The sequence below is a fragment of the Phaseolus vulgaris genome, chromosome 3, assembly GCF_051622355.1.
Source record: "Phaseolus vulgaris cultivar YP4 chromosome 3, ASM5162235v1, whole genome shotgun sequence".
Lineage (NCBI taxonomy): Eukaryota > Viridiplantae > Streptophyta > Magnoliopsida > Fabales > Fabaceae > Phaseolus > Phaseolus vulgaris.
Window position 1 is genome coordinate 39608284 of NC_143500.1, and position 109830 is coordinate 39718113.

At 30.4% G+C, this 109830-nt stretch overlaps 12 protein-coding genes across 19 annotated transcripts; 8 read left to right on the top strand and 4 right to left on the bottom strand.

The window, feature by feature from the left end:
• Window positions 1-6279: 6279 nt before the first annotated feature.
• Window positions 6280-8242, top strand: LOC137807507 (RNA-binding protein csdA). The gene is made up of 4 exons (XM_068608187.2): window positions 6280-6530; window positions 6867-7187; window positions 7795-7865; window positions 7984-8242. Exons 2-4 carry the CDS (start codon window positions 6871-6873, stop codon window positions 7995-7997), a joined length of 402 nt encoding a protein of 133 aa, XP_068464288.1. The 5' UTR covers window positions 6280-6530; window positions 6867-6870; the 3' UTR covers window positions 7998-8242.
• A 17729-nt stretch (window positions 8243-25971) lies between these two features.
• On the top strand, window positions 25972-28752 carry LOC137807508 (Zinc finger (CCCH-type) family protein). Its single transcript, XM_068608188.2, has 2 exons — window positions 25972-27130; window positions 28132-28752. The coding sequence occupies exons 1-2, from the start codon at window positions 26368-26370 to the stop codon at window positions 28401-28403; spliced, it is 1035 nt and encodes a 344-aa protein (XP_068464289.1). The 5' UTR covers window positions 25972-26367; the 3' UTR covers window positions 28404-28752.
• Window positions 28753-33008: 4256 nt separating this feature from the next.
• Window positions 33009-36832, top strand: NUDX19 (nudix hydrolase homolog 19). Of its 2 annotated transcripts, none has more exons than XM_068608189.2 (6): window positions 33009-33640; window positions 34089-34229; window positions 34320-34424; window positions 34819-34918; window positions 35860-35952; window positions 36284-36832. In XM_068608189.2, exons 1-6 carry the CDS (start codon window positions 33155-33157, stop codon window positions 36541-36543), a joined length of 1185 nt encoding a protein of 394 aa, XP_068464290.2. In that variant the 5' UTR covers window positions 33009-33154; the 3' UTR covers window positions 36544-36832. The 2 variants fall into 2 exon arrangements, with proteins under 2 accessions (XP_068464290.2, XP_090156982.1); XM_090300856.1 differs by having other exon boundaries at window positions 33030-33640; window positions 34019-34229.
• Window positions 36833-37185: 353 nt separating this feature from the next.
• On the bottom strand, window positions 37186-39223 carry LOC137807510 (uncharacterized). Its single transcript, XM_068608190.2, has 2 exons — window positions 37919-39223; window positions 37186-37792 (listed from the first exon to the last, which is right to left on the bottom strand). Exons 1-2 carry the CDS (start codon window positions 38618-38620, stop codon window positions 37502-37504), a joined length of 993 nt encoding a protein of 330 aa, XP_068464291.1. The 5' UTR covers window positions 38621-39223; the 3' UTR covers window positions 37186-37501.
• Window positions 39224-44985: 5762 nt separating this feature from the next.
• Window positions 44986-50882, top strand: LOC137807511 (FAD/NAD(P)-binding oxidoreductase). Its single transcript, XM_068608191.2, has 13 exons — window positions 44986-45370; window positions 45506-45548; window positions 45632-45707; window positions 46282-46341; window positions 46443-46493; window positions 47816-47870; window positions 48207-48277; window positions 48363-48414; window positions 48829-48906; window positions 49177-49266; window positions 49350-49463; window positions 50427-50495; window positions 50576-50882. The coding sequence occupies exons 1-13, from the start codon at window positions 45215-45217 to the stop codon at window positions 50630-50632; spliced, it is 972 nt and encodes a 323-aa protein (XP_068464292.1). The 5' UTR covers window positions 44986-45214; the 3' UTR covers window positions 50633-50882.
• A 2724-nt stretch (window positions 50883-53606) lies between these two features.
• On the bottom strand, window positions 53607-55024 carry LOC137805912 (F-box/kelch-repeat protein At3g23880). The gene has a single exon (XM_068605792.2). The coding sequence runs from the start codon at window positions 54998-55000 to the stop codon at window positions 53852-53854; it is 1149 nt and encodes a 382-aa protein (XP_068461893.1). The 5' UTR covers window positions 55001-55024; the 3' UTR covers window positions 53607-53851.
• Window positions 55025-57971: 2947 nt separating this feature from the next.
• On the top strand, window positions 57972-60813 carry LOC137807512 (zinc finger CCCH domain-containing protein 17). The gene is made up of 3 exons (XM_068608192.2): window positions 57972-58172; window positions 58450-58560; window positions 58950-60813. The coding sequence occupies exons 1-3, from the start codon at window positions 58101-58103 to the stop codon at window positions 60312-60314; spliced, it is 1548 nt and encodes a 515-aa protein (XP_068464293.1). The 5' UTR covers window positions 57972-58100; the 3' UTR covers window positions 60315-60813.
• Window positions 60814-62036: 1223 nt separating this feature from the next.
• LOC137807513 (plant/protein) lies at window positions 62037-63069 on the top strand. The gene has a single exon (XM_068608194.2). The coding sequence runs from the start codon at window positions 62412-62414 to the stop codon at window positions 62748-62750; it is 339 nt and encodes a 112-aa protein (XP_068464295.1). The 5' UTR covers window positions 62037-62411; the 3' UTR covers window positions 62751-63069.
• A 7946-nt stretch (window positions 63070-71015) lies between these two features.
• Window positions 71016-73069, bottom strand: LOC137807514 (Dynein light chain type 1 family protein). The gene is made up of 2 exons (XM_068608195.1): window positions 72282-73069; window positions 71016-71271 (listed from the first exon to the last, which is right to left on the bottom strand). Exons 1-2 carry the CDS (start codon window positions 72849-72851, stop codon window positions 71116-71118), a joined length of 726 nt encoding a protein of 241 aa, XP_068464296.1. The 5' UTR covers window positions 72852-73069; the 3' UTR covers window positions 71016-71115.
• A 7658-nt stretch (window positions 73070-80727) lies between these two features.
• On the bottom strand, window positions 80728-81827 carry LOC137807515 (glyoxylase I 4). The gene is made up of 3 exons (XM_068608196.1): window positions 81532-81827; window positions 81206-81311; window positions 80728-81106 (listed from the first exon to the last, which is right to left on the bottom strand). The coding sequence occupies exons 1-3, from the start codon at window positions 81672-81674 to the stop codon at window positions 80852-80854; spliced, it is 504 nt and encodes a 167-aa protein (XP_068464297.1). The 5' UTR covers window positions 81675-81827; the 3' UTR covers window positions 80728-80851.
• Window positions 81828-87438: 5611 nt separating this feature from the next.
• On the top strand, window positions 87439-90855 carry LOC137807517 (testis- and ovary-specific PAZ domain protein). Its single transcript, XM_068608197.2, has 4 exons — window positions 87439-88724; window positions 89873-90052; window positions 90147-90198; window positions 90324-90855. The coding sequence occupies exons 1-4, from the start codon at window positions 88465-88467 to the stop codon at window positions 90414-90416; spliced, it is 585 nt and encodes a 194-aa protein (XP_068464298.1). The 5' UTR covers window positions 87439-88464; the 3' UTR covers window positions 90417-90855.
• Window positions 90856-95171: 4316 nt separating this feature from the next.
• Window positions 95172-99090, top strand: LOC137807518 (F-box/kelch-repeat protein At1g55270). Of its 7 annotated transcripts, none has more exons than XM_068608199.2 (4): window positions 95253-95426; window positions 95545-95591; window positions 95722-96055; window positions 97183-99090. In XM_068608199.2, exons 3-4 carry the CDS (start codon window positions 96029-96031, stop codon window positions 98440-98442), a joined length of 1287 nt encoding a protein of 428 aa, XP_068464300.1. In that variant the 5' UTR covers window positions 95253-95426; window positions 95545-95591; window positions 95722-96028; the 3' UTR covers window positions 98443-99090. The 7 variants fall into 7 exon arrangements, with proteins under 7 accessions (XP_090156984.1, XP_068464300.1, XP_090156985.1 ...); XM_068608200.2 differs by having other exon boundaries at window positions 95261-95395; XM_090300858.1 differs by having other exon boundaries at window positions 95172-95426; window positions 95545-96055.
• Window positions 99091-109830: the final 10740 nt, after the last annotated feature.

Sequence of the window (109830 nt, forward strand, 5' to 3'; positions counted from 1 at the left end):
ATAATAAAATAATTATAAATCGATGACTAATTTGTAGTGATATATTTGTATTTAGCGAATAATTTGACGATTGCTAAATCGGTGCAAATTAGTGACGAAAACTAAATTCGGTCGTTGATTTATACGGATTAGCGATCAAAATTTTGGTCACTAGTTTGTAGTGATAGATTTGTACTTAGATCAATTTGATTTTGATCGCTAAATCAGTAGAAATTAGTGACGAAAATTAGATTGATCGCTAATTTTCACTTATTTAACGACCAAAATCAAATTGACTGCTAAAATTGAACACTAAATAATATTTTCTTGTAGTGAATATATTTAATTGTTATAGTAAGAAATATTATGTATTTATTTGTTAGGTAATTGTGAGAGGAAATATTGTATATTTATCTTGTAATCTTAAGAAAATTGTCTTTGTACTAAAAGTTTTTTAATGCAAAGAATTTTTAAATTTAAAAATTTTCATCCAATGTCCTTTCATTATCTCAAGGCAATAGTTCCATAAGACTTTTAATTTTAATATAAAGAATTCTTAAATCTAGGATTCTTAGTTTGACATTCAGTTTCAGTTATGAACAAACCATTTAATTTAGGACTTTCACCCACTCACAATTTGAGACATCACATTCACCACATCCCACATAATCCTAAAACAATGGTCCTTATACTTTTTAATACAAAGAATTCTCACATTTAGGACTCTTCACCTACTCATATCTTCCTCATAATCTTAATATAACAATTCGTATTAAAACTTTTAATATAAGGAATCCTCAAATCTAGGACTTACATTTTCACATTCATCACATCAGTTTGAGTCATGAAAACTATTAAATGTAGGACTCTTCACCGAATTACATACTCTCCCATAATCTTAATGCAATAGTCCTTATACTAGAAGACTTTTAATATAAAAATCATCAAAATCTAAGACTCCTCACCTACTCATATGTTTGTTCCTCACCCGTTTGAGTCATGCAAAAGTCACCTTTCAAATTCGAAGTCACACTCACATTTAAAATCTTTTAATACTATTAGATTGCATATAAAAGAAATTTAGTATAAGAAAAATAATTAAAAAATAATTAAAATGACTTGATCAAGACAACTAGAGAGGCATCTAGGAGGAAAGTAAAATGTAGGAATTTTAGCCATATATGAAAAGAATAAGATAGAAAAGAGTAACAAAAGTAAATTATTAAAGAAAATCTCATAATAAATAATATTTAGGAAACTGGTTGTTAAGTCGAATAACATTGTGACATCTATGTAACCTATCTTAGTGCATTTAGACTAATGCTGTTTTTAGTGGAAAGTGAGAAAAAGGGTAACAAAAGTGCATGGATACACGTTTTTTTTATCTAGTCTTTTGCCCATCTTTACGTGATTCCTATGCATTATTGAGAGGAACATATCCAAGGGAGGTGGAATAGTTAATGTGGTAGATATTTGTTCAATATTTTTTTTATTCTATTCTAGTTCTCCTTCTACTTCTTTTCTTTTTTTTAAAAAAAAAATAAAAGCTTTCGTGTTATTTTTAAAATAAAAGCTTTTATGTTAGGTATTATTATGCAATTTAAGATTTTAGTTACATTGACGTATCAAGTAACAACAATCATTTGTCATCACATGAAAAAAGTATTAAAAAAATATGAATAAATTCTAAGTTCACCAACTTATCAGCACACACATTTCCTTCACGAAAAATATGAGTAACTCTAAATTTAATTTTCTCACACTAATTAAGACCAGTATTCTATCGATCACAAAGCATCCAAAGAACATTTGTCCTAGCAGTCAACACAATACAAACCAAAAGCATAATCCCTTCTACTCCTTTTCTTGTCTATTCATTTTATTTATTTAAATGTAAGAAGCTCGGGACAATGAGACAAAGAATCAGGTCATGAATTGCTGCTCCCTTGGTCAGATATGGCTTCTTCTATGCTGAGTGTAAGAGCAGGGGCATGCAGGGTAACCACGAACTAATCTTATGAAAGCATTAATCATGTGAAAACAAGAGCAACCAAGAAAATTAATGAGAATCAAACAAAAAAACCCGCAAATCAAGCAGGAAGAAAGGACAAAAATAAAGCTCACAAGATTAGCACTAAGAAGGCATGGAGAAAAGATGAAACAGGCAAGAAAAATGGTGGAAAAATTACAGAAGAGAACACATCAGATAATGACTTGTGAGTTACTGTAGTAGCAGTCAAGATGATGATCACACTGTTGCTTGTGTCCTCAGACAATTATATATTAGTCAAAGTATATTTGATAGACTAAATATTTGTTTCAATTTTTTAATTAACTTTAGTTATTCTATGTATCAATTAAATAAATTAACGCATATGGCATTCCATCTAAAGATTCAATTCGGAATGGGTCTAAAAGGTTATATAAATAATCTTTTTTTGACAGCATAAACAACATATAATATATATTTAAACATGTGACTTTATCATGTTTGAAATTATATATATATATATATATATATATATATATATATATATATATAAAAGATGATCCATTTGATAATGCATTACATGTCTCCGAATGGATGAAATCGACTGGGTGAGTTTATCTGTTTTAATTCCTTGTCCTCTTTCAAAACCGTCGAATTAATTAATTACTTTGGAAGAACTCAAATCAAATCAAAGGATTAAACAAGTAACTCTTGTTTACATTCTGAAGATTCAACCTTAAATTTAATGACAATGGAAAGCAGAGATTCAAATTTAATTTTCAAAAATTGAATGAAAATATAATTTTTCAGCATCATTTTCTTTATTTAAACTATGAAATTTTAGCTGTTCGTGCATTTTTATGATTTTTTTGTGATCTGATGTATTTTAAGAAACAAATTATGACTTTTTTTTCTCTTATATCCATCCCCATCTACCTCGTTATCATTTGTATGATTTGGTATATTTAGCTCTATATCTTGTGGATTTTCAGAAAACGATATATTTATACAGTGGTGTGACACGTTACATTTAATGTAATTTTTTTTACATAAACTTGATGTGACTTTTTAAAATTCTTTCAGATGCCAAGTAGCTTATTATATGGTAAACATAAATGAGTATTTTTGGGTTTAGATTGGCATAAAGACATTGATTATGCTAAATTTGTGATATGTTTAAAATTCTAAAAGCAACGGCTATATTTTAGAGGCCTTGTGATTATTGGGTGTGGATTCTCCAAGTATTATTGAATAGAATAGAGAGAAAAGGTTGATAGTGGGGTGTATGAACTGTGAGTCTAAGGTTTTATTTGATGTCAATACATGCAGAATATTCATCTTGTCTGCAGAAAATTAGTGATTACGATTCCTCCTTATCGAACCTGGGCTAACAATCCAGCATTCACCCACGCTGGATTCCACCCATTTCAGCCATCTCACCAAACCCACACCATCAACTCAAAAATTAAATACTTCTTTACAATACAAAATAATTAAGAACCATTGCAATGCAAATACTATTTCTCCTGCCAAAAATACTCTTTAAACACAGAATTTAGACAAAGTGAAAAAAAGAGAGTTGATATTAAGAAAATAGTAGAATCTGTGCCATACAAGTCTTTCATATGACTTTAGTCTTTCATATGACTTTAGTAAGTATTCATTTGTGCTTTTGAATTTTCAGATATTGTGGAAGTAACCAGAAGAGATGTGTGTCGAAGAAAATGTCAACTTATTAAGTAAATATTACCAAAACCGATTAAAATAGCGTAAACATATATTTGGTATGTAAACCTTATAACTTCAATTATAATGTGCATTAAACTTCATTTTTATTTTCATTTCTACTCTTCCGTCATAATTAACTTATAATTTTGGAGAAAAAAAGTCGTATATATTTTATTTTTTTATATGAAATTATGTAAATACACCCAAAGAAAAAATTATATAATTTTTTTATATGGTATCAGAGCACCGATTTTAGTTCGAGAACCTCTCCATTTTTATCTGCTAAATAAGATATCATGTCTGGCAAGAAGGACCTTAGTAACAAGTCTGATGAAAATCTGGCAGAAGGCTTCGATCAAATTCAGCTATTGACAAAGTTATTATTATTATTATTATTATTATTATTATTATTATTATTATTAAGCAATTAAGCTCACCTTGAATGTTCCTTTTTTATTATTATTATTTGGAAAAAAACTTTTATACTTATTGAGAGAATATATTTATTTTTAAAATTCTTAAATATGAATATATGAATTCTTAAATGTTTAATATAAATTAATTTATATATCTTTTAAAAAAATATGTATAAAGTATAAATATTTTTGTCTAATATTTTAATTTTATTCATTTAGGACCTTACTGTATTTAGAAAAGGTTGGAAATGAGAATAAAATTATTAAAATGAACTGGTTACTATATAGTTTTTAAACCAGAGAATGAAATTATTTCTCTATGGCATGAATACTTCTCAGAATTTAATTAAAAGTTTAATGATAATTTTAATTCATGATTATAAGAAAAGTTTTATACTTAAACAGATAAAAAAAGAAGTGAAGATAGTATAGGATCGTTTAAATTTAAATTGCACTCCTCTGATATTGTCTATGGAACAGTGTAGTTTTTAGTTAGCTTAATGAAATTTAGATTAAAATTTGCATAAATAAAATAGAAGCATAATATAGAAAAGATAAAATATGGATTAAAAAAATTAAACTTAAACAAAAAAATTATAATGAATCAGAACAGTGCAAAAAATGTTATAAAGAAGTTGCAAAAAGAGTATAAAAATATTTTACTTTTGTGCAAATTATCATCTAGAACTATTTAAGAAAAGAAATGCATTTAACTTTTATTATTCATTTAATATTATATATATATATATTGTTATTTTCACTAAATTTATATTGTTAAAGGATGAAACACAACTATTTGCAACTTATTCAACATGTCACATCAGTAATATATACCATACCAACAATCACGTGACATTCACATGGCAACATATGTCATCCTTGGAATAACACTAAAACAGATATATTAATAGTAAATAACAGAGATAAATTGGATACTTAACTAGGCAAAACAATGTAATTATAGATAAACAAGATAACTGAGATATAATATTTTTGTGAAAAAATCAATATTAAGACTAAAAAAATACTTATTTTATGTGTAGACCAACATATTACATGAAAATCTAACAGTGTAGTTATGCCACGTGTAAAAGTGTGATGATGTTTCAGCCCATTTTTGAGGTGAACTGGAACAGAGAATAGAAAAATGAAAAAGAAAGTGAGAAATATAATATAATAAAATAGTTAGAATATAATAGATATAATACATAACTATAATTACTCTATGATCCATTTCTACCTCTGATGTATATATATTAGTTTGGAGGTCCAAAGACTTTGATTCTGCTATAGCACTTTTTGAAACCTACATAAGTAGTTCGTTCACCCCTAGAATTTTCCCAGCGTCGAGCCGCTGCATACTTTTCCACAAAATATTTCTGACTACTTTTCTTTTACACTAAAAAATAATAATTGTCTGATGGAGAATTTTTGTATGACTCCGAAATCTTTAAAGTGAAAGATTAGTTTTTGGAGATATTAATATGTAGTAAGAGAATAAACAATAATTGTGACACTAATATGTAGCAAGAGAATGAGTTGTTGTTTTTTTTCTGTTGATTTTATGAATGAAAAGAAGAAAGAGGAGAAGCTTTAAAGTGTATAAAAATGGAGAATGTGACTGTGAGATTAATACTAGTGTATGTAAGGAGGAAAAGAAAGTGTTGGCAATGGATATGAATATTGGAATGGCATTTCAATTATTGTCCTAAAGGAATTGAAAGAAAGGAAAGAAGATGGAAATGGATGTGCATGAGGTTGGAATCAATTCCCCATAATAATAATAATTTCACTATCACTACTCCCCCTTTAACTGCACAGCACAGCACTGCATAAGCCTACCCATTGAAGGCTTATTTAGAATGCATGGATGAGATAGGCATTGGGTGGGAGATGAGTTCATATTGTTATTAAGCCGTAGGTGGAATTAAAGAGATATGGGATTCTGTAGTAGATTTTCAGCCTACCACATAACAACTACCCCTCATATAACCTTACATCCCCTGGATATGTTCTTCTCAATAATGCATAGGAATCAAGTAAAGATGGGCCAAAAGACTAGATACAACAAATAAACGTGTATGCGAATGCATGCACTATTATTATTATTATAATTATTATTACCCACCATTTTTAAAAAATAACAAGCCAAGGCTGTACTACATATTTTCATCCACATCTTCCAGTAAATTCTTTCATTTAAAATTCCTTGTGAAGAAAACCATTTTCAGATTACCAGAGAATGAAAACAGGCATTTATGTCCCACCCAATAGCTCTTACAACCAGTATATAAAGCTTCACAGCACAAACAACACACTCACCATCTTTACTCTCAAACTATCCTAAAACCTCTACTATACCAATAACAACTCATTTCTCGCCTCATACTTCTGTTATTCATCATTCTTCTTCAAGGGTAAATTTCTTGTTTCTATGCTTGCCATTACCATTTTTTGTGTCAATTTCTTTGTTAATGCAGTAGAGTAGAAAAAATGACAAGATTGATGTTAGGTTGACAGAGTATTCTATCTCCTAAGACACTACTTCCTAATGCAAATAACCTATATGTGGATAAAAAATTGCATGCCTTTTATAGAAGTTAGGGTCATAACTCATATTGCATAAAAAAAGGATTGATAATATTTCTTTAACTGTTTGACTAGGCTGCATGAATATATAGTCCTTATTTGGTTACACTGAGTAATGGAACAAAAAGTTATGGTTTACAACTTCAAGTGTGTGTATTGATCAGGAAAATGAGCTGGTCTGGAGGAGATTGGATGTGTGGTGTCTGCGAGCACATAAATTTCAAGAAGAGGGAAGCATGCCAGAGTTGTGGATACCCCAAGTATGGGGGACCTGACCCTTCAACCTACAGATATAACAGGACTGAGGCTTTGGCAGGGGACTGGTTTTGCAACTGTGGAGGTCACAACTATGCCAGTCGATCAAACTGCTACAGATGTGGTGCAATGAAAGATGATTATTCTTCAGGATATGGCAACAACTCTGGAGGATATGGATCTGACACTTTCCCCCCAGGATGGAAGAGTGGAGACTGGCTTTGCCCAAGGTCTTTTCACATTATCCTCATATTTTCAGTATTCGGAAGAGTGACTCTATTTTATTCTACATTGTCATCACATTTTCAGCTGTTTCAGTCCATTAAAGAGCCTGCATTTAATTGCATATACAAACACTAACTACATGCCACCTACATGTCCAACTAGTCCAAGTAAAAATGGGGTTAACCCTACAGTACAATGACTGGTGCCTGTCTTGTGTATTTCAAGATGGTTGGTACAAAACAATTACTTAAATGCACCAATAATCTATGATAGACTTCTTTAGGTTGAGTTAGAGGATCCGTTCAACTATCATAAAATCTGAACAATGTAATTTAAGAACATGTGACTGATGTACACACTAGCTGCATTGTATAGAAGGTACAATCTTTTTTTCTTCCTTCCAAAGAAAGACAGAATTATACTCAAAATTGTTGTAAAGAGGCATGTAGAGTGACACGATAATTACAGTACGGATGGTGACCAGTGTAAAAGAATTCAGTTTATTTTATTGCATTCAAGAAATAAAATATGAAACATGATACAAATAATTTTGTCCTAAAAGTATCTTTCTAATTCTAAGCATTTCACCTTTTTCTTTTTCAAATATAACAGACTTGGATGTGGAGTGCATAATTATGCTAGCAGGACAGAATGCTATAAATGCAAAATGCCAAGGGATTTTGGTGAGAAAAGTTTAGTTTTCTGAAGTTTCATCTGTTCTTTTTGAAAAATATAGTCAAGATCTTTCTAAATCATACCATTTAACCTAAATTCCAATGACATTTATTACTTTTCTTTCAGGTGGTGCAGATTGAAAGAAGAAATTTCACAAGACCAGCAATGTCATTGATTTTTCCCTTGGCGTCTTTCTTATCCTAACAATACCCTATCTTGTTTTTCCTATGTCAAGTTCTAGATAAATCATGGATGAAGGCCTCTGTTAGAATCATAGCAATGTTTTTTTCATTAGGAAGGAAATATGGTATCAGGTTGTCATTGTTTCTTGCTAGATGATGTACTGACAAGAAGGTTATGAAATCCATATACTTTATTTTCCATATTCCTTACTGACATAACTAAGCTTTAACACCTTATGTTAACCCTTCCTCCCCAAAGTTTCCCTTGTTAGCTTGACCAATTCTAATGCAAGTGTTCATGAATACTTGCTTCTGTATTCTTCACACACGTGTGAAAGAGAGTGGAAAGGCAAGAGGGAGACATTGTGTGCTGGTGGGAAACATTTATTTTGTTGAGTTACTACAGTTGGGGTGGTCCAAAGAATGCTTTTCATAATTCATACATCAGACTGAGAAATCAGACCCAAGTCATGGATCACAATAAGCACCAGATTCAACAAGACTAAGGGAAATCAAAACGAGTTTACATGCAACGATCCTATTTGGAAAGTTTGCTTCAAAATTCAGCCTAATCTCTAATGAAGACCAAATATGTATAAGTTCTAAGCAAGGAAATAATTAAACTTGCAAGAATCTAATGCAGCATACAAAAGCATGCATGTTTGAACTGAACTTCAAACAAATCAAACATAATTATTTATACTAATTAATTTGTTGCTGTGGCATGAGTAGTATCTTGATTGCTTATTGAGCACAACTGGGAAGGAATTCTAAATTTCACATCATGATAGTGCTTCATTATCTTTTTCTAACCTTCACTGACTTCATAGCAACTTTAGAAAGTGGAGGTTGACTAAAAAGCATATATATGTTCTTTCTTTCTCACTGTGCCCTGTCATAAAATATTCTGGGCTTTCATTAGGCTAGCTTTTCTTTTATATGCTTTGAAGATGTTAAGATAGGACCCCACTTTTAATGAACTAGTTCCCCCAGCATATTGCAGGGATCCCAAGTGTTGGACAATCTATCTGAGTACAGTGGGTGCTTCTCCTTTCTAGTATCCTCATCTAGGAAAAAGACGCACCAGATTAAGGAAGTAATACTATTTATAAACAATGACTTTCTCAATGTTCCTTTATCTTGTTGGAGCACATTAGATGATGCAAAAATAATGAAGGGATTATTAAAGGACTTTTTAAATTAAAAAAACAACAACAACTAAAGAATCACTTTCAAGAGGCATCTAAAATCTGCAATGTTACATTCCTTAACTATATTTTGCACTTTGCCAAAAAAAAGGTTGACTTAAAAGGCCAAAAAAATGAAAAACAAATAGGAATTTAACAAAAAAACATATTACATATTACATGACATTAAACATATTAATCAGAATAAGTATTTTCCTTCCGGCCAAAATGAAATTAGAGGGAGGGGGTTGGATAGAAGAGAAAAGGAAAATTAAGATAACTTTTTATAAAATGGTTTTTTCCTAATTCAACCTCGTTTTTAAGATAAAGTTTTCACTTCAGTTATACAGGAGTTAACATCACTTGTATAGGAGTTAACTTGGGATCTCTCATCTCCATCACTAATGCCTAAATTCCTTATTTCTGTCACAGACAAAAATTGGAATATTACTCGCCATCAAACCTTTTCTTCATAGTGGCTTGGTTTGGTTATCTTCTGCGTGAGGTCAAACCAAAATATATCAAACTATAGCCTTAGCACACTGGTTAATCTCCCACAGTGAATTTTGTATTTGTAAATTTTTATAACAATTTCTTCTTGGCTAGTGCATACTCGTTTGTTTCCTTGCTTTAAAGCTGTCACGATTGACTTCACCCCAGTGATAAAGTGTGTCAACGAACTGATACAGACTCTCTTTTATTTTCTAATTTACAATTTTTATCTTTCTTCCTGCAGTACCTTTATTCACTTTTATTTTCTACTTTGGTCCATGAATGATTTTTTATCCATCATTAATCTCTCCCAAACGAACATTAGAGAATTTACACACGAAACAGCACGACAATCAAAGTGAAAAGGACATTATTTCATATTAAGGGGTGTAAGAAATAACTTAATAGAATTTAGTTAGACTTATGAAAATAGTTTGTAACTCTAATAAGAGTCTTTTCAACTTTTTTCAGTAAGTTGTTTTTAAGTTTCATATACTGTAGGATGTTTTTTGACATCTCTTATTCTAAATACAAATTATTGGCAACTTTTTTATAATGATAACAATAGTAATATAATATCTAAAGCAGTCAATAATGTCATGACAGATAATTAACTAAATATATCACTATTCTTTATCAAGTAAGCTTTCATATAATTTTATAAAAATTACTGTTTACTTAAACACACCCAATAGCCATGAAACTAGCTGCTACTGAAAAATACCTGGGCATGTGCAGTAAATGCTTGATTATATGCAGACATGCAGATGCAGGGTAGTTTCTCTGACTTTTCTAGTTGTAATGAAGAATCACCCCAAAAAAGGTATCCTCTTGAGACAATTCTTGGCATAAAAATGCTAATAAGTTGTTGAGTTATCTTGGAAAATGTGAGAAGAACATACTTACCTTATGGCTCATGCAAGCATCAATCTCCCCTGAATCCAAATATCCAGTCTTTTTTGTCCACCTTTAGAACATAGTGAAATAAGACTTCCCTGACTCCTTTCTGAAAACGTAACAACAGCTTTAGAGAACACTCTGAAAGGCTTGTTGCTGGTAAAGTAACAGTGATACTAATAAATAACACTGAAATGTGCCTCATGGAAATTGGAAAAGGGAATAAAGGAAAATAAGATATCTCATATGACAAGAATTTAAACATTAATTTGTTTCAAGAGTGACTTTGGAACGAAGTTATTGGATGCTTTATATACTATATACTGTAATATGTATTACGCCATATATTGGGAAGTGGCTTTTGGACGACTCGTTTTATTTTCTGGTACAAACAACATGCATAGTGTGAAGAGGGAAATGCATACCTGAAGAAATTTAAGTTTAACCTTCCCAATTTTACTTCAAAAATTGTGCTAAATAAATGGTTTTATGGCATTATAAATAATTTGCTATATTACTCTTTTTTTTTATTATCTTATTTTACCATGTTCCTAAAATTCTCACTAGTACAAAACAGTACTTTAATGACGATTGAAAATGTATATAAAGACGATTCTAAAATCATCGTTATTGCAGGTGTCATTATAAATTAATTGTTTATAATGACGGTTTTAAAATCATCGTTATAAAATCACATTAACGACACATGAAAAAATGGTCATTATTCTATCAAAATAAATGAAAAAAATAAAAAATATATATTTATAATGACGATTTTAGATTGAAATCGTCATTATAAACCTTAAAAGGCTTTTAAAGACGATTTGGAATCGTCGTTATAAATATATTTTAAGAAAAAAAATATTATTATATATACTCTAATCCTGCATAAAATATCAATTTTTCATTAACAATAATGCATGTAATATCATAATTTAAATATGAAAATCTACATACAATAAATTAGTACATAACATTCTACAAAGAGTTATATCTCATTCTAAACCCCAAATTTTAAAGTGATTTTGTATTGAGGAATCATCTGATCTCAATCTCTATCAATTCCAGCTTGCAAAATAGTCGTTGTCCATTGCATAACATAGTAATCGTATTCATAATTTTCAAATTGCTTATTGCATTGCAAGTGAAAATAAATGTTATTAAATGAATGAATTAGACACATTAAAAGGAGTGAACAAATATTAAATGAATGAATATCTTTAGGTTTTTTCGCATTTTAACTTTTCCTCCCACTCAACATGTTATATTCAGAATAAGCACTAAAATAATAAGATTTCATGTTAGAACACATAACATTATGAGTAATAAATTTGTGGATGTAATATAATCATAATGGTTTGATGAATCTCTAATTTAAACTAGGAAACATCATGCAAAATTTTAGAATTTTCTGAAAAATGAAAGTATGGAAACTAAAACCTTAAAATACTTGAAAAAGATCTAAATAATACTAAATAATAATAATAATAATAATAATAAATGGTGGATTTTTGGAATTTTGGCCACGTGATTCGTTACCTTGTTTCGAGAAACTTTCATTATTTACACGTCTCCATCCGACTTTTATGTCAAAAGTTATGACCATTTGAAGTTTTTTCGGGCTAATTTTTGGCAACTCCAAAACTATCACTATTCTCTTCAATGTCAGAACTCCTCCATCAAGTATCCACTAAATGAAGTTCCCACAAATCCAAAAATACTAAGTAATCAACACATACATTCAAATATTTAATTAAAAAATTTAAAATACTTCAAACTTACGTGTTGAGGTCTAAGTGAAAATGAGGTCTGAGAGGTGAGGCGTGTGGACGTCCTGGCAGCGTGTGGGTGGTGTGTGGAGGTGTTGGCAGTGTACAAAAGGGTTGGGGATGGAGGCAGCTGCTTGCGCACATGGAGAAGAAATGCACAGAGGAGAGAAAAGAATAGAAGAGATGCACACACAGAGGAGCGACATTCACTATGGTGGAGAGGGAGAGAGGTGCAAGAAGAAAGCTTGGGGCGGGGAGAATTGTGTTGAGTGTAGTGGAGAGGGAGAGAGGCACGTATGAGAAAAAAAATGGATAAGAGCGCGGACTGAGCTTTAGGATTAATTTTCGCTCTTTTAATGGCGATTTCCCACTTAACCGTCGTTACTTTACTCACAACTAACAACTAATTATTTTTTGTCTCTAGAATTGATTTCTATTTAATGATTCTCAAATAGTGAGGGTTATAATTTATATTTTGAGAAAGAAGTTAGAATTGATAAAAAAAAATTATGACAATTACCTTTATGATATAAATAAAGAAGATTGAAAATAGACAAGAGGAGTATACATAAGAAGCATGATTAGAAAGAATAAAGAATAATAAATATCGGGAAGATTTTAAAGAAGATTAACCATAGGAAGACTTCAAGTTTTGCAAGAAGAGAAAAAGACATGTACATTTGTAGTTTATAGTCTTCAATGAACTTAAGAGGAAAAGAATTTGATGTTTTGAATTTGAGAATGCATTCAACAAACTCATGGAGTTAGAAGTTTCTTTTGAAGTGCACATGGGTAGTTTGACTTTTCCACTTTACCCTTAAATATTTCAAGTGTCCTTTGGAGAGCAAAGTATGCGCCTAACATGTGACTCTCATAAGAGTCATCATTACTTTCTAGATTCAAGGAACTATCCATATGAGCTACTTAATTTTAAGGGATTATCATGTATTAATCATGATTAGGAGAGTTAACTTTGATTAGTAAAGTTAACTCATTTTTGTTGTCTCTTCCACCTAGGTTGAGCTTCCTTACTATAAAAAGAATTCACTTCAATTCATAAAACTCACTTGAATATTGAATGAAATTCTCTTTGTGATTTCATATTTGAGAGTCTCAAAAGTTCTCTTATCTTACTTTTATTCTTATCTTAAAAAAATTTCTCAAGTGACAAATCTCCACACAGTTATCTTTTGATTTATCATTGAATATGGTGTGTTATTCTTTCTCTATTCTTTGTCTTGATCCACTTTTAAATTTCATTTCTTTACTTATTCTTATTTTTCCTTTGGTTTCCATGAATTCTGAATTGAATACTAATGAAAATTCATGGTTATGCAAGCTTTGGTCATTCATTCATCGCATTTCTCTTCTCCACGTCTCCTTGAGTTGATCAATTTCATTTATCTTCTTTACATCACTTCAACAAGTATATTAAGATAAATGTCAAAATCTTATAAAATTTATTTATATGTATTTGCGTGATACAATTCAACTATTGGAGTTGAAAATTTATAACATTTAGCTAAATATATTTGAACTTTACCTATATTATAAGAGTAGAATAAAAGTACGATAGAATACAAATAAAATAAACATTAATTTTATTTACTGTGCATCTTAATAAAAACTAATATTAATAGGTTATAGTGGTAATAGTGATATGATTATGATAATGGTGATTATACAATAAGAAAACAATAATAGAATAACAATAGGACAGTAAGAATGAGAGAATGATAATACTTATTATTACAACCAAGACAATAATAATAACAATAAAATATTGGTAATAACGTGAGAGTGAAAAAGATAGTAATGGTTAGTGTGCCATGCTATTAACAATGACAATAAAGACAAAATTGTTGAAGTAACAATGTAACAAATTTTTTGAAAATAAATTGTACACTGCATTAAATTTTATATATTGTGACCATAGTCTCTTTCTCTGTCTACGAGGATTGAAGAGAGAACGTAAGATAATAGCAATTGTAGAACACAGGAACGTAAATTTACGAAACCCAAACCCTAAATTGAAGATTTGAGGGTTTTAGGGTTTTCTGGCGGCAACGAAACTGGAGGTGCGGCGGTGCTACAGTGGGAGACACGGTGGTTCTCTGGTGGTGCGAGAGCTGTAGAAGACGACGTGGTGCGGTGCAAGAGTCCTGTGCAGCAGCGTGTGCTTTCGCGTTTGTGCGACGACGTCGACGGAGTGCGGTGGTTGCTGGGCTAGTGCGAGGCGTCCGGTGCGGCCGACGGCGGTGACTGCAGAGGTGGTGGCTCGCGCGACAACGAAGGCGGTCGCTATTTTGTGTCTTGCGGAAGTTCTTGGCGGCAACTTGTTAGCCTTTTAAAATGGCGGAGGGCTCTGCGGGTTTCCTCATTCCATGGACTTGTTTGATGGATCGAAAATGATGTCCTGATAATAAAGTATATTCTATGTCCGATCAAAGGAAGACTTTTGCTCAGGCTTTGGGAAATACATGTGACATTCCTTTGTCCCAGCTACCTACTCCTTGTATTAAGGGTGACATGATTGCTGTCCAGATTGATGAGGCAGATTACTTGGCTGGTCTTGAGGATTGCAAAACCCTCTCCGTGGTCGGGTTATTCTATTTAAGGGGGATAAACCTCTCACACACCTGGATTTAACTAAAAAGTTGTAGCTGGTGTGGAAAGCTCTTGGACCATGGAAAGCAATTCCTCTTGGAAAGGGTTTCTATGAGTTTGAGTTCGCTTCTATAGAGGACATGTGATGGGCCCTCAGGATGGGTTCCCTGAAGTTATCTCCTGGTTTATTGAGACTGTTTGCCTGGACAAAAGACTTTGTCCCAGCTACCATGAGGAGTACCAAAGCTCAGACCTGGGTTAGAATTTTCCATTTGCCTTTGGAGTATTCGAAACCAAGGACAATATTTTCCATCGTCAGAGGCCTTGGTACTCCTTTGTCTTTGGATGAGCATACTATGAGAAAGAATAGGGGTATGTTTGCTAGAGTGCTGATGGATATTGATATGTTATCCCCTCTTCCTGATCATCTCTTGGTTGAACGTCCAGACTTTGCTTTTGTAGCTGGTGTGGAATATGAATGGCTCCCTCCATTTTGCTCTCATTGTAAGATGATTGGGCACGAGCTTGCTCAATGTCGGGTGTGTTGAAGATGGTTGCTACCCCTTCAAGATTGTGTTTGATGAAGACTTTTATGTACATTTCATATGTTTTTTGCTTTGCTTTAAGTGTGTCTTAGGTAGTGCTTAGAGGTTGTCTAAGAGTGGGCTTTTTGCTGAGTAACTCACCTCATAACCACTGGCCATGTGATAAGAACAAACATAAGTCTTCTTAAACTGTTTTTCACATGTTTTAAAAAAAAAACACGTTTACTGCATAAAAATAAATCTGTTCTTTTCTAAATAAACAGATTCATTTTTACATTGATGCCTTGGCTAAGTCTTGTAAAAATTAGATTTTGTGCATCATGTATTTTGACTAAGTCTTCTATCTTTCAAAACGACTGAGTTTTAAATAGTTAAACTTTCTCTGTTTTCGTTTTGAAAAATAAATCTGTTCATCTGTAAATGAATAGATTCTTTTTGTCTCTGGTGCCATGTCAAGCTTAAACGATTTTCAGTTTTATCTCAGCACCAGAATGGTTGACTAAGTCTCCTCACTTAACAAATTCTCTAACTGCTATTGAAAATAAATCTGTTCATTTTATTTTCAATCTGTTCATTTTATAACAGCTTTAACTGTTTTTCAAAATTCTGTTATAAGTTGGTTTTCTATAAAATGAAAACTTGTTTCTGAGTTTAAAAATCGTTCATACATTTGCAAAAACAAGTTTTGACAGCAGAGGATTAAAAGTTTACAAAGGATTAGCATTTGTTCTTCAAAGATTTCAAAAATCAAAAAGTGCTTGTTTTTGGTTTGGTTCCAAAAGCTTTGTGTGAGGTGCTGCTATTGTTCTAGCAATCTTGCCTACTGGTTTAAGACAGATCTTTGTATCCTCAATCAGGTGTAATCGTTTCACTTCTCATTTCTTGTAATAGTTTGGTTGAACACTCTTCTTGATAGGTTTTCTTGAAGAGTGGGTGTGTGCTGAAATAGGTTTTTTCAGCAAGAGTACCTAAGTTCTTGTAGGTTTCAAGAACAGTGGGAATTGTACTTGGTTGTACTGTGTTTTAGTGATTTCCACCTGGTTTTGGTGAAGACTAGATGTAGCTCAGTTGAGTGAACCAGTATAACTGCTTGTGTTCACTCTCTCTCACTCTCTGCAATTTCGTTTCTGCATAATTGATAAAACAGCAGAGAAATAAATTTGTTCAATTGAAAATAAATATGTTCTTTCTGGGCGCTGTGCATACTGTTCTTAATTTCTGAAAAACTGTCTGGTTTCAATAAGAACACTAATAATCTGTTAAAGGCTAATAAAACAAGTTGAGTGTGATAGATTGTCTCACTAATTGTCAAGCCCTTAACTGAACCTAAATCACATTAATTGGAATTAAGGTTTGCTGTTTTTTGTGTTTCACTGTTTTTCAATCTGATATCTGTGTGTGTGCATCTGGAAAATCTATCTGCATAATCTTGTGATTAACCTTGCTGTATAAACGCTTTTCAAACAAAAAACAGTGCTGAAATAAATCTGTTCATTTTCACATAAATCGATTTATTTTCTGTAAAACTGTGTTAAACACTGTTTCTGGGAGAAAGTTTTAAAAGGTCAATTCACCCCCCTTTTGAACTTTGGCACTATTAAACCCAACAGGGTGATCCATGACCAGGGTCGTGTTCCTGGGCCTCAACATAAACCTTCTCAGAAGACACCTTCTGATGAACAGGAACAAGGGAGGACCACGATTCCAAACCAACGTAAAGAATATTGGAAAAAAGATCTGCAGACGAAGCTCTTAGAAGGTCCCATTGATAATTTGAAAGTTGATGCTACTGGTGGGGTTAATGTAGGGTCACCCTTGCTGATAAAACAAATGGACGGGAGGATGATTTTGTATATATGCCTCCTCTTGAGGATGCTTCAGATCATGATAGGTCCTCACCCAAGCAGGGGTTGTCCACTCCCACTTTGGACTCACTTGTTGTTATGCAAGCTAAGGACTCAGAGTCACATTCAACGACTCTTATTGATGATCATCATGTGGAGGCCTCTGCTCCTGTGATTGTACCATCTCTGTTGCGTACTACCTCTCCTCGGAGGACTAAATCACATGCAGATAATAATCCTAATGTGGAGGTCTCTGGTATTGTGACTGTACCATCTCAGCCGCCTCATACCTCCCCTCGGAAGGCTAAATATATTGGGGATGTTAACGCAATATCGTTGGTCCTTCAAAATCACTTTTCCTCTCTTGATGGTTTGGAGACTACAGATGTGGGAGGTGATTCTCATATTGGAGCATCAAATATTCCGCCTACCATTGTTGGAATTAATTCTGATCATATTGAAAATCAGGTTGTTTCAAAATTTTGGGTTGACTCTAATGACATGGAGGATGATGACAGTGATAATGGGGAGGAAACAGTTCGCACTAAAAGAAAACCAGGGAGACCACCTAAGGGGACTGGTAAATCCAGGAAAACTGCTAAGGCAGTTCTCTCTACAACGTCGCAATGAAGGTCTCTTCATTTTTTTGGAATGTCAGAGGATTGGGAAACCACAAAACTGTGGAGATGTTGCTTAGTTTACTTAATCTACATAAACCTCTCCTGGTTTTTCTTGCTGAACCCATGATGCCGTACACTAATGCTTTCGATGTCCTTTTCAAATCTGTTAATATGCATTTGGTGGCTACGTCTCCTATTGTTAATAAAGTTGCTAAGCTTTGGTGTTTGTCGGTTCCTAATCTTGTCCAAAATTTCTTGGTTCATGATCAATTTATCTCTGTAACTTGTCTTCTACAGGATAAAAGTTTTAGCTTTGCAGGTGTTTATGGTGCTAACACATACTTGTCTAGACGATTTTTGTGGAGGGATCTTAGTTTCTTTACAGGGCCTTGGTGTATTCTGGGAGATTTTAATGTTGTACTCTCGGCGGATGACTGTAAAGGGGGGGTGGCTCCTAATCAGGTTTCTTGTAATGACTTCCTAGACTGGATTAATACTAATGATCTTTCTTGTATGCCTTTTACTGGGTCTTGTTATACTTGGTGTAACGGAAGGAGAGGGTTGCATAGAATTCATAGAAGACTGGATAGGGCTTTATGTAATGGAGTGTGTCTGGATGAATGGGATTCTTGTACTTATCAGGTTCTTGTTAAAAATTGTTCTGATCATTCCCCTATTCTTGCTAGTCTTGCTAGTAATTCTTTGCGGAAGGTTAGCAATTTTCGTTTCTTTTCTATGTGGCTTCAGGACACTTCGTGTATGAAGCTTATTCATGATTCTTGGGATAATAAGGTTGTTGGTTGTCCTATGTTTATCTTGCAACATAAGTTAAAAAGGTTGAAACTTGAGCTCCGATACTGGAATAAAAATTCTTTTGGTAATGTTCACAATGCAGTTCTTCTTAAGCAGGGTATCCTCTTTGGTATTCAAAAAAACTTAGAGACTGCTAGTTTGTCTGATAGTGATGGGCTTCTTTGTCAAGAAAAGATTGCTAAGGAGGAGCTTGATCATGCTCTTCACTGTCAATATCTGTTTTGGAAAGAAAAGGCTAAGATGTTATGGTTCAAGGATGGAGATCGAAATACCGCTTTTTTCCATGTTGTGGTCAAAAGGAGAAATAATTCTAGTGGGATTCATCGTCTACGGATTGATAATGAGGTTACGGAGGATCCTAAAATCATTGAGGATCATATTTTGGACTTTTATCAAAATCTTTATGCTGAGTCTATTTCTAATGTTTTGGATACTGATAATATGGAAGATTTTATTGGTACTTATATTCCTGCGATGGTTTCCTCTGAGGAGAATATGATGTTGATTAAATGTCCTGATTTTTCTGAAATCAAGACTGTTGTTTTTAATCTTAACGGTAATAGTGCTCCTGGTCCTGATGGTTTTGGTGGTGTTTTCTATCATTCTTGCTGGGAAATTATTGGGACAGATGTTTGTAATGTTGTTCAACAGTTCTTTAAACAAAATTGGGTTCTCCCTGGAATGAACAGTAATGTGGTATCTCTTATTCCTAAGATTCAGGGTGCTGATTCCATTAAAGATTACAGGTCAATTGTTGTTGCTAATTTCAAATTTAAAATTATTTCCAAGATACTGGCGGATAGGCTTGCTCTTGTGGCTGCTAGAATCATTTCTCCTAATCAATATGGGTTTGTGCAGGGTAGACAGATTCAGGATTGCATTGGTATTGCTTCTGAAGCTATTAACATGCTTTCTAAAAAGGTTAAAGGAGGTAATGTGGCTTACAAAGTTGATATTCATAAAGTTTTTGACACTCTGAGTTGGAAGTTCTTATTATTAGTTTTGAAACGCTTTGGTTTTCACCCCTCGTTTGTCAGTTGGATTAGTACAATTCTTCGTTCAGCTATGCTTTCTATCAGAATAAGTGGTAGTTTGGTGGGTTTTTTTCCCTGCAGTCGAGGTGTAAGACAAGGTGATCCATTGTCTCCTTTACTTTTCTGTCTTGCAGAGGAAGTTCTTAGTAGAGGTATCTCTAAGCTTGTGAATGATAAGAAGATTTTAAATATGGCTAGTCCGAAAGGTTATCTCACTCCCTCTCATATTTTGTATGTTGATGACATTTTTATTTTTTGTATGGGGGATATTAAGTCTCTTCGAAATTTGAGTATTTTTCTTAAAATATATGGTGATTTTTCTGGTCAATATATTAATAACTCTAAAAGTAGTTTCTTCACCATGGATAATTCTCCAAGATTTGTCACCAAAATTCAAAATATTCTTTCTTGTAGTCATGGTTGTTTGCCTTTCAATTATTTAGGAGTGCCTATCTTTGTTGGCGCTCCAAAGTGTCGGTTTCTTCAACCTTTGGCTGATAAAGTCAAATTGAAGCTAGCATCTTGAAAAGGTCAATCTCTTAGCATGATGGGTCGGATCCAGCTGGTCAATACAGTGATTACTGGATTTCTAGCTTATAGTTTTAATATGTATAAATGGCATGCTTCACTTATTAAGCAAGTTGAGCAGTGGTGTCGGAATTTTATTTGGACTGGTGATATTATGAAAAAATGTATCGCTACTGTTAATTGGGCGAAAATTTGTTCACCTCTTGAGGATGGAGGCTTGAATATTATTAATCTTCATCATGAAAATAATGCATATCTTCTTAAGCTTGCTTGGAACTTTGCTTATAGCAACAAACCTTGGTCTTTACTCTTGAAAGCCAGAGTTCTTAAATCAAAATACGAGTTTAGAATGGTTTATAGATCCTCCTCTCTTTGGCTAGGAATTAAGCAATTTTATTCTATCATACTTGATTATACTTCTTGGACTGTTGGTACAGGTTCTTTTATTAATTTCTGGAATGATAAATGATGTTCTACTACTTCTTTAGCAAATATTGCAGGGTTATCTGATGGGGCTAGCATTCCAGATACAGTCTCTCAATTTTGGTCAGGTTATGATTGGAATATTCCCTTATCTTTACAGCAGATGCCACAGTTTTTTAATCATATCATGGTTAGAGAGGAACAAGATATTCCTAATTGGACTCTAGAGGAGTCTGGTCGTTTCACTCTTAAATCGGCTAGGACTTTTTTCTTGGAACCAGGAGTTCCATGTGATTGGGGTAAGTTTATTTGGTCTTCAGCTATTCCGCCTTCCAAAACTCTAGTACTCTAGAAAAAATTTCATGGGCGACTTCCTACGGATCAGCATATTCAGAATAAGGGTTTGCATATATGTTCTATGTGTACGCTTTGTGAAAAGCATGAAGAATCTATTCAACATCTATTTTTTGAATGTTCTACTGCATTACATATTTGGAGTTGGGTTCGACAGATTTTTCTTACTTCTCATTTCTCTAATAAGGATGATCTTCTTTCTTTTATTAAGAGTGATGGTAGTCCTTTGGTTAAATTGATTAAGCTTGTTGTGACAACCTTTTCTATATGGATGATATGGCGTATGAGGAATTATGCTAGATTTCAGGATAAGATTGAAGTTTCTAAGGCTATTTCGGTAATTAAAGATTTAACTTGTCTAGTGGGAAATTCGTCTAAAGCTTCAATGAAGAATGATATGTTGGATTTCAACGTGATTAAGTTTTTTGGTATTAAGACTCGTAGTGGGAAAGTTCTTCGTCCTCTTCTTGTTAGATGGGAATTTCCTTCACCAGGTTGTGTTAAAATTAACACGGATGAGGCTGCTAGGGGGTATCCTGGTCTTGCTACTTGTGGAGGTATTTTTCGTGGGAGTATGGGAGAATTTATTGGTGCTTTTTCAGGGTTTCTTGAAGTTCAAACTGCTTTGGTTGCTGAGTTTTATGGAGTTATACATGCTATGGAGGAAGCTCAAAAGATGGGACTTACTAATGTTTGGCTTGAATGTGATTCGGTCTTGGTTTGTGTTGCGTTTACTGCTAGGACTAATGTTCCGTGGATGCTTCGTAATCGAGGGAATTCTTGTCTTAATTACTGTGGGACAATCAGGTTTAGGGTTACTCATATTTTTCGGGAGGGGAATGCATGTGTTGATAAGTTGGCTAATTTAGGGTTCATTCATAGAGAATCATTTCATTGGTATAATAGACTTTCATCTAGTCTGTTCTTAGAATTCTTTATTAATAGGTATAGTCTATCTATGTATCGTTTTTGTTAACATGTGGGTTTTGGTCTAATCTCCCATATTTTTGTATTTTCTTTCTTTTTCTTTTTTTAATAATACTTTTTTCATGTGATGGCAGATGATTGTTGTTACTTGAGGTGTCAGCCTTGCTGAGATGTCAAATTACATAGTGATACCTAACATGAAAACTTTTATAAAAAAAAAATTAACAAATTTTTTACAACAATATAAGATGGACGATAATAATAACAAAAGTTTTGGCTACAAATGTTTTTTTTTTTTTACTTTTTACCATCTATCTTACTAAGACTGTATCTTCACATGTTGAACTTGTATTTAGACAAAAAAAATTTGTCCCTACAAATCAAAGAGAAAGACCTACATTTAAAATCGGTCACAGTAATAACTTTGCAGCCATTTTGTTTTAGGAAATTAATAAAATTATAAATTATTAATATCAGTGTTTGGGAGGGTATATTGGGACACAAGGTATATTAAGTTTCTTCTATTCTCTCTACTCCCTTTCATTTTCTTATTCTCTCTCCAAAATTTTGTATGGAAATGTTAAAATTCATATTATAGAATTAAACTCAATATAAAATTCAAATAATTTGAATTAAAATTATATAATTAAATTCAAAATATAATTGAACCAAATTTAATTAAGATTGAAAATTTAAATTCATTATAAAGTTGAAACATATTCAATTAAGATGACCATATTTAGTTTTAAATAAATTAAAATCATTTTAATATACGTTTAAAAGAGGAAAAATAAGTTTTTTTAAATTTAAATAAATATATTAATTTTAAAAAGACATCCATTGCAATACGAAATCAGAGATTATAAATTTTCACATTAAATCAGATAAAGAATTATATTATTCCATGTAATAATGTAGTTATATTCTTTTAAGTTACATTATTAAATTAATTACTATAATTATAAATATGATAATAAAACCTAATTTGATGGATAAATATAGCATAAACTTTTATAAACTTACGTCCAAGGTATATTTTGAGCATTATAAAATTCTAAACATATTATTGGCACTTTGACCTAGTAGATAGTTTTCTTTTTTCATTTTTAAAGAAAATAAAATTAGTAATGATTATATAAAATAGTAGTGAGTGATTTATAAACATTTTACTGTTGAAAAAAAAATGATATAGTTTGTAATATGTTTTTTGGTATTGAAGTATGTAGGTTTAGTCAGTTTTAATATTTTGTTTTTTATTTTAAAATATAATTAAAAGTAAAATAGAAATATAAATGGTGTGTATTAAAAGAGTCTTTGTACTATATATTATATTATAATATTTATAATTTATTTATAATAATATATATAGAGGGATTCTATCATTTAACATGCATCTTTTATATATTTTTTACAATTAACTATATTTTAAAAATAAAAACCAAAAATGAAAATGAATTATCCAAATATAACAACAACAACGGCCACACATTCTACTAATGTACAAGTCATTTATATTTCTCAAGAAGTAGAATATGTTGCAAACAACAAATTATTTTTCTTTTATGTAATTATTATTATTAAATTTATTTTATTAAAAAATGTAGAAACAAAAAATGTCTCTTTCCCACTTCTTAGTAAAAAATAAGTATTTTTATCTATATATTTTAAGAAAAAAATATCAATAATGATAATAATGATGATTACAATACAAAAGAAAATCATAAAATATAAACTAATTTTAGAGATAAAAAATAATTAGTTGTTATAGTGACTAAATTAGAGACCATCTTAGAAACTAAAAAAAAATTGATTTTTAAATTAGTTTTTATTATTGTTAAATAATTCTTAGTTAAGGTTTTAACTACCACCAATTATTTAGATTCTAAATTTACCAGGTTGCTAATTAGATACCAATTTAGAAACCATTTAATAATAATATAAACTAATTTAGAAATCAAAAATATTTTTAGTCTCTAAAATGGTCTCTAATTTTGTCACTATAACAACTAATTATTATTATTTTTTTAAAATTGGTTTCTATTTCATTATTTTATTGTATTTCATGATTTTCTTATAGTGTTAAATTAAAAAAATAATTAGAAAAATAATGGATAAATGGTTGAAGTGCATAAGTTATGTTTATTACTTGGATAGTTTATTTCTTCTTTTTTTCAAATTCATATTATAATTAAGGATGTAAAAGAATATAAATTTTAAAATATAACCAATGATAAATTATGAATATAAAATATAGATACCAAATTAGAAAATCTTCATTATATATTACTAGTAGAAAATAGACATTTTGTAACTCTATATATTTTAAGGGAAAAATTATATTAATAATGGTTGATGATTCCACAACAGACACTTATTTGAAAATTTTATTTTATTTTTATTTTTAAAATATAATGAAAATTTATAATAGAATATAAAATACATATACCAAAAATAAAATTTATATATTGTTATAAATTATTATATAATATTATATATATATATTATACAATTATATTATGTTAAAGATAAGAGTTTAAAATTAATGTACAAATGATTAACTTTTAGATTAAAAGGAAATATTCATTAATGACTTAAATAAATTAATGTTAGAGACTTAAACAATTTTAATTTTCGCAAAATAGATCAATTTGATTTTGATTTAAAAAATACTATAATTAATTTCTAAAAATTCTTTTAAAATAAATAAATATTATTATTTAGGATCTAAAAATTTTGTTTTGAGTGTGTAGGCGCGTTAAAATAATTTTCAGTAACATTTATTACATTATTTTTTATTTTAGATAAATTTAATTATGTTATCACTATTTTTGAGTATTTATCAAATATCTTTTTAATTGGATTTTTTAGTTTTTATTTTTTGTATTTATACTTTTATTCCCCATAAATCTCGAACATTATTTTTCATAATTTTATCATTAACTAAAATATATAAAAAAAAAATCATCGAAATTGAAAATCTTTTCGAATAAAAAAGATTACTTATATGTATTTTTGACATTGGAATGTAAATACTTATAATTTAATAAATAAATTAAAATAAAAAATATATATAACTTATTATTTATAAATAATAATTATTTTGTACAACCTATAAATCCTCAAATAAGGATGAAATATAGAGTATATTTATTTCAAGGATTAAGAATACACTCCTTATGTGAATATATAAGTATTTACGTTTCAGTGTCAAAAATTAAAAATTTATTTTTAAGTATAACTGATTTATGAAGAAAGTTGTCATTTTTATTGTTACCGTGTTTTTCTATATTTCTTCTCCATGAAGATTGAATGATATATGATATTTTTATTGGAATATAAACAATTACTGGTTGATACATATGAAATTTTCAATTTTATTGAAATTATTTTATTTTAAAAAATAACAAATCAAAACCAATTACTTCTTTTAAAAATAATGTTTTAGAAAAATATTCTTATTTTTTTGAAAATATAATATAATTTTGTAAAACGAGCATTCCTCTAAATCCTGTTACCAAAATTAGATAAAGGGTGAACTTGTTTGATTTTTTTAGATGACTTTTTTTAAAAAAACATTTATTGTATTTTTTAGATTTTTTAAATTAAAAAAAAAACAGAAATAGTTGAAAACTCATCTCAATGTTTAATAAAAATACAATTTTTTGATGTTTTTATAAGAATTATTTACTTTGTATTTTTTAAGTTTAAACAAACTTATCCAAAATCTAATTGAATAAAATCAGTTTTTTTTTTGTCATCAAAATCAGGGTGAAAATGGAACAAATATTTCCTTATCATTTTAGTTAAGATATATTTTTTGTGTTCTATTTATATAATTTCCTGTTGGGTTTGTTTTTTTACATGTTAATCAGTCAATCAGGGTTAGATAGGCGGCTAGGGTTTTGACTTTCTTATGCCACCAAAAGGCTTAAACCTCGCATTTGCCTCCCCACATTCCCTTTCTTTCTCTTCTTCGCCCTTTTCTTAAATACTGGTGATCAATCCCCTAAAAAATCAAACTTTGATCACCCAACTAGTTTCTCTCCAACATTCTTATCTGGGTCTTCCCAATTTTTTGATTTGATCTTTCTCCCTCTCAGAAACTGGCCACAGTCTAGACTTTCTTCTTTCCCTCACTGCCTGTTCAGTGTTGATCATTCGATTTTTATTCATTGCATTCGATTGAATACCAGTGTTTTCAATTTGACTATTGATTCTTTAAGTTCATCAGCCAAGAATCAAATCAAAATAGAATCAAAATTTTATAGAACTTGATCAGAATTTCGTCATGAGTTTCTCTGACCACATTCCATCCTTTATGATGTCACCACCGTCATTTTCCACAGACTCAGATGCCATTGAAGTGAGGCTTCAATTCCCAATGAACAACGAATTGTTGGGGCCACATTCACCACAGGATCAACCCCCTTCTTTCAAGAGGGCAAGGATTGGTGATAACAACCACTCGTATGCAATGGCATGCCCTCCAAGGGTGACTCAGAACCCTGGTTTTAACAAGGGAACCAGCCACATTTTCTTCAAGACTCGCATGTGTGCAAAGTTCAGAATTGGGGCTTGTAGGAACGGTGAGAATTGCAATTTTGCACATGGAGTTGAGGACATGAGGCAGCCACCTCCGAACTGGCAAGATCTTGTTGGATTGCGCAATGAGGAGCGGCTGCCGTCAGGGAATTGGGATGATGACCAGAAAATTATACAGAAGATGAAGCTGTGCAAGAAGTATTACAATGGGGAGGAATGCCCCTATGGTGATAAGTGTAGTTTTCTTCATGAAGACCCTGCCAAGTTCAGGGATGATTCGGGGAGGTACAGAGAGAGCACAGCTATAAGCATCGGAACTAATGGATCTCCCAAGGCATATGGTGATCCTTCTAATTATTTAGAGAGTAATAGGGCTGTAAACACTGGCTTGAATGTTTCCCGACCGAATGTTAAGTCCACTTATTGGAAGACTAAACTGTGCATCAAATTTGAGACAACAGGCCACTGCCCCTTTGGGGATGACTGTCACTTTGCTCATGGGCAAGCAGGTACTTCAAATTCCCATTTTTGATTGATTGTTGGTTCTGGTTCTACATTGTTTTGATTTGTTCTGTTAGATAATTTGAAATCTGTAGTTGATTTAGACCTTATTTAGTTAAAATTTTGCTTAATCACTTGTAACAGAAGAAAGTAAGTTGAATTTCATGTGCAAGTTAAAATCAATTTGTGCAGTTTATCTTTGTAGGTTATGAGTAGAACTAGAAGGTCATTTTCTATAATGTTCCGGTACTTGTTAGTGATCTAATCTCCCAAAGATTGCTTCCTAAACAAACAAGATACAAAGCATGTACTTGAATAAGTGTCATTCTTGTTGTTGTGTATGAGCATAATTGTTGTTGCTGTGTATGAACATTGAGTATTTCTTGGTGCAACTGATGTTGCTTGTGTTCAAAAGTAATTAAACACTCATCTAGTGATTACTTGATGTCTTTGTCCAAGGCATATGTCACATATGCATGGAAATATACATTTATTATAAACTGTCCTTAGGAATTTTTTCTGGGATAGAAATATCCTAGATTTTCTCAACGATTAAGTAGTTGACCATTTCTATTTTGTAATGCATTAAAATACTATTACTCTAGTATGTTATTTAAACTATTTTCATTTTGCAAAGTATACTCTTGTTGCTTGACTGAAGTTTATAGTAGTTTGGTTTGTCATACTTTATGAAAAAAAAACTTCCGAGTGTTTGCCAGCGGTTCTCATGCTGGAAAACTAAACATGGTGTCATGGTCCACTTGATTATTTCTGTCTTTCAAATATATCACATGAATAGGTTATTGCTTCTGCATAATTCTGAATGATCAATTTGCAAGCATCCCTTGATTTCTGTTAATGGCTTAGATATCTGATGCCTGGCTCACAAAGAATTTGGATGTACTTTCATCAGCTTGTGATAATAACTTTATATTCTTATTGTGAGCAAAATGTACATACACTCTAGAAGTACCATGATTTCCTTATTATTTTTTGTGTTGCAAACCAGAGCTACAATTTCCTGGTGGACGCAATGAGGCAGAAACTGCCGGTGTCATTCCAATTTCAACTAAAGCTACCATTCCAACCTTACCAAGAGCAACACCAGTTTCTTCTAATGATGCACCTCCTAGCCATAGTGTACCTCCTGCAAATGAAGAGGAGCAGGGTAAGAAGTATTTACTGAAGTGGAAGGGACCCAAGAAAATCAACCGAATTTATGGTGATTGGCTTGACGATTTACCACTTGTTCACAACTTACCAGGCAGAGTGGGAATCTGAATTGGATTAGGAGATTGAATTCTTCACTGCAGACAGAATTTTGAAGTGTGATCACTGATTGATGGTGATCAGTTCATAGATTTATTTGTTCTTATTTATTTTTTCTATTAATTGTTATAGTTTTCTTTTTCTAATTAGAGATGTGCAATTGTCATTGTATATCGAGATTTTGATGGACTGAGGAATTAAGCCACATTGGTGAGAAAAAACCAAATTCTGAACTGTGTGAAATCCTGATTCGGGTTCATCAATTGTCAAAATTTCTGGACCTAACCCAGGTCTTAAATAGTTAAACTATAGTATTCTATTTTTACTCATACATGGAATATGATTATCTGGTCTTTTGTTACGTTTTCTTCTTCTAAAGTTCTTCCATCACACCATACCTTGCCTCTTAGGTTTCAAAGTTGGATAAATCTTATTGCAAATGATCTAAATAATGCATAGAAAGAAATGTTGAAAAAACACTTATTGTATGAATTTTTTGTAAGATTATTTGTAAAAGAAGGGTTGAGTATTTTTATAAGATTGCATGAATCTCCCTAACACTACTTCCTGCTTGGTGGGTAAGATATAGAACTGCATAGAAATAAAACTGTTTGAAATTCAGGTTTTGATAGTAATTTTCTGATTTGTTATTTCTGATTATAACTGGTGATGTAACTAACTTTTTTAAAATTAAAACTGATTAAGAAACCAAAATTTGTTAAGAAAGATTAGTTATAATTTAATTATGATATTTTTATATTATATATAATAATATAGTTACTAAATAATTATAGCTAGAATATTTAAATAACCCTTGAATACCCATGCCTCCGAATAATCAAACAAATGTATGGGTTAAGTGGTAGGCTTAAGTTTGACTTAGCTACTTCTTATAGACATTTTAGAAAGGTTTAGTCTAATCCAGGATTTTTTTAAAAAAAATATACTTTTATTATATTATTATATATTTTAAGAAACTCATTTTATTAATAAGAACCTTGTATATTTATTTTTCAATAATTTTATAAATCTTGTTTAAGTTCAACATGTGTTTTTTTGATGATATGTGATCATCATGCTTAATAATGGAGAAAGTAAATAATTATATAAATTTAATACATTAACGGTAATACTTCAAACTGACTGTTCACAAATAAACTATATATATATATATTCATGTATATGTATTTACCAAGTTTAGTTATTTAAACTATTCAACAAAAAAGTTTACATAATTAAAGGTTTAAACATGTCAACATCATTGGTTTATATATCAAGATTATCACTGTAGAGAATGAGAAGTGAGTCAACACAAAATTTAATAAATATTATATAGTAACTGAAATAAATGCGCGTGACTATGTATCTACGATTTTCTCTTTTACTCGATTTTTATGATAGAAATTTAACACATATACATAAATAATTTTATATGAATCAAAATTGGAAAGAGTGATGGTAAATGATTTATATGAGATTTTGTGTAAAAATGTGTGATAGTGTGGTCAACTTTCTGTTATTGTCTTAAAATAAGGAATTAAGGAAAGAGTGGGAGTCATATAAAAACGATACATTAATATTAATTTTAAAAATATTTAAAAATATTTTTTAAGTAATTCATATGAAATAACAAAATATTTCATTGTATTAATAAAATATATTAAATAAGAATAGAATAAAAAAAATTGTGTACGCTAAAAAAAAAATATTATAATAAAAAATCTCCTTTTTCATTTATAGGTATAGATTTCATATTTTATACAAATTACTCACAACTTTTATGTGAATGTAAAATTAAAAGCCTACTCTTAATAAATTTTTTATTTCCAAATTTAAATCTTTCAGTTTTCATTTTAAAACTAGTTTATATTACCTTGATTTTTGTGTTCTTTAAGAAATTGTTCTAAGACAAGAAAAACTAGTAAATACTTACTCATAAAGGTATGATTCAGTCCAAACATATTTTTATGCTTAAAATATAAATTTAAATTCAATAATATGACTTAAATTTTAAAAATATATACTTTTAAAAAAAATGTTTTATTTTTTAAAGTAACCCAAAATAGTCCATTGACCCATATGCTAAAAATTAACTCCTTTAAGGATGTTTCTTCCTTCACCTAACAATTTTTTTCCTGTAATCCATCAATTTTGGAAAAGATTGTTTTATCCTTTTTAAAAATTACATAATTTTTTTAGAATATTTTCATGACATACTTTTTGAAATCATGAAATATATTTTTAGAAAATATTTTCCAAAATAAACTTTCTAAAACGTATTATATACGTTTCAGAATGTGTTTTTTAAAATAAATTTTTCAGAATAATGAGGAGTTAGGTGGAACGCTTTGGTTATTGCACCTAATTGGTAGAGTGCAAAGAAAAAATTAATAGTTAGAAAAAAAATACTCTTCTTTTAAAGGTGGTTGGTTCCTTAACCATCATTCTACATTCGTGCAATAACAAAGCAGAAAATTAGATACTTAAGAAGAAATTAACTTAAAACTAAAATACTTAATGGATCAAATTATTTTTTTTTTAACTTTTTAATTGGTATACTTTAGTAGGATGTAAAGATTATAAATCTGTAAAAAAAATTACAAAATTTGTATATTTTATAAAGAGGAAATGTGTTAGCTAAATGAAGAATATATTTCTTTTATATTATGTAAAATATTTATAACTTTTAAATAATAATATATTCATTCTTCAATTAACTTACATTTATTCCTTTTAATTTATAAAATAAGTTTTTAATATTCTCCCAAACAATAACAAAATCTCTAAAAAAATCACTTACAAAATAGAAAAGGCAAATATAATCTTATCTTGTGTAAGTGGAGTAATTCAACTAAACATATTTATATAATTTCCTCTCAATTATTTTATATTTTACATAAGAATAATATTATCAAAGTAAAATAATCGGAATTAACATAATTATATCATTTCCTCTTAATTATTTAACATATTATATTTTGTATGGAACAAAATGTATTGAAAAATGATAAAAGGAAAGAATAAATATACAAGATATCCAAGATATCTTTATAGTGGTTCATTTGACCATGCAAACTACATTCAGTTCTCGATCAATAAATTTAGTTTCACTAATTAAGCTAATGTTTCAAAGTCCAATACAAGTATTGTTTGAGCTCTTATTCACTAATGATTAACTCTTTGTATTGCTTGGGCTTGAAGTCGGTTCTTACTAATTCCTTGAGTATTGTTTGGGTTCATAGTTACTCATGACTAAACCTTTGGGTATTCTTTTCCAAAACACTCAACTAAATATTCTTTCAACGAGTCACTCCTAACTCAACCAAGTATTCTTTCCACAAGTCACTATTGACTTAATTAAGTATTGTTTCACAAGTCACTATTTACTTAATCAAATATTCTTTCATAAGTCATTATTGATTTAACCGAGTATTCTTTGAACAATAGTCATTATTGACTAATGACCGAGTATTATTTATCAAACAATCATTTTTTACTAAGATAAAAATATTATTTGAATGGTGATCAACAAATCACATACTTGCTCACAAAAATTGTACACTCTCCTATAGTTTGTTAATTGAACACAGAACATTGTCATTGAAACTTTTGAGGAACATAAAAACTTTAGGAGAGTTTTAAAACAAATACAACATGGTCTAACCATTTCTTCTTCTTCTTCTTGTTTTTGAATTGATTTATATAGGTTTTGAAGAAAGTAACCGTTGTAAATCTATTTAAGGTTGTTGAGCAACTTTAGCTTTTCTGAATATCCTTTTTTCATGTGAGGAACTTGGATGTGAATTATGCATTAAATGTCATTTTCTTCTTTTATGTAATCTCCCAAAAACTAGATGTACTTATCTCTTCGGATAGTGTGTCTTGTCTTGACTTTTTTTAAAGTACATAATCATACGAAACAAATAGTCTTTCCAGGATTGTCAATGTTAGCGCCAAAGAATTATTAAAGAAATATAGTTTTAGAATCAAAAGATCATTTGATGTGACTTGTGCTTACAACAAATTTCATTAGTAGATGAAACTGGGAAACACCTACAACATAGAATAAGTATATAGATATTTGAGAGGTGCAAAGTTCGAAAGATACTAGATTAACTTAGATTATGTACATATTTTATGTTTATCAAACATAAAGATACAACTACATAGATATTCTATGTTTATCAAACAAGACACTTACATCTTATATCATCTATATTTGAATTAAGTTAGTGTCTTATGGATGAAGTATAATATATTTATATTTAATTGTTTTTGAGATTTAATAAAAAAATATAAAGTGCTAAACTTTTACTCTAACTACGTGTATTATTGTCAATTCATTCTTATTAAATAACAAATTATATTATACTATATACATAGATTCATCCAGTAAAGAAAAAAAATAAAATATATATAGATAGATAGATATTCCTAACTTATACATATATAAAAGAATAGGAAAATATTTAGTATTTTGATGTTTTTTTTATGGTTTGTAGTTTAGCCAAGTCATGAGTGGGACTGAAACTGGAAAAAGTCACACGTGTCGTCATCATTGATACTCTTGCGCAACCAATCATCACCACTTACAATTACTAGTCTCCCTTTTGACCTTTTACCTAGAAAAATGGAAGCAAAACTTGAACTTGTTAAGTTTCTCAAATGCTTTGCAAAATTCTTCTTCCATAACAGACTCTCCCACCAAACCCTGTTATCTCTAACAAGAGCTTTCTCGCAAAAGCAAGGCTTCTCCCGCCACCATGTCCATAAACGTTCATTCCCATGCCTTCGCCGGCAACCCTCTTCTCTCCAAATTCTCACTTTCAGGCCACCCCCTTCCACCCTCTTCAGCTCTTGAAGCCCTCAACGTGCGAATTGGTCAACCAAATACTCATTCGTATCCCTCCCTGAGCTTCAAGGTACTACCTTTCCGAAATGGGAGGCCCTTGGCTTCTTCCGAGACCAGCTCCGGCGACTCGCCGCCGATTTGGCATCTGGGTTGGCTCGGCTTGGACGATCTCAGGGTTATTTACGACAATTCCGGTGCCCAGTTGAGTGTGGACTCGTTGGTGTATCTGAATTCGAGTGCAGAGGACGACGCCGTTTACTGGGCAATCGATGTTTCTGCTGAGGCAATTGAATTGGGTAGCAAAACGGGTTTGCGTTTTGTGGAGCTTCGAACTCTCATGGTGGCTACCGACTGGTCGGATTTGCAAGCAATGGGAAACTTGGCTATTGCTGGTCATGTAAGTTCATTTTGCAACATGATCAATCCACTAAGTTTTTTTGTTACATAATACACATATGTATATGGATTTCTCAATTCATTTTCACTAAAATAGTTACAAATTCGAATATATATATATATATATATATATATATATATATATATATGAAGCATATAAAATAAAAACTCTTGTTACTGTGAGAAATAAAAACTATAAATATTGCTATTAAGTAATATTTGAGTTATCAAAGTTATCACTTTAATTGGTGACTGCCACTGTGGATTTTAATCAAACATTTTATACATTTAAAATGCGTAATTGACTTGAGGAGTCAAATTCGTAGTTATCTACTTATCTTATTTTAGTTGGCCTATTATCAAATTATTACTTTTATAGTGAATTAGTGTATGATACTGTCGGAGCAATGTCAGTGCAACTTCTTAATAACCGGGTTTGGCCTGGCCAGGCTAAGGCACTGCTAGAATGGCATAATATTTCACGATTTTGTGGACATTGTGGTGAGAAAACAGTCCCTATGGAAGCTGGGAGACGGAAGCAATGTTCAAATGGTTCATGCAAAAAAAAGATATACCCACGTGTTGATCCGGTTAGTTGTCTTCTGTTTTTAAGTGTTGATTTGATAAAAGGATGATCAAGTGTTTGCTCAATTATTTGTTGCTTACATGATCTTATGTAGGTGGTCATTATGCTTGTAATTGATAGAGAGAATGACCGTGCTCTTTTGGCTAAACGACCAATGCGTCTACATCGATTGTATACTTGTTTATCAGGTTTCACAGAGGTAGATTTCGACAGTTTTAAGACCTTTCATTTTGTAGGGACTCAAAAAGGTTTTTTGTTGTTATAGCATGAGGAAACATAGCTTACTAAATTGACATTTTTCTGTTTGTGTTCCTTAAAGCCTCCCTTTTATGTGTGGTCTGGAAATCTTGAACTTCCTTTGGTTCTGTAAATTGGTCAGTATTATAGGTGCTGACAGCCAAAAACTGTGTACTTTTTTATCTGTGAAAAGTTCAACCTTCTCCTTAAAAGGAAAAATGATGTCTATAAGGCCAGGTTTCATGAGCTTGAGAATTCATTTTTGTCCGGGCATCATTTCGTAGTTGTTTTATATTTGATCCCTTTTTCCTTCTATACAAAAATTTAATTAGTTTCTATCCCCTTGTGGCATTTAGCCAGGAGAAAGCTTGGAGGAAGCTGTGAGAAGAGAAACATGGGAAGAGACTCGTGTTGAAGTGGGAGAAGTTGTATATCACAGTTCTCAGCCGTGGCCTGGTTATAACTTATGCAACATCACCTAATTTTAATTTAACTATGTTCTTTAATAATTTTATCATTTCTCTTTTGTTTGCATGAGAAACATTTAGGGTTTTCAGTTTACAACTTTGTGATTTAAAATCTTATTGGCAATTTGTATTATTTGAATATGCTTTTACTTGTATAGTATTAACTAGGGTTGAAACAAATTGAGTCAAGATAAGCATTTGAAGCTCAAGCTTTGCTTATAAAAAAAGAATTTGGTTAATTTCAAATTAAGTATTCATATTTGTGATTGAAAATGAAGAAAAAATTGAAATAGAAGTTTTTATTTTCTTTTCATAATTCATTTTGAGATAACTTTAATGATCTTATATAGTTTTTATTTGCATATTAAGTATGATCATTTCTGGAACATAATGCCTCTTTCCTCACAAGTCAAACTAAAATTGCTTGGTCACTATAGTACTTCTATGTACACACTCATACACATGTAGAAGGGCTACCCGTGAGCTTTTGACATCGAGCTTTAGAAACCTTAGCTTGAGGCACAAACTCGCAAATGAACTTGGTCAAGCATGAAAAAGCTCAAATAATTCGCACTTAGCAATAGGAATTGTCCCTGTCCATTTATTTACACCTTACTTTTATTTGCGTAGTTGCATGTGGCTAATGGAGAACATGAATGAATTCTTGAAATTAATTGCTGGTAGTTCTGTTGTGGTTTGGACATGTTCAAAGTAACTTAAAACTTGTTGATATCTTAAATATGTTTGAAACTCTTAATTCTTCTCACACACGTGGGCAGCTTTCAGAATTTAACTATAGGTGAACATAATCTCATGTAATGATGAGTTAACATAATTCTGTGATTTTACCATTTTTCTTATCAATTTTGTAATTATATTCCTCCCCTTATTGTCTATTAATTACACAATTTTTATTGTTTTTGTTTCTAGTTGGACCAAGTGGCATTCCATGCCAGTTGATGGTTGGGTTCTTTGCATATGCAAAATCCCTTGAAATAACTGTGGACAAGAAAGAGTTAGAAGGTGCATTGACCTCGTTTCTTTTACTATAACTTAGCCCTTCCCATTTATTTATATGCATAACTTAAAATGGTGAGTTAGTCTGTAAAACTGTATTTGTTAGAGAGATTTAGGCACAGCATGTGTATGTTTGTGGAGTGGCTGATTTCTCGGTTATACATGTCTCAGACTTTTGTCTGAAACTTCAGCTGCACCATATCCATACATATGGTGTATGCAATGCAAGTATTTTCCTTGAGTTCTGAACTTAAGAATATAATTTCTGTTTATCTCAATTTCTTTTGTTTCGGTTTATTGAATTGGCAACAACTGATTCCGCAACTTGCTTATCTAGATGCTCAGTGGTACAGTAGAGAAGATGTGAGAAAAGCATTGACGTTTGCTAAATACAAGGAAACCCAAAGAACTGCAGCAGAAAAGGTCGAACAAATATGTAAGGGACTAGAAGAGAACAGAAGCTTGGCTTCAGATTTCAACGTGGAAAGTGCTGGTGAAAATGCTCCAATAGTTTTCCCTGGACCTTTTGCAATAGCCCATCACCTTATTTCTTCTTGGGCCTTCTCAGATAAAAATGTAGTGCATCATTCAAGATAACGCATTATAGTTCCTTGACAAATTCGTAAGAGTGTCAGAAACTCTTTTTCAAGGAACCTCTGGAATCAAATTTATTTTATTAGTGCTGTTGAATAATACAAGTGTTAAATATCTTTTTATCCCCAATAGTGTAAGGGGTCTCGTCAAATTGTTTTTTAGATTCTGCAGTCCTGGAATTGAAGAGCTCAACTTTTGATTGTGCATTATTCATTCACGTACTACTCATATTGTCTATTATCAACGATTTTATTAATACTATACAAGACCATATTTGCTTGTTATGGTTTCATGATGTTTCTTTGATTACCTTGCAATTGATCTTAATCTTGTTTTACCATAGTTTTGGGGGTCTGTTTTTAGTAATGCACTCTTCTTGTGCCTAACTTACTAGGCCTATTGTACGCCATGTGATTGCTTTGCATGATCGATAGGATTCCCTTATGCAATGACAAAGTCGAATCTTTTTTGGATGTTCCGTCTTGGAGAGGTCGTTGAGCTCCTAAATTCAACTTTTCTTATGTTGTGGAAGGTGGAGACTAAAGCATTGCATTCCAACACTTTCTATCTTTCTCATGATTGGAAACGACAAATTCAGAATGTGTCATTCTGCTATATCTAAGAAACATAGAATAGGCATCCTCGTGATTAGCAAATGGCAAACATGGAGTGATTTCACGACAAACCAAAACTTAAATGGTTGCTATGGAACTATCAAGAGAATTTTTTGTATACAAAGACACGCCAAAATCTGCAATATATTCCTCATGGAAGTGCAGATGAGCTACACCTATCAAGTTATCAAATGTTATTCTAACGGCAGTTCCTCGTTTTATTCTTCTATCTATCCAAGAAAGATGCTGTGGCAAAGGAGAAATTATATCTACATGAAGCTATACTTTCTTTTTCTTCTCACAGAAATGCTCCAACCATTATGGCAGGCTTTTGGTAGAAGGGAGCACTATAATTTCTTGTGCACCTTTGCTGTTGTTTCTGCCCAATGTAAAATTGACCTGGCCAAAGCATCCATGGGGTCTATACATTTCCTGAGAAGAGGATCATTGTGAGGGAGAACCCCCAGCAAATCATCAGATGCCAGAAGCACCAGGTTCACTGCCCTAACCAAAAGAACATGGATTGCAATTCTCAATAAATTCCTTGCCCCTTCAATGTCCTTTCTGTACAATGCCTCCATTGCAGGAACCAATACATGCTCCTCGGTTGCTTTGTCTAGCAACACTACTTCAAATCCCTGCAGATAAATTTTACCATCATTTACACAAAATAAAATTCAATCTGGTACACCAAAAAAAAAAAAACACCAAGTAACCGATGGTGTTTGTTACTTTCTGTTATTAACACGAGTCATTATGAATACCTGACTTTGAAGCTTCTCTTGGTAATAACTAGCTACAAAAGCGGAATCGGTAGTCAGCAGTCCAATCCTCACAGTACAAGCAGCATGGATTGGTTTCAACTTGGCATTCTTGAGTTCCATGGCCACACAATCACCAACATGAAGAAAGGGTAGGGAACTATCCTCAGAAATTTCACTGTGCCACGCATGTGAGAGATGGCAAGGCATGGCCAATCCCTGAGCTCCAGACTGCTGAAGAAAGTTCCTTTTGCTCCTCAAATTGTCAATCACAAGGTCCTCATTCAATTTGATGCGATCAATTCTGCTCCTTGCAGAAGGGAGGGGACCACGTAAAGAAAGCACTTTGCTTAGCACAGGATCACTGGAAACAACGAAAGGTGGGCATTCTCTACCATTTCTTGAACCCCAACAAGCAAGCTTCTCCAAGAAAATCAGAGTTGATAGAACAGACACTCCTCCTATAACACCAACAGTGTTTGGTTGGCTTAGCAGAGAACCAGAGCTTTCACATCTCATAAGGGAAGTAGCCGGTTCTGCGTATTTTCCATTCTCTTCAGAAGATAACTGTAAACCTGTGCTTGAATTTGATTTCGCTCTGCACAGAGTCTGAGTCCTCTTTCTAAAGGCATCACCAGTAAGAAACGGAGGGTGATTTAATATCTGCACAGACATCAATATGCCCCTCTCTAGAATCTCTAACATCCCAGTTTCTATGAAAATATTTTCCCCTCTAAATTACAAGCGTCTATTTATCATCACCACTGAAAAGTCCACAAGTGCCCAAGAAAATTTTGTCACAGTCACGTCACTAAATTCCAGAAACATGTTGCTGGGGTCTTCATGGTTTCGGTGTTTGGCCTTTGGCAAAGCTATAGCAGATTTTAAAGCCAAACCAGCAAGAGCACAAGCTAACATCACTCTCTACACCAGATTCCCCATAACAGAATCTAGAACTAAAGGACAATAATTCAAATAACCACAATGGATCTTATATATTAAAGTATATTAAAGTGTTATTTTTATATACTCCGGTAACTAATAATTGATGGCATGTAAAATGCAAAAAGGTCGGTAACTAAGGTAAAATGTAAGAAGTAGCTTAAAAAAAAGTAACAACACCACCCTCCAACATTGCCTAGCCTTGTGTAGGTTCTATGGGAGTGTTTTGGATGCTGATAAAAAAATAAAAAATAAATGGGAGTGTTTTGGAGGAACTAACATAGTTATCATTTGTGTGAGACTATATCCTTTAGGATGTGATTGGTAGAGTGGACTTGAAAGGTAGAGAGAAAAATAATTGATCTTGTGTGTTTGGTAATGGGGAGGAAAGAATAAATTATATGTGGGACTAAGTATATTATTTTCACATATTTTTATTTGTTTATTATTAAATCAATCAAATTGTATCATTTTTAAAATATTTTTCTTTATCATCAGACAATAAAACCTTTAGTTTTATTTTCTTAATTTTTTATTTTCATTGTATGTATTACTTTCTTCAAAATCCAAATTAACATTAGAGTTTTATATTAATTATTAGGATTTTTTTTTTCCAAGTTCCTGGGCTAGTACATTGTAGACCGTTGAGGAGATGAATGAATGCGATAGAATGATCGATCCAATAAGAGTGCTGTAAGTTGTAATCTTGGAATCGACGACATGTGATGCGCCATATCATAACTTATTTGTCGCACTTGAATTATTAGATATTATTTGTTTCTTTCCACAATAGCACGGAATGCAATGAATACTTGACGCGCGTGTTTGGTGTTATTTGATTAAAAATTAGGCACATCAAATCCATTTGTTCCATATGCACTACCCTCTCAAACACCTTACTGTTCTTTTCAACTTTAAAAAGGGAAAAGTTCATTTGTCTTATGCTCAATCACTGTCCCCACCGCCATGCATTGGTAATAAGCTTGCAATTTTTTAAAATAAATGTATATGATTTTTATAAAAAATAAATAAATGTGAATTATATCTAATTTTTATATAAAATAAATGACTTAAGATACTCCATCTTAAAACTTGTACTGTCCAATATCTAGATTATAAAACACCTATGACTTAATTTAAAAATAAATATTCTAAAAACAAATACCTGAACTAAAAAATATATCAAGAAATTATCATAATACAGATCAAAAGTTTAAAACATACATAAAAAAAAAAAAAAAAAAACAAAGAGACTTGGACGTGTCTATATGTATATGTATGTGTACATGTATGTATATTGTACTATTAATTATGAAATAAAAACATATGATTTTAAGTTTTAAATTAAAATTGACGGATTGGATTGTGTTTTTTAAATCCAATTTATTTATTTTTAAATAAAAGGGAGTTAGAATCAGGTATGAATCGTTTAAAAAGATTAAATATTCTCCTTTTACACCATAATCATTAGTATAAAATAACACAAGATTAAATGTGCAATTGAATAACTACGTATATGTGTTAAATAATGAGCTATAAATCCAATTGTACTCAAGTAGTTTGGAGATAAAAGTTCTTTTTCGGACAGTTGTAATTCAAAGTTAGGTTAGTTAAATATATAAATTACTAATTAGGAATGGCAATTTAGATTCCTTCAGTTTATTTTGTCCCATCATAATCTACAGAAAATTTGATCGGAGCAAACTCGCTTGTATAAAAATTACGGATCAGTTTTGTTGATTTGTCTTACATACTAATTGGTCTACAAAATTGTAGGCTAATTCACATAACCAAAATCTTAAAAAAGTTATATGGAAATGTTGTAATGATAACTTTATTTTAATGTTTTATATATTTCTTGCATCCTGTAATTATAAAATTAGTAATAAAATTTAAATAAGTTAAATAAATATAAAATTAATTTCTACATCAAATAAAAGTTAAATCTTTCATGAATAAGGAAATATAAATCTTTTTATTATTTAAACTACTGAAAAACTATTGTATTAATCATCATTTTGTCATGACTTCAAAAATAATATAATTATTCTTTCATTTCAATAATATAATTGGTTATTTTTTGTTGCGGATTATCCGTTCTGTCTGAATACAAACTTTGAATTTTAAATTATACTGAATAAGTCTATATAAACGAACAAGTTAAAAACTTAATTTATTTCACATTTTTTCTAGTCGTTAGAAAAGTCTTTCTATATGATTTGAACCACATTATTTATTTCTTTAACTTTAACTTCTAATCGATGTATGCATTATTTCTTATTTATATGGCTTTTAATTTAAACTGTGTTGGGGTTTAATCCCCTCAGCTTCACACACACAAAGATTAGGTTACCTTTTTACCATACATGTTAAGTTTTATTCTTTCATGTTGTTTCATTGGTCTTAATGATAAAATTAATTTTCCTGCAAATAATATAATATTTGATGTACCTTTAATGTAATTTATTTCTTTCAATATAAATATATTATTTTATTGCTAAATCATTTCAACAGAAAATGAATTAAATTGCATAAGAGGAAGTCTTTTAACTACATTTTGATTTCAAGATCTAATTAATTATAACAACGTGATTTTCACTTTCTTTTCTTGTCGAGAGTGCATGTCAGGATAAATTAATAATAAGATTTATTATTATAAACAAATTTTTAATTTATTGAAACGTTTTTTAATTTATTATAAAACCGTAATAAAATCATCAAAATTCAAAACCGATAGTATATCAAAAGGTAGTAATCTTAATGATGTTAGTTTGATCATTAACATGTCATATTTGATTGTGAGGTTGTTTTAGTACTTTTATTTGCATGTAAGAACAGTATTATATATCTAGATAAAATAGCATAAAAGTACTATATTGTCCTTATAAACTCTATTCTTTATTTTTATTCAATGTTTAACAAAAGTATTTACACTTTAAGAAATAATGATTGTATAGTCCCCAAAAGAGTGACGTAAAGAGCAAGAGATAGACGTTACATGAGACTAATCTGAGTTTAGCGTTCCAATAGAAATGAAAGTTAATCTTTTGATGGTTATGCATTAGAGACAGTCCCCAATGAGACTCAATTTTACAAGGTAGTGTTGGCTAAGTCTACATAAAGAAAAAATTGTATTATTTAACTTGTGTAGGTTTGGGGGACACTAAAATGAATATAAAATTAAATAATTATTAAAAAGTGGACTTTAAACTTAACTCGTAAAACCGACTTATAAGGTGAGATTTGCACTCACTTACTATAAAATGTCCTAATCTCTAGTTGATGTAAGACATATTAAGAAGTAGACTTTAAGCATAATTCAACCTCATAAAAGCGGCTTATAATAGGTGAGGTTTACACCCACTTATATACTATGAAATGTCCTAATCTCCAATTGATATGGGATCTCCAACAATAATTAAACTTAGCCGTTAGGGACACTGCGTGAGAAAAGCAAATGTGAGTAAATTGTCGTCATTGGGAACAAGACCTGAAAAATAAATATGAATAAAATGCACTTAAGGAGAGCGAAATGGCCACGAAGGAGACTTAGGATTTTTTGGAAGAATTTCGGGATTATGAGTTTGAAAGTGTGAGAAAATGAAAATGTGAGACAAAAATGTTTTAATGCTTTATTTTTTTTCTCATTAAATAACTTAGCGTGGACTAAGGTGACAATAAACGTTCACATCACCTTAGTGACGCCTAAACCTACGTTAAATGTATTGTATACACTTTGTGTTCCCATTTTCGATGCAATATCATTATGTAACTTATTTTTTTTATTGCATCTACTTTGTGTCATCATTCTATACGCTAACTTATTATTATTTTAATAATTTTTAACTTGCATCCACTTTGTGTTCCCATTCTAAATTCAATGTTATTCTGACACTTAATTTTTTTCATTGCATCTACTTTATGTCCCCATTCTAGATGTTAACTTATTATTATTAGTTTAATAATTTTTAACTTACATTAACTTTGTGCCTCCATTCTAGACGCTAACTTATTATTATTATTTCAATAATTTTTACTGTAAGTTAAAGGTCTCAATTGTGGACATAATATTTGACATTTATTTTTGTGTCCAATTTGAGTAGACTTTCCCCATGCTAATGACTATTTTTTATAGCTCTTACTTTTTGTTGGCAGTTAAAATGAATTTTTCTTGTAGAGTTATAAATGTTTTTGCCAATGTTTGTGTTATTAGTGGGAATAAAATCCAAGTTTAATAATAGAATAAAAACTATAACAACTATACAAATTGTGTAATACTATGACAATAATAATAATTATTATTATTAATTATTAATTTATGAGTAATAATATGTATGTAATATTAAATTTATTCCTTATGAATTTGTATTCCTATATAATAATTCATATCTAATGTTGAATTTATTTATAGATAGAATTACTTGAGTAATTTACCTACACTAATATTAATAATGTTGATAACAACAATAATATTAATAACAATAATAATATCATTAATAATAATAATGAATTTGAATATTATTGTTAATAATGATATTATTATTATTATTGGTGTTGTGGTTAATGTTTTATTATTATTATTATTAATTATTATTATTATTATTATTATTATTATTATTGATCTATGGATAATAATTTGCATGTAATATTGAATTTCCGTACAAATATATAGTTGTAAGTAAATTACTCGCAAATTTGTATCATTAGATCAACTTACAACTTCTTATAGTGAACCTAAAAAAGTATTCTCAATGTTTGTCTCAGGACGTTATCCTCTTTTAATTAGAAAACATGTGATCACACCCTTATGTAAACAAATTGTTTAACTATGAGTGACTAGGTCTACAAAATACTCAAATTATAGTTAAGGGTGGTTGTATGTTCAAATAATACTTTATGTTTAGCTAAAAGTAAATACAATCCAAATAATATTTTGTGTGTTTGTTAGAAGTGATTGTGGTAGAAATAATATCACGTGTGTAGCCAAAAGTGACTAAATTATAAAAAATAATCGTCTTTTATCTTGTAGTGTTAGTCAACTAGTGTAACTTAATATGTTGATAAAAAAAATTAAACATAATTTAAGTTTTCAGATGAACCAATATAAAGATATCTTATGAATGTGTGTATAACTTACTATTAAAAAAATTAATTTCTTAAAAATCGAAACATATATCAATGAAATTTATTTTAGAGAAATTCAATAGATTTGCTTAAAGTAAGATTACTTTTACCCGTATTGAAGTAGTACCTTTCCTTATGCAATGAATTGTTGTTCATAAAAAAAAAAAACTTTTTATCTATGAAATATATTTAATATAAAATGAAATAATGTTTTTTTTAAGTCAAAAAGTTGATATAATCATAAAAAATATATTTTTAGATGAAGTGTGGTATATAATATAGTTTATACAGACCAACAACAAAGTTACGTATTTATTGTTGTATGTACTATTCAGTGTTTTAAAATGTTGGCTTCTAATAATATTTGATTGTGGGTCTTCGATTAAGATGGAGTAATATTTATAAAATGTTCTTCAATACTCACGATGAGTCTAAATTAACATAAATATCACAATTAATCATAAATTAACTCTGATATCATGTATTAATCTTATGTAAAGTTTAAACTTAAATAACTTTTACTTTGGATCACTGATACGATCACGATAATAAGTAGTGTCTGGGATCTTCTCATATATACAATACATAATAAAAAGAAAAACTTAATATTGACTTAGTCCAACAAACTATATAATTTGCTTGTTTTCCTAAGAAAAACTCATTCCAAAGTTCGTGTGTTTGCCAGCAATCAGGATGTGTTGATGTTCATTTTAGATCTATTTAAGAATTAATATGGTGTTTGCCAAAATATATTTGTTAAAAAAATCTAAGCTCTGAAATGAATTTTGTCACATCCACAAATTAGTCTTTTGATTTTGACAAGGAATGTCTCTTAAAAAATTAGATACACAGTGTCAAAATTGTTAAAGCAAGTGCTTTTAACATTGAGAGTTGAATTAGTTTTCCGTTTAAGTTAATAATATATGCACGATCTCTGAAAAGAATATAAAAAATGTAAAAATATGTATATTTCATTATATTTCCTTCACAAATTATCGTGTACTAAAGATGAAAGTGATCTCAATTAGGTTGTGTTTGCATAGGACAATTTAAAATATTAAAAGAAGGGTTTGCGAAGTAGTAGCAACGACTGGTCGTTTAATATTTGCACAATTGAAACAAACAGAGCATATAGAAGAGGCGTGAAAGTGGGAGTTAGGGGTTGAAACACTTGAAACCTGACTTTGCCTTGCGTTGTGTGCTTCTGGAATCTGTCCCTAAAACCAAACCCAAATGGCTGCTCTCTTGAGAAGGTTTTCAAGAGCCACTCTGATACCATTCGCCGCCCAATCCAACTCCTCTCACTCAAATCTCCGCCTTCCGTTCACTGCGATCGCCGCCATTTCCGGCGGAGTCTCCTTCCTTTACTACCATTCCTCTCCCAACCTCGTAATTATTCTCTCCCATTCCTAATTATCATTTTTTTTAAAAAGATTATTCTATATCTTTAGATCGACTCTTTTGTCCTGTGAACACAATCACTAACGGAATAATCAAGTGGTTACGGTTACTGTTTGTTTGCAGGTTCATTCGCAACAAACAGAACAGGAGGAAAGTAGAAATATCGGTGAGTGTAGGTGTGCATTTGATTTGGAATTGCCTTTCGCTTCCAATGCGTTGTAAAGAAGATTTTGTACTTTTCCTTTTCAGCGCTCAACCCGGACAAATGGATCGAGTTTAAGTTGCAGGACACTGCCAGGGTTAGTCACAACACTCAGCTATTCAGGTATGGCAAATCGTGAATCATAAATAGTATTAGCTGTGTGTTCATATTCTATCTATCAGTACTGAAGCCTTGTTTCTTATCACATCCAATTATCTCTAGAAAATGCTTGTCAAACTATTAGTTTGTAAAATATTCTAGTTAAGAAAATGGAAATGCTTATCATAATAAGCATCTTAACCCAAGCAATGAGCTTTTGGAGATAAAGACGTGTGTTTGAAAGAGATTCTAAGGAACTTAGTTAAGCTTATCTGATGGTATTAGCATTTAAGCTAGTGCTTGGTTTGGTTAAATTTATGGAAGTGGTTTGTGGCCTTTCTTTAAGCTCTTATTATCTTGTCGAGTAAGTTTCATTGTGAAGCTGCTTATAAATTAAGCTGTAAGTTCTCACGTGATAAGATTCCTATTTAAAGAACTTAAATAAACTGTTTTCACATATTCAGCCAAATCATACAAGGCACGGTTTCATTGTTGTTGCACATATTCATCAATGTTATAGTTTCATGCGTGCAAATGCATTTACAATTTTTATCTTCTATTGGTATAAATGTGTCTCTTTCCCTGTGTTTGGTGCCAGGTTTTCATTTGATCCCACTCAGAAATTGGGTCTAGATATTGCTTCTTGCATCCTTACAAGGTTTGCTAGATTTTCAATACAATGTGGTTTTGCTGTGGTATGATATATTTCTTCTTTGTTTCAATACAATGTGGACCTAAAGCATCTGTGTATAACTGCAGGGCTCCATTGGGACAAGATGCTGAAGGAAAACCAAAATTTGTTGTACGCCCGTAAGTTTTCCTGTTCAAACAATTATGGCTCTTGGTCATGTAACCTTCTGTCAATCTTTGGCCTAAAACATTCACAATTATGTAATATCAGTTCCTTAAATTGTAGGCTTCATATTTTTACTAAACTTATTTTTCTGTTTGCCATGATAGCCTTAGTGTGATTAATTAGCACAGCTTTTCAGAAGGCTTGTTGTCGTCCCTCTTAAACCCTACATTGTTGGTTGTAAATGTATATGAAAAGTATTCATATGCTGTGTATTATTTTCCACTTATTTTGTGGACCTCAGAAATTCGTTTAGCTATACATTAATTAAATGAATTGAGATCAGAGGACACCATCTACTTTATTTTCCACCTTAAAAAGAGTCAAGTTAGGCCCATATGTGATAGTGAATGCTTAAATAGACTCTAGGTCTTCATCCTCCTTATTATGTGGATGTTTGTGGTTGGACGGTTTCCATTGTTTATCATGTTACTCCTTCCTTTGTGTACTTTTTTTTGGGTGCCTTTGAAATGAGTAACATTTCTGACATCACAGGAACCCTTCACTGGGTATGTTTGAACACTATTTCTCTTTTGAATAATGTAATTCTCGTCATGTTATGTTTTGTTTCCATTAACCTTTAGAAACCATGACAAAGGAAATTTTTTCTTACTAAAAGATGCAGTATAGATAATAGAAGTGCAACATGTATAAACTATATATCATAGTACCGGGTGAAGGATTTATCTTATGCTTTTGCTGACAAAATTTACTATTTAAGATAGATAATTGCATTCCTAGTTTGTAAGAGTGGATGAGATTCTATAACTTGGAGGCTGCTAGCCCAGCCCTGTGTAGGACTAGATTTCTTTGGGAGGCTGGCTCCTTAAATCTCAACTTCTAAAATTTTCTGATGACATCTTTGTGTTTATCTGGATAAGTAGTGTAGAGTTACTTTTAAGGAGAATTAATGAAAAGAAATCAAAAGAATAAATTTTGTTTTTTTGTTTCATCTAAGGATAATTTGTGTAACAATGTATATGAACGAAATAATATAAAGTTTGATATAGTTTTATCACGGCATCTCTACATGTGGTAGTAAGGCTACATACACACATTTACTCTCTCTCTCTAGCTTCAAAGAAACCCATTATTTGTTATAATCTGCATTTGGTAGAGGGAGGTGGTGTAGTTCTGGTGAGGTCATATAATATAAGAATAAGACCTAAAAAATTTCCACTCATTGTCATGATCACTGTTGAGATGCTAGTAATTTATAGCTTACTGTTGATATTTCATGGACGTATATCTAAAAGGGTTCTTGTTTCTGAATCTTCAGGTATACTCCTATTTCAGATTCAGAATCGAAAGGACATTTTGACTTGCTAATCAAGGTATCTTACCATTATAGAGGCATTACTTTTCTCATCTCGTAGATAGTTTATGCTTGGAAGAGCTTCTCCACAAGTTCTTCTAGTCGAGACATATAAGATGAAAAAAATGCAATTAACTTCTCCATAAGTTAAAGTTAACTTTTGCAAAAGTTAAAAATAAAAATTTAAGATAGTTATGCAAGAGAGCTTTTACAAATTAGCTCCTGGAGAAACTAATTTCAAAATTTCCTCATTTTTCTCTCCCATACGGAGCTTATGGAGAAGTTTGTTCAAACAGACCCCTAGCCCACCTTTTTAAAGAGGTACTTTGGTGATCCATTTTTCAAATTATTTCAGTTGTATCCTGAAGGGAAAATGAGCCAGCATTTTGCAAGCTTAAAACCAGGTGATGTTGTTGAAGTGAAAGGGTATGTCATTTTCAATAACAATTTAAGATCAGAAGAGTACTTTCCATATTTAAAATTTATATAAGAAATCCATTGTTTCTTTCAGGCCCATTGAAAAACTCAGATATACTCCTAATATGAAGAAGCACATTGGCATGGTAAGCATATTCCTACCTGTTGCCATTGACAATACTGGGATATGGTGTTCAGTATCATCATTTTAGTTTATTCTTAAGATGGAAAATGAGTTTACTGAATGTGGCTCCTAAAAATTGGTACTTCTCCTTAATAAAAGATTCTTTCCAACATATATAAATGAAGCCTATTTTTTAACCAGAAGAGTCACCTTTTCTTTCAAAATGGAAAAACGGGAAATTAGATAATCCTTCTCTCAAAAGTTTGTTTGGATACCTACACAGAACTCCTAATATAACCCGTACACAAATTTTTTTAATCACTTCGTAAATATAATGGTATGAATATGTTGAGTTTGTATAAATATTTTCTTTTGCTTCCATGCTACACTTGCCTGAGTTCTCTCTTCTTTCCTTTTTTTTTATTGTATGACTCAGATTGCTGGAGGCTCGGGAATTACTCCTATGCTTCAGGTAATTGAAGCTATTTTGAAGAATCCTGACGACAAAACTCAGGTAGGTGGTAAACCCTCTGCTTTGCATTCCCCGAAGATATATAGTTTGTTTTTTCTATACTCTTAATTTTGTTATCAAATAGCACTGTATGGGCAGTTATTTTTATTTATTTTATCCTTTTGGGCATCTTAATTCATATTGCTATATATGTACTGTCATTTTGTTTATTATGCATATTAATTTGATTTTTTAATTTATTTATTTCTGACAATTTGACTAGCACAACTACGTAAGAAAATCACAGCTTCTATTGGCCTTTTACATGTACAGGTATCATTACTTTATGCTAATGTCTCCCCAGATGACATTCTGCTTAAACAAAAGCTTGACATTCTAGCAACAAGCCACCCAAACTTAAAGGTAAAATCTTATAGCAAAGAGGACATTGTTAGCCAATTACAAAATAATTTAATTGGAAACTCTTTTCTTCACAAAATTTGCAGATATTCTACACTGTAGATAATCCAACAAAAAATTGGAGAGGAGGTGCAGGTTACATATCAAAGGATATGGTTGTGAAAGGCTTACCTGCTCCTAGTGATGATACTCTTATACTGGTGAGTTTTGCTTCAAGTAATACCTACATAACATTAACAGAACTCTTTTAATGTTGTCCAACTGATGATCTATTTAAACATTTAATTTGAACCTTTGGGAAAATTATAACATGTTTTTTCTTTTCTTTTTGAGAGCAATAATTGTCCATGTCAGATACTACATTGGTTGTCGTCATTAGTGGTAGCTATTTGTGTTCCTTAATCAAGTGGTTTACTGTTCCAATTCTGGTAATAACACTTTGGGTATGGAGTAAATCATGTTGAGAGGAAAATACTCTTTTGGTGTGTGCTTAAGATCCCTGGCAGTGTTGGTCATTGTTTTTGGGTGAGTAATCCGAATAAATACCATACTTTAGTAGAAAAATTATTCATGTCAGATGGCTGAAATATCCTAGAGATTAGTAAGGCATGTCCCGAACATGTTTAGGCTACTCCAACCAAATGCTAACCAGGATATCTGCATTTAATCGGTACTTATGGATTGAATGGCTTCCCTGGATAAATGTTGCATTCATAAACATAGTCTGGTCAATGCTTTGTAGTTGAAATTTGAATATATTTAGAGCCCCTTCCATGGCAAATTGTTGCACTAGACCATTATTCTTCTAAGTGCATACTTGTAATCAACTTCCCATATCGTGCACTCATTCCAATGTAAAATTTGTAGCTGATATTAATCTGGTCACAAATCAAAATTACTTTTAAACAGTTTAGAATAAATTCTATTCAATTTTAAAACGAATGAACACTTAAACTTCTGAAGGTTAGCGCGCAATCGGCAATCTGTGTCAGAAAGGCTTATGCCTAAACTATCTGCCTCGTACTATTTTATGTTAATATTCATGTTTCAGTTTTTTCCGGTAAGGTTTATTAGAAGAGGGATTAGGGTGAATGTTTAGCTGTTTGATTATTATTACGAAAATGATCTAGTTAATTCCCTACCTATTATCACCTGCATTTCAGGTGTGTGGACCCCCTGGGATGATGAAACAAATATCTGGAGAAAAGGCCAAGGACTGGACACAAGGGGAGGTATGGAATTATTTTGTGATGTGTCTGATTTTATGGATCCCTGTAATGATGCTCTTTATTTTATTGTTGATTTGCTGCAGGTTTCTGGCATCCTAAAAGAGGCTGGATACACTGAACAAATGGTTTACAAATTCTGAGAAATTTAGGTTTCTCGCATCTGATGCTAGCATTCTTGTCGCTACAGAATTTGTTACTGAAATGGTTTTCCGAAGAATAACCGTTGGCTGCGGTTGAAAATTCGAACATGAAATAAATATAGAATTACAGAGCACTGAGAATGATTAATTCGTGTATTTTCAAAATTTTGTGGATACTTAGTCATGCGGTTGGTTAGCATGATGTCAATAAAGGGCATCTATGGAGGGTAAATTTACTTCTCCCACCCTACTTTCCAACATTTTTTCAAAGAACTATGGCAAGAAAGGTATATAGCAGTTTTAGATTTTTTTTTAATAATTACTCGTGTGTCCATTTTTTATGATAATAAAAAACATTTTTTATCATAATTGTTAAAAAAAATTATTAAATTTTTAAGAAGATATATTCATAAAAATATAATTATAAAATAAAGAATCTTTATAATTTTATTATAACTAGTTTTTTTATTATAGGTAGTTAATTAAATTTAAAAAATAATTACAAAATTTTAAAAGTAAAATAATAAAACAAGTTATATTGATAAAGTTAAAATTGATAATAAATTGCGTAAACTTGAAATAATTACAAAACAAAATCTTTTTTATTAATTAGATAAAATTATATAAAAATTAATATTAATATTAGTTATCAAGTTTTAGATACCTAATTACTAAATTTTTTGCATACAAATGAATTGAGTGATAATTTCACAATCCCTAGTGTAAAAGTAAAGTTTAATGATAGCTTACAGTTATAATGTATTTAGCATATTAAGTGGAGCAGCGATAAATTTGTGAATAAGATAAGACTTTTTTTGTAAGGCAGACATAGAAAGTCTTGTGTAGGTTAAAAATGAAAGTTTATTTGTGCGCTTTCCTTCTGGTGATTATTATCCCTCCTTTGATGTCCATCCTCTTTTTCCTTCTCTGAATTCATGATGAGACCACTACAAGCTTGTAACCATGAGACCTTTACTCACCATTATAACACCGTAAATATGTCTCTCATTGTCACAAGATCATCATTGCACTCCGCACCATGACTTTGATAGTCACCACTATAAGATGCAGGAAACAAAGAATAAAAGTAATAAAATATTTTTTCAAAAATCAACTTTCTACGTCAATTATTTTCATAACTAATATGTCAATTCTTTAATTGAAAAAAAAAATCAAGTTTTCTATAAATCTCACATTGAATGAGAATATGAATGGAGGTGTGTTGGACATTCTATATAAACTAAGGATATGATTAATGGAGTAAAAATCTCATCCTAAAAATAAATTTTGTAAAATTGTTGGCAAAGTTAAATTATGTTTAAGTTCATCTGGTAAGTGCTAGTGTCCTCTATAACTTCCTCTGTGTAGATTAGTTTTCACCGTTCTTGTATACTAAAAAAAATTAATAAATAATAATAAATTATTATATTAATTAAGTTAGATGTTATTTTATAAATTATAACATTATTTTAAAGTAACTAAAATATTTAAAATAAATTCTAAATTTATAATTTAAAATAGTTATGTATCTCCACAAAAACTGTTTCAGTGTAAAAATGGTGGAAGTTTTTCGTGATATAGAAAAAAGATTTTAGTGTAGTAAAATTAACTTTATTTTATAATATTATTTAATATATGATAAATAATTAAAAATATTCCTTAACATTTCCCATTACCTTTATATTTTATTCTAAAATAATAGTATTTTAAAGGTATATGTACCAAATCAAACATATTTTATTATTTTTTAAAACTATGATTTTTTATACCAAAACATATTTGCAACTACATAAATCTTAAAAAGAAGTCACTTACAAATTGTTAATACTACGACATTATATAAAGTCGGTTATAATAACATCATCTTTAAAAAAAAATGCGGTGATAATATGGTAATTATTTTGTAGTTTTAATAACGGTTTTATATTTGCAGAATGTGAAAAACAATGACGGTTCTTTGTCCGAACAGTCATTATATATGCATCGAAGTCAAATTATTACGAATCCTTCGGTTACTAAAGAAACTTTAATCACTACTCAAATAAATTCTTTAGGATTATTATGATTTTTATTATATTTATTATTATTAAAAATATTATTAATAATATAAATAAATATAATTACTATTATTATTAATTAGTATAAATTATATTAATAATAATAAGTATAAATTATATTAATATATGTAGTAATGTATTGTATATAGACTTTTATATTGCATTATTGTTATAGAAATATGATATTGTTATAGAAATATGATATTTTATGCTAGATTAGATTATATTTATAATAATAGAACATTTAAAAAAATCCATTTATAACGATAATTTCATTTAAAAACACTTTTAAATTTTTCATTCTTTATTTGACAGAATTAAGATAATTCTAAAATAGTTGTTATTGTGATTTTATAATGTGGGTTTTAGAATTGTTAAATAACCTGATTTACAACGACATCCAAAATTACAACGATTTTCAAACCGTTTTTATATGATATTTTTAAAACACTGTTTTGTTTGCCATTATAGATTCCAAATGAATAGAAAAGAGAATTATCCAAAAACAACTAGATTATTAGAATATTATATAGATACAATAAGCTTCTTTCTTTCGATTTTTTCACGTGAATGATGCAATTTAATTCTTTTATTATTAATATGGGTAAAAGCCCTAAACCTTAAGTAAAGTTGTGGAAAATTTAAACCTTAAGTACACAGAGTGATTAATAATGCATAGAATGAAAAAAATGCAGTTATTGAAGCTGAGGATGGTTTAGAATTTGAAAATGATTTTATTACATTATGCTACTGTACTAGTTTCTAATAAAACAATTCGTTTTAAGCTTTTTAGATATCGGAAGGGAACCTACAACTTCGAATGCCATTGTGAAAAAAAGAGGTGCTGAAGTTTTCATACTAGATGACAAAGCGCATAAAGATATAGCATCTCCACAACTGATAATGTTTTGCAAGCGTATTTTTCATAAAACATAAGATTATGTATAAGAGAAAGTGAAGGAATCAGGAGATGTGAACAATGTATGAGTCCAGAAAAAATTGCAGCCGAAATCAATGCAGATATACAATTTTAGCAATAGCCAATAAAATCACCGAATAAATCAAACTAAGGAAATACAAAGTATTTCCACTACTCTGTGTTATGTCCATACCTTTGACGAAGTTCTGACACCACTTGCATAATTTAACATAAGTAAATGTTTCAACCAGGCACAAGCAAGCTTGGAACATACTCAAACGACAACATACGATAGTCGGGATTGCTGAAACTTTGAGTACGTTCTACTTTATTATCCTTCAGATTAAAGAGAATAAATTCCCAATGTTTATAGTTTGCCAGCAACAAGACATCACCATAGATGCACAAAATCACCACGTCCGCATATAAATGCCTATTGATCTGGAGACTTTCATAACTTACATTCAGCAACCGAACCCAGGATGTTTCATCTCGAACCTCCTTCAATTGCAAAGCAACAAAGTTGGTTCTCTTATGATCAAAAGAGACACAAAGGCATCCATTCAAAACTCCAAGATAAGGCTCAAAATAAGGTGGTTCAAAAATACAATCAGGCACCGGCAAATATCTGAATGTATCGGTCCTTAGATCATACGACAAAATTTCTAGTATCTCATTGTTAGCAGAAGTTCCGCACTTACCACCTTGAAAAGAAATTCCTAGCCAATTAACAGTGGCATTCAGATGGTATCCAAGTTGTTGAAAAGTGAAAAAAGAAGGACAGGTTAAAATATTTTTCCAACATGTGTCACCCATGCCGTAAACCATCACATTCATTTGCCGTATTCTGATATCCAAAATTATTGCCACCACCTTGTAAGTGTCACTACGATCATCGTAGCCAAACCCAAATTTCATATAACAGGAGTGGGTTCGAGGAAAGTCGGAATGGAGACGCAAGCATGGCGAAGATTCGGAGAGAATCCTGGTGGCAGGGTTCCAAAAGTGGACCCTGTGTTCTTCACAGTCATCTATGGGAAGAGAGTCATGCAGGCAAAGCAAGCCATTACAGGAACCCATGAAAAAGTTAAAGGGGTCGAAGCGGTACTGGCGATTATCATGAAAAGTGGATGCAGGGTTCTGGAACAAACAATGTATAGAGCAGAATGAAAGCCAGGTAAATGCCGCATCGTTTAGGTCTTTCAACCTTAACATGACTTGTGTGTTTCTGGAGGACCTTCCAAGGTGCGATTTAACGAAGTAGGGATCGGAGATAAGGGAATTCCAAGTCTTAGAAACGCACCTGAATCGCATCAGACTCTTTACAGAAAGCCATGAGAGAATTTCCATTATGAGTTCCTCAGGGAGTATTGGAGCAGAAGCCATCGCCATCTTCCTTCCAAAACCCTAGCGATCGTCTCGCTTCCTACCTTTTCACTTCTTCATGGGTTGTTACTATTTATACAAACATTTTTAGGTCAAATCGCCAATGGTTTCAATGTGTTTAGCCTTTTCTTTTTGGACTCTTTTCTTCTACTAAATCTTTTCAAGAAATTTTCCATGATTTCTTATCTTTTACAATTTATCATTTTTATTTGTAAATTAAATTTTCATATTTTAGTCATTAATGATTGAAAATATTTTCATATCATAATATAAATTATTTATTTTATATGGATTTTACTTATATAATTTGTATTTAAATTTTTTAATAAATTTTAATCATATAAACCATTTTTTTATATTTAATATGTAATTTATAATTTGAATGAAAACAACGTTGGAGAAGTAATATAAATTACACACTTACATGAGAGGGAATAAAACATTAATTGTATATATATATTGTGAAGTTATTATGAATGGAAGAGTAGTTAATCTCAAATATTAAAATTTTAAAATATAATTAAGATTAAAATAAGAGTATATTTTCCATTTCATAACAAAAAAGTTTATTTTAAATTTTTTTAATGTATTTTTTAATTCTACTTTTAATTGATAATTTTGAAAAGTGTTGCCTAATTTCAAGAGTCGTACATTACGTCATCATAAAGTTAACACATACGTTTTACAAGACTTTTTTTGTTATAGTACGTAGTATGTAGGTTATGATAATAATTTATATTTTAGAATGAGATTTTTTTTTTCTATTATTTTTTAAAATATTTGAAATAAATGGAGCAATTGTTTAAATTGAAAGATATAATTTATTTTGAAAATTAATTGGATAATGAGAAAAGTGTTGAGAGAGAAATGAATTTAAAAAATATTTGAAATAAATGTAACAATTATTTTGAATTGAAAGAGATAATTTATTTTGAAAATTAATTAGGAGGAAGTGTATGTTTTATGAGAGAGAAATTTATACCTATATAAGGGGATTCCCTTTAACTGCTCTCAATTTTTTTTCTTATTTTATCCTTAGATTAATATTTGATTTTATTTCAGTATTTTGGACATACGCCATTTCTTATTTTTTATAAAATATTTGAAATAAATGGAGCAACCGTTTTGAATTGAAAGAGATAATTTATTTTGAAATTAATTGCGAGGGAGTGTGTGTTTTATGAGAGATAAATAAATTTAAAAAATATTTGAAATAAATGGACGGAAAGAGATCAATTAATTGCATAATGACTGAGAGTGTTTGTTTTATGATAGAGAAATAAATATTATTTACATTCACTTCGTTATGGAGGGGTAGTTTTCGTCGATTACATCCACTCCCTTTTCTCTTCTATATTTCGACTCCAAAGAAAAAAAAATGCTAATAAATTTTGACACATCTAGAACCCTTTTCCTTCACACTCCATGTTCTTCTCCTACTCTCACCTCAATCACCACTGTATAGCAGCAACAACAACCACCATTGCTTCCTTCTCTTTACACCTCCCAAAGCGTTCGAAGGAGAGACGCGTCTCATTTTATAATGCAATTAAGAGGAGAGGAAGCCAATGAGAGATCATTTATTTTTATCATTTTTTTAATTCTATTTTTGATTTTTTAAAATGTTTTCTTAATGAAATTAATGGTAAGTTTAAAAAAAAGATGTAGGTTCCGTAGGAATTTACCTAATAATATAAGAAAAATGAATGCAAAGTAAGTGATCTCTTTTGGTTAATTAACAGTAAAATTGATTATTAGAAGAGTGGAGAAAGCTAATGGGGATTAAGAAGTTTTGAATAAAGTTACATTTGGTTTGTAGATAATAGAATTAGAAAAACAAATATAAATATAAAAGAAAATTTAAAGACAAAAATGTTGAAAATAACAATAAAATGAAAAAAATAACTAAAATAAAATATTAATAAAGATAAAATAGTAACAAATCCGTGTACACCAAAAAATAGTTATAAAAGGAATTTTATTTATACATAAGTATAGACTATATTTTAAGATAAATTATTATTTTTTAAATTATAACTTTTAAATAATCTTATTTAAATTTCATAAAAAATTGTGGATCACAAATATTTTTCAAGCTTATAATACCTAATCCAAACTATAGGATCATTGTAGATAGATAAGTGGTCGTTCCTCTATAGTTTATCCTTTTACCTCATAGGTAAGACAAAGACCATCTTTTTAAAAAAAAATATATTATGAAATTTATAATTTGAAATGTAATTTTTTTATTCACATCTCTTATCTCTTAGTTGTATAATCCGAAAGATATTTTATAACATCCATAAGTATTTTTGTTCCATATTTTCTTAAACAAAATGTACCTGTTTAAAGAAAAAAAAAATCATTAGAGATTGTATAATTTAAAATAAACCTTAAACCCTAAATCATTATATAAAAGTTTTTTCACATCACCTATTCTAAAATGAAAAATATAGAATATTTGTAGTATGGAGACACAAGAAGAAATAGCTTCCTACCTTCATAAATTTTCATATTTCCAAAAATGTTCCTTTGTAATATTTTGGATTACGTACTCCCGGAAGTCATTTTTCATATTCATAATTAGTTTATGGATTACATAATCTAGAAATCTTTTTTCATATGCAAGATTAGCTTCCATATTACATAATCTGGAAGTCTTTTCTAGCTTCCGAATTATGTAATCCGAAAACCTTTTTTTAAATGCAGACTTCCAGATTATATAATCCAGAATACCATTCCAGATTATGTAATCTGAAATATGGAAGTGACACAAGAATGATAAAATAGTATTTTCATGTTTTGTATGGGTGCCGGAAGAACATATGGAGTTGCAGGAAGAAACAGTCCTAGGTCTATTTTGGATGATGGGCCGAATTTGAGCCTAAATGTTGGAAGTCCAACTAACCACATTGGTGGTTTGTTTGTCTTTGTCCACAACAAACAGTGAAATAGTGAAATAATGAGAATGGTTGTTTCTTTCCGGATGCTAATGCCATTCACCAGTGATTAACGTTGAATGGTAATGTGAGAGCGAAATTGGAACGTGGTGGATTCCCTTCTTCTGTTTCTTCTTCTTCCAAATACCCCTTTTCACTCTCCCAATATGGACGAAGATTCCCTCAAACGCAATACCGATTGTGTTTATTTCTTGGCGTCTCCCCTCACTTGCAAGAAGGTTCTCTCTTTCTCCTTTTCACTTTCTTCAATGCCTCATTTTTTTTCTTCTCCCCTGCGCAATTCTATCGCCTCATTCCTCGTTTCGTATGCTGTTTCTTATCTTCTTCTATTGTGGGAAACCTAGTTTTATTTCATCCTTTTCGATTATGTTCTGTTTTCGTGTCTTCCAGTGCTTCGATTATACAATGCTTGGTGTTCTGGAGTTTATGTGACTTTACTTTGGTAGATGTTTTATTATCTCTAGATTTGATGCATTTTGCTCTTTTGTTTCTCAGGGGGCTGAATGTGAGTATCGGCACAATGAGATTGCCAGGCTTAACCCTAGGGATTGCTGGTACTGGGTATCTGGTGAATGCCTTAACCCAACGTGTGCTTTTAGACACCCTGTGAGTTTTTCAGTTATTATTTATTTTATGTCACGAATCATGACTCGCTCGCATTTCCACTTTTCATTTGCTCTTCAATTTATTGCTTAAGTGAAACTGTGATATTCTAGACAGTATTGGCACGTGTGTGGTTGAATAGATGTCTACTTGTGTTTGTTGCTGTTTTTTGAATTACGGTTTCTGAAACAAACCTATGGGTTATTTCTCAAATATATGCTGAGTGAAGGATATGTTTCTGCTAAACCCTTATTAATACCGACACTGTTACATGTTGCACTCCGCATGCATTTGTTATCCACTATGTTATATTTTTTTCTTGTTTAATCTCTGACATCCTGGCCAATTTTAACCTCCTATGACTGTCTGATTAATTTTTATCTTTTTGTCAGCCTCTGGATGGGCACACTGGAGTGCCAGCACCTCCTGAACCTACACAAAATTCATTGCCTGCAAACAAGACAATGGTACCGTGTTATTTTTTCTTCAATGGATTTTGCAACAAAGGTGACAAATGCTCTTTTTTGCATGGGTCTGATGATAGCATTTTTACTGGAAAACCTGTGAAGAATGATAACGGAAGCACCGACGTACACAATCTAGAAAATAAATCATCAGGAAATGGAACTGGTGTAGCGTCAGTACCAACTCACCAATCTTTAACTGCTCCAAAGCATTTGTCTGACTTTAAGCTTCAGCCCAAGGAAGATCATCAGTTACAGTTAACCAAAAATGTCAAGCAGCAAGGCGATTCCTTAGTGATATCTGCTTCAGAATATAAAGAAGCTGCAGTGAGTGGGTCAGACTCTCCGTTTCCAGATGATGGATTTGTTCATAATATGTCTCATTTACGCACTGAGCAGGGTTCGGAAGAGCAAGTAAATAGTCAAATTGAGCCTGAGGAGCGGTGGGAATCATCCCCTCATTCCCCTGGATTTGACGTTCTTGTTCACGATGAATTGGAGAACATCGGTTACGAGGAAGATTCTGAATATTTACCAGTGCTCGATAGGAATGAGCAAGAGCTGAATGAACAGTACCTGGGGCATGAATTTAAGGATCCAATTGAGTATGATACTATGTGCCCAGAAGCGGATATTCTGTATCCACAAGAAACATATGATGGTTACAGATGTTTTGATAGAGACCTTGCTCATGCTAATGGCAGAACAGTTCGTACTTATTCCAGAGATATATTCTTAGATTCTATATTCTCCAGAAAAAGGATTCGGATGTCAGCTGAGGTGGCTGCTTATGACAGTAATTTAGATCTACGTGACCATCTGAGGAGACGTAGAGAAAATAATGGGCCTCCCAGAAGACAAGAATCGTCTTCTTTGATGATTCGAAACCAGGAAAGGCATCAGAGGCCTGGCATTGAGCAGCGGCCAAGTGGAAGACTGACATCGCAACTGGGATATAGTGCTATAGATTCGATTGGAGAGGTTGAAACTCTTTCAATCGCTAACAAGCACGGGTTATTCAGGCGTTCCCAGCAACATAGACCACGGAAGCATTATAGAGAAAAACCCGTCAGACGACCATTTCTGTCATCTAAAATATCCAGGAAACCAGTTTCTAAACAAAGGGGATTTATTCAAGAATCCACTACATTTTCAGCACCTAAGTCTCTTGCAGAAATTAAAGAAGAGAAGAAGAAGGCTGAGGAAGGTTTACATTGGAAAAGCACATCAACTGATTTCCAGGATCCCAAACCTCTGAGTGAAATTCTCAAGGACAAAAGGACCTTGGATTAGTGCGACGTGGCTGCAAAACATGCAACAATTGAATTGAGATTAAAATGACTACTGATGAAGAGACTAATATTTTGCCGACGATAAAGGATAAAATTGGCTGATGGCCGTGCCTTCTTATCATCCTTTACCGTGCTAGGTACAATGACCCTGTTTTTTGCCATTGGTAAATGGTGATAATTTTTCGTTCGAGTGAGGTTTTTGAGGCCGGAGGCGGATAAGATAGATATTAGATAACCAGTGTTTGACTAGAATTGTTATCTTCTGTAGTTAGTTGAATATGTTGATTTGGACAGGACGTCTTAATCTAGAGAGCGTATTACTGATTTACATGAATTTTACGTGTGATTTTGGCTTACCATTTTCTTGTACAGACCTGCTTGGAGTGTTTTTAGCATATGATGATTGTCCAACATTCGGGGTTTTGACAATTATTGTTGCTTGGGTAAGAGAAACCTTTTTAACATTTGTATAAATGATATTTGTTTATGACTTTGATTAACAGGCGCTTTGATTTTTTTTTTTCAGCTTCAACTGAAACAATCTTATTATTTATTAATATTAAGCTTGCACTTAAATGAACCTAATAACCAGGTGTAGGAGGTCCAAAGTTAGATAGATAAAAAAGGACAAATTATTCCTTGGTTTTCCGAACTATTAACATATTGTCAGACTATTTAGTTTAATTGAGCTCATTGTTTTGTCATATTCATTTTTAATGGTTTCAAGTGCTATAGCCTTACCCTAAAAACTAATTTTTAATCTAACATGGAATTGAATTAACACACGATATAGGGTGTTTCTTTATACGCTTCATAAATTTTGTGGATAGGGTATTACTACCACTCATTGAGAAAAAAAGTCCATATACGAATTTTAGGTCATGGATTTACTTAAAATTTAGGATGAGTGCATGTATCTTATATATTAATTGTCTTGTATCCGCGTCCATAATTATTTAGTTAAAATATTTTTCGCATATAATTGGGATTTGTTAAATTATGTTGATCTAATTTATCAAATATTATATTATTTAATATCTTTCGATTGAATAATATTAATAATTTAAAAAAAATAGATTATATATATAAATTACATTAACCTAAAATGATTTGATATTTCATTTACATAAATAAAAAATTGACAATATATATTCTTTAAAAACAACAAAATATTAATTATTTAATTGTTATTATTCTAGAAATATGTGTAAAAAAAATTAATTGTGAGGTAGGGTGATTTGAACGCTAGGATTTGGTTTACACAAAAGCAGTAAATATTAATGGAACCCAGAATATTCTGACCGGGCTGCAAAAGAAAAGTGAATATGGTAAAGTAAACCCAATTACTCAGTATGGTGTAGCACCAATCAAGATGCTAATGACCCTTTGACTCTTCATTTTTTCAATACAGGTAAAACTATCACGAATATGTTGTTGACAACCAATTCACTTTCAAACCCCATTCAAGTACAGGAATGCTATTCTCATTTTATATGCTCACAATAATTTCTGCAATAAATGAAAATATTCAAAGAGAACAAAACCCTAAACTAAAATAAATAATGTCATAAAAAATAGCATTATTCTTCCAAACATGGAAAGTAAAGGTTCATTAAGTTGGGTCAACATAGGTCGAATAAGAAATCTGTGCAAACGGTAAAGGCCCAACTCAATTCTCGGTAAGAAATGGTTCAACGATCTCATTAACAGACACAAACCTTGTCCCTACCCACTATAAATAAATTAGTGTATGCTCTGAAATTATGAAATGTGATATTACATCTGTGAAAATAGACCGAGTCCACCAAATGGCTCAGAAATTTGGAACACTTGCTGCATATGTTTCTCCATTTCGAGTCAAAAAAAGTAGGATGTAATTAGTTTGAAGATTGTCCAAAACTTTAACCGATCAGCGGTACCAAACCCAGGGATTAGATTCTCCTCTGATTTTCTTGTTCACAAATACAGATTCTTAAATCTGTCATTTTCCCCAACCTTATTATCTCTAACAATCAAAGGTCAAACACCATCATATAGTTTGTTAGGCTACTCAAAATTTCTTCAAATTGAAGCCTATCTCAGAGAGAGGGAGAGGGAGATGACTGAGTTTCAGAGGTCTGTAACATCATTTAGAAGACAAGGATCTTCAGGGTTGGTGTGGGATGACAAGTTCATCGCAGGCCTTGAGAACCAGAATCAGAACCAAGAAGCTAAGGCAAATAATCAGAGCCCACAAGGTCAAAGGGAGCTGCAGGGTCCTGGATCAACTGCCAGGTTGGAGCGGAGCAGATCAGATGGAGCACGCCCTTATCGGACGGTCAACGTTGCACCAGCATCCATCGACCCACCTTCTCCCAAGCTAGCAACCTGTGGCTTTTGCTCTCTCTTTCGGAAACCAGTTCCTGCCAAACCCACTAAATCTAAAAGACCTAGGTGATGTATCACTCATCACCATCGTAATCTTCTCTGCAACTTGTAAATCAGTGCTTTTGTTCATCTTTATTGTTTCTCTGTTTCAATTTTCTGGTTTGGGTTTGTGTTTGTTATTATAAATTCCTTCACATATCATATGAATGTGTAATAAACTTGTTATGCCAGTTACATCCATTCATTTCACTGCACTAAAAAATCCCACATCTCCTACTCCTCTCAGACTATAAACAAAGAAAAATAGTTATAAACTAGTTTTAGTTTAGATTTCTCTTGATACTTCTCGATTTCTTCAATACATACCCGCAGTAATTTAGGTTAACAAACAGTGTTTCTTCTCCATCTATGTCATTTGATAATGTTTTTTCAAATTCAGTTGACCTTTATCTTCATTGCTCCTTTTCTTCTTTCAACCAAACTACTTCCATATAGTTTTGACTTATTACAATAAATATCGCAAATTTTAAGCAGTTAGCCTAATTGATAATAATTCACATTTATTAATTACATGCCAACCCTTGGGCTATTGGATTTTCTTCTCTTATAATAATTTATAGTTATTAATTACATACCAAACTTTGGACTTGTCACTATTGGGAGTAGGATTGAATAAATTAATATTAGGGAAAAAATAGCTTTAATCAATGTTGTCAATTTGTTTTAATTTATAAAGGTTACATTTTAAAATTACTTTTAACTGTATTTATTAGAGGTTGTACTCAGGTTTAACTGCTATAATATTTTCTGTAAGATAATGATATTTTTAGAATAAAAATATTAAATAAATTTAAATTAATTGAGGTAATTTTACTATTTGACTTGGCTGGGGAAGAAGTCAAATAGAAGATAATAAGTATATTTCCTGATTGTTCTAGAAAAGAATAAAACCAAATAACAAAACTTACATTTGACAATTAAAGCTTCTCTATATAACTAAAATCCACGTCAATCAGATCAAGTTTGGAAAGGTAAGTATGTAAATGTAAACTTCTACTTAATAAGTGTACACATATAATTATGATTAAAAAAATTAACTAATTTGAAGATGCAAAAAAAAAAAAACAGTTAACGGTTAAATAAAAAATATTAGCAAGTATCATCAATTGATGAATTTATTTTTCAATATATACTAAACTTCATCTAGATTAATTACCACTTATCACTTTCGTCAAACTAACAGATTTTATTATAAAACTAATTTTTTCCACCGAATATAATTCCAATAAATATACGAATAGATGTATTGAATTAAATTATAATTATAAATATTAAAGTTATCTAAACTCCAATCAAGTTAAATTCAATACTTGTTATTCCAAACACTCATTTCTTTAGATTTTTTCAAAAATCTAAATTTGTATTCATTCCTCAATGACTTAAAAATTTATGAAATCAAAACCCAAGCAATCCTTAAACACAAAAAAACTTGAATTTTAAAACAGATGATCTAGTTTTCTTTACATAATTCTCTTTATGCTTACGGAAACTTATTTCTTGACTTAGTGGGAGAAATTAATGCATCAAGAACCCCCACATTTCTTCAAAGGACAAACCTAAATACACACCAGTCAAAATATCAACTTAGATTTTGGTCAGATTTCCTCTTCCTTCACAACTCTTGCATGCAAGCTTAGAAGAGATGGAGAAAAGAGTTTATTCAAAACGAAACAGTCATTATGAGGATCTTTTAGTTTTGGAAATATAAGTTGTAAAATTTTGGAACAAGAATTATGAAGAGGTGAAATGAAGAAAGAAAATAGAATGGACATTGTTTTCTTATCACTTTTCACAAAGAAGGAATGGAATAAAATATCACTTGTTAAAGGTACTTCATTAAGTGTTAATGTTGACTCTCTTCTCAATTTCACTAAAAGCCCCATATTCAATTTAACCTTTTAAAATAATTATACTCTCACTCTCTTTTATCCATTTCCATAATATAAACAATTAGAATTGTTAAATGGATTATTTGCCCCACCAAATCACTTGGTGGGTTATCTCAACCTGAGTCTAACTTAATCCAATACAGGTTTGTGGGTTAAATTGGATGACTCGATTAGTTTTTTAAAAAATTATAATTATTTTTCTTTAACAAACTTTTTAAAACTATAATCAAATTCCAATTTAGTGGAACAATCATGACAAAAAAAATTATATGGCTATGCATTCAATGACCATGACATATGTTAACGTATATAGAATAATATCTAAGGATTTTGATTTCGAAAGAAAAAAGAAAGAGGAAGAAGGACACTTGGAAAGGAGAATGAGAACTTATAGACTTTGGATATTTTTTTCACTCCATTTTTTAATTGTGTTGGGTTGTTGTTATGTTACGTTAGAATTTTTTAATTCTTTTTATCAGGAATTGGTGAGTCAAGTCGCCACGAGTTCAATCAATCTAGGTGAGTTGAGTTCGATTTTGATTTTTACTAAAATTTACAATTTTTTTTAATTTAATCCAACTCTAACTCGTGGTGTGATAGATTGAATCACGAACTTTCTTTATAAACAACATAATAAAACAAATATAATGTAAATTTCCAACTCAAAATAAATGAATTTACTAATATGATTAAATACTTCTAAAAATTTAACTCCTATATAGTTATTAAAGCTAACTATAAATATTAATATGTATAATTATTTAATTATTTTTAAGTATATTAATATTTGGAAATTCAGAGTTAATATAATTTTGGTCTTTTAAATTTATAAATATCATTCTAGTCCCTTAAATTAGAAAAATCATTAACACATAAATTTAAGGAAATAGAAGAATAATTTTTAAACTAATTTTAGTTAAATATTAAAAATTATAACTGTATCTTTAGTTTTTATTATAAACATATTAATAGAATTTCTTATATTTATTTTATTTTAAAGTATTTATACAACTTACTTTAGAAATATATAAATATGAAAGAAAAATTATACATTAACAATGAGAGTTATAAACAATCACTGTTGTGATTGTTTTAATAAAATATTATTATTTATCTTAAATTAGTAATTAAATAATATAAAAATTTATTACAATAATAATATTATTATTAAGGGTCGTTATATGGATGTAAAAAAGGGAATTGTAAATGTATTATGATTCAATATAAAATTCACATCAATTTAAACTAGTTATATAACTTTATTTTTGAATTAGTTATACAACTTACAACTCTAAATTGACTTTTTAAAATAATATTTACTTTCATTTGCTATTAACATTGTAAATTATTATTTTTATCTCTTTGCAAAGCTAACTTCAATATAAATATATTTGGTAGGGTAATGATACTTTAACATTCACATCCTTTCCACTTCCAATTCACAGTCAAATATATTATTATTCTATTTTAAGAAAACATATTAATTTTTATTAAAAAAATGTAATATTTTATTAAAAAAATGTAATATTTTATTAACAAAATGTAATATTTTATTACTAAGGGTTGTGGAGTGGAAGTGAGAAAAAAACATGGTGTGAAATAAACTTTTTCCTATTTGTAAATAGAATTTGTTATTTATTTTCAAAGCAAAATTTTAATATATATTGATTTGGCTATTTATTTGTTTTCTTTTCTTCTTTTTTTTGTCTTTTTTTGTTTTTATTGTTTTTATTGTGATATCTCTTTTTTTTTTAGTTTTCCATTTTTTTCTCATGTCCAATATGTGTTCCGTTGGTAGTTTACCCCTAAGCTTTTATTGTTGTTCCTAGTTCTTCACGTTGCATTCCCTTATCGTTCTTGATCATGGTTGTGCTAGTTTGACATCGTCATCAGTCACACCATTTCTCATTTGTTATCAGTGACAATCCTAACTTCTCTAAAGAGAGATAAATTTAGTTTTATTTGTTAGATAGTTGAATGATGTTTATATCGTCGTGTGTAGTTGAATTTTTATACATGATATGATCTAGTTCTTGCCTTTCTTCTTTGTCGTAGTTCATCTCTTATGCTTATGTCATCTTTGTGTGTGTGATGTCCTTATCTCACCCCTCATTAGCAGCATTGGTGGTTCTAGTTCCCCTTTATTGTTGATGACACCATTTCTCTCTTGTTGTGCCTCACAATCCTAAGTTCTCAAAGAATAGGTAAATTTTGTGTTTTGGCCCTAACATGGTTGAAAGATATGTATACCATTTTATGAATAATGGGATGGTAAAAAAAATGTTTGTTATGATAGTATACCAACTAAGTACCTTGTGAAAGAAGTGTCCCAAATGAGAATTAATTTAAACTTCATTATTATTAAAACTAGCATCTTGATTGGAGTTTATTATTACTTGCATGTTAATTGTGTCCACCTCCTTGTTAATTGTTTCTTGCCCACAACCTCCTTCGATATTCGTGACCCCTCTCACAATAGCATCCAACTTCACATTTCTTCACACTCCAACTCGTGTTTTACTCTTTTATTTCTCCTCCTTTAGCCGTTCTCCCCCAAACTAGCAGTCCCCCAACTTCAAACTCCCAATTCCTTAAAACTTTAAAATTTCAAGTGCCAAATTTGTTGTCCATTGTACTATTATGTCACATTATTTTCCATTAAATAAAGTCATCTAAGTAGTTCTTAAGTGGTGATAAAAAATAGATTTGGTCAAATAATCATTTTTGAACTTGGTTACTGATTTGTTAACAAGCGTAAAAACATACATTCACCTTACGACTCCCAAGTGACTTTTTTAATAATATTTTACTTTCATTATGGTAAATGAAATTTTTTGTCTCCTTCCAAAGAAAACTCTACATGTGTTGGTTTGACTATCTCTTTTCTCTCTTTTCTTCGTATTTATCTTATTGGTGTCTCTAATATCGCATTCTTTTCTCATATCTCTTCCTTCATTGTAGGTTTCCATATCAACCTCTCCATTAGTGACCGATGTGTTCGTTATCATAATTTGCTCATTGTGCACTTGTCATTGTTCCCAAATGCTTCTTGTTTTCCTCCTTGTTGTTTTTGGTTTTAGTTGTGTTAGTTGTCATCCGTCACACTATGTCCTCTTACTATTTGTGATAACTCTAACTTCCCTACGTAGAGGTAAATTTTTTTGGTTTGTTCATCACATTGTTGGAAGATACTTATATTATTGTGAAGAGTTGCATTCTGATACACGATACACTCTAATTTTCACGTTTATGTCGCAGTTTGCCTCTTGTACTTATATCCTTTTTGTGTTTGGGTTGTTGTTGACTTTTTTTCTCATCAATGGTGTTAGTGGTTTTCATTATCATTATTATCACTAGCACCATTTCTCCTTTCTTTTCTCTCATAGCCCTAATTTTATTTTAAAAATATAACTTTTTATGTTTTGGTGGATTGAAATATATGTATATGTTTCTCTCCTTAACAGAATGTTGAAAAAAAAAATGTTTGTTATGATATAATATATGAATAATAAGGTGTATGAAATGAGAGATAATTTTAATTTTATTAAAATTGAAATGTTAGTTGGAGTTGATTATTGTTCTCCTCAGTTAAATATTTATCACCCCACACCTTTGACTTCACTTATTTTGACACTCCATTCCTCTCCTATGTTAGACTTTCTCTTCCCAAACTTCCCATGCTCCAAAACTTAGAAATTTTACATCTCAAATCCATTACTCTTTATACCCTTTATCACGTAATATTTTTTATTAAATAAAACCATGTCGCTAATTATCGGTTTTTTTACCATGATGGGGTTATTATTTTTGTTTTTTACTAAAATAGGGTTCGTTTAAAAAAAATTACAAATTTAGGCAAGTCGTGCCTAATTGGGAACTTGGCACGACTTCTGCCATGTCATACTAAAGTCGTGCCAACTTGGTACGACTTCTGCCCTGTCATACTGAAGTCTTGCCAACTTGGCACGACTTCTGCCCTGTCATACTGAAGTTGTGCCAACTTGGCACGACTTCTGCCACGTCATAATTTTTTTTTTGTTTTTAATTTTATTGTTTATATATTGGGTAGTAAGTTATGTAATGTTAAAAATTAATTTTTTCTCATCATTACGTGTTCTGTAAAATCATTACTTCTCAAACTATTTATTTTGCAAATTCACAACAATAATTCTCTATTTATTTTCCAAATACAATAATTTTTCATTTATCTATTTATTTCCAAATTCAATAACAATTTTCTTCATTTTTTAATTAATCAAATAATCAAGTTATTGTATTACATTACCGTCAAACATGATCCATACACAATTATCCAATTTTTTGTTCTTTAAAACTAACACTCTTAGAAAATTATGTATCAAATTAATTTTTAACATTACATAACTTACTATCCAATATATAAATAATAAAATTTAAAAAAAAATAAGACGAGGCAGAAGTCGTGCCAAGTTGGCACGACTTCAGTATGATATGGCAAAAGTCGTGCCTAATTGGAACGATTTCTGCATATGAAGTCACGACTTGCCTAAATTTGTAATTTTTTTTAAACAGACCCATTTTAGTAAAAATAAAAAAAAAATCCATCATAGTAAAAAAAAAAAAAACCCAATTATCATGTGGTGTTAAAAAAGACCGTCGTTGTAAAATAATGATTTTCGAACCCTTTCCACTATTCAAAATTTGTAACAAGAATCGAACACACTCTAAGCTCTATATTATTAGCTTCTCTTTTATGCATAATAATGATTACATTATGGAGCACGCCATATTAATGAAATTTTTTCAGTCGCCTATACATTTATGCAATAGTACAAATACGTAAAGAAGGATACATTATTGTTAATAATTGTTTGTCTCCTCAATTTGTCAATTTACCTAACTCATAAATAAATTTTCTATATTAAGAATTAAGTAACTACTCCAAATAAATGTATATAATATTTTAAATTAATAACCATCTCAGCTGCTTTTTTATTAATCATTATTATTATTTTCTAATGTGCTACCCTCGTTTAGAAGAAGTCAAGTCCAATGCAATAATACATGCCTTTATACATAACAACCCATCGGAAACAATATAATAATAACTGTTAGAATTGAATTGGACCTGTTCGTTCAACAAAGTATTGGTCATAAAATGAGTTTAGTCAATTTTCAAAATCCGTTTTGCAGATATTCAGTGTAAAATAGGTGAAATTTATTTTAAAAATGATGAATAAGACAGAACTATAATAAGTTCAAACTCACTAATTTGTCAAAATAAATATTTTCACTAAAATATTTAACAATATAATTCCAATATAATATTTTGAGATGGATGGTTATATCAACCATTCTTTTCATTGTAGCTGTAAATAAATATTATTTTGTATTATCGAATTTAAATGTTATAAAATATTTTATTTAATTTCGTGTTCAGTTTTAAATATTATATCCTACAAGTAGTTGAGTACCGGTATTTATTAGCAAAATTTATTTGGTTATATTGTACTAAATAAATATTTTATTTTTAATGAAATATTATATTTTTATATAATAAATTTAAAATTAAAATAATGTTATTTAATTATTACTGAACGGCAGTAGCTATATTTAAAGCATTGACTTTTTCCAGTTAATTCTGATTTTAAAATTTTGAAACTCCATGATCCGTCTTCAAATTGTTAAATAAAAGAAAATGGTCACAACTCTTATTAGAGTTGTATATAATTAGAATTGTATAATTCTTAATGAAATAAATTTAAAAGTAAATATATATAATAAAAAATAAATTTATAATTAAATAATATATATAAAAAATATTAAAATAATAATATTAAAAGTGGTATATGATTATATAAAAAAATTAGAATTATCAATCTATCCAAAAAAAATTATGTACTGTATGATGTTCCAACAAGAATTTTTTTAAAACTAATTTGAGATATTAAAATTTTATGTTAAAATGAATTCTGTTTGATTTAAAAGTGAACATCATGCAGTTCAATTATGAGCTGTAGTGATCCAATCGCCATTACTCAGTCTTTCTTTGATTGGACAGAGACCAGTACATTTCATAAATTTAACGGTCTCTCATAGTCTTTTCTTCTTCAATCCATGTGATTCATATAGTGCTAGGTAGGTATACTTTTTTTATGCAAAAAAAGTAAATAAAACATCATGATGTATAAATATTAAATATAATATGACACTAAAAAAAGAATACTTAAATATTTCAAAAAAATAAAATACACTAAAATGACAGCAAAACATTTATTTTCTTATTATGGAATGAGTTGGGTTCACATACCCCTGTGAATGAGAAAATGAAACCCAGTTGTGAAGACGGTCAGTAATTTGCCAAATTTCTTGAAAACAAAAGGCAATACCAAATGAGGACAGGAATATTTGTATGAATAAAACTTGATTACATCTGAATTTTCATTTACAGACAAGGCATCTGATTTGAATAGTGAATACAAATTTTTGGTATAAATTATATGTACCTTAATCCAAAGCTTTCTTAACTTTGGTCTTGAACAGTAGAATATATAAATTTTCCATTTGAAAATAAAGAAAGCACCCAGTTGAATGTGTGACGAATGAACCAAAATTTGAGCCTACAATGCAGTGCCAGACAGGACCATACCCTTTGTCAAATTCCTGCACATGAACATACCAGGAATAAATCATAAATAAACAAACAAATTTATTCACGGTGTAAAAAGTAGATGAAGGAAGCACTATACTTCATAGATGTTGCTGACCAGATATATGATTAAGCCAACCCTATCTGTATTGTGCACATGGGTTAGGGTCTGTATAAGTTATTAATTGAAAAATGCACCTTTTTTAAGACAAAAATAATCCCTGATTATGTATAATATATTAGGGGTACGAGGGTTTGACACATGGGGTGTTGAAGAAGTTTATAATTACGATTTTATCTTGACAAAGCTGTTAGTCACAGTTGTTTGCTAGGCCAGTCATCTCCACTTCATTGGACCACTTTCAAATACTCTATTTCTATCCAATAAACAATAAGGGAAGAGACACACAAAATGTCAACATATGATTCGTCTACTCGGTTTTCCCTATTGATTCTTCTGTGGGGTTCATTGAATTTCAACAAATCTCAATCATCCAAGAAGCATAGTTCCAAAAAGAACACCTACAAAATAATCTCAATTCACTTTTCAGGTTTTTGTTGCCCCCAAACAACTCCATTCAATAACAATACCAGGGTATGGGCGCCACATAACTGTGCTTGGTAACCATGCACATCAAAAGGTTATTTTGTAAAGATTTTAAATATTCATTTAGTTTATATAATTTGTACAGAATATTTCTTTTTTTCTTTTTTATATTTAAAACTAATCTGTTTTAATCCGTACACATTACTTTAATATTTTAGTTTATATGATATAATTTTAATTTCCCCATTTAAATTCAAATGAATTAAAATAGATTATAAATAATATATAAAAATATATAAGATTGAAAAGAAAAAATTAGTCAATCATAAGATCAAATAAGTAATTGAACCATTTCTAAATGTACATATATTGAAAAGAACATAATGGTCTTGGAGAAGTGAAGATTTAAATAAGGAATGGTGATGAAATAAAATTAAGTAAAGCGGTGATTAATGGAGGGGTGAAATTAAAGCGTACCTTCTTTACGTTATGAGCGATGTGTTTTGCACTAAACTTCTCCAAGCTATCAAATGTTCTTCTGGCACAACGAAACGCATGCACTTGCATGAAGCATGGCATGTCTGAGACCAAAACCTTTACTTGAAGATATGCAGCCACAGAGGAAAACGTTTCCATGTGCGACACCGACTTTCGTGCCTCAACCATTCCTGCCACTGCAAAGTGTCTCTCGATGTGGGACACTGACTTTCTTCCCTCTTCACCCGTGCTTCCTCTTGCTGCTGGTGATGCTGCTACCTCAATGAAAGACACCGATTTTCTCCCCTCAACAAATCCTCCTGCAGGTGATCCTAACTCTAAGCAAGATGTTGATTTCCTGGCCTCCACAAATTCTTCTCCTCTACCTCCAATGTTACCATTACCACCATTAAAAGCTCGAGTTCTCGAAATCTTGTGCAACCAACTGCGAGAATTGGATTTCTTTTCCTGCCCCACCCCATGCTCCAACTCTTTTTTCCTCTGGTTCCCTGTGCCACCTCTGTAGATGTACATGAACCCTCTCTTGTGTTGCTTGTCTTGGTTAGCCATTTCTGAGGCACTCCTCCAAGACTAGATGAATAATTGGTGGACTAGATCCAACTGGGACTAATGAAGCATCGAGATACGTATGCATATATATATAAAATGGTTGGCAGGGTATGTAACTATGTATTTGGAATCACGAGCAGTGGGAAGAGCAATTATTATAATAATGGTGATTGGGAAGAAAGTGACATGTTACGAAGGCAAACCCATGTGTTTGTGCCTGCGGTGAAGGAGAGGTAATGTTATATATACACATATTGTTTTACCCAAGATTTGATCTTGTGGTTTAAAATGAAATAATAATGGGCATTGTGGTGTGGGACTAATGATTAGCCTCTGGGGCATATTTGTCTCGCAGTGAGTTGGTTGTAGACATGCAAGCATGGATGGACCCCTACCCTTCTCACCGTCTATCTGTTTGGTAACCCCCATAAAATGGTCACCATCTAGTATATGCTACTTTCAACTCTCAAAACTTATCCCCCCCTCATCATCAACCTGCACGAACACTTGAAAGTTATCCGGTGGACATGGTTTGAGGGTTATGCCAACAATCAATAACGACCGGGTCACTTGTGGTTCAACATTTATGAGAAAGAGAGTGATAGTTTGGTAATTTGTGGTAGGGTTTTTGTATACACATTAGCACATCATATGTTTATGTTGTCATTCTTGGCCCTTTCTTCTTGTCTCCCTCCCCTGCCTGAGGTAGATTCACCCAATCCTCTCTATTCAATTTTATATAACTCTACAGTTGCACCTCAACTACCTCAAAAAACAAATCTATCAACACTGCTGCAGCACCTATCACTCTTTACAACTTGTCTAACCATATAATCAACCATCCCTCCATAAAAAATCAAGATAAATACAACATCAAAATAAATGTAGTTACAACTAGGGACTACCAAAACTAGTGGTCAACTTTATTATTCTAACTAGTATCTCGCTACCTCTACTCTTCTTTCTATTCAATGTTGTCCTCCTCATTAATTAAATACTCCTGTTTATACATAGATGTGTTATAATCAAGATAAAAATAATATTTTGTTAATTTTTGAATTTTTGAATTTTTTTTATTTTCCTTCCGCCTTAAAAAATATATTTGTGAGATAAATTGGGTGTATTTTAACCTCTTTATCTGAAAAATAGTTTTTCCGGTTTATCATGTCAAGAAGCCAAAAAAAAGAAATCTTCGTCAACTACCTTGACCACATATTGATGTATTTTACAAATTACTGAAGTGCATTTCTCACTATATTGACCCTGGCACATCCAATTACGAGGTTCATTGAGGTTTTGAAAAAACTATATATCTTACACAGTAAGCACTAGAGTTTTCAAGAAATTGTGATATGATCACAAAACATGTTAAATATTATATGGCAAAAGAAAATGAATAAGCTCGAGACAAATTGATAATTTCCATTGTTCAGCAAATCCAATCCAATCACTAAACTAGAATATTCTAACGGTACAACAGTGAGATCTCAATTCTATAATGTAAGTCTAAAACTCACTACTTTTCCTTCTCAGATATTACCCATTAACTGTTAATGCCGACAATACAAAAAAGCTCCATCGTATTATAGGAAGATCAAACGTTGATACAGTGAATCATCACAAAACAAACACAACACTACTTGTATGTTGGCTTGTCAAAATCAATCTCTGTGATAGACAAAAAATCTAGCTCCTTTCAGATAAGATCAGGGAGGTTTAAAATAAGTGCCAGAATTTTAGTAGGAGAGATCAAAACGTAAGTTAATCTTTAGGGTAGAGTCACCCCTGGCCAAAGCAAGGTCATTAATTTAAGCATAACCCCACAACCGATCAATGAGAAAGCATTTGGCATCATGTATTTGACAAACAAAATAACAAAAGATTTGTTTAATAACAGTTGCGTGTGTATATCTGATAAAGCATATTAAAATGAATTAAACTTTAACTGACCATAAATATTTTGAGCCACACATGGGATGTATATGCTTGGGTGGGAATTGGAATTAGTATTGTTGTGGGGAAGATTTGTTTGTTGAAGATATTGATGGCTGGTTTTGGATTGTAGTTCCTTAACTTGGGAATCATTTCGTTACAAATCCTAGCAAAGCTTGTTTAGTTTGGAAGATGCTTTTGCCTGGAGAGCAGAAGCAAATAGATGGGTTTTGGTTCATGCTTATGTATACGTACCTAAGTGATTGAATGAGCCCCCACCAACTTAGGAGACCATGGAATCCCTGATTGAGGCCCCTCCAACACCAGCTCAAACAATCACTATTGATGACGAAAGCAATAAGCCTCATACATTGTTTCCACGTTTCACACTGCCCTACCCCCTCCCATCTTCATCAAATTTAACCCATAATATTAAAGCGTTGATCGTACAAGGTTCTTTGTTGTTCGTTGTTCATACAAAATCTCTACCCATACATGTACGTTGTATAGGCGCCAAGCACAAAGTCATCGCATAATACCCAGATTCTTCTCTTCTCTTTAGGCTGACAGTTTCCCTTCAACGTATGAGGAGATTATCCTTCACTGTGTTCCTGTCCTTTCTAACTATCTCTTCATTCCCTGCTAATAATTAGAAACAGTGTAGAATCCAAGTACACTCATCCCAACATTGTTACAGATATTTGACTTAGATTTAAAGTCTATTTATTAAACAATATATATATATATATATATATATATATGTGAGTATATTTGATTTGCTTTTATGCAAATGTATTTGGTTAGAAATGTCATCTCTTCATGGTTTTGGTTCATTCAAAGCATAAAAAATAAATATAGTTGGATTATTAATTTATACATAATGTAATTCAAATCAATTTAAAAATTGAATTCAGTTTTTTTACTAATATATCTAACTTTTTGTTAACTTATACAGGCATTATGAATTGAAAATTATCATTCTTTTGTTTCCCTAGTAGTGTTCAATTATATTGTTTCCTTTCTTCAAAGAAATAAATTTTACTTTTTTTATAAAGTCCAGCAGTTTTAGTAATGGGTCTCTATTGTAATGGGTCTTTGTTGGACCAGTTCTACTCTTTGTAACGCCACTGTCTTAGGTACAACTTTCGTATATATACACTTATGCTTTACTATTTGAACCGTGTAATTATTTTTTACTTTTACGAAATACGTGTCATTTTTCGTTTTGCATTCTCTTTCATCTTTTCTTTTTTTTCTCTGGTTTCTTCTCTCTTCTCTCTTTCCACTAGGGTTCTTCTGGCCCCCTTCTTGTTCTCCTTCATTGCTTTGCCTATGCAGTTCTTGATGAAGCCTATTATTTTTATGATTTATTTCAATGAACTTGCTTTCTTAACTATTTTTTATTAAAATTAGACAGTATGATTATATGAAAAATAACATAAAACTAAAAGAAATGAAAGACTAGACCAACTCAATAAAAAAAATAAACTACTAAAAGTAGGCTAAGCAACCAAAAAAATGAAAATAACAAAGATAAACAAAAGAACATTTTCTAAAGCATAGTTATAAAGAAGACAACAAAAAGAGACAACTCTTTGACGATTGAATCTCAAGAATTCAATCAGATGGACTCTCGTTTGCATTCATCTAAAGTAATACAATTTTATAATATTATTGTACATTACTTCTACTTGGGTTAACCTATTTTGGATGTCAACCTTTTTTTGACTTTCAATCTGGTTTTAGAAAAACGTTTTCATTTAATAATTTTTTTTTCATCTTTTTAATCCAAAACTTAGAAACAATATTAACTTCTTTAAAAAATAATATCCAAATTAATTATGAGACATAAGTATTAAGCGTTTGGTTTATGACCTGAAAAACATATAACCAAATTCTTGAACCTCTTTCTTAACTATTTTATCATTCTAGTTCATTAATATAAAGTGAAATTTTGACACATGAGCTACCGATATTAAATTTAAATGAGACAAATTTGGGTAAATAATATGGACAACATGATTATTGGGGTTATGACAAATTTCTTATAAACGTGTTGCAATTTAGAATGCTAAAAGATAAAAATATACTGCAAGTGATAAATTACGTTAAAGAGCACGCTATATGATACGCGAATGTTTTACGCACAAATAAAGTGAGAAACTCTTTTTTATTGAACCTTTAATAAAATATAGAAGAAAAAAAGTAATTCTTAAAGGAAACGGAAACACCACCATCTCCTTAATACTTATGCAAAGTTTCGTCCAAATAATACATACCATTAAACAAATGTCTACGTTAAAGAGCACCGCTAAGTAACACAAATGTTTTATTCAAGAAACAATGCCATATGAAGTGGGAAAGCCTTCTTTAGAATTCTTTAATATCAATAAAGAAAAAATAGGTTTGAAATGTGCACCTATAGTCTATAACTGAATAAGAAAAGACATATGCCAAAACTATTAAATCGGGATTAAGAAACAAAGCCATTAGCCTCAAAATGTGAATTAAGACATCATTGGTAGAGGCTAGTGTGGAGAAAACATTCCAAAACGAACAATAATTTCCTTTATACGCAATTTCATTCAAATTATTCGTACCATTAAGCAATTCTATTTTTTCTAAAATTAAGTCGCTTAAATTAAAACTCTATTTTCTTTTAGATGTAAATGCATTTCCTATCCTGTGCTCAATAAAGCATCATGCCATCACCCTAGGAACGCAAATCTCGTCCTTAATAATTTATGATGTGCCTTTGAAAATGTTTTTTATGTTTAATTTACTATTAAAATTAATATTATCAAAAATAATATTTTAATATAGAAAGACAATTTTTTTTTTATCTTTTCAGTTATTATTATTTAATATATATATATATATATATATTTTTAGCTTTTATCATATAATTTTAAAAATCATCTCACTTTCTACTTATTTTCTTTCTATCCATTATTCTCTCAGTTACTATAAATCATTCTTTAGTATTGAAGAAAGAGAATGATAAGAATAATATAAAGTATTTAGAATTTTTTTTTAAAGTATACTCATTTTTAAGAAAATTATCCAAAAAAACTCTTCTCCATTTTAATTTAGAAAGTAAGCCTATTTACTGTTCACACGTTGACAATTCAATTCTTAGGAAGCGGAATTCTCAATACTTAATTGTACCACAATTTTTTTACAATAATTGAAAAAATCATACCATAGTTCAGCTTATTAGAAACTGAATTTTGGCTAGTTTTCTGTCGTAAGAATGAGTACGTTAAGAATTTGGTCCCCAAATAACCAAATTTTTAAGGTAAACAATAAACAAGTCTAGGTATTGGTTTATTTGAGTAATTTTTTTCCGAAACAAATTTATTTTGAGAAAAAAAATTCAAGTATTTAATGGGAGAAGAAAAAAAGAAAGAAATATTTTAAAAGTGGTGAAACTATTATTTTTATTTTTTTATCTAAATTTATTCTCTCTTTTTTCAATCAAACACTTCTTAAATTTTTATTTTATTTCTCGTATAATTTTATTGTATTAATTATTTTTATCCCTACCAAACACAACATAAATAATTTGTTGGAGGAAAAAAAAAAAGCTTTTATAAGGATACAAATTTTGTGAACCATAATAGAAGAGAAGAAGGTAGAACAAAACTTCATATCTCAAAGGTAAAAGGAAAAAAAAAATAACCTTATTATAAGTGCACAATGATTTAGAACATTTCCAAGAAGTGTTTCTTTCCGTTTCTCTAATTTGAAGGAACTCGTATTAAAATAGTAATTTTCTGAATAAAGAACTTTTATAATTTAATGTTGTTAAAAACTTTCTATCTTGGTGTTAATCTTGATATGGTGTAAATGAATGTTGTATTATTAGTTTTAATCCAAAATTAAAACCTGATTAGCTAGCATTTATATTTTAATTTTTGAATTTGATTCCTAAACAGAGTAAAAAATAAAGTAAGAAATTGGAGTGATGAATGAAATAGATCCGTAATATTATATTTGGATTTTGCGATGTATATAGAAAATTGGTTAGTTTAGTTGGTTGTTTTGGTAAGGAAAGAGGAAAGAGGAAAGAGGATGGAGGAAGTGATGAAATGAAGAATGATTTTACAGCTATGCCTATGGTGGCTAGGTACTATCCCTTGAGGGACAAGTAAAGCTAGAGTTGTAAACAAAGGAGGGTACTCTGTGCCTAGTAACGGTAGGTTCAGTTATAAATGAGTACCTAATTTCTGTTTTCTAGATGCATCAAATTTAATTGAACTGAATTATTTTGACCATTAATTGAATCAAAGGTAAAGTGCTTATAAATCACCTCCTTTTCCCTCTTACCTACACTCCCATTCATCTCTATTTGTTCAACCGTCGTGAAAGATGCAGAAATAGGAGTTCACTTGCAGCCCAAAACACCCTCTGCATCAACTTCATGCTGTTTTGGACTGAAGGGAGCTCCTTCTTCTTCACTTTTCTCTATCTACCTCATTCTCTTCCTATATTCAACTATTCAATTTCACCCATTTTCACTTTGCAAAGGTACAAACTAAGTATTTCATCATTCTCTCAATCTCCGTTTGCCTCTTTATATTATGGTCAAACTTATTTTTCTTTTCACATCTTCAATTTTTATTGAATATGCTTGAACATGAGTAGCATAACCAAGGCTATTAAATTATCTGTCCATTGAACTGTTTCTCCATTCTACGGTACCCCAATTGCTTTATTTTTAAATACAGAGAGCGTGCTCTAGTTGCTAAGCACTCTCCACTAGATCTTCGTGAATTTTTAATTTGAGAAATTCTACCTTACCTTGAGAAAAAAGGAACTTTCTCTTCGTCCTTTAGTGTATCCAAATTCATTCAATTATTGAAAAAAATATAGTAATGTATCACTTCTTTGTCTTGCCAAGAAAATTCTTGCTGTTCAAGAACCACACCAGTTGTTATTTCAAGAAATTCAACGCATTTCTTCATCCACCTTTTTTTCCTTAAAATATACACATCATGTGCAGTGGCCTTCTCTATGATACTTTCCCAAAATCATAGTTTATTTCTCTCTGCAAACATGGGGCTGAGAAGCTAAGGCCTCCATTGAGACAAATCACCACACCAGACTCCAAGGGTAAATGTTGCAATTTTGTCGATATTTCAAATTTTTATTAAATTGAAAAATATTTTTAAAATAATTTAGTGGTTGTTAAAAGCATATTTAATTTGATTTGATCCTTCTGAAACTTAATTTAAAGATTTGGTCTACATTTATTCCTTAACTTAGTTTACAACAGATTTAATAAACACTTAGTATAAATGAAAGTGTTTTATCATACTCTTCTCTTCCATGTTTTCTTCTTCCTTTTTCATCTTTTTAGATTTGGTCAAAATTCATTCTTAAACTCGGTTTTCAATAGATTTAAAAAAAAAAACTTATTATAAATGAAAGAGTTTTATCATACTAATGTTTCTTCTTCCTTATGTGAGTTTCTAATTAAGCTTCATTACTACAAGAATTGGTAGATATGTTGTCGCAAATTATTATTGAAAATCATATTTTATATCTAACTTGCTCGTTTTGTAAGTAAACTTTATACATTTATTTTTTGCGAGTTTCTGACTTAAATTAAGGTAAAAACGTATAAATTTTGTTAGTTTTATTAAAAACTTGTTAGTTATGCTGCCCAAATTATTATGGGAACAACATGTATATCCTAAAAACATTGTTTGGAAAATTCCTTGAAGAATATGAATGAATTTATACGTTCAATTCTTGAATCTGGAACTCGGGCATTATGCGTACAATTTTATCACGGAGTTCACAATCTATCAGAAATTGTGATCTTAGACAGCTAGGAGTATGGGTAATCAATTCATACGCAGGTCAGACAAGTGAAGGTAGGTGATGGCGTTGCTGGTACTACAACAGCTCGATAAACGAGAAAAACGTTGAAGAAAGGTTTTTATGATGATGAAGAAAATTTGATTACTATTGCTAACATACAACATAATTTACAAGTGATAATAGTGTAGAATAACTGATGAGGATTGAGAGCAGGCATGTCATTGCAGCTTGTGTTGTGACTACATTGGGATCATTTGTTGAATCTGGCGCTGCCGGTTTTGAATATTGCAATTGAAGCGTGAGCATGACCATACTTTGTCCTCTGATAAAGGCACCACAGGGATATTGTCACAGTTGCAGATTTCAATCATCATGCCATCTGGGTCATGGAAGAATAGCTGATCAACGTAGATTCCGCTTTCCTCTACTCTGCTCTTCACGTACTCTATCTCCATTTGCTTCAGTCTTTTCTCCACAGCTGCTATACTTTCACACTGCAACAATGCACAATTCGTTCGTTAAGTATTAAGACGTACACATGTATTATAATGACTATGCATTTAAGGTGAAATGGCACAGAGAGAGAAAAATACTTGGAAAGAAATGTGGTTGTCCTTAGGATTAATGGGAGTAGTTTTGGGCATGCCTCGTGGGTCTTCTGATTGGAGAAGGTGTATTCCGATGCCATAATTGAATAACCTACCAGGATCAATACAAACAAAAAGCCAATTATTATTCAACTTCTATGCAAAACAATAAGGGCTTCTTTTTGTTTTACTTGCTTTTGCTTTGATTAAGAGCATACTGAATTAACCAAAAATTTTGTCAAAATAGTTTTGAATGGTGGAAACATATCTCCTCAAGTCTATGAAATTTTGTAATGATATATGGCAACAGCAATAGAAATGATTAATCTTACCATGCACCGTTGAAGTCTAACGAGCTAGGTCTTTGAATAGGAGAAAATCCGAGAACGTTTACGTAAAACTCAACGGACTTCTCCAGTGATGCACACACAATAGAGATATGATTCAATGACTTGAGTTGCAAAGGATTCGACATTATTCCTTCTGTCCCTTTTGGGTTCTACCAATGAGAACAAGAATTAAGAAGAAACGAAATGAGAAACTGGTTCTGAGAGGTATATGGCGGTGCGAAAATTAGTTTCAAGCGTATCAAAGAATATTGTTGATAAGATAGGGAAAAGCGAGGTGGGGCAATGTTATGCGTGCTTCTATTTATAGTTCCTGGTTGAGGATAGACAAATATTTATTTTCCTGCATGTTTTAGAAGTTTCATGTTGGAATTTGGATTGGATTCGAACGACGATTTCGTTACACGTAGATTTCTTGTTGATGAATCAGGTCTGGACAACAAGTAACACTTATCTTGTTTACCGACACGTAAGTTTGTGTGTGTCTTAGTGACCTAGTCTATTGCTTTTAGCAGCGGACAAAAATTTGTCATGCTACAACTACGGATAAGCATGAAGAAACATGCACAATTCAAACGCAGATAACCGTCAATATAAAACAACTGAAAGTTTCTATTACTTCAAAATTATTACTTTTATCATTTTAATTCATGATTTAAAAAATTAAAATATTTTTATTAAAATTTAATTAAATCTTAGTTTATACTCAAAAGTCAAAATACCACGGTCGAATTATAATCTCATGTAAATAAAATAATAATAATAATAATAATAATAGGAAGAAGAAGAAGAAGAATTGAAAATTATTATATTGTATATTTGTATTGAATTTCGAAAATAATTCATTTAAATATAAAATTTAATTATTTTAAAAAGGTTTGTACTGTAATTATGCACTATTCACAAAACCTGAAAATTGCAATTATATAGATTTATAGCATATATGTAATTTGGAACTGTATATATTATAACACTCAATTCCAACTGCTAAGAATGTATTCTATTCACACTTTATAATATAGATGGACACAACAAAACAAAGTGCAGTTGCAGGGAAGGTTCTAAAAGCCTTTGTTCACTTGATACCCGTAAGCAAACTTAGATTCTTAGGTTGGGCTCTACTATGAACAGGATCTGCAGCCCCATCCATTTTCTTGCTGTTAATGATTAAGCGACACTCCTTCCCCGATGGAGAAGCATAAGGAAATATTTAACATCCACCTTTACCATTCACATACCATTTGGCATGTTCTATGAAAAACTTGTTAAAACCAAATGATAATAGCACATCGTGATGATAAAAACGTCTTGGACAACAGAGTAGTTTTAAGTATTGATGTAAACCACACTTTGAATGACAACTTCAAGTGTGGTTTGTTAAAAAAAACTCATTAGTCATTTAAAGCAATCATAATCACATGGTTAATTAAGATAAATGTGCATATTATTAAGAAAATCTTACCAACGTGATAATTCGAGCAATGTCCTCCAAATATTGGATCTTTATCCTTAGTGTTTGATCATAATGTTGTAATTTTGCATATTAATATTAAATTGAATTCATTGAACGGTAAGTGTTATAATTTTCGTTATAAGTGGTGAAAAATATCTATAATATTAATAAAGATGACTTTTCCTTTTTTTACACAAATTGATACCGTTTAGTAACCATTTTCTTAAACTAAAATAACTCTCTTTAAAATAAAAAATTATATTTATTTTTTAATTAGATAATTTTATTAATATCATTTTTACAAAACTATATATATTAAATATATATATATATATTTAAATTATAAAAAAAAATTGTATCTTTTAATCTAATAAAAATATGAAAACGCATTCGCCTTACCCATGTTTTTTTGGCTAATCTATAACAATGGAGATTTTTCTATTAACTATTTTTTTATATCATTACTTTCCAATTTTATCGATATGAGATGTTACACTTGAGTCTATATAAAGAGTTTTAAAGAAAAAGAAGAAGAAAACAAAACATTGAAAATACAGGCAGTAAAGAAAGTCATGGAGATCGTGAAAGAAACTGCAACTAACAATGGTTCCTCTGCAAGTTTGGGTTGGAGAAAACCAAAGTCACTCTTCATGATAAGGTTAATCCTTATGCATTTATGAACATCTTTAATCAACCACAGTTTATTTTTAATAGTGAACACATGAGTGTACATGATGAAAAGGAAAAGAATATGGCTACACAGAAAAAACAAGAGAAGATAAAATATGATGAGATGGAAAATGCTGTCACTAAGCAATATGTCGTTGTTAGGCAGACCCACGGGCCGAGATTAACACAACTCCGCCATGTCTGACGTCATATCCCCAAATATTGGACATGAGCTTGATATTGGACCTAATAATGCATGTTCATTTATCATGACCTGAACTTGGACATGGGAACTTCCACCAATGGAAGTTATCATTGTCGTGGATACAACTACCCAAACTAACATTGGAGGAGAAAGTGCTCATACGAATGTGTCTACTTTAAGTTGAATAACAATAATTGGTAAAAATTTGAATGTTGATGTCTTTGTACTTAGTTAAGGATATTTTATGTTTAGATTATATAGTTTTGGATGTTGTAAGTATTGTATTATTTCACTATTAAAATTGTTTATTAATTTTACGTTGTATACTTTTTGTGTTTTGTGTGTATCTTTTAATTTATAACCATTTTGGTTATGAGGCCAATAACCATTTTAGTTATAAGACCAATTTTGCAGTTGTCAAGAACCGCTTTTTTAAAAATTTTATGGCAAAAAATCAATAAATAAAATATTATTCAATTTATTGAGTTATTTTATCGCTATATCGTACATAAATAACTATCTGCTTCTTTTTCTTTTTACCTTTTGGAAGTTGATTTATTTAATTACTTTATCCCCTGATTAGAATTTAATAAGTATACGAAAAGTTGTATTATCAATTGATTAGAAATTTTCTCTGACATAACTCTTTTTAAGAAAATAATTATTATACATTATATAAAAAATTAATACTCAAAAATATAAATAATTTATATGTATTATTTACTTTCATGATTGCATGAATCAAATTAAACTCCTTTATTAAATATGTGCAGAGCGTAAACATCGAATTAGTTATGGTTGAAAATTCATGAATAAGAAAAATATAATATGATTAATTTAATATTATTTAATTTGATTAAATTTTATATTTACTTCAAATGAATTATGATCGAATAATCAATTTTTATATTTGATTCAGATTTTTTTCCAAATCAAATTGATTTTATTGATAGTGTTATATATGATTTTTAAAGTAATTATTATAAAATTAGGCACTTTAATCGTGTTAATATATGAATTTGTAATTTATTTTAATAAATACATACATGATAATGATAACAATAAAAAATTAAATATATAATAATTATAAATTATCGATTTTATAACTTTATATAATAAATTATTATAATATATAAATAGATTATAGAGTTAAATTTTCCTGAATAATTATAATTGTTATATGATAAATTTAATTATGATTAAGTTATTATTATATATAACTATTATGTTAATTATGTTTTAATCACAATACAGCACTTAGATAATGTATAGATAATGTATGAATTTTACGTATTTTTTCATATGTATTTGTATTTATTAAAATAAATTATAAATTTATACATTTAATATAAATAAATGTACAAATAATGATAATTTTTTTATTTAAATTTTAATATTAAACATAAATATAAATAAATAATAAAAATAAAAAAATCAAATACACCAGTACGAAAGAGTGTGTATTTTTGCTAGTATAGATAATGAGGATATTCATAATGTTAGAAGCACATTCTTTGACATCTTTAGAAATTTTTAAACGATATTTGTAATAAAAATTATCGGGAGAATAAAATACGCTTAAAGAAATGGTCAACAAACTTATTCAAGTGTGTATTTACAATATTTATTGGAAGACAAAAGAATCATACTAGCATGATGATAAATTACATGAGTTGAAACATTAATCAATTCCTAACAAATCATAGGGAACCTGCTGTATAAAGAGATGGAAGTGAGTTGCTCACATTATTCAAATCTATATCAACATCAAGTTATATTGTAAGGATTTGGATCACATATTTTTTTAGGTTCAATTATTTTAAATCTTCAAAATTTAGGGGTAATTTTAACTTAGTTCTCAATTTAATTTTTCTTATAAAAAGTATGATTTTAACTCCTAAACATTAATTTGGAAGGATTATAGTCAATTTTAAACCTTAAACTGCATTATGTATTATCTTAAATCCTAAAAATCTTATTTTAGTTTAGAGATTAAAATCATTTTTTTCAATTTTGAAAGACTATTTCTTAAAGTTGAAGACACAAAAATCAAAATTATTCGGATTTCAGACATTAAAAATATAATTTTACTCTTTTTTTTTCACGCAAGAAAATATAGAACTGAGAAATATGCGACAAAAGAATTAGTGATTGACACAGGAAATTTCAGAAGAAAAAAAAAGTCAGAGAACGTCAACTAGTTTTCAGTTTTTTTTTTCGCGAAGTATACCTACAATTTATTTACTTAAAAAGGGTAAAAAAAAGTACAAATTTAAGTGATCTTTCATTTATTAACATTGTATTTGTTAATATTATTATTATAGAAATTTTAATGTAAGTATATCTATTTTAAATTAACATCAGCATTGAAATAATGTTAGTTTACGTAGAAATTAAAGTTTTAATATATAAGTAGATCTCAGATAGTAGTAGTACCTAGGACATGTATTTATGAGAACTCTATCACTGGGTCCATTTTAAGCAATTTGGGAATCATTGAGAACCTCAAAAACCTTATGTTGTGAGCAATTGTCAATGATTGACGTGTCCAAAAACTCGTTAACTAAAAACATTCTCAAAACTTTCATAAACTTGACATCACTAGATTTTAGGAAGATTCCATGAAAACAAGGCAAATGTCAACAACTAAGACACGCAGAACTGAAGGATGATCAAATCACAAATTACCTTCCAAAACCTTAGGAATCTAGTGTTGCTATTCCCATGGCATAACAAGTTTCAGGGTTACATTTGTCAAAACCCAGATATTATAAATTTGTCTTAAGATGGTTTAATATGTTCCACTTCCAAAGAATTATTCTAACTCAAGAATCCCAACAACATATATCACTCCTTTCCAACAAGGGAAAAATTTTTTTTTAAACTTTTCTTATTTGATTCAATTTTTAAAGGATGAAGGAATAAGGAAAACAAAATTTCCCCTCATCCAATTTTGTTGCTCCCATCAAATATGGGAAGGGAAGAGAGGTGATATAAAACAATCTGAGATAACAAAATAATTATATATTTTGAAACATAAAATTATTAGATATAAAAGTTAAGTAATTTTGAAAATCTGTCCCTTCCATTATGAATTATAAGAAAAGGGTTACCTTCTTCATTCTGTCATCAGACAATTTTGAAAAAAATTATTTGTCGTCTGGTAAAGTTTCTTCCCTCCATTCAATTCGACCAAAAACATTATAAGAAAAAGAATACCTCTTAGATTAGAAATTCTCCTTGCTTATTTGATTTTAAACCACCGATTTCAATATTATTGTCTGCATCTTCTAATAGAAAGTCTCAATAATTTGAATTTTTTTGTAATCGTGAAATTAATAATTTTCTAGTATTATTTGAAGCAAATATTTATTTATTGAAAATTTTCATTTTTGGGAATACATTCTAACTTCATCCTGAAAAAACTTAAAAAAAAGTGAATGTTGTACAAGTGTGTTTTGAAGATATTTCTGGAAAATAAAATAAAATGAGAGTTCATTAATAGAAATCTACAATCAAGCATCCTAAAATATATCAAATATAAACTCTTAACTCCAAATTTGCTGAGAATCTGTTCATATGATACCATATTGACGAGATATGGAGTAATTAACACTATTCTTTTCAGAAAAGAGAAATAGAGTTTGATCTTGTTGTCATCAAGCTTCCACGTGTTTTTGTTATGTTTAATAAAAGATTGAGCATGAAATGTTTTTGAAATGAAAAAGAGTTGGAGGAAGATTCCAAAGGTTCCTGAATAAATAGACACACGAAACGAATCTCCCTTACTTACATCAACAAATCCTTATTATTTTTATGGAGGAACTTGGAAGAGTACCGTAACTCTGATACCTTTGTCTTCTTTGTCTTTCCTATTTCCTATTTCCTAATTCTTACTCTATCAGGAGAAAAAACGCACACGCATGTGCGCGCGCCCACCCCCAACAACTGCCAAACCCTCCTTCCTTCCATTCATCTCTGCAACCCAATCGCAGATTCAGCTTTTGGGTAGCTCCAATCAAATCAAGATCGTGTCTTTCTTCGGGATTCAGTGTTAAGGCCGTCCTGCGTCAACTGGGTTTCTGCCAATAATTTTCAGTTACTCCTCTTCGGTTCTGTTAGATTATTCAATTCCCAATTCGCTGTTTCCCCCTTTTTTTATTATTGTTGGGTGAGATTTCGTTGTTGGGTCGGGGTTTCGAGGTTGGCGATGGTCATTGTTGGACGTCCTTTCCTTCCACCGGTGTGATCATTCATAGGTTGAGATTTTTATATGCGACGATGATTTCTATGCCCCGGTTGCTGTGGTTGCTGTTGTATTTTGTGAATTTGTAGGTCATGAATTTCGTCTAAAAGGGATTGCTTGGTGGCCCGTAATTGGGATTTGGGAAGTGCACGATAGATCATTGGAAAATTCTTGAAGTGATTAAATTAGATTAGGGGTGTTTTATTTGTTAATTTTGTGGAAAATTGTATTTTATATTGCATAATGGGTGGTTGGTCTTGCGAATAGACAGGTCAGGATCTAGGTAGGTTGTGGTGGTTTGTATTGGAACTTGTTAGGAGGTGGTGTTTGTGTAATTTATTTTCAATGTCTGGTGGAACACCGCGAGGGGGTGGTGGACTTATGAGGCAGAGGCATAGCCAGGGGTATGCAAGTAGTGGTGATGACCTAGAGGATGATGCATGTTCGAGGCACCGTCCCTTTTTGGCCCCTAGTCCTCCACCTAAGACGTGGATTGAGATGCTGGAAAATTTTCTCTGGCTTGCTTCTGCTGCTTTTATTCTATACTTTGGCGATCAACAATCCAATATGATACATCTTTTGTGCCACGACAATCGAATTAGAAGGTAACGACATTCAAATTGCAGTCTTATATGCATATTGGTTTGAACTATAGTCATCAACTGCCACTGGTATTTCGATTATCTCATAGTTCATTGTTTCTAAGCGGCTAGTGTATGCATTATTCATGGAAAATTATTTTATCAACCATGATATCAACAAATAGTTGCAAATTCTTGACTTATTTAAACCTCATGGTTTGGGACTTATGGTTGTTCAGGAACATGTTGAATATATGAATTATATGGGGTTGAGTATATATAGTTCTGCCTAACTCGTAAACTTTTGGCCTACCTATCATTAGTTGAAGTGCTTCTTGATCTTGACTACTATCATCAAGTTGAGAACATTATGAGCCATGAACCATTGATGAGGACCAAACTGAAGATATTGGTCTGTACACTGTGATTTGTTACTTAATTTCTGTGGCAATGCTTAGGCCAAAATGTGTCATTGGGATAATTGTGAAATTGTACATTTTAGAAGGTGTAGACTGTAGAAATGATAGGGAAAGCAAAATTTATTTTAGTAGCATATGCTCTTCATTTATAGAATAAAAAACAGGTTAGCCTTTTCTTCTATTTCTTGGATGGAGGAGAGGGGATGATATTTATGTGCATTTTTGACTTGGAGAAACTCTGGGATATGGTTTCTTTTCAATTAGGATACTCAAGTCTTGATTGCATTGTTATTCTCTAACTTTGACTTTCAAACAACCTTTTGATTGTTGTCCCTAATTAATTCGAAGCAAAGATTAAATCATCAATCCTGAACATAAAAATAGTCCGTACTTTGTAACCCATAGCACAATTCTATAATATGATGTGACTCTCTAAATCTTATCGATTCCCAGGCCATTGGCATGCATATATCTACCATGGATATATTAAGCTAAACAATATCCTAATGGATATTTGAATATGAAATGATCTTTATTATACTATTTCATTGGATCTACCTGCCCTCGAGTTATAAAAAAGAAAACATATCTTGGTGATGCATTAACATGAGTGTGGTTGTATATGTTTAAAAGATGTATAAATTTGAAATAATGAAAGGAATCTAAAAATTTACTAGTTGTGTTTCTCTGATAGATTAAATTCTACTACTTTGTATCATTATCATAATTTTCGCAATCTTCATTTTATTGCAGACTGCCTTTGTATCTTGGGATGATAGGTGTTGGTTTGAATACAATAATTTTCATTTATACAACTTTCTTGGCCTGGAGTGCTCGAAGGTTTGATGAAAAATGGGGATTAAAAAAATGGGAAATAACAACCTTATCTGTGTTGCCATTCGCCACAGTATTTGGAATAATCTCCTTTTGCTTGTAAGGCACTGCCAGATCTTCCATGTTATATCTCAATTGTATTTTATGTTAAGGCGTTTCCTTATTTTATTGACTCTATCGCTTGCTTCTCTAGGTTTTCCTTTGCTTTGTGGCCAATATGGAGTTTCTTGACACTTCCTCTTCTGGTATATCGACAGTTCTGTTTTTCATTTTTCTTTTAATGTTTTTGCTCCTATTTATATATATTCTTGTTTTATATACTGCCAAAAGGTAAAATGTGCTAATCACCTCATTGCCCTATGCTCTGCAGTTTACACTATTTATGGCATGCATGGTAGTAATCCCTTACCTCATTTTTGGGACACTGCGGCCTCAATACTATGATGAACTCCGTACAGATTAAGCCCTCATGATTCAAGCGAGGAATAGTACTGACTTAAATGATAAGAGTTTCTAACACATGTCAATGAGTGATTGGTTGCTATGTGGTTTGAAGTTTGTATCCAAGTAGCATGATGTATTACACGTTATGCTTTCCTAAACCAGTGCTAACAGTGAGCTAATATTCTTTTTCATCCTTACTATTTCATTAGGTTAGGGTGATGGTAATGCGGCTGGTCTTAGTTGCTACAGGTAGAGAGATATAGGACTTATGGGTAAAGAGTTCAGTTCTAACAGTTGCTTACCTTCAGTTTATGATATCATAGCAGCATTTTTACACCTTTTCTCGTTGGCAGAAAAGTTCATATATGCTCTCAAAAGTTTTAAAGCTTGTCCATGTTGCTCATAAAAGCACGATTGTCTTAAAATTTTTCTTAAAGGTAACATTGTCATCTTACCAATTTATTGTGAGTAGCTTTAACATCTTGTTAATGAAGAAGTACCATATTTGATTGATCTAGGCACATGATAATATCACGTTAAGTTGGGAATATCCTAATGCTGTCCTCCCATAGATGTAAAAATGAAAATCATTGGCCATTTTCTTAGAAAAGAATGTTTTATGTACATAGGTTACTTTATTCTTTCCTAGGAGGGATTACTTTATATGGTTGTTGGTGTGACTAAATGAAGTTATGGATTTAGGGGATTTATTTTCATAGTTTACGTATACTTTCTGACATTTATGTAATACATATTTGGTAGACCAAAGTAAACTAATTTTATAAAATTAGTTCAATTTTGTTGCTTGTAAAATTGAATCGAATCAAACTATGCACACACTGTTAGACATTGGTACTAAGATTTTTTTATTCTTTTACATTTTCTCTTTTGAAATAGAAGTTTCTTTGTTTGCCCGCTTCCTTATTTTTTGCTTTTTACTTGTTTTTTAGAATTTTTTTGAAAATTATATGTAGTTTAACCTTCTCTTAGTCAAGAATAAGTAAGCAAATATTACGGGACGTGTTTTTGTACGATTTCAGGCCTCTTTGGATTGATTATGTCATTAAATTGGTTTCGACACTGCCAGTTTTTGCAATTTCACGCTGAAGTAAATGGCATTCCCAGCAACTAAATAAATAAAAACAGTTGATGGATATGAGGCGTTTACTAAAGCTGAATATACGAATTAGTTGACCCAAAGGAATTTCCCTTCAACAGGAAGGGGAAATCCAATTTTCCATATATTTTTTACATTTAACGGTATATTTTATCACTTTTTTCACATATTTTATCATTAAGTTTTTAGTTTTGGCACGTTTTATCACTTTTTTTGTTCTGCCCGTTTTACTACCATATTTTTCAATTGCTATAAGTTTGTCCGTTATGTTAGTAAGAAAGCCACGATGTTGTGAAAAATAAAATCATAAAAGATGCCATTTTATAGAAATAAATTAGATACTTAACATGGTTGAGAATAATACGTCTTTGTTGTTACGTGTATTATTTGATCTTATATTTGGTCAACAAAAAGAATATCTGTAAAAGGTCCTTCAACTCAAATTAGTACTAGGTATTCGATAATGAATATATTAAATGTTATTTTAATTACATTTTCCCGAACCGCATTTGAGTACTATTTGACATTGTGTTCTAGAGATATTTGACGTATTAGACATTATGTTCTAGAGATATTTGACGTATTTGACAATGTGTTCTAGAGTCATTCGGCGTACCTGGTACTCTCGGTAATATACGTTATAGTTAAAATGTGTGAAAATTTAAGATTATAATGGTAAAATATATGAAAATAAATTAATTGATAAAATTCATAAAAGAATAATAATTGAGTGGGGAAAATGTTCAAATGCAACTTCTTGTAACTTGGTTATCTTGTGAAGAACATAGATTAGATTTTGATGGGAGAAGAGTGCCTTCTTACAAGTCCCAACTTATTTCAATGTCAAAGTCTTCTTATTAGAAGAAACTTGGGAGGAAGAATTATTATACACTGTTTTACTCTTTCTTAAGAAGTTCTTTCTTATTAATCCATTACCAGTACACCACTTTTGTTGTACTATAACAAGAAATAAATAAACTTGTTACAATCAATTATGTATGGCTGGTGATTTACAACATCGTCCACATGTGTGTGTGCGCGCGCGCATTATTTTAAAAATTACTATCTCAAAAACAATATATATTATAGTTTTATATTAGTTGACTGTAAAAATATTCCAGTACAAAAATATTAATCTTAATGGTTAATCAAAATTGTTTTTTATTTGAAATTAGTCTCAAATAAATCTTTATACCTTGGAATTTAATGGTTGAGGTTGAGCCACACAGAAATATGCATGGACTGTGCGCCTCCCACGACACAAGGACCTCAACATGTCTTGTCCCCGAGGTTGAGAATGATATCTCTACACATCAATTTCTCCTTCTTCAAAAAGGAAAAGTGGCTCCTTCATCCTTCTCATCCTTAGGGCTCAACACATTTTTGGGAATACCATTATTGATATAAACTGAATTCTCAAAGTTATTTAAATAAAAAATTGAAACTGTTTATGATAGGGAGGCACCCAAAAAGAATTCTGCTTTTTGCGAAATGGGATGAGAGCATTAGCTAAATATGATGGTGACTACCAAGTCTGCACCCTGCTTCGTTTTGTGACAAATCTCTGTATTTTGAGAAGGGAAATATAGATAGTAACGTTCTTGACAATGATAGGGTTGAATTGTGCAGCTTTTCAAAGGATGCACATGGCCTTGCGTTGGCCATCTTCTTGGATTTCTAACACCACTAGTAGGTTCAAATGAAACGGACAATATGTAATGTTTCTGATAGTGGTTACGTTTCCTTGATTGGACCCGCCATTGTTGAATGCAAAAAAGGTCATAATTTTTCAATTAACCAAGCTAAGCAATATCTTGTATGTGATATATTTGTTCTCATCATTCATTTGTAGAGCCATGGAGTTCAGTTCAGGTAAAGATCCATTGTGATTTTTAATTAATTACTCTCGTGTATTGTGCATCACACAACATCATGATGAAGAAATTGTTACCGAAAGTGGGGTTTAATCAATACCATATTCCATTAGCCGATCTGTCTTAAACTTTTGAGGAGTGTAGAAAGTTTTAGGCAGAAAGAAATAGAGTTGGGTGGGGCCATTTAAGTTACGTCATGTAATTGGAATTATTGCTTCAAATGGGAATATAAAAAGGACATTGTCTGCTTAATGGTCATGGAGGTTGAAAGATTATACTCCTAAGTTGCTAAAGCCTAAAAGAGCTCTAACATGTGATAGGAGTGTCCAGCTGGAAAGGTGTTTCATGGTAAGGACTTATATGAGGAATGAAATCCCACTGATGTGGAAAAGCATGGCTCACTCCAGAAACGTATCTTTGCAAATAAGATACTGTACTGCACTGCACTCATATCCCATTTGTTAGGACTCTGGACTAAAGAATTAGGCCGTAGTTAGAGTTGTAGCAGATTTTTGGAAAAACTTGCAAGCTAAAGGTAAAATACTTCAACAACCAAAGGGCAATAGGAGGACTTCTAAATATTTTTAAAGTAAAATGAGAGTGTGATAACTCAAAGTTGTATACAATACTTACCGTTTAGAAATAAATATATATAGTAAAAAATAAATTTATAATTAAATAATATAAAAAATATTAAAATAATAATATTGGAAGTTGTAACGTGGTTGTATAAAAAAAATGAGATTGTATACCATTCTTCTATTTTTAAAGTGCATGCACCTTTTTCTTCAAGTTTATTGAATAAGCATGAGAGAGTGATAAGATAATGAAGATATAGCGCGTAACTTCATCTACAATGGCATTATATATTGGGGATTATATAAATTAAATAAAAAAGAGGACACCACAGTCCCCTTCTTATCCCCAGCGGTAGGACCTCTGCTAAACTTCTAATGAGTGAAACACAACATGCATGATCACAAACCACACTCATTAACTTAAAAGTATGAATGGTTAAATTCCATTCATAAGCATCTCTTAAAAAAATTCATTAATTTAAAAATACTTGAACCATATATGCTTTATTAGATTTTTATCCTCTCAGTTTAGGTGTTCTGATTATCCTTACAAAAACATTACTTGGTAATTTTGGAGTTAGTATGATTAACACCGATATCAACTTGTTACCGAACTAGCAATCTGCTTTATCTAGATGTGACAGTCAATTTTCTGATCAGTAAAATAGCAGAATATCTTCTACTTGCACTGTAATTAACTTATTTTTTTACATTGTGTAAAGATAGATTAAACACAGTTATTAACTAAAATGGAATTGAACTAATTATACGTATAGAAAAAGATAAATAAAACTGCAAAAGCGTGTGTAGCTAGACTAGTTATGATAATCCAATCAGAATCAGAATAATTTTGAGTGCAGGAAGGAGGAAAAAGGAGGAATGTAAGTAAGTAGTTGGTAACTCAGCGGTAAACCCTCTAGCATGGCCCGTTTCTAATCATATGCAAAGGATGATAGGACACCCACCACCTCCCAGCCAGCGGAACTACCAAATTACCCTTGGTAGAGTGGGAATAGTTACCATGATGCGTGTGTGATGATGATGCCGATGCAGTGCAGTGGGTCAAACAAACAAAACACACCCCCTGCAACATATCTTACACTACATTATTAAATATATAGTTGGTGGAGTGTTATTCTTTTTTCTTTTTTTTCTGCAGAGGTGGGCCCATGTTATTTTGTTCTGAATCTTTGTCTGCCTTTGTTGTGTTTGCATATTTCAATCTTCAACTCAACAGTAACAAGGAGTAGTTGTGGTATTTGTATTGTATGGATTGTATTGTATTTGATTTGGAGTTTTGACTTTCCCATTCCCAAACCAAAATCCCCCTAGTCTCCAAAGAAACAAACAAACAAAACAAAAGCTATCTTCCAACCCAAGTTGTCAAATGTTCCTCTTTTCTCCAATTCTCCAATGGACAACCACCAAGGTGTCATCATTCCTTCTCTCCTGCTTTAATGGTTTTGCTTTGCTTCCTTTTCTCCAAAAAAAAAAATCTATTTCAATTTGCTCTCTCCCTCTAAAGTCTTACCTTCCCTTCTCTAGTTCTCTTGCTGAACACACTCTTATGCTTGGTAGGTTGTGCCGTTGAGGAGATGGGCCCTAAACTCCACTGAAGTTTGATGGTAAGAACCAAAGGGGTCTCTTTTCCTCTTTCAGTGCTTCCCCTTTGCCCCCAATTTCGCGCTGTCTCGCATTTAGGTTTTCCTCTCTTTAGACTCACCAGATAAGATTTAGGGCATTTGATTTGACTAGATTCTTGGCAATTTTCGATATGGAGCTTCTCGTATTCCACATGGGTCTCCTTGATCACCCTTTGTGATTGATTTGGTTCCTCCACACTTGCCTCGTTGTTGTGAGAGAACGTGCTTCAAGTTTTCTTCTGAAGTTTCAATTTTCTTGGAAGTTAAATTGAACTGGGAGGGAACTAGAAGGGGTTTATGGGACTGGATTCTCTCGAATTTCGTGTTGGGTGTGGAGTTTGAGGGATAAAGATCGATTTTTAGTGGTGCTGGTTGTAGAGTTATCTTTGTCGGAAGAGGTGAATTTGAAGCCCAGTAAGATGGACAGAGTTATTCAGCCTCCTTTGGTAATTGATTTATACGCTTTTTCTCATCCCGAATTTTTCTTTTCTTTTCTAGTTTATATGTCATTTTCATGTTTAGGTTATGAGGTAAATCAATACTAGGTTGGTTTGAGTTCCCATTTTTGTATGGTCATTTCTTTGGAAAGTATTGTAACTCTTGATATTTAGACCATCTGAGTTTGGTCTTTCTGTGTCCATGTTACTGATCTAATTGCTGATGTTTGCCTTGCCCTAATATGTTGTTTCAAAAAAGCTTTAAAAATGTTTGTCGAAAAGGAAGCTTCGAGAAAGACCTCTTTTTAGAGTGTTGTGGGGATGAAGGAAGACTTTTGGAATCGATGCTTGGAGATTCGGGTGGTTTGAAGGAGCTCTGCTCTTGTTGTGTTGCATGACATTACTTACTGAACATTTCTCCTTTTACCCTTCCATCTTCTATATGTTGCATTTTAACCTCTGCGAAATTTCTGTGTGTAATTTTCCTTGAAACGCTGAAATGTTGCTGCAGGCTTTTGGGTTATGAGAGATGAGAAACTCTTGTATTTAAATGCTGTAATACGGATATTTAGATAGGTATAATATTTTGTATAATCTCTCTGCTAGATTCTCAGTAATGTGACACCACTTGTGTTTTTTCCTAAATAGTTAAGCGTGTTGTACATTCAGAAATGTGGGGATTGTTGGATGCAAAACTAATGGATTAAATTGCTTTCTCTAACACGGGCCAAATATTTCTGAGGCTTGAGATTTGAAATTTCCCTGGACTTAATGAAGGTTTGATTACAGAAGACATTCAAATGCCTTGTCAAAATTGTGTCAACTCTTGCAGTTCAATATTCATCAAAATACCATAAAGCTTTAAATTATTTCTCATGATTTAGAAACTGGTGATTAGCTTATGTTTACATATGACTTTATCTGAGCCTGAAAGATTACTCTCACTGATTAATGTTTAAGTTATTACTCATTAGTAAACAAGGTGCTATCTCGGAGTATTATCCGTATTATGTGCTGAGAGACATCAATTTGTCATGTTTGATTTCATAACTTATCATACTACATAAATAAAAAGAAATATGATTTCATTTTAAATGTAGATAAACAATTTTTCTTTTTCCAATGTGTTTATGTAGGTCGATACAACTGCATGTCTATGCAGAGTAGATACGGGCCTAAAAACTGTTGCTGGAGCAAAGAGGTATGTCCCTGGAACAAAGCTCTGTCTTCGGCCTGACATTAAACCATCTATTCACCCAACTAGAAACAAGCCAGCACGTGGTGACAGAAGCCGCAATCAATCCCCACTACTTCCAGGACTCCCTGATGACCTAGCTATTGCTTGCCTAATTCGTGTCCCCCGCGTTGAACATCGGAAACTTCGGCTAGTCTGCAAAAGATGGTATCGTCTTTTGGTTGGTAACTTCTTTTACTCTCTCCGCAAGAGTCTCGGAATTGCAGAAGAGTGGATATACGTTATTAAGAGGGACAGAGACGCGAAAATCTCATGGCATGCCTTTGATCCTGTGTACCAACTGTGGCAGCCCCTTCCACCTGTTCCAAGGGAATATTCTGGAGCTCTTGGTTTTGGCTGTGCCGTTCTCAATGGCTGTCACCTGTACTTGTTTGGTGGGAAAGACCCACTAAAGGGATCCATGAGACGAGTCATATTTTATAGTGCTAGGACAAATAAATGGCACCGTGCCCCAGATATGCTTCGAAGGCGGCACTTCTTTGGCTCCTGTGTCATAAACAATTGCCTGTATGTAGCTGGTGGGGAGAATGAGGGTGTGCACCGATCCTTGAGATCAGCTGAAGTGTATGATCCCAACAAGAATAGGTGGTCATTTGTTTCCGATATGAGCACTGCAATGGTGCCTTTCATTGGAGTTGTCTATGATGGGAAGTGGTTCCTCAAGGGACTTGGTCCTCATCAGCAGGTTCTGAGTGAGGTCTACCAGCCGGAGAATGATAGCTGGTACCCGATTTATGATGGAATGGTTTCTGGCTGGAGGAACCCTAGCACTACCCTGAATGGAAAGCTCTATGCCTTGGACTGCAAGGATGGCTGCAAAGTTAGGGTTTATGATGAGGTAACTGATTCATGGAGCAAGCATATTGACAGTAAAATGCATTTGGGGAGCTCGCGGGCTTTGGAGGCTGCGGCTCTTGTTCCCCTGAATGGGAAACTCTGTATCATCCGGAATAATATGAGCATTTCTCTGGTTGATGTTTCAAAACTTGAAGATTTGAAAGGATCCTCCGCCGAACAGTTATGGGAAACTATTGCTGGGAAAGGACAGTTCAAGACATTGGTCACAAATCTGTGGTCTAGCCTTGCTGGGAGAAACCGACTCAAAAGTCACATAGTTCACTGTCAGGTTCTTCAAGCTTAGAGGTTGTATAGCTCTAAAAAATCACAATGAGCTTTGGTAATCAGTTAAAGTATCTCATCATGTGGAATATGTTCGTGAGAAGCTGGGTCAAATCTTGCCGGAACACCATGGTGCAGTCTATTATTTTGTTTCATCTCCAACCCTTGACATCATGCTCATCACAAGAGGTGGAACATAGATGAGATGTTTGACTAATCATAGAGTTACAGATATTGATACAAAGCTGTTACATTTTGAAAAATTGAGTAGGTTGCTTACCAGATCACATGGTTTATCATTAGCTTGTCTTTTGTGTTGCTGCAACCATTGTATGACTGGCGTGTTCGACGGGGAGATGAATAATGCTTAGAGTCAGTTTGTATTCTTAAGAAATTGAGGGTGAAAAATTCAAGAATTATTTTTAAATGTAATTTCATATAAAAACACATCTATGAATTTTTCACCCTCATTTTCTACAGTGACACCCAACTGACAAGCAACTCTTTGCATAACGTGTTTATATATGAGCAGAAGTGGAGTCAAGTTTACGGGTGAAAAGATTTTTGGGTTGCATCTAAGTTTTGTATTGTGATGAAACACTACTAGCCTTTTTCAATTAAAGTTTGCACTCCTGAGTGCAAACGTTTAGAATTGTCTTGTTTGGAAAAATTATTGTTAGGTAGTTTTTTAACATGATTTTTTGTTTAAAACTATAACCATGTTATAAAATGCAATCTAGACCTGAGATGTGGTGTATATTGTCAAAGTCAGAAACCTTTGTAGCAAGACCAAATGCTAGGAGCAAATATATCTCAGAAACTATCCCCATTGTAACGTCTCCATGATGGTATAATTTTTGTGCCCATGTTTTAGAGTACTGCTAATATAAACACAAAAGTTAAATGCAATTATTGCCCAAAAAATGAAATAACAATTCTGTGTACTTTTTTCGTCATCATTACGAACCTTGGCTTGTCTGTCAGGTTGGCTGTATCAGCATTAAAAAAGAAAAGAATAAAAAAAGTGGAAGAGCCTATAAACATAAATATAGAAGGGTGGAGAAAAAATAAAAGGTGGATACAGTGTTTTTAAAAATAGAAGTAATTAACCCTTTTTATTACAGCGTTCCTAAATAGTTTATAAAATTAGACATGTCAATTAGGTAACTCTGCTGTCAATGTCTACAAAAGTTTTAACACGTGAGTCGAGTTTTTCTAAAGGAAAGAGTCTAATTTAAAATGAGAGTTCCAAATAATAATTACTACAAAAATTAATACAAATGAAAAAAATAATATTTTGCTTGAAAAAATTACAATTTGTTTTAAATTATTATCATTGAAATTCTAGTTCAGCATAACTTAATTATGAATCTCAGAACAAAAATATTTATACAAGGAAAAAAAACATAAACATAAAAAGAAAAATAATAATATTAAATAAAGTTACGAAGTTAAATTAGTATAACCATTATAAACTAAAATGTATTTTATAGTTAATAAAGAAATTTTACATTTATTTCATTAAAAAATAAATGCATTTATATTTATTATATTTACTGTATCCTGGTCAAAATATGTTTTATTATATCAGAAAGTTGATATAACATAATACTAAATTAATTAAGGATGCAAATATGTTTTATCTAAATAAATTTATGATAATATCAATAAATAGGAAAGATAAATAGTTAATTGATATAAAATTACTATAGCATCTACAACAACAACAAAAATATTTAATTTTCAGTATTAACTAAGGGAAAATTCTTAACTCCTTTGTAAACCATTAATAGTACAAAATTACTTTTAACTCTTTCCAGTTTTGACAGAACATTTTGGTGTTTAATAAAAGTTTACATTAAGAATTTAAGATAATACTCACTTAATAGAAAAATTATTTTACAAATTCAAATAAGTAAATCTCGAACCAAGTTAATTAAAATAGAAAATTTATTATTACATATATGTTTAAAAAATAAATCATGCCGCGTGAAAATCAGTTATTTTAAAAATAAACCATATTGTAATTATAAACAACACTTATTATCAAAGTCGTTTATAAATATTTTTTTAATGACTGTGTAAGTTATGTTTATAATTAAAGAAAAAATATATTATGTAAATGTAATTAAATAAATGTTATAGTTAAACCCTAAATTTTGTACACAATAATTTATATAAATAAAAACGTATACAGATCACATAAACCTATACAAACATAAAATTATAGTCTAGTTTAAGAAGAAAAACTTAATTTTTTACATTTTAGATGTAACATTTTTAGTAAATAAATTGTATTTTTTTTACCGAATTTTTTTTACTACAATTTGATTTTTAATGTTGTCGTGGGTCAAATCCTCTTTGAGAGCTTAAGCTTTTTCAACTTATTCATTAAGTATATTAATAAAAAAAAAAAGGACTTATTTTAAAAGTGGACTAGGGTTGATTTTTGGAATCATGGGTTAAAACCATTATTTGAGACTAACTACAAGAATTTTTGGGATTTAGTGGATCGTATAAGTGTTTTTATTTTTGTTAAGAAGAAATTAAACACAAAAAGAACATATCCAGAGATTTTGTCATTTAGCATATTAAAAGATGTATTAATAGAACTGTTTATATAAAATATTGTAACGATGTAATATTTTTTTTTATATCTCAGTAGAACAAATGACTTTACAAAGACTCCCTTTTAATTCAAAAATATTCAACAAACTTCATTCCTAACAAATTTATCAAATTTTCAAAATTCTCTTGTCTAAATAATTTAGTAAAGACATTTATCACCAAATCTTCATTACAGTAATATACCAATTTTAATTTATCTTTGCTTATTTGTTTCCTTAGAAAGTGTCTATGTTTGCTTCTATAGTAAAATAGTAGTTGATTTGTTGTCAAACTAGTACTTTAACAGTGTAATGTATGAAAAATATTTAAATAAAAAAAATTGAATTATAATTTTTAAAAATAAAACAACAATAATTATTTATTTTTTGTAAAATCACAATTGTTATTATAAAGCACAACGCATTAAATAGGAAATGAAAATAGTTAGATGAAATAAAAATTAGATGTAAAAATGATAATTGAAAATAATAAAGCTAAAAATCAAATTGACCAAAACATGTAAAAGAATCAGGCATGATCATGACAACAGATAGACTATGTTGCAATATAATATATTTATTATATAAATTTAATTCAAAAAAATAAAAGGATTTTAAATAATAATAATAATACTGTGTATAATATATATGCAAATTCACTATTTTATAATTTTGGAATAATAATTATAAAAAAATCAAATAAAGTAACACGTATCATTATAATTTTGTATGATTCGTTGTATGAGGATGATCTCATGACGTATTCAATTAAGTTGTATGATTGTTTGTCCCAGATGTCTTCCTCTTGATTTGATTAACTAGGTGAGTTCTGTATAGGCAGACTTGGAAGTAAGTATAATAAAGAAGGTTATGATCGAGTTCATGTACAAGAGTTAGATTACTCCTAAAGTGATTCATATTTATTTAATTTTTTTTGTCGATAAAAAAAATCATTATAATTTTGTTGTTTGAAAAAATACTTATTTGTTATTCAATATGTTTCTTCCTCCTATCATCATGTTCAATTTGATTTTTAAGACTCATTTCATTAGAAATTGAGTGACATAACTTTACAACTTAATCTTGACATAGAAACACTTTATTTGAAGCAAGTTTAACAAACAAAACATTTACATGTAAAAGTAAAAAAAGTAAATACTATATCAGATTTATAATATCATTAAATTTTATTAGAACATATCTCAACAATTTGAAAGAGAGTAAACATTTGATAACACTGCACATAATTTTTCATCTTTCAATAAAATCAAGCAACGAGTAATAATAATAATACTACTAATAATAATAAATATGATACAATAAAATAATTAAATATTGTAAGATTGTTTGTAATTGGTGAAAATATTTAAAAGCAAATTTATTATCTTTTAAATTTAAATATTAAAACAAATCTCAAGACTAGAGAGTGAACAAATTTAATATTTTTTTTAACTCATCAAATTATCATTTAACACTACATTAAACTTAATTTTCTAACAAAACCAAACTCAATTAAAAAATACTATGTAATAAAACAATTCAGTACGGTAAAAAGGTAATTTATGAAAAACATTTCAAAACAAATATATTATTTTTCAAATTCAAATATTAGAAAAAAAAAAACAACTATTGAAAGAGAACAAACATATTTGATCTTAAGATAACGGGTAACTTAGTACATTATCAGTTGACACAGTATGAAACTTTTCAGTTTTCAATAAAATCAATTACATAATTCATAAATGAGTAATAATAATTAAAAAAAACACGATACAATAAATAAAAGAACTAAATACTTTAATATGATAATTGATGCAAAAATAATATTTAAAAATTAATTTACTATTTTTAAATTTAAATATTAAAACATATCTCAATAATTAAAAAATAGTGAATAAATATAACATTTTGATAACTCATAAAGTTATCATTTATTACTCTAAGAAAATTTGCAGTTTCTAATAAAATAATAATAATAATAATAATAATAATAATAATAATAATAATAATAATAATAATAATAATAATAATAACAAAAAATATAAAGGACTTATTGATGCAAACTATTTAAAGATAAATTTATTATTTATTATTTTTTAAATTTAATTATTGAAACAAACCTCGATAATTTAAAGAGAGTGAATATATTTCACATTTTCGTACTTTAATAAATTTAAATGTAGGATTTTTTTCACTTTCTACTAAAATCAAACACACAATTAGTAAATAAGTAATAATAATAATAATTAAAAATATGATATAATAAAACAATTAAATATTACAAAATACTAGTTGATGCAAAATATTTACAAACAAATTTATTGTTGTTTAAATTCAAATATTGGAACAAATTTCAATAATTAAAAAAAATAAAAAAATGACATTTTAGTAACTTAGTTAACACTAAACACTGGCATCAAATTTTTTAGTTTCTAAATCAAACATATAATTCGTTAATAATAATAATAATAACTACAAAACATAATACAATAGAATAATAAAATATTGTAAAATGATAATTGATGAAAAATATTTAAAAATAAATTTATTATTTTTTAAAATACAAATATTAAAATATACCTCAATAATTAGAAGGAAGTAATATGATATTTTGGTAAGTCACCAAAATAACATTTAATACTGTAAAAAAAATCAGTTTATAACAAAAAGCAAACATTCAATTCTTAAATCAATAATGATAAGAATAATTAAAAAAAAATATATACAATGAAATAATGAATGATTGTAAAGCTATAATTGATACAGAATATTTAAAAATAAATTTATCATTTTTTAAACTGAAATATTAACAAATAGAGTGAAAAGATTTGACATTTCCATAATTCAATAACTTATCCTTTAACTCTTCCCGATCATTTACAATTTCTAATAAAACCAAATAAACATTTCGTAAGTAAATGAGTAATGAAAATACTAATAATAATTAAAAAAATACATTAGAAATATTAAATATTGTAACAAGGTATTTGATTCAAAATATTTATAATTTTTTTTTAAATTCAAATAGTGAATCAGATCTCAATGCTTGATGGAGAGTGAATATATTTGACATTTTTTTAACTCAACAAGTTATCATTTAACATTATATGGAACTCTTAAGTTTCCAATAAAATCAAAGCATGGGCACGTGGAATCCCGTGTGAATCAGCAAGGACCACCTTGCAAGGCTAAATACTCCTGGGTGACCGATAGTGAAGTAGTACCGTGAGGGAAGGGTGAAAAGAACCCCCATCGGGGAGTGAAATATAACATGAAACCGTAAGCTCCCAAGCAGTGGGAGGAGGCTCAGCCCCTCTGACCGCGTGCCTGTTGAAGAATGAGCCGGCGACTCATAGGCAGTGGCTTGGTTAAGGGAAACCACAGGAGCCGTAGCGAAAGCGAGTCTTCATAGGGCAATTGTCACTGCTTATGGACCCGAACCTGGGTGATCTATCCATGACCAGGATGAAGCTTGAGTGAAACTAAGTGGAGGTCCGAACCAGACAGATTCGTAAATAAGTAGTAATAATAATAATTTTAAAAACACTATTCAATAAAGAATTCAATATTGGAAAAATGTAACTGATGCAAAATATTTCAAAACAACTATATTGTTTTCCAAATTCAAATATTGAAATAGATTTAAATTATTAAGAGATGCAACAAATTTGACCCTTAACTTAGTAAATTATCATTGAATGTTATATGAAACTTTTCAGTTTCCAATAAGATAAAACACTTATTAGTAAAAGAGTAATAATTAAAAAAAATATAATATAATAAAACAACTAAATACTTAAAAATGATAATTGATGCAAATATGAATTTTAGTAACTCTGGCAAATTATCATTTAATATTTTTTACGAAATTTTCTAGAAAAATCAAACATTAAATTCGTAAATGAGTAATAATAATAATAATAATAATAATAATAATAATGATTTAAAAAAATCATACAATAAAAAAATAAAATATTATAAAAGAGAAATTGATGCAAAATATTTTAAAAAAAATATTATTTTTTAAAATTTAAATATTGAAATAGATATCAATAATTGAAAATGAGTGAATGAAATTGATCTTTTCGTAACTCAATAAATTATGAGAGGAAATTTTTCAATTTCTAACAAAACAGAGTAAACATTTCGTAAATGAGTAATACAAATAATTTTAACAATTAAAAAAATATGATATAGTAAAACAATAAAATATTTTAAAATTTAATTCATACAAAATATTTAGAATCACGTTTATTGTTTTTGGATTTGATATTTTGGTAACTCATCAAATTCTCACTTAACTCTTTTCGAAACTTTTAAGTTTCCAATAAAACTAAACACATAATTTGTAAATGATTAATAGGTAGTAAGAATGTAATTGATGCAAAATATTTCAAAACAAAAATGTTGTTTTTCAATGCTTGATATTGAAATAGATATTAAGTATTGAAAGAGAGTGAACAAATTTGACCTTAGGATAACTTATCAAATTATCATTTAAGACTGCATGGAACTTATCAATTTCGAATAAAAGCAAGAACATAATTTGTAAATGAATAATGATAATAAAAATAATTTAAAAAAACACGATACAATAAAATAACAAAATAAATACTTTAAAAAGATAATTGATGTAAAAATATTTAAAAATAAATTTATATTTTTTAAATTCAAATACTAGAACATGCTTCAATAATTAAAAAATAGTGGATATATATCACATTTTTATAATTCAATAAATTATCATTTAATACTCTAAAACACTTGTCAATTTGTAACAAAATCAAAGGCACAAATCATAAATTAGTAATAATGATAATAATTGAAAAAATATGATACAATAAAACAATTAAATACAATAATTGATGCAAAATATTTAAAAATAAAATTATTGTTTTTTAAAGTCAAATTTGAAACTGCCCTTGATAATTCAAAGAGTAAAATATTTAACTTTTTAGTAACTTAATAAATTATTATTTAATATTAAAGAAATTTTCTCCCTTTCTAATAATATGAAACATACAATTCCTAAATAATTTATGATATTATTAATAATAATTAATAATTATAATAATTAAGAAATATGATACAATAAATCAATTAGATATAATAAAATACTAATTGTTGCAAAATATTTAAAAACAAATTTATTGTTGTTTAAATTCTTGGAACAAATCTTAATGATTGAAAAAAAAGTGAATGCATTTAATCTTTTTGTAATTTAGTCAATTACCATTTCACTTGAAACTTTTCAATTTTATAATAAAATCAAACATTTAATTTGTAAATCAATTGTGATAATATTAATTAAAAAAATATGATATAATAAAAGTTAAATAATATAAAGAAATAATTAATGCAACATATTTAAAATCAAATTTATTATTTTTTAAAATTTATATATTGAAACAAATCGAACGTAAATAGATTTATTTTTTTCGTAAATCAATAAATTACCATTTAATACTGCATGAAAATTTTCAATTTCTAAACGAACATTTTGTAAATTAGTAATAAAAATACTAATAATGATTAAAGGGAATAATACAACAAAGAATTAAATATTGTAAAACGGTAATTTATTCAAATTATTTAAAAACAGATTTATTAGTTTTTAATTTCAAATATTGAAACACTTGAGCGGGAGTAGATCTATATGACATTTTGTAATTGAGCAAATTATTATGACAAAATTTTAAGTTTCCAAACATACAATTTCTAAATAAGTAATACTAATAATAAAAAATATGATACAATAAAATAATTAAATATTAAAAAAGAGTAATTGATGTAAAATATTTAAAAATGAATTTAACTTTGATTAAATTCAAATATTAGAAGAGATATCGATTATCAAAATAGGTGAACAAATTTAATCTTTTGGTAACTTAGACAAATATCATTTAACACTACATTAAACTTTTCAATTTTCAATATAACCAAGCAAAACTAATTTTGCTCGTGAACGCATGGGATTTATTTCAAAAATAGAATATATTTATTATATAAATTTAATTTGATAAAAACAAAAATAATTCGAAAATTAATAATAAATAATTTTGGTTTACATGTTGTTATTATCAGATAAACACTATATCAAAACATGCATTAGGAGCATTTGCAATTGGCAAGGGTCTTTTAAGATTTAGTTTAATATCATTACATTAAATAGAAATCAATTTTAGAGATAAAAAATAATTAGTTGCTATATTGACTAAATTAGATACTATTTTAGAGACTAAAAAAATTATTGGTTTCTACATTAGTTTCTAAATTGATATCTAATTAACTATCAATGTTTTAACTACCAATTATTTAGATTATAAATTTGGTAAGGTAGGATGGTTTTTGATATTTAATAATGATTTCTTGTATTTTAAAAATGCATAGATTGTTTAAGTTTCAATACTCATCCAATTAGGGGTGACAATGTGGGATGACTTACTTCGTATTGGCCCACAAAAATCTGCGTCAGGTTGGCATGCCTAGCTTAAGTTATGTGGAATGAATTTATTGACTCGTCTCACATAAGAGATGCTCTGCGAGCCAACCCTCCTAAAAATATTAAAAATAAAAAAATATTAATGCACTTGTAATATATATATATAGAAAACAAAAGTTGAAGAAGACAATTTTGTATTTTTTTTAAGCTTTAGGGCTGCATTCCTTCAAATTTCTTCCTCCGCCTCATAAATTTTGGTATTTAATTTCAATAACATAAAATTCAATTCTAAAAATGGAAATTTATAAAAGAAAAAATAAATTCGGAATAACCTTTTCAAAACAACTATTTTACCTTATGGAATCTAGAACAACTATTTTGGCTTTCGTAATTCTATTTTTGCAATTGATGGGGTGCAAGAAGAAATTGAGGGGAGTGCAAAAAAAACACCATTTTTAATAATATGTGGGTTAGCGAGTTGGCATGTGCAGGTTGTGAATTGTGAGGGACGGGATTAAGTGAGTCAACGGACAAAAATAGTGCATCTATCCGTGATTTTTATAGTAGGTTGCGGGCTAGTCCTCACTGTTCGTCTTTCATTGTCACCCATACATCCAATGTAGTAGTCAGACCTAAGTCATTTTTAAAATAAATTTTAAATATAGTGTTATATATAATAAATATTATTTTATACTAATTTTTCAATTAGAATAAATTTATGTGTCTAGTATTACCTTAAAAAAGTGTAGATATTTAATAAAATATTTACATATTTAATCAATTTAGTTTAAATCTAAATTTAATTAAAAATTAAAATATTATAATAATTTTGTACCCATTATTATGCATGTTGTGTTGTGAGTATGATCATTTGTCAAATTCATTTAAATAAGAAAAAATAGTGTGATTCAAAATTTATATTTGCAAAATTATTTATTATTTAAAAAAAATAGTTTTTTTTATGCGAATCAACCCCGGTTCAAACAGGAGAAGTACGCCATGCTAATGTGCCTTGGATGATCCACATCTCAGGGTTAGGCGCCAATGAGCACATTAAACTATCCATGTGGCTGAGAGCCCTCACAGTCCAGGCACAACGACGCAATTATCAGATGACCAACAAAATTAATTCACATTTTTTTATGTGAATTTTTTTATGTGAGGCGGATCAATCCATATTCTCATTCCTATATTGATTGCACTTGCCATCACTAATATACACCAACTAGCATATTTTCTAATGATTTTTGGTCATCATTTATTGTTAAAAAAATAACATTACCAACCAACAAATTGTATCCGTCAATAATATCATATTTTCTTATATTGCATACATTTTTAAGGTATGTCGTTTTGAAAAATAATGATGAGTGAATGACAGCCAAAGAACCCCTGTATCACTCAAATGTCCATAAAGCTAACCATCCTACCATAGGAATTTAGTTCAACACCACCAAACCTCTTTAGATCTCAAAACCTATCCTATGCATGATTTATTTTAGAGAAAAATATGGGAGGAGAAACTTACCTGAAAACCACACCATAAACTAAAAAGTTATACTCTTTCTTCTCATAAGATTAGGGTCCAGAATCCATCATAAGAAGATATGGATCCACATTAGAGAGTTTAAGATAGAAATGGAAAGGTGATAATAGAAGAAAGATGGAACATACAGGAAAAATAAAAAAAGGGAAGCTAGTGTTTTTAAAGCAAGAAGAGGTTGTATTTATCATGGAAACCCAAAACTTACTAAGTTCACACTTTCATATTTCTATTTATCTGTTTTTATCCCACATGATAGTCCCCAAGGTCCTAATTAATTAAAATTGACATTTTAATAAAGTTTATAAACTCAATACTTAAGCTAGTTAAAGTATTTTCTAACTTATAAATCAAAATCTTTTAAAATAAGTTATTTTAAATATGTTTCCAAATAGTTTTTATTGATAAACTATTGTTAAACACATTCAAAATGTTAATATAAATGATTAAAATTAGTAGTGTTTATAACTAATATTACTTTTTTAGTTAATACTATTTTGTTACTTTTTATATTAAAAAGTAATACAGTACTTATTATTTAGTCTTTTTTTATTTAATAATTATATAGAAATAAATGGATAAAAAATGAATAAAATTTATGATGAAACGGCATAAGTTATAGAAAAGAAATGGAAAGTTTTGATGGTAAGGAAGGAGTGAAGTAATATAGTGAGAGAAGGGAATGGGAAAAAAGGAATAAGAAAGAGCAGTAGTAGTAGGAGTAGCTCCAAATCAAACGCCCGCATATCGTTACGAATAATGGTCATGCGTTCCGGTTGTGGTTGGTTGGGGGTTGCGCTACATCCCCTTCCCCACCAC

What these genes read in the sequence shown, in the direction of transcription:
- LOC137807507 (XM_068608187.2), top strand. Translation starts at nt 6,871, where the DNA reads ATGAGCTGGTCTGGAGGAGATTGGATGTGTGGTGTCTGCGAGCACATA. An exon ending in GGAGACTGGCTTTGCCCAAG is followed by an intron (nt 7,188 to 7,794) that starts GTCTTTTCACAT and finishes CAAATATAACAG; the next exon opens with ACTTGGATGTGGAGTGCATA.
- LOC137807508 (XM_068608188.2), top strand. Translation starts at nt 26,368, where the DNA reads ATGAGTTTCTCTGACCACATTCCATCCTTTATGATGTCACCACCGTCA. An exon ending in CTTTGCTCATGGGCAAGCAG is followed by an intron (nt 27,131 to 28,131) that starts GTACTTCAAATT and finishes GTTGCAAACCAG; the next exon opens with AGCTACAATTTCCTGGTGGA.
- NUDX19 (XM_068608189.2), top strand. Translation starts at nt 33,155, where the DNA reads ATGTCCATAAACGTTCATTCCCATGCCTTCGCCGGCAACCCTCTTCTC. An exon ending in ACTTGGCTATTGCTGGTCAT is followed by an intron (nt 33,641 to 34,088) that starts GTAAGTTCATTT and finishes TGGCCTGGCCAG; the next exon opens with GCTAAGGCACTGCTAGAATG. An exon ending in TATACCCACGTGTTGATCCG is followed by an intron (nt 34,230 to 34,319) that starts GTTAGTTGTCTT and finishes GATCTTATGTAG; the next exon opens with GTGGTCATTATGCTTGTAAT.
- LOC137807510 (XM_068608190.2), bottom strand. Translation starts at nt 38,620, where the DNA reads ATGTTAGAGATTCTAGAGAGGGGCATATTGATGTCTGTGCAGATATTA. An exon ending in AAGAGAAGCTTCAAAGTCAG is followed by an intron (nt 37,793 to 37,918) that starts GTATTCATAATG and finishes ATTTATCTGCAG; the next exon opens with GGATTTGAAGTAGTGTTGCT.
- LOC137807511 (XM_068608191.2), top strand. Translation starts at nt 45,215, where the DNA reads ATGGCTGCTCTCTTGAGAAGGTTTTCAAGAGCCACTCTGATACCATTC. An exon ending in ACCATTCCTCTCCCAACCTC is followed by an intron (nt 45,371 to 45,505) that starts GTAATTATTCTC and finishes GTTTGTTTGCAG; the next exon opens with GTTCATTCGCAACAAACAGA. An exon ending in GTGATGATACTCTTATACTG is followed by an intron (nt 49,464 to 50,426) that starts GTGAGTTTTGCT and finishes CCTGCATTTCAG; the next exon opens with GTGTGTGGACCCCCTGGGAT.
- LOC137805912 (XM_068605792.2), bottom strand. Translation starts at nt 55,000, where the DNA reads ATGGCGATGGCTTCTGCTCCAATACTCCCTGAGGAACTCATAATGGAA.
- LOC137807512 (XM_068608192.2), top strand. Translation starts at nt 58,101, where the DNA reads ATGGACGAAGATTCCCTCAAACGCAATACCGATTGTGTTTATTTCTTG. An exon ending in CTCCCCTCACTTGCAAGAAG is followed by an intron (nt 58,173 to 58,449) that starts GTTCTCTCTTTC and finishes TTTGTTTCTCAG; the next exon opens with GGGGCTGAATGTGAGTATCG. An exon ending in CGTGTGCTTTTAGACACCCT is followed by an intron (nt 58,561 to 58,949) that starts GTGAGTTTTTCA and finishes TCTTTTTGTCAG; the next exon opens with CCTCTGGATGGGCACACTGG.
- LOC137807513 (XM_068608194.2), top strand. Translation starts at nt 62,412, where the DNA reads ATGACTGAGTTTCAGAGGTCTGTAACATCATTTAGAAGACAAGGATCT.
- LOC137807514 (XM_068608195.1), bottom strand. Translation starts at nt 72,851, where the DNA reads ATGGCTAACCAAGACAAGCAACACAAGAGAGGGTTCATGTACATCTAC. An exon ending in TCGCTCATAACGTAAAGAAG is followed by an intron (nt 71,272 to 72,281) that starts GTACGCTTTAAT and finishes GTTCATGTGCAG; the next exon opens with GAATTTGACAAAGGGTATGG.
- LOC137807515 (XM_068608196.1), bottom strand. Translation starts at nt 81,674, where the DNA reads ATGTCGAATCCTTTGCAACTCAAGTCATTGAATCATATCTCTATTGTG. An exon ending in TTAGACTTCAACGGTGCATG is followed by an intron (nt 81,312 to 81,531) that starts GTAAGATTAATC and finishes TGATCCTGGTAG; the next exon opens with GTTATTCAATTATGGCATCG. An exon ending in ACAACCACATTTCTTTCCAA is followed by an intron (nt 81,107 to 81,205) that starts GTATTTTTCTCT and finishes GCATTGTTGCAG; the next exon opens with TGTGAAAGTATAGCAGCTGT.
- LOC137807517 (XM_068608197.2), top strand. Translation starts at nt 88,465, where the DNA reads ATGTCTGGTGGAACACCGCGAGGGGGTGGTGGACTTATGAGGCAGAGG. An exon ending in CACGACAATCGAATTAGAAG is followed by an intron (nt 88,725 to 89,872) that starts GTAACGACATTC and finishes ATTTTATTGCAG; the next exon opens with ACTGCCTTTGTATCTTGGGA. An exon ending in GGAATAATCTCCTTTTGCTT is followed by an intron (nt 90,053 to 90,146) that starts GTAAGGCACTGC and finishes TTGCTTCTCTAG; the next exon opens with GTTTTCCTTTGCTTTGTGGC.
- LOC137807518 (XM_090300858.1), top strand. Translation starts at nt 96,029, where the DNA reads ATGGACAGAGTTATTCAGCCTCCTTTG. An exon ending in GAGTTATTCAGCCTCCTTTG is followed by an intron (nt 96,056 to 97,182) that starts GTAATTGATTTA and finishes GTGTTTATGTAG; the next exon opens with GTCGATACAACTGCATGTCT.